Source organism: Rhipicephalus sanguineus, chromosome 4, assembly GCF_013339695.2.
Source record: "Rhipicephalus sanguineus isolate Rsan-2018 chromosome 4, BIME_Rsan_1.4, whole genome shotgun sequence".
Lineage (NCBI taxonomy): Eukaryota > Metazoa > Arthropoda > Arachnida > Ixodida > Ixodidae > Rhipicephalus > Rhipicephalus sanguineus.
Window position 1 is genome coordinate 184,347,817 of NC_051179.1, and position 144,179 is coordinate 184,491,995.

Below are 144,179 nucleotides of genomic sequence, written 5' to 3' on the forward strand. Positions count from 1 at the left end.
ATCGTGTTTGATGCGGCATCTAAAACTCTGGCTTTAAAAATAAAAAAATTTAAAAAATCTTTGCAGGGTCCCTTTAGGAAACCCATGTGGTCCGAATTTATCCGGAGCCCTTCGCTGCGGTGTCCCTCATAGCCTTAGTCGTTTTGGCACGTTAAATAAACCTTAAATTGAAGTAGTGGGATACCTCGAAGGCGTCGGCAAAAATTTGTCTGGAGTGCTTCTATAATTTTTATCGCAAGCATATAGGCTGATCCACATGGCAGCGCTTTGAAAAGGCCCGAACGATGCTCGATGACCATCGGCATACAAAATCATTCGCATGAGACGCATGACGCCGTTTCTCGCGGTATCTACACTACCTTTTGCTCGAACCGCCTACGCTAGGCCATGCCAGTAGAGGGTACATTCCTTACTCGAAGCTTATCGAAAACAAACATGGTCGACTTGTGGAGCGAGTCCCCAAGGGCGTCCGACTACGCGCCGGAGAGCGCCGAGGCAAACGTGCTCGCTAGGAACGGCTACATGCTGGGCGCCGAGATTGGGTCCGGCTCTTATGCCACAATCGCGTAAGAGTGTGCGTGTGTGCGTGTCTCTCATAGCATGCAAGTGAGGGATTTTCTTTCACCTGCCGGCATTCACTTAGCAATTATTAACTTCTTTTATGTACCTTAGCAAGATCGGCAATGACACGAAGCGCCTGATTTTGCGCACGACACGAGCTATGATGGCGTACCGAAATTCTCAACTCGGAGTTGTTGGCTGGTGCGTTTTCAGAGCTTTATGCTCGAGGTGGAGTGCACCTGACAAATGCTTCTTGCAGTAACTGCACGCATTGCTTTACGAAATGATTCCAAACTCCATTTTGTCTGCCCCAAGCCTGCTCCGAAACACATTTCTTTCAGCACCAAACCTGCTTCAAAAGCACTTCCTACTTTCGCAAATCTACTCCGAAACAGTATTTTTTTTCTGCTCGATGAAGGGAGCACAAAGACCTTATCACGTATATCATGTCGTACACGACATGCATAACATTATTTTTATGGCATGACCAGTGATTTATGTTCCTCATACAATCATGTCACGCGATGCCATCTATTTGCCATTTACGCCATTCACGCATGCCAATATATCCATTTATTGAAACGGCCGCGAGAGCACGGAAAACGCATCATGTAAATTATACCGTACATAACATGCACGACGTTATTTACATGGCATCACCTGTAATTTACGATCGTCATAAATTCACATCACGCCATGCCACTTTTGGTACATGCCAAGTTAATGGAACGCCCGCGAGACCGCGAAAACCGTATAATGTAAACCATGCCGTACATGGCATGCATAACATATTTTCAGGACATGACACGTAATTTAAGATGTCATGCCATGCCAACTTTGCTACATGCCAAGCACGGAGACCGTAGCGTGTAAATCATGTCGCGCATGACATGCATGACATCGTTTTCATGGTACAACCTGTCATTTATGTTCGTCCTAGTTCTCATGTCAATGAAGCCACGCCAGTGTTGATGTATATCAGATCAATGAAACCGCTGCAAGAATACGAATAGATAGATAGATAGATAGATAGATAGATAGATAGATAGATAGATAGATAGATAGATAGATAGATAGATAGATAGATAGATAGATAGATAGATAGATAGATAGATAGATAGATAGATAGATAGATAGATAGATAGATAGATAGATACGCTTAAAGTGCCTAGGGTTCGCTAGGAAATGCTTCGGATTTATATTCCGAGGAATTTCCAGTCGCCATCACAACACAGCTGAAGAACAGCTCGAACAGCCGCATCAACAAAGTATAAAAAACATCTGTAGGGGGCACTGCGCTTCTGGTGCGTTCAGAGTTAGTTCCGCCACTTGAGTCCTTATGGCTACGAAAGCTTCTTCTGTGGCGCTTCTCGGGGCTGGACCTGATGGCATAGATTTCGTGTGAGCCAGTCGTTATTCCTGTGGCTCAAGCGGTGTGGCACAGGAAGGAATGAAATGCCTGTAGAAGTTTACTGACTCGTATGTTCAAGTGTCGGCTGTCGGAGGCCTTATTAGGAAGTACCGCTACAGTCCTCAAGTTGGCTGTTCGAACAGTGATGCCGCTCGTAAAAGCCGGAATTATTATTATTGAACGGATGCAGCAGCGTGAGATGTACCCGTAAAGGAGGCGAACAGCATGCCCACTTTGTCATAATGTGGCTACCAACAAAGCCAAGTGGGTCTGCCTCGCAGTTGCGATAAGCATTCACAGTTTGTTACAAAAATTCACTGACGCACTTTATCACAATTTTTGTTTCCCTTTTTTTTACGCTTTTCGGACCACAGAATTGTCGCTAAAGAAAATCTCGCCTATGCCTGCAAGATTGTGAACATGGGAGAGACCTCCCGCGAGTATCGGACGAGGTTCCTGCCTCGAGAGATCAACATATTGGCGCGTCTTCGCCACCCGAACATCGCCCGCGTCTTCCAGATCATTTGTGAAGCGAGGAAAGTGTTTTTCATCATGGAACTCGCCACAGCTGGTGACCTCCTCTTCAAAATTCAGGTGAGTCGCAATTCTTGCCTACCTAGAACACTGATCGCTGTGCAGTGAAGGAGCGTTCATGGTTTCCTTCTATTGTGATAGCAATTATATGGACACTCTCGGCGGGTTTTTGCCATCGGAGTTGCCGTCGCCGTCATGATCTGTATAAAGTTTGAGTCGATAACATCGCCCCGCGCATCGCATGTTCTATACAGTAAAAGCGCGCGAGTGCTAGGGACGAAAGCAGCTGAAGCGAAGATGAAACGAGTTGGCCATCTTCATCGCGCGAAGGGCGCATGCGATAACATATGCCCCGCGTTCGAGGCCTGCCTTCGATGGCTCTTCAAGCAAAGAGTAAACGCCTCGCCCATCTTTCGTCGCTCGAAGGAGCATGAAGAGACGACGGGGTGTGGGGCTGCGTCGCTCGAGCAGCAACTGCGAACTTTGATCAAAAAGACGCGGTCGCGAGCGCTTTCTCGACAGACATCAGCAGACGGACTCGTGTAGCCTTGTACGTGCAGTGCTCTCAACACTTCTCGTTGAGACGACAGGCAGCACGAAAAGCACTTCGCGCCCTGAAGCGGTCGTATTCCCTTACGCCAGCGTGTCGTAGTGTTACGCGAGATCAGATCCAATAGAGCTAGCTGCTAGCCTTACTTCGTAGAAGATTCCAGTTTGTTGCTATCACATTCGCTGCTTTACCGCTGCGGCGAAACCGATTTTGTGTGCTCGAAGACTTCAGGTACGCTGGTTTGGCAAGCAGCTTAATCGGGGTAAGCACTTGGTTTGTTGTTTCGCTGCGTGCGGGATACTGCCTGCATAGGAATATTTGCTGTTGGTCTATTTTCTGAAGTATGGTTATAAGAAAGTACACAGAATCTTGCGCACATGCACCGAATATATAGGCGTACTCACAGGGGGAGGGTCGGGGGCGGCCGTCTCCCTACTCATCTAGAGACGCGCCAAGTCTGCCCCATAGATTTACTCAGACGGATCTGTACCGTCATTATCTAAAACGCAGGGATATTGCCACGCAAGCATTTGACGATAATGGTAGACGAGGTCCCCTGATGTTGCAGTCTAAGAACTGTTCACTTCGCACCCTCGTAAAGCCGGGAACCAATGTCGATGTCAGAATAAGCGTGTCATCGCATCATTTTCATTCTTGAACGTCCATGACGAAGCTTCTTTTCTTTCGGACTTGAGGAGGAAAGGGGGCTGCGATGGCCAGCGTTAACGGGGAATCTCGTGAACGCCTGTGAAAGCAGGGATAAATATTCGTCATCTTCATAATCGTCATTTTCAGACTGTTTTAGTCCACTGCATGACGAAGGCCTCACCCACCGATCTCAAGTTTAACTGTGCGGGCTGGTTCCATTTTATCCCTGCGACTTCATCACTCCATCTAACTTTCTGCCTTCCTCGACTGCGTTTCCCGTTCCTTGGTAAACATTCTGTTGCTCTTACTGTCCACCTGTTGTCTCTCCTACGCATTACGTGGCCAGCCATGGTCTATTTCTATTACTCGATGTCAACTACAATATGCGGGGCCTCTTTCTGTTCCCTTACCCATTCTGCCGTCTTCCGGTCCCTTAAGGTTACTCTTATCATTTTCCGTTTCGTTGCTTGCTACATTATCCCTAACTTCTTCTCTAGTTTCTTTGTTTTCTTCCATATTTCAGCCCTATATGTTAGAACTGGCAGTAATTGTATATTTCCCCCTTTAATGACCGCGGTAGGTTTCCTCTCTTTATTTGGGAGTGCCTGCCGAATGCGCTCCAGCCTATTATTATTCTTGGGTGAATTTATTTTTCCTGATTAGGCTTTCCTGTTAGTAAATGTCCTTGGTATACGTGTCAACGATGAGTTTTACTGTGAAGTGCCAAAGCAGCAGAGTTCGACGCGTACAGGGTTCGACGCGTGCAAAAAGAAATTCGCGACAATTGTATCTTGCACAATGACAACGCGCCAAGCGACACCGCCGTCATTGTCTCCGAGTTGCTGGCCAAAATGTGTGTGGCAAAGCTGCCCCAGCCACCGTACAGCACCGAACTGACAGCACCGGACTTATTTTTGTTCCCAATGATCAGAAGAACACTGAAAGGACCTCGGCATGGGACGCTGGAGACGACAAAAGCATCTGCGATGACCTCACTGAAGCAGGTTCCCGTTGACGGCTTCCAGGGCGCCTTCATTGATTGGGTGAAGCGTTGGCAACGGCGGCATCGAAGCAGAGAGAAAATACTTTGAAAAATTCTGAAAAGATTGTCAGCTGATACCGAATCAATGATTTATAAAGAAAATACCGGGAATTTTTGGGACAGACCTTGTATGTCCGACCAAGTAAAACGTTATTGCCGTTTATCTCGTGCACTGCGACAAAGAAACAGGAAAACGGCACGTGACTTGGTGCACATAGGGTGTCAGATTCGTTGAAGGTGACAACATTGCGCGGCACGGCACATCAAAACACGGACATAATTGGTTAGATTTTGTGCATCTTAGAAAGCGCAACAGAACAAACACAGAAGAACGAGACACGTAAACAGGACGGGCGCGAGCCCAAATTTCTGCTTTGAATAATTGCTTAGAATGGGCAAATAATGCGTTGCTGCGGCCTCATTGGGGCAGCCCTTTTGTGCAGCCTAAAAGCGAACAGTTCTCATTGATCCAGTGTAATTATTGAGCATATGCTTTCTGTGCACTGCGCTGTGCTCCACCAGCACTGCTTTCCTACAGCGGAGCCCATTAGGCATAGTGCCCCACCTGCGTTCCCTCTTGCTCAAGAATCCAGCAAGGGTTCTAAGTCCTTATATACGATGTGAACGGAATATTGGACAACTTTGCACAATCAATTCTTAAATCAAACACCAATCAATCAGTATATGCTGTAGCAAGGTTTGAGATTGGGCTAGTTGGTAATCCATCTTCAAAAAACAGTGCATAAGCGGACAACGGACGAAGAAAGAACAAAGACCAGCGCTGACTTCCAATTGAAGATTTATCGAAAAACGCACATGTATATACGTCGGCATACTTCACGTGAGCGCACGCAAACCGCCGCGTAACAAGCGTCAAGAAGCTAAGCAAAACCTTATCGGACGTAACAAAACACGCGATTACCAAAAGCACGAGAAAACAACGAAAAGCAAGTCAATGGTGTGGACCAAGGTTTCCGCCGTCAAGATATGCCAGTTCTTTTGGACTGAGATTTAGGTGCACGGTAAAGAACCCCAGGTGGTCGAATTTTCCCAAGCCCTCCACTATGGCGTCCCTCGTAATGATATCGCGGTTTTGGAACGTTGAACTCCAACAATTATTATTAGTATTATTATGAGTTCTTTTGCAGTCAGTGCAACCGAGGGCTTGCTGACACATTTACCCTTGGCAATAATCGAGGCCTCAATGATCACTCTTGTTTGATCACTCGCATGTTTCGCCAGGACCACAGTGTAGTCAAACACATGAGCGCAGTCACACTGAGCACATGTAGTGATGAGCAAGGAAACCGTCATTTCTCTTCTGCACCTTCAAATTGTGCTGTTGTGACCTGATTTTCAGGCATCTCGCCTTTGACCAACATATTTGAGGCCGCAGGAAGGGGGGACACCGCACACGACTTTGTCGGCGCATTCAACAAAATGGTTTTTGTGTTTTCCCTTGTACTAGTGTGGTGCCTGCTTTACTAGACATGTTCTAGCACGTAACTGTTGCAGTTTGCGGAAAAAACGAGATAAACCCCCGAGCGTAGGCCAACCTTGTTGAGTCTGCGCACGGTATACGTAAGGAATGCCTTCTGCCTTGGTTGTCCTTCAGCAACCCTGCTCTCCGATCTGATTCTCTTTCGCAGTGCCTCGACCACAGAAACCAGCAGGTAAGTCGGATAACCCGCTTCCTCAAAACCAGCTATTTGCGCTCTGAAGCTGCCGTCAACTGCGTGAAGGCAGGATCTCGTGAGGGCATTCCAAAGACACGTGTGCACTATAGCCCTTTTAAGCAGCATGCTGTGGGCTGAGCCGAACGGCAAAAGTGGCTTGTTCGCCCGCGGTTCGTACTTCAAACACAAGTGGTTACTTGAAAGGGTCAGCTTCAGGTATAAAAAACGAACCGAACCATTTTCCAGGACTTCGTGGGTTATCGCCAACGGACTCAGGCACTCTTGGAACATGGCCAACGCGTCCTGAAGAGAGGAACCGGAAGCAACGTCGTCACAATCTAATAAAATGAGGCAGTCGTCTACTAACCGAAAGCATTTTTGGACCCGTGATCCTGACAGCCGGCCGCAGAACTTCCGGTCGAGGTGTGCAAGAAAAAAGTCGCTTAAAATACGCTAGACCCAATGCACACGACAGTTTTTTGCAGGAACACTACCATTCCTTTCAACAAAGGTGGAGCGCAAGTGAACCTTCACAAGCTCCAAAAAACCGTCCGTTGCGACCCCACACTCATTGTGAAAGGCTACTGTACCAAATGCAAACATTGCCTCTTCAACAATCGAGAAAGTTCGTCGTGTGGTAAGGAGGCCTCTAAAAAGTTATATATATATATATATATATATATATATATATATATATATATATATATATATATATATATATATATATATATATATGTGTGTGTGTGTGTGTGTGTGTGTGTTGTGTGTGTGGTGTGTGTGTGTGTGTGTGTGTGTGTGTGTGTGGTGTGTGGTGTGTGTGTGTGTGTGTGTGTATAGACTGTTTCATTCGCATGTAATGTATACAAAAACTTGGAGGACGCTTCAGCTTCGCCTTCAAGAGTAGAACGCGACAGCGTAATCGGACCCTGTCCTCATCACCTTCTCAATCGCTAGCCTGGCTTCGCTCTTCGGTGGACATCTAAGCCGTGCCGCAAGGAAAGGAACGTCTGTGCGTCTCGAAATTGGCCCTTTCAAACTATCCCAGAATACCTACTGCAAGTACAGTTGCGAAGTGCCCACTACGACATAATTCTTCCTTTTGCGAGTTCGCGAGGTACCCACTGCGGGTCCGTAAGGCAACACGCGTACCTGCGCATCTCCACACGTTGTTGGTGCTGTTGTTTATATTGATAATTAATTATGCCTCTGTGCTTTGTAAGTGATGGGCCTTTAATCCAACCACTCGTCGCCGAATGCACATGTTTTGACTCCTGGTGTGATTCTATGCGTCTGCCACGGAATATTTCAGGTGTGACGCTCCTCGTACTACATAACATTCATGTAGTGTTTTAAGTGCGAAGCATTTCTTAGCGAACCCAAAGCACTTTGAGCGTTTCTATCTATCTATCTATCTATCTATCTATCTATCTATCTATCTATCTATCTATCTATCTATCTATCTATCTATCTATCTATCTATCTATCTATCTATCTATCTATCTATCTATCTATCTAGCCGCCTGCGTCTGGCTGCTCTAGTGATCTCCTTAACTTGGTGCAGACCAAAATTGGTATGGGAAGGTAAGAAGGTTTGACGAATATGACTGTCTGGCATGACACGAATAACGTGAAAATGCTTTCGCGTATGCCGTCAAACCCTTGCCTCCAGACACGTGCGGCACATACCCGTTTACAACGGGCCACGGTGTACGGGTATGCGCCACAGGCGATTGACAGTTTATATCTTCCCTGGAACGGCGAGAACAGACATTGGTGATTTTAATGCGAGAGCGTAAAGAAAAACCGACATCGGCAGCGTTGACCCGGCGAATTCAAACAATAAAAATCAGGATCCTCACAGGAATCGAACGCAAGCATTCTCCGTGGCAGTCAGGTATTCTACCACAGAGCTACGCCGCTTCTTGAAACTGCTTTGGAAGAAGACCCTGTGCAGGCGTAATGTCAGTGCAGCGTCAATTGTGGTTGCAGTGTTGGCTATCTAGTTTTATAACAAAGCAATAAACATTACATATGTACGTCTGCAATACAGGCGTCATGCCTTGTTAATGTGAACTATGGTCCCAGTGTTGGCTGTGCTTTCACAGAAGTCACATTACATTTGTATCCTTATAATTCAGCACTCTATATTCAAGCACTGCTCGACCCCGGAGGAATACGCTAACGAACGTTACGTATGATATTCACATCATCGCACCGTAAAGTGCACTTGGTTTCGATAATACTCACGACTGTGGTCTAAAGCGAGTGCTCACGTTACGTCAGACCATAACTTACCCTTTAAATGGCGGTGTAGTCCACGTTCCTGGTAAGCCCACGATGTGCACACAACTTCTACGCTTACGAAAACACGTCGATCCACCTCGCAACGCTTGGCTCAAAGCCAAAAAATGCATCACAGACAACTACTCGCTGATTGTTTCGCATGAAACCGATTCCCACAAGGCGTGGGATCTGCCTTTTTTTTCGGAGTAATTTCGAGCACGGGCGTGGCTCCGTGTTAGAACACCTGCTTTCCAGGCAGAATTCCTGGGTTCAATTCCCATTATAGCAGAGGAATTTTTTATTTTTTATTTGCATCTATCTCGAATTTCCGTTCACGGACAACGTTGATTTTTCACTTACAACCAACGATGCCGACGCCGGAATTTCTGCGAAACGAGCTCTTTAACGCTATCGCGTTAATATTTGCACACCCATAGGGAACACTCTTCCTTCTGAAGTTCAACTTTCGCGCACGCACGCACGCACGCACGCACGCACGCACACACACGCACGCACACACGCACGCACGCACGCACACACGCACGCACGCACGCACGCACACACACACACACACACACACACACACACACACACACACACACACACACACACACACACACACACACACACATCCGTATGCTTCGCGTCAAATAAAGAAACACGACGTGAAACCCACAATCGGAAGCGGTGGTCGGCGGGCACATTTTCCTCGGCTAAGCAGACGTCCCGTCGGAAGAAATGACACAATAATTTACAATGGCATCAGATCGATTAAACTGCAATTTTTTTAAATTTCAGCGCTGTGGTGCGCCAGCTCTTCCTATTCAAAGTGTCTGATTTCTGAGGTATAATACTGTATGTTTTCAACAGACGGCCTCAACCAGCGCTTGTCTTTTCCTTGCCGTGAGACCACACACACTCATGCCTGTTCGCATGGTGACACGAATATGGAAATAGTTGAACGCAGGGAATGGAACGCAGCGCTTGGCGACTGAGCTAAATCGCTCGGACAGACACTGTGAACCAGCACTACTCTCGCTGAGTTGAGTGAACTTGTATACGTTGGCCTTGGGAGTCACACATCACCTCGCCCAATGAGAATACATGCCGTCAAGCGATAAGTGCTCCAAAATTATATCAAGCATTAAATTTTAATTTTTCACACCTATGCCAAATATGCATGTGCATAATAAATCTATCGTATATGCAATAGGTCGGTTTTTAAAGCGTAAACAATCACCTTGACCGGCTCCTGTCCCTCTTTTCGCTGCTTCCCCAGAACTATATTCAGAGCATAAACAAGATTATGCGGGCGTCGAGGGAGTGTTTCGGGCTGGATTGGACTAAGGACGAGTGTGTGCTTCAGAATGCAGGGCGTCTGCATGAAAGAACAGCGCATCACATATTTGTTCAACTTGCATCCGCCGTCGCCTACCTGCACCGACACAACATCGCTCACCGCGACCTGAAGTGCGAGAACGTGCTCCTCACCACTCAGCTCGTGGTCAAGCTGGCCGATTTCAGCTTCAGCCGGTACTGCAGTAAGTGCGATCACACGCAACCGTGTTGCTCCTTCGCGGGACCACTCTGTGCAGTTCATCAAGATGAGACGCTAAAGAACGTAAAGCGATTCACTTGCTTGTGGCTGTACTAATAGTCTTAAGTTTAAGTTCAAAGCAAGCATTACTAACAAGACCGGCTTTGTGCTTCCCACCAGTTTCAATGTATTGGAGAAGCATAATTGCTTTCATTTCATCGGACAACCGTCCAAGTATATCGAACAAAGTTTGGCGTACTAATAAGATCACCTATTCTTAGATACCTTAGAATTTTAATTAGGCACCACTTTTTCACAATTTAGTATTGCAAGCGGGTATTGTTAAAATACCCATTTACACGGGCGAGTGCGTTGCCTTTAACTTAAACGCGTAAGACGATCACGAAATCGTCAACCACCTAAATCGTCACCACCTAAACAACCTCTCCGAGGTTGTTTAGGTGGTGTACCACCCTAAATTTGACTATATTCTAAAAACGACTCCTGAAGGGGCCCAGAGGCCAGGGTTTTCGTTGGATGGACTTGAAAAAGAGCCAAAACTGAAGTCAAAAGTAGTCAAAGTAGCCATGTCATTTATTATTATAGCCAAATTTGTAGCCAAACAAGAGAAGCGGTATTTTGAGTAGAGTCTTTAGTATTAATCAATAAATAATACCATTTTGAATACGCAATACCATAAAAAGCCACAGATAAATCGCAAATAAATTTAGTGACAAATTTCTAATACATTCATCGCGCGCGCCCGTTATTTACGTAGAAATGGTAAGAGTTCTTGCCAGATAGAAGGTTATATTAGAACACTACCTCCAGCTAGCAAGCCAGAAGGAACATTGCACGTTGAACAGATATTCCTTGAAGCTGCAGACCGAATTTCACTATTAGACTTTACATAACACAAGTCCAACCAGGGGCGTAGCCAAGGGGGGGGGGGGGGGTTGGGCGGGTTCAAGCCCCCCCCCCCCTGAAATTTTTCAGTTTTGCTTGCGTATATATAAACGCGCACATACAAACGCACGCACGAACATACATAAAGTGTGGTTGAACCCCCCCCCCCCCCCCCGAAAAAAATTTCTGGCTACGCCCCTGAGTTCAACTGCAGGTAATGAAATGTTCTTGAAGATTAACAGGCCAGCTTCTTTGCCACGCATCTCGGTTTTCTCAAGTTTAAACGAGAAGACGCACTGCGCATCAGAATTACTTGTAAGAACTTGCACGTAGGTTGAGCATAGATGGCGAGTAGCTTGAGCAGCGTGCTGGCCACGCGTTTGCCAACATGCACGCAACTTCGCCACTCCGTATATGCAGGCTTGCCAGGCGTTCAGTGAGGGTGTCTCGATACGCACCAGCCTGCTGGTGGGTGGAGGGCGCGCGCACGCATCGGCTTAAACAACATAAAGGCCTAAAACGAATTTATTTTTTCTCCAAAAAATGAGAGCAATGGCTACCTAATCCGCAAAATCAGAAGTTTAAAAGTAGCCAGAAAGTAGCCATTTATTTATTTATTTATTTTATTTTTACATACCGAAGCCTCAATGAGGCTATAGCAGGAGTGGGAAAAGAAAAAATAACTATAACAGCAAATCAACATTCATGAACAGGCTTCCAGAAATTCTTTTAGCAGTAAGCAACTCACACTTCCGGAAACAAATTCCAGGCTTTTATAGTTGCAGGAAAAAAGCTATATTTGAACATGTCAGTGGGGATGAAAAAAGTTGCAGTGTTAAGGGCGTGGTCGCTTTGCGTAGATAAAGGTCTGGAGAACTTAAGGTAACTGTCTAGAGTGTCGAGGTGGGAAGAGTTGATTAGACTGTAAAGAAATTTCAGGCATTCAGCATGGCGACGCTTCGCAAGTGTAGTGAGACCTAGTTGAGGAAGAAAATTAGACGGGGAAAAATCCCGGTCATATATTTTGCATATAAAACGCACAGCTCTTTTGTGAACGGATTCTAGTTTTTTAATGTCACAATTCTTATGTGGGTTCCACACCACACAACCGTATTCGAGAATGGGACGAATGAGAGCTTTGTAGGTAAGTAGTTTGGTTTCTTGAGGAGCAAGACATAAAGGCCCAAAAAGAATTTATTTTGTCTCTAAAAAATGAGAACAATGGCTACCTATTCCGCAAAATCAGGTTATTTACGATGTAAATAACCTACTTTCTTAAGGGCCTTGTTGCATGTGAGATCAATGTGTTCAGACCATGAGAGATTGTGTGTCACAAGGATACCGAGGTACTTGAATTCGAACACCCTGCAGAAACTAACATTGTTAAAACCATAGTCAAAAGTCAAGGGGCATGAACGTCGGGTAAGTGACATAATGACGGTCTTGGAGAAGTTAATATTCATTTTCCAAGATTTGGACCAGCTACAAAAGTGAGAGAAGGAATTGTTGAGAGTGGCATGATCCAGCGGAGATTTAACAGTATGAGATAGGACGCAGTCATCTGCGAAAAGACGTACTTTCACAGGGGTGTGCAAGGGGAGGTCATTAATACAAAGCAGGAATAAGAGGGGGCCCAGCACAGAACCCTGGGGAACTCCTGATGAAACAGGCATCGAAGGCGAGTTAGTAGAGCTGAAGCACACATACTGTGCACGCTGCGAAAGAAAGTCGGATATCCAGCCAACCAAGGATGTGTTCTTTAGTATAGCAAACAACTTGTGCAATAATTTAGGATGTGAGACAGTGTCGAATGCCTTGGCGAAATCTATGAAAATGATGTCAACCTGGTCACCTATGTCCAAAGAGCTGCTGATGTCATGAACGAATTCTGTCAGTTGAATAATAGTGCTAAGGCCGTGTCTGAAACCGCGTCTGAAGCCATGGGGCCGACTGGACATTTTTGTCGCCAAATGGAGTCGAAAAGTAGCCAGTCTGGCGGAGTGTAGCCACCAACGGCAACCCTGACTGAGGCCAAGAATTCTATAATTGAGGCCTGAATTCTACTACTCGCGATAACCCGTATGCGCGCCCCACAGCAAACGAGCAAACTACGAGTGCGTTCGGTGCAATAACTACCGATTGCAGCAAAACGGACGCAAGGAAAAAAAAAGTATATACATTAGTCAAACGTAATTAGCAGCTTTTCATTTTCACTCACAACGGAGACGAAAAAGAACGGTGCGTCTAAAACCCCAAAAACCATTGAAGAACGCATCTGAAGCCAGATGACGTAGATCATTATTGAACTATCAGTAAGGTCGTTTTTATTCGGTAGGCAAAGGAGGCACCCATAAAGCGCTTAAGTTGCTCTATACGGAGCATTCAGTTGTTTGCAGCTTGTGCACGTGCCGTGCTTTTTTAAACGCGAATAGCAGTTACCATGACCGCTTTCAGATGGGTGATGGATCTAAGCTCCGGTACGGCGTCAGCCACTACGTGCTCTATTCGCGGCGCTTGTGGAGCAGCTGCCCACGCAGCTGTGCAGGGAATACGTCTAATTAAGAGGAGATGTCACAGACGACGTGTTTGACTGAGGCATTAACCACCTCAAAATGTTCAAGTACGTTTCGTACTTCTGTATGCACTTTCTGTTGCGTGTGGTACTCGTTATTGGTTTTGACGAGTTAAGTAAAAGCAGTGGCGCCATCATCAACCACAGAGAAAGAGAATCGGGCATGATACAGAGACGGGCAGCATTTCACTGCTTCGAGGAAAGCCCCGTCGGAAGGCCCCGATCACGGAAACGCATCGTACCTGAAGGGAACCTTCGCAAAGTCAGAATTTTTATGGTATCAGCAATGTTTCAACTCGGCTTTACATGCTTCGGAGGCAACTTTTATTCCACCATCACGAAGTCTTTTAACAACGCCTCCATAGAAAGCGTTCTCCATTTCCAGTTATCTTGTATGGCTGGTACAACGCATATGGTTCAAATGTGTGCACTTTCTGCAAGCTTGGGTGTTAATAACAGTGGTTAAGACACTCGGCTTCGGAGCGTGGGGCCGCAGGCTGGTAACTGACCACCGCCAACGCGTTTCTTTTCCGAGTTTTTTTTTTCATACGTTAATTATTCATATGAGTTCGTCTTACATGACAGACGCACAGTTTTCCTAGTGGGGTCGGCGTCGAAATGCTTCCGAATTTAAAATTGCAGAGAGAAACGACTGCGACATAGCTGCATTTGTAGACTGCCACACACAAGAACATGCCTTGGAACTATTGAAAAGCCTAGCCTTTGTTTTGGAACACGAAAGCTCTGCACATCCCGTAAATTTTGATTCAGGCAAGTCTTAACACAGCTCAGAGCACTTCTGCAATAGCAGATGCCTTCAGACCCGGTGGCCTCAGCTTCTATTAACACTGCTGTCATCGCTAAGCTTCAACTCATAATGACGTTATCTCGTATTCTCCAACGCCAGCAATCTAGTTTAGTGTTTCCCCGTTCTTCGGGTAAGTCGTACATGATTTGGGCTGCCAGCAAGCGTACTCCTCCTTGCCAAGTTCCTTGGAGTGGTCCGCAAGTTTTTTCATCACGTCGCGACATCAATATCAGCAGAAGGCACTTAACGTCATAACAGAGGTTTCGGCGAATACTGCACCAGGCAGGCCAATAAGCGATCTGTTGGGCAATTACCTTCAGTCGCTTTCAAAACAGCCTTAAATATTGCCCCCTCACGATAAACCCCAGTCTCGGTGTCACCATTACAACTACAAATAATCACAGCATTGCTGGACGTCGCAGGCAGCGAGATGTAGATTACAGCCACCTGAAAATGGCTATCTCTTGGCCGAAAGCGGCGCAGTGATCTGTCAGAGCCTGGCTGCGTGAATGATGCACAACTTAGCAATTTCTACTTGACGTAACAATGCGGCGCTTTGATCACGCCGTTTCGGACGTTCTGCTCAGAAATCTAGTTCCTGCTCTGACAATATTGCCAGATAATTTGTCACGCTGCTGCTTGCTATTGCCGCTGGAAGAAGCAGAATTACGCATCAGTGTGCAAAAAACCGAGAGCGGCTCGATTGCGTGCTTTCGGGTCTCTGGGGCGCGTCATCGTTTGACAGCAACCTGGACCTCGTGTGCAGATGATCCGGTGGTGAGGAGGAAAAAATTGTACAGTGAGACGTACTGCGGCAGCGAAGCGTACGCCCCGCCAGAAGTGCTGCAGGGGATCCCCTACCAGCCCAAAAAGGCGGATATGTGGAGCCTCGGCGTCATACTCTACGTCATGATGACCGCCGCGCTGCCCTTCGAAAATGATAACATTGTGCGACAGGTGAGTGTGCATGGAAAGTTGGAAAGGCGTAACATTGTGCGACGGTTCATGAGCGTTATCGCCAAGCAAAGATGTCACACGATGACGCCATCATGACGTATGGTGACGTCACGAGGACATCACAGATAACCATCATTGCCCGTGACGTCATTGATGGCGTCATGTCACAATCCGACTTATGTGATTTTAGGTACGCTGGTTGCACGCACATTCACTTGAGTACCACGTGACCGTTGACTTACTTTTATTACTTAGTTGTTCTTCGTTTGTTTGTTTTTTTGCATCACTCGCATTCACGCTGATGAGCTCTCGCGATGTATCGTCAGGTCTCGGAAAAACCCGAATACTTCTTGAGTCATGACACATACGAGGCTTTCGCCTTAATGAAAAAAAAACGAGCACCGTAAACGAATTTGCGTTCGCTTAAAAGAGCATGCGACGTTCTACTCAAACACTTATCTCATGCAAAGAACACAGCACTCCGCGCATATATACTCAACAACTGTACACGTATTTCAGTACCGCAATTGCACTGTGCGCCACATCACCGAAGGTCGCCTGAGAGGAAGGCTTTTTCTTGAACACCTCGGAGTTCTCCTGTCAGTGGCTGCTGCAGTCTAACCGAATAGATCGAACTTCACGGGGTCTGGTAGGGTAACGGTGTCGTCTTTGTTTTAGCAGTATATCTCAGCAACCGTGCCACATTTTCTTGCACAATTTTGCCTGTTGATTACGAATGCTTATTGCCTTCTCATGGTGCACTTTTGTTTCCTATAGCCTTGTCACATTTTTATTGGAGAACCGAATTTCAGCCTGGGTTGTAAAATTTCACGTCCCTTTCTCGGAAACAAGAAAACAGCATGACAGTAAGCTTTTCCATAGCAATGCCACATGGTACTGGCTTTAATGACTTCCAAAAAGACTGCATTCCTAAAATTTCTTCGGCAGAAAGAAATATTGCCCTCGTTTATCACATACCCTAAGGCAGACCTTCCATTGCATGTTTTTTTAACCCGAGACTGTCTTATGCCGGGGTCCACCAAAATTTTCAAGACGTATTTCCGTCACGGAAATAAGTCAGCGAAATGAACGCCATCAAATGGCAAAGAAAAAATTGGCCGCCTATCTGCGTGCTTCGCTGCAAATGTCGTCTAAAGACGATAGAAGAGGCGCTGCGTGAGATATGAACGCCATCTGGCAATACGTCGGAAAACGTGAATGCTGTGTTGCGGGCTGGTAGTCCCGGCGCAGCAGCAGGCGAAGACCGGCGGTGACCAACGCGACCGGCGGGGACGCCAGCCAGCCCGAACACGCGGTTTGGCGCGAAGCGCCGAAGCAGAAGAAACGTCCGCACTCAACGAGTACTCTCCACACACTCTTTTATATTCACGTCGCCTAGGTAAAGCAGGAATGCCAGAGCGGCGCCCCATGGCACTCGTACAGTGCAATACTGAACCGAAACCGAAACAACAATGAGCTCGTGCAGAGGGCACGGAGGAAGCCAGGTTTCGGCGCAGTCGCATTTTCAGCGCAGCTTAAGAAACTAGGGTCTCTAGAATTACGTATCTATGTATTGTTATACATAGATACGATGGACACGATGATGCCGCCTTCCATGTACCCACCTACTGAGTACACTCAAGAAGCTATGGCCCGCGCCGACCATGCACGTCAAGTTGCGCGCGAGCGGTTAACCGAATCGCAAGCGGGCCAACAATCTCGCTACGATCGCCGTCACAGAAACGCCCACTTTCTTCCTGGATCTCTTGTCCTTCTTTGGTCTCCAGCACGACGTGTTGGGCTTTCTGAAAAGCTCCTCTTCCCGTACAACGGACCATACCGTGTATGCCGCCAAGTGACCGACGTGACGTATGAAATCGAGCCATTGTCTTCGTCCTCGTCGACTCAGCCCCGCACCGACATTGTTCACGTTGTCCGTCTGTAGCCCTATCACATACCGGAACCCACCGACGCGTGTGTATAGTGACCATCCTCGCGACCGTCTTTGCCCGGGCGCACCGAGTCGGTGCTTTCACCGCCGGCGGGTAATGTTATGTGCCGCTTACCTAGAGGACGAAGAGGAAGAGGACGTGTTCGTTGCTGCTTTCGCCATCTTGGTTGTCACCCCTACCTCTGTGTAAATACTGTAAATGCAGCCTTCTTCTGTCGTCTCCCCGTAACAGTATTTTCTATTAAAGGAACACACCACCTAATACTTACCTAGTGATGTTGCGCCTCATATATGCGTAATGTTTGCTTTTTGATCAACAATGTACACAAGTATGAACCTAGTCAGCCGTTCACGATGGCTGGCCCTTGGGCAAGTGGTTCAACTTTGGCCGAGTGGCTGAATCGAGGGACGTGCCGACACACAGAAACACAGACAGAAAGACAGACCAAAATTTCTGCGTTTAAGTTCCCCAAGAAAGACTATCGTCTTAAAAAAAAAGATAAAAAAAGGTTTCGTTGACAGCAGTCGAACCCACGACCTCTCGGTCCGCGACGATAGCTGGCGGGCGTTTAGCCCACTGAGCTACCGCCAAACACATGGCGGAGGGTGCATGAACGCACCTTTTATCTTTCACACTTTCCTCTCACAGTGCTTTTGCATGAATGGATGGATGGATGCTATGAGCGTCCCCTTTATAAAGGGGTGGTGACATGCGTGCCACCAGGCTCGAAAAAAAACGTGCCGTTGCTGCGACCGTCCCATTCGGCGCGTTTCCAATAGAAGCTTAATTTCGTTTAACACACCGCGAGGTAGAAGCCGTAGCCCAATCCTCGCTCATAGCATTCATCCATATCGAAAAATAGCTCTCTGACGTTCGCCTGGCTGTCGCACCGCGTTCCGCGCTCGCCCTGTGAGAATTAACTGCCAGGCTTGAGGGAGGACACGACGCGCGTAGTGTTTCTCTTCGCGTTTCATGACGCTTTGGAGGAGTGCATATCGAGTATCAATGTCAAGAACACATATGCCAAGAACTTCACCTACCGCAAGGGTTAAATCATGATCATGGGCTTAGTCGTCGGTGCGGAGATGTGCCACTAGGCGTCAGCGTGAGTGCATCCACATCAGGCGGTGCTACATCTGTCAAACAACAATAGAGATTATACAAGCTCTGATATACCAGTGCAATAAAGCAATTGACTCCTTCTGTGACGACACGTTTCACTTTCGTGTTATACCGATTCCTATGACAGAGGGATCAACCATCTTTTTTTTTCTTTAATTATAGTTCAGACATTTTTCGAAGTGTTATGTTCCAACTATTTGGAAGATATTTTGGTATAATCTCGAAATATTTCAGCGTACGTGGTCGGATAACTTTCAAGAAAAGGTACGTCTACGTTCAAAATTTTAAATGCGAAGCATTTCTTAGCGAACCTCTGGCACCTTGAGCGTTTCTATCTACGTATCTATCTATCTATCTATCTATCTAGCCGCCTACGTCTGGGTGCTCTCATGATCGCCTCCTTAAGTTGGTGTAGACCAAAACTTGCATGAGAGGGTAAGAGGATTTGACGAATATGACTGCCGGGTCATGACATGAATAACGTTAAAATCCTGTTGCGTACGTCGTCAAACCCTTTCCACTAGACACGTGTGGCACATACCCGTTTACCACGGGCCGCGGTGTACGGGTATGCGCCACAGGTGATTGACAGTTTATATCTACCCAGGAACGGCGAGAACAGACGTTGGTAACTTAAATGCTAGAGCGTTAAGGAAAACCAACATCGGCAGCGTTGACTCAGCGAATGGAAATAATAAAAATTAGGATCCCAGCAGGAATCGAACCCAAGCATTCTGCGTGGCAATCAGGTATTCTACCACTGAGCCACGCCAGGTCTATAAACTGGCTTGGAAAAACAGCCTACGCAGGCGTAATACGGTGCAACGTCAATTGTGGTTGTGGTGCTGGCTATCTAATTTTACAAGACAACAATAAACACTGCATGATACTCCTACGATGTGTACTCCTACGATACAGGCGTCATATCAGATGAACATCTGTAGTTCCAGTGTTGGCGCCTCTTTTATAGCAGCCTAATAACATTACATTCGTATTTCTATGATTCAGGAAGCAATATTGGAGCATTGCTCGACCCAGGAGGAATACATTAACGAATGTTATACATATGATATCCACATCACAGCACCGTAGAGTGCACTTCGTCCACCAGAACGACGCAGTGTCCTCTTCATTTCTTACGATGCTGGGCGATGGCCTCATGCTGACCGAGGATGATGCCAGATTAATTGACAGCCGCTTTGTAGACTAGGCTACGTAGGCCACATACGCCCAGGTAGTCTACGAATACGACAAACACCATCCACTGAAGTTGGTCTACGTAGCACTATCCGGGCCTACCAGCCTCGACGGCCTATACCTCACCAACACGAAGGGTGGCTTCAGGTTCGGACATGTCACTGGCTCTGTCGACAGATAATTTGTCGACGAGATGACCGAGGCATCCACGAATTCCAACAGCTCTACTATACCACATACTTCATTACACATGGACCCCTCGTCACCACGATCACGACCGGATCCTATAATAAGTCATGACCAGCTGTTGGTGCTCACTGATCATGGTGATGATGCCCTTGTTCAAGAACTGTCAAGAACTTCATGCACACATGCACACGGGTTCGTGAAACGTGCGTGCGTTTTCGGGACACGTATAAGCACTACATATCAGCTTACCGCTTCTGGTTTTGGTAATACCCACGTTGCCATTGGCTACGTTACCCAACCGTAAACAACTGGTTATATAACACATATGCGGCTCTTCAACATATATATGTGTGCGTGTAAAATATATACAGATCTTTAGCGTCATTTTGTAAGGTGTCGATCAGTAAAAAAAGTTACGCCGCGGTCACCTACCCGCCACATGCTTCGCAAACATCGACTCCCACGGTACGTGGGGTCTGCCGAATTTTTCAGAAAAGTGATGTTGAAAACGAAGTGCAATTTTGTTTAGAGGAACCCTGAAGCGGTTTTGACGATTTTGTACGAACACATTGGGCCGGTAGAGTAAGACTTGGGCCGGTAGAGCAAGTAACACGGCCCGGCCCACGGGCCGGGCCGGGCCCGGGTTTCCGGGTAAGCCCGAGCCCGTGCAGTGCTCTACTCCACCTCCTCTGTAACGTATTTATACCCTGGGGGTACTATAAATAAATAAATAAATAAATAAATAAATGGTAAGGATGAGACACTAGAAAATTTCGAAAAGCATTGATTCTTTTTTTTTTGTTTGCATAGGGCGACCCACCTTTGTTAAAACGAGGGACGCAAGGCCATGAAGGCAAATAATAGTGATGTTACTAACACTGCTGAATAGCTAGAAACATTAAAAGATCACATCGATTTCTCAATTAATCTTGGTCTAAGTACGATATAACGGAGTTCAATCGTGATAAAATACCGTAGAGGCAATGTGTATGTACAGGAGGGACGATGTCTCAAAAATGATGATCAGTGATACATAGGTTTAAAAGAATAAATTATAAAAAGTTCCGTGCATCGATACCTGTTTAGAATGAATGCGGTATCCCGAGCATCCTCACGTAGTTCAGCTAGACATGAGAACATTCGCGAGTATTCGCGCTTGTTTTGAACCTGTGCTTAATGTTGACATTTTATTTAAAAAATAAAGGAAATCTCGGCGCATTGACAACACAACTGTCCTCTGTGGGTGACTTCTGCTCTCGTAGGTTCGCCTCCAGATGAACCGCGTGATCCGTTTCCCCCGACACATGGAATCTACGCACGAGTACCGCAACCTGGTTCGCCTCTTGCTAGAGCCGGTGACAACGATACGAGCAACCATGGGCATGGTTGTCAAGCACCCCTGGCTCTTGCTCTATCCGGACCCCACGAACACGTAAGCTCTTCCCTTCGATGTGGCTGTTGAGCAAAAGGCGCATAGTTGACTTTCCATCGCCCCAGGTACAAAAGAAGGTTGTGGTCATGGTGACGTTAGGACCACGGTTGCTGCTTGTCCATTTAGGACCGTTTCTGCGTCTTGTTTTCAGGGGCATGTTACGGCCAGGCTATACGAGCATGTGTTACCGAAAGTTCGCAAGTTTAAAACACATGCCCATTTAAAAGTAGGGGGAGTACTGCCAGAACAGAACACCTTTGTTACTCTCGCCAGAGTTCTACCCACCTCGAAGCCTGGGCAACGTTCGCTGCTGGACTTACTGTTTCACTTAAGGCAGAGTGAAGTAAACTGTCAACAGAACTCCTCGTCAGTAGGGGTTGGAAGTCCACGCAACTGCTTCATACTAATGGAAAATTCCAAGCGGCTCTAACAACGAACACTAAAGGAAGGGCAAACAAACCTTTTGTCCATTCTTGCGCTGCTTGGATATTTCTCCGAAGGCCAAGCCACCGGCCGTCCCGCTCATGACGTCAGTCCGGAGTGTGCGCCCATTGGTGCAGGCTTGTGTTCATCCGCCTTTGAGGAGGAAATGCCGCTGCCTCCGAAAGTTGTATTCGACTATAGTTGGTACATATTCCTGAAACTAAAATTACAGCGCAAACGCGATTCTCTGTCCTTCTTACTTTTTCTTCACTCTCTGTCCCTGCGCCCATCTGAATATAATTTCATGTCTTCGCGTATCTAATACGCTAATATCCTTGTTACACGTTTTGGTTTAGAGCTATTGTTGTGTGCGAATGTGCGGTAAGTTTGCCTTGGGCTTATATATGCTTTGGCGTATGGAAGAACAAAGCAGTTGTTAGCGCTTGTGTCATACGTTTCTTTTCTTCGTGGGTGTCTTGTGCGTTTGCGCTGTAATATTAGCTCCAGAATACTGGTCACGGTGTAACATATATACTGTGATTCTGGTTCAGCCGTCTCGTTTCTTACCTCCAGTGGCATAAGCCTACAAGAGCGAAAGCGTTCCCACTAGCTCGCGCCACCAGGAGCCACAGCACGCTCTTCATTTTCCCTGGCGGACTGGCCATGAGTGGCGTGGCCCTACAACCTCAAAATGAAAAACTAGCGTGGGTCGCCAGCGATACGACGCAAACGCAGCGCGGGCAACGCTGCAATAACATGGCCCGCGTCTCGCATATTTTTATGGCATCTTCGACAAATCACCCCGGTGCGCACCGGGGCACCAAGGCGCTACGATGATTGGACGAAACGGTGCACCGGTGCGCACCGGTGCGATTTGATGAAGATGCCATTAATTTCGCCACGTGTGGCGTCCCGTGCGTTTCACCCAGCGCCGTGTGCGTTTGTCTTCTGCCGTTAGTATCAAGGAGGACGAATGAGGCACGGCGTAATGTTTTGACTGGGTACCTCGCATGGAATCACTGTTGCATATGAAGTAATTGTAGACAGAATGTACTTTCTTGTCACTGTTGAAAACTGAAGCCCTCCAATAAAGAAAAAAGAAGAGGCATGTCGTAATTGTCTAAGGCAAGGAGCTGCGGAGCGAGGGGTCGCAAGTTCGAAACCTCCGGGCGAGCGCTCCGGAATTTTTTTCTTCTGAATTATTTTTATTTATGGCTTTTATTTATATATATACGCATATACATGTCCGGGACATGACGGCGACAGCAAAAATCCGCCGAGGGTATCGAAATAATTGCTATCGCAATAAAAGCCATTTGCAAGCAGCAAAGTAACTAGTATGCTTACATTTTACTGTGTAGCCTTAGTCAAATAATAAAATCACACCATCTTCCGCTAAAGGGGACGATGAGGCGATGCGAAGCAGTGTTTCGGCATGTAGAGACCGCGTTTCAGAGGTGGAGTGGTGAGGGGGAAAGGGGAAAGGGGAAGGGGAGAGAGGAAAGGGGAGGGGGGAAGGGGAGGGGAGAGGAGGAGTGGAGAGGGGAAGTGGAGAGGAGATGGTAAGGGAAATGAGACGGGGAAAGGGAAGGGGAGAGGTGATGTGGAGAGGGAAAGGGGAGAGAGGGAGTGGAGAGGGGTAGTGGAGGTTTGCGCATGCGCAGTAAGGGTGGTCACGCCGCACACCACCACCACCACCACCACCGGATTGAACTCCGCTATAAGATGCTTCACATCTAAAAACAGCCAAATGATGTTGCCTTTCACATTGTGATCGAGACCGTATAAGGTACCAACAGGATTGTTTGGAGTTATTTTAATACTATGGATATGGATAAACCATATAGAAGGATGTTTTATCAGAAAATGCAAATTACTATAAGACATTTGTACTAATAGCACTGCTTGACGTGAACACACCCACGTTGACGCCTTGGGGCACGTCTCCGTCCCGATGACTAACGGCCATGAGCATGATTTAACCCTTGCGGTAGCTGAAGTTGCTAACGCATACCTGAACATCGCATTACTTGACGCCATGTCAAACTTGTAAAGTCTATTCTGTATTTTGCATTCATGATTGTCCGCCATCCTGCTGCATTGCCAACTTGTAACGGGGTCGGGACCTCGTCAAGCTCTCGAGCTTTTAGTCCTGTACTCCTCCTATTGGCCGCGAGATAGAGCGGAGTCGCCATCTAGCGGCTTCTGGCTGAACCGCGCCTAGTGTGGATTTCTCCGTGCGTCGTCTGCTAGCCCCGTTGTGTTTGCATGTGCGCGTACGTCATGCAGATCCTCAAAAGGCGGTTTGTTTTGTTGCGTTAGTGCAACTTTAACCGCTCGTACGTATGCCTAACACGGTGTAAAGAAGCATTTGGCCTTGATCAGCTGTATATGTACTGTAATAAGATCAGAGAGTGCACTTATCGAGAGTGCTGTGTGCGGTCGTCGTACCCTCCGTTCACGAGAGTCATATCAGTGTAGGTGCCGCTCTGTGGTTCAAGCGCATTGCAAAGTGCACTTGGCGTTGCCCTAAAGATAAGAAGTATTAAATCTCATGTGAATATAGCCTTTTGGCGGCGCGGTGGTAAAAAAAAAGGCACGCATATACTTGAGCGTTGTGGTTAGGTGTTGTTTATACGTTACGCGACGAGCTTTAGTTGTGTACGGTCCTGGTTTCACTAGAGAGAAATATTTCTGTTAAGTCACGTCTGACACCTCGGTACTTAAATTGTCCCCTAAAATGAACAGAAAGTGAAATGACACGGAAATCGCAAAACTGAGTTCCCTTGCGCAATTTTAACTTGTGGCGAAATTTACGCAAAACACCCGTGTACTTAGATTAAGGTGCGCGTTAAAGAGCGCTGATGGTCAAGATTAATCCAAACGGCGTAGTTTACATTTATGTTGTAGTAATTTCACGCGAAGCCACATTTTTTTTTTTACATTATCTTGAGCGTTTGTGTTGCGTTGTTTAGATTGGCAGAAGGCAGCGGACATTATTCGTATGAAAAAGCGTACTTTGGTCCCGTGAAATAACCGGACCTTTGTTCCATTACTGTCGTGCAAGTTACTGTTACTGGAATAAAAACAAGCGTGTGCGTGTTAAACATCTCCGTAGCGCTAAAGCGCTGTCAGCCACGTAGCTTTCCTCAGTAAACCTATAAACTGTCCTACATTTCACGGAGAAATGCGAATGAATATTTGGGCACGCAGTGCACAAAGTGCTATTTCAACTCATCGCGCAGGAATACGGGCTTTCTTTTTGTAGAGGGGCATCCAAATGAACAAGAAGTAAATAGTTAGTTCAGTCGCGCGATTCAGCAGTGCGTAGTAGGTGGAACACAAGCTAAACATGTACAAATAAAACAACAAGAAAACGTCACCCATTGCGAAAACGCCGACTGCCGCCGAAGGCGAGCAACCCGTTCGTTGGCAGAATGCGCTTCTCTCACAAGTAATTGTAACGTTCGGCGCGCTTCGTGCATTATTTGGGAATGAAGAGCGCACATATTACCACAAAGCTGCAGTCAACGCATTTTGTTTGCCGGAAATCGGGTCACATCGCTCACAACGAAGCGCTGTTGTGCACGTGTGTATACGCGCCGACAACCACCTATCCACACTAGCGCGGCGACGGTGCTGCCACCTGTAGCCCGATCTCGCGGCGAATTGAAAGGAAATAAATTGATTGATTGATTGATATGGTGAATCCCGCGCAAAGATGGCATCAACGAGCACATAGTAAAGACTCATACTCGATATGCACTCCTTCAAAGTGTCGTGAAACGGCAGAGAGCCTCGTGAGAGGCTCTCACAAGGCGAACGTGGAACGTTGTGCGACAGCCAGACGAGCGTCGGAGAGCTATTTTAGATGCGAAGTATCTTAAGGCGGAGCTCAATTCGGTGGTGGTGGTGGTGGTCGTGGTGGTGGTGTGCGGCGTGACCACCCTTACTGCGCATGCGCATACCCTCTCCACACACCTCCTCTCCACTCACCCTATCCCACCCCCTCTCCACTTTCCCTCTCCTCTTCCCCTCTCCCCCTCCCCTCTGCACTTTCCCTCTCCACCCTCCCTCTCCCCTCCCCCTCTCCCTCTCCCATACCCCTCTCCCCTCCCCTTTCCACTCTTCCTCTGAAAGGGGGCTAGACATGCCGAAATTCTCTCCTGCGCAACGCCGCGATGAGCTCGAGCGCATGCGCGTCCCCTCCGCTTCTCTCTCCTCTCCCACGCTGCCCCCCTCTCGCCCGCCTGTCGACCGCGTTCCCCGCTCGCCCTGCGAGAATTAACGGCCAGGCTAGATGGAAGATACGACGCGCGTAGCGTCCCTCTTCGCGTTCCACGACGCGAGGTCGGTAGCATGCCCAACGAACGCCAACGGAACGCGATCGTGCAAGTGCTCCGGCTTCGCACCACCACCACCACCACCGGATTGAGCTCCGCCTTAAGATACTTCGCATCTAATAACTGCTTCACCTCTGCACTTCGCAGATCCGCCGTTCATCACCATGTCATCCCCAGGTGAACGGCCTTGTCGAACGTACAAACACCCTTACTAATATGCTGGTTATGTATGTGCATCCAGTCACAAGAACTGGGATGTGATCTTACCGTTTATCACCCATGCGTGCAACGCAGCGAAGCACAAAACCACAGGCATCACGCCTTTGTACATGCTTTACGCTCGATCGCCACGCAGCTCGCTCGATACGATCCTCCCATTTACGCTCCATGCCCAGGACTCAGTGGCCGAAACATTGTGCCGTGCCGAAGAAGCGACTGAAGACCAGGCTTTGACAGAGTCTGGTCCACCAGACGAAACGTTAGTGAAAATATACAGTGCCAAACTAACGAAAGTCGTATTTTCTTTCTTCTTCCTCTTATACATACATACATACATACATACATACATACATACATACATACATACATACATACATACATACATACATACACACACACACACATACATACATGTGTGTGCGCGTGTGTGTGTGTGTGTGTGGATATCGTTTCCAATGGAGAATTAGCTGTAGTTATGCGCTGCCTCATGTTTTTTCTCTACACTGAGCCCGTATGTGGGCGCTGTAAATCGTATTAAGATGCTGTGCCAATTAGCCCACCAACTTATATCCTCGTAAAAATGCCAATATTCAATAGTGACTGCCGTAAGTAAGAGTAAGTACGCATGTACAGCACTAATACTATACATTGTACGTTTATATCCGCGCAAATCTCGGTGCAGGAAAAACAAATTCGAGGAAAAATTTGTCCTTACAGCTTACAGAAGAAATTTGCATAAGAGGCCGGTCATTTGGCTTCTTCTTCAAAAGCCAAGTTTGCCACGTCTTTGCCGGCTTGCCCCGCAACCTGCCAATACGTTATTCCCATTATTAGCGAAGTTATGTGAAGTAGGTAGCAAAAGTGTGAGATCATAACAAGCTTTAGAACTTTTATGACTGCCACAATATCGACATGCAGGCATAACTGAATTTCTGTGACGGCCACTTGCGCTATTCGAAAAATAGGAAGTCGTTGTCGCAGGCTGATCCGAGAAGTCGAGCCGCGAGCGGTGAGCCCCGTGCTGAGGGGTCCGGTGCTGGTCAGTGAGCAGCCGCGGCCAGCGGTGATCGACGAGCGAGGCAACCCGCTCCCCGCGCTCACCCGGCAGCCGGCGGCCGAAGACGTGCACACGGGGGCATTCGGGGCGGAGCCACTCTTTCCCGACGAATCGGAGAGCGATGAATACTTCGACGAAAACCTGCACACCGAGGGCCAGCAAGACTGGGGCGAGGCAGATAGCCCGCTGTTTCTCGAGACCGGCACTGTGGAGTTGCACGAGACTCCACAGGATGACGTTGACAACTTACCGCTTTCAAAAGGTATGCAGAGGAACGCACGGAAGAAATTTTCTCTTCTTTTCATAAGCGACGCCTCGCCCGGCACAGCAGCAAATATTGGTTAGATGCAAAATAATGTGAGGGATGGAAGGGTGCTATGACCATCCCATTTATATGGAGGCGGGGACCTGCGAACCACCATGCTCAATATTTAATTACACGTAATGCCTTCCTTAAATGGAAAGATCTTCCTTAAATAGGTAAACTTTAACACGTTCGCTGCGGCACGTTTCCTTGAGGTCTCGTTTTATGTGTGGAGTGACCCACCAGTGGACCATTCGGCATATCTTCCAGGTGCGCCGTTACCCACCGGTGGATCACGCGCAGTGCCTGTTTCCTGTGCTGCAAAGAGATGACGCTGCTTCCTTTGTGGCTGGCATTTGGCGTGTTTACTTGAACGATAAAAAAGCTCTTTTGCGCCTTTTTCGTGTAAACCTAAGCTGAAGTACAAAGTACCAGGCACCATAAAACAGAGAAATTCCGTTTATGTCATAGAAATATTTATTGTGTCGAAAAAAGCCGAACATTAGTAGGGAAATTAACTACGCATTGTAGTGTAAACCCTGCGCATATAACAGTTGACGCTAGCTTGCTTGTTATATCACTTGTGCTTAGCATTAATGTATGGCAAACTCGCGGATGGCTTGCCAGGGCATTGTCCACAAAAAGTGGTAACTTTTCTCGCTTTCGCCTAAGTGTCACTCTGCCTCCTACTGGTACTGATGGCTGCATAGCAGCCAGTGCAGCGCCGTCAAGTGCTGCGTGCCGAACCTTCAGTTTTCTCCAGCGTGTGGACGCGCTTTCTTCCGCGAGTTTCCTCGACGTTGTCTTGGCGGGAGCCGAACAGTGCACGCGCCAATTCTTCTCGAAAGTTTATCATGGGCATGGAGATTCCTTAAAGGGCCCCTCACCAGGTTTGACAATTTTCAGCTGACGAGCGCAATGCATGCACTGGGCGTTCACGATCACGTCTGTCAAAACTTGAAACGGTACGCGCCGCGGAAATGGGTCAAATTTCAAGCTGAACGCTGCTTGCCCTTCTTCTCGCGGGCGCGCGCCCAGAGAATGAGGGGATGACGTACACGATGGAATGGCCCTACGTAGATGGTAGTGCTGTGACGCCGCCAACAGTAGCACGTGACACTGTGATAATTATTTGACACGACGTGTAGCTTGTGTAATTTGTTGCTGGAATAGATGAATAAAACTAGGGAGCAATAATAAAACACAAAAGGAATGTGTGCCTTTTCTTTTTTAATCTTTACTGCGAATCGCAGCGAGATGCGAGACTAATCTACCTCCGTTTCGCATGCGTTCATGTTCTCGCGCTTTGAGCGTCGTGCCGACGCCACCCATTACAACTAAACTAATTTTCTACCGCGTTCCAGCGCTCTCATTTATCCTCCCGTGTCTAACTAGATGTCCATGCGGCACACCACTAGTCTCGCGTTCATATAGACGATTTTCCGCAGCGGCGCACGGGCGCTGCCATGCTTGATCACGTGATCGTAACTGGCCTTCCCCCAGTCATTTGCCCCAGCCAACGCATTGGGCCAGCGAAGCGGCCATGGCCGTACCACACAAGCTGGTTGCAGCAGGGTGTAAGCAAGTCATATGCTTGCGCAGCAAAACATACTAAAGACGATAGTCTTTCTTGGGGAACTTAAACGCAGAAATTTTGGTCTGTCTTTCTGTTTGTCGGCACGTCACCCGATTCAGCCACACGGCCAAAGTTGAACCACTTGCTTACCGCCCACCCATCTTGAAATAGTACGGCTGTTCATGCTTGTGAACGTTGTCGATCAAGCAGTAAATATTACGCATATCTGAGGCGCAACATCATTAGGTAAGTATTAGGTGGTGTGTTCCTTTAATAGAAAATACATAGATACGCAATTTTAAAGACCCTAGTTTCTTAAGCTGCGCTGAAAATGCGACTGCGCTGAAACTTGTCTTCCTCCGTGCCCTCTGCACAAGCTCATGTTGTGTTTCGGTTTCGGTTCAGTATTGCATTGTACGAATGACAGGGGCGCCGCTCTGGCATTCCTGTTTTACCCAGGCGACGTGTAAATAAAAGAGTTTGTGGAGAGTACTCGTTGAGTGCGGACGTTTCTTCTCCTTTGGCGCATCGCGCCAAACAGCGTGTTCGGGCTGGCCGGCGTCCCCACCGGTCGCGTTGGTCACCGCCGGTCTTCGCCTGCCGCTGCGCCGGGACGACCAGCCCGCAACACAGCACTCATGTTTCCCGACGTATTGCCAGATGGCGTCCATATCTCACGCAGCGCCTCTTCTATCGTCTTTAGACGACATTTGCAGCGAAGCACGCAGATACGCGGCCAATTGGAGACATACTGAGCAGCGCTGCCAAAGTCCACGGCAGTGGAATGGCCATGGAGACGGCCACGGTAGGGGGACGGCCACGGTGCGGTGGCGCCGTCTAGTTTTGATTGAACAAACCAGCTGCGGAAAATCGTCTATACTCAAGGGTAAACGTTCCCCTGAGCTTAAAATCATGTATGACGAGTAACAATCTCGGGGGAACCTCGAATGGAAAGACCATGAAGAGTGATTAAGAAAATAAAAGATTTGCAGAACTTTAAGCCGACTCATGGCTGCTTCGCATACTACTCAGGGTTCCCTTTACGGGGAGATGGTGCTCTTTTTTTTTTCTTTTTTCGTTGACAGCATTGTGCCGAACTGAGCGTTGCGTGTTCCGCAGCAGCCCGTGTGGCCGATATCGCCCGATGCCGCAAAAGGCTAAACGCGGAAAAGTATCGTTTGATTACCATTTCCACCTAGGGTGCCTCGATGTGTGCGCCCCCCTAAAGCGGAAAAAACGCGCATCGAGGCTCCCTAATTCCCACCGGTTCCACATGCAGCGCACCTAGCGTCGTGCATAGATTTCCTAAAATGAACTAGAAGGGACTCTGGCGCTGCAATCGTTCAGCCACCATGGGAATGATGGGTAGTACACAAATTTACCTAGTTTTCGTACTTGCGGGCTTCGAACGCACTTGTGGCTTTGTTTACTGCTCTGTTTTGGTTTTCTTTCGGATAAAAGAATGGATCGTTGTGAACTTCATGACCAGATTTGAAATGGTGAGCCTAAAAAAGTTAAAGTGGTGAAGTGGAACAGCTGACTTTTGCTGAACTTCGTTTTGCGACAAAGCGGATGCAGGCGACGCGGAGCCAAACGGAGCCGAAAGAACGAAGTCTAGACAAATCTGTGTACTGCCCATCATTCCCATGCTGGCTGAAGCGCCATGCGTTGCAGCTCCCATAGACACTAGCGCCAGAGTTCCCTCTAGTGTATCTATATGAATTTCAATGGCGTCGTGCCCGTTGTTTTGAAAATACACAAGTTAGAAATAGAAGTGATTCGTTTCTAAAAAAGCATAAAAATGGGGTTTTATTCTTTTTAGGGCTCAGTTACATGGCCTAGCTACCACCATATGAATATTACGAGGTACTTGTCCCGTAAAGCCAATCAAAACGCACGGCCTTTGTGGTCACTGCCACATGACGAAACGTCACTTCCCATCACAAAAATAGCCGATGTGTGACGCTGTAGTCCGAAATCAAGGTAGCTTATCTGGAGAAATAAAATTGTAACGGCTTCGTTTTCGGCGATGCCACTTGGCAAAGATGTCCGCGCAGTCCACAGTACCAGAACAAGCGTTGAAAACGACATGCTTAATTTGTGTCGCAGGGCCCCCTTTAACATTGTGGCGACCACTGCGCACAGACCTACGCAGCCTCCGTCTCGTCACCGATTAGCCCGGCGTGACACAGCTACCTGCTGCAACACGCTTCCGATAAAAGACAGCGCCACGCAGTTTCGTCGGAGGCTTACGTCACCACTGCTGGCTATATAACCCAAGCTACCAAGCTTGGTTTCCTGCTTGTTTCTCTAACCTTCCGAAGCGCAGCATCGGCATGCTTGCCCTGCTGCTGCTACTACGTTAATAAACATCGTTTTGTTTTATGTTGGGATCCGTCCTTCACCGACTCCGCATCCCACAACATCAACAGAGAAGGCGCTCACTCGTTTAGGCCACTCAGTCCGGAGGCAATCGCTGACGATGACTGGGCTCTTGATTCTACAAGGGTAATCGATGGGTAGGAATGCTAGAGCCCTCTGAACGTAGGATGCAAAAGGCCGCTGCCGCATACCACGCTCAGAGACGACGGCTCTAAAGGGGTTGCCTTTTATTTATTTATTTATTTATTTATTTATTTATTATTTATTTATTTATTTATTTATTTATTTATTTACAAATACTGCTGTCTCTTTGTGTGTCTTCACAGAAAAGAACGCAGAAAGGCTCAGGCCCATTGTCGCTTTCACAATCTTCGCCAAAGTGCCCCGCCACGGTGGTCTAGTGGTTATGGCGCTCGACTGCTGACCCGAAGGTCGCGGGATCGAATCCCGGCCGCGGCGGCCGCATTTTCGATGGAGGCGAAAATTTTTGAGGCCCGTGTACTTAGATTTAGGTGCACGTTAAAGAACCCCAGGTGGCCGAAATTTCCGGAGCCCTCCACTACGGCGTCTCTCATAATCATATCGTGGTTTTGGGACGTTAAACCCCAGATATTATTTATTAATCTTCGCCAAAGTAGTTAGTCCCATTTCGTCGCACAGTTTTGCCGCGACATTAGTGAAGCCTTCCACATTCAAGAGCATGGTGTTTCTTGTGTAAGCGTGCCCTCAATTTCCCTTCACTGCAGTGAAATTAGATATATATGGGGTACTAGTGTGACAGCTTCTTGATAATGTGCTCGAGCTGATTATCTTCGTTGTATGGCCTTTATCACATGTATGTGCATATCTGCTCATGTTTCCTTGTGCTGTGCAGACACCTGTTTCCTATATATCGCAGTTGTTTTGCAGTAAACATTGGCTCAGCGCCGTGTCTGTGTCTTCATGTCGTCCCGTCTTGAACGCTGTTCTATTCATCTACTGTGCACAAACTAGCCTAAGCAAGCACACTGCTCCAGTTTAATATGAATTGTTGGAGGATTTCCCACTGGTGGCGCAAATCATGCCCCATATTTACCTTAATTTCTCGATTGCAAATGCGCTGCTGTGCATAATATCGGCGTTTTGAACGTTGTGAAGTATTGATTCTTCAACCTGACGTGACATGAAAATGCTAAAGTGCTCAATTAACGGAACATGGCCGCACTTGGGGATTCCCTTTAATTTTCAGTACTGGCATTGTTGCGTTATTCATTTGACTTGACTATTCAATGCTTCAGAAGAAATGGTGCAGATATAATAGAAAAAACAGTGCGTACACTGTCATCAGTCTACAAGCTGTTTATTTTTTACTCCTGTGCTCGAGTCTCAAGAATACGGATGCTTCATCTGCATGAGCACCGCAAGTGCTTTTAATTGTGCCCACTTCTACAGGTGGCGCCAGCAAGAAATTCTTGGAAAATAAAGACGACGTCCTCACCGCTACTGTGATCCTGGACAGCGCAACAGACTCGCGCATCACCAGCGACGCCGGCATCGAAACTGGTGATTTAGCCCTGCAGGCGCGTGACAGGTGCGGTTTCCTTTGCTCGCGAGCTATCATGATCCCTAACACTTTAGCTCCTTGTTGCCGGAAGTTGAGGTGCATTCATGCGTGGATGTAGTTCCGCTACCACACGCTGGGCAGTCATTGCTGGGGCAAAACGACGACGGGCGCACTAGTTGTAACACATCCGTGAACAAGAAATACAGCGCTCAAACCGTTTCTAATCAGCCTTTGCTCGTGACATGGGCCAAACACGTGGGCGAGTAGCTTTCCAGGCCAATATTTCGCCTTGTGCATGTTCGGCACATGTGCGTAACTGCTGCCTCTTGGAAAAAAAAAAAAAAAAAACGCGTGTCTTTTAACCTATTGCTCACGGAGTTTAAATCGCATCATCGATTCAAGCAAGTCAGTAAGACGCTTGTGTAGCGATAAGTCTACTCACGGTTTCTTATCAAGTGTGGCGCTACGTAGGCAAATGGTTCACGGCAACGTCTCGATTGAGTAAATTAAAAGTAGAGGGGCTTTAGATCTAAAGCCTAATTTTTTATGCAAGGCGTTTCATCTCAGGTGACCTGCCAGAGCTCATCTTGGTTCCCAGTGATTTTTGATAAAGAACCTCTGCAAAAGTAGAGGGGTTTTAATATGCGAAGTTCTGCGCCGTGTTTTGCGCTCAGCAAGTTGCATAACTGGAGTGGAAGCATGTGTAACTTGCATATGGTCACGCATCTTCAGATATACGGGCAGGGTTTACTACAGACAGGGCTGTTGGCTCTTGCAAACGCGTCGGTTGGTCATGGCCCTCGAGCGTAGCACGCTCAAAATTGTTTTTATTTCTGCATGACTCTGCTCTAGCACTCCACCTACTACTACAGGTGGCATTAACCCCCTTGCCTCGAAGCTCTAGAATAACGGAATAAAAAGAATAAAACAATGTATGCATAAAACGAAAGTGCAAAAAAAAACATGGCTGATCCCTCTGTCATAGGAATCGGTATAACACGAAAGTAAAACGTGTCTTCACAGAAGTAGTTGAGCGTTTGTTGTGCATTGTTTCGCCCCGAGGGCGAATGGATGAATGCTATAGCAACAAGTTGTAATGCCACGCGAAGAACGGCAAGCAGCCCGAAACTTGAAACGCGCTGATCAAGCAGAAAGGACTCACGGAACGAACATACACAGGATGAGCGCGAACAAGCAACTGTCACAGCTCGACAGTTAAAGCGCGCTGGTAAAATACAAAGGAAGACGCACGAAACGAACGCACAAGTATACACAGGATGAGCGCAAACTGTCACGGTTGTAACTTATTTGCAGGGCTGGGCAAAGATACTTTGAAATTGTATCGCGATACGATACAAGATACTCCGGCAAGAAGTATTGGAGATACAGATACAAGATACTGCCGCAAAAATTGTATCCGATATGATACTTGGCAATTGTATCTTAAGATACTTCGATACATTCTCAAATTTGTTAGTATAGATCCACACAATATAGCAGCAAACGCCTATGCACGAAAATGTCTGCTTGAAAATTTCTTAACTGTGAGCTATCTTGTTTCACTTGAATGAAATGTCTGCTAGTATCTCAAAAGATTTGCCCTTCTTGCTCAACGTACATTAGTTTTCTTCCAAAATAACTTATTTGGGTTTGTTTTAGCTTCTTCACAGGACAACTCTTTGTACACCTCGCTGACAGTGGTACTTGCTTGTCATTTTTGCAATTGATGGGGGTCGCTGCACAGCTTGCCTACCATCTAGCGGGTTGTCATATAATCACAATAACTTCAATAAGAAGGTAAGAAGCCTTCGCAGGACGGCGCAAATATCGGTGTGGACTTTTACCTTGTCCGTAAAAGACCGTTTGCACAATACCGTATATCCGGACAGGTGTACAGCAGCAACAACATTCGTAGCGACATTTTTTTTCGGGGGGGGGGGGGTACGCATGGTGTATACAAGGGGTTTGACACCTTTCGCTAGAGGCCCGGCCAGCACACATGACCGTCTTCGTACCATTTGTCTTTATTTTCTAAATAAGTATGTTCGTGAGCTGCACAGGCATGACTGGTCTCAAGCATTTCTTTCGTGAGGAACATATGGTCAACGTGAGCCGAAGCATAAGCGTGGAACAAAAACTATCTTTCAGAATCCGTGTCCAAATATCATTCATTCTGCACATCAGTATCGATGTTTCTCAAATCCTGACTCCAAATACCCTTCAGAAATGACCTATATATGAGGTATGGGAAAAGCTTTCTTTCAAACGTCATTTTGTTCAAACTCTCAACGACCATCTTCACTGGCCCGGCCTTTGCAACTAAATTTCGCGACTGCGGCCCGCTGGCTATAAGCTCAGTTTGAGACCCCTGGTGTATACGCAGATGACGTAAAACTGCAATGAATTTTCATATTCTACTTATCTGCTGGCGTAAAGGAATCTTTGTTGATATACACACTAACGTGGAATATTTTTAGCAATTTTGCTTCAACGAGAGAACATGTGCAACACAGAAACGTCTCAGACGTATTGCATAGTTCCACAAAGCGTCGCAGGACACAGCCGCTATTCGCGCTATCGCCGCTTATAGGTACGATTACGTGGCGATTACTAATGCGAAAAATATTCGAGAAAGCCTAAAACTGGAAAACAAATATAACTAAAATAGAGAGGTAGTTCTGTATCAAACATTCACATTGAATGAGTACAGAAACACATTACAGACGGCGCCCTAATAGCTCTTGAGTATGAAGTATCGTCGACTTACCTGTTGAGACAATAGAAAATTCGGTGCTTATGGAAAATTGCCTGAAACGGCTCGTTGGGACGTTCATGAGTAAAACGGAGCATTCAGTAAAACAACGTTTCTTGAATCTCCCTCCTAACATCTTTAAGATGGCTCCTAATGATTTCCATTATTTTAATGCAAACTCAATTTCGCTATTTTCCTAAGCGGTAAGCAGGATGTTTTGCACTCTTTACTCAAGGTACGCCCACATAATTATATATTGTTTTCAAAATCGCCTTGGCAACGTGTACATGTCTAAACAGTAGTGGAAATGAAGCAGCCAGAAGAATAAAGCAGAGGTCTTATTTTGGGAGCGCGTTACAAAAGACATGCTGCAGTGACCAGACCGGCAAAACAGTGCAGAGACCTAGGTAATGTATGGGATGCAAGAATGACAGCTAAGAAAGCACTTGTGCTAATATTCAAATTATGATTTCATAAATTCTTTGATTAAATGTAGCAAGAATTGAAAAATACGGTACGCCAAGACATTTGCTGTTAGGTAAACGTTTGCTCTGTTAGATCTAGCATCAGTACCAGTGGTGCTAAAGTTGTTAGAATCTTATTTGCATATAAATTTCTATATATGCATATTATATATATATATATATATATATATATATATATATATATACATATATATATATATATATATATATATATATATATATATATATATATATATATATATATATATATATATATATATGCTTATATATATGCTTATATATATGCTTATATGCATGGCATATAAGTTTAACTTACATCCACGAGATCCTTCATCGCTGATATGTAAAATTCACACGACTCAAACGACCCCATTCTTGCACGCATTACATTTCGTTACGGATCAAGACGCAAAAGAATCTTCAATAACTACACTGTAGCAACATCAAAATTTGCGCGATATAAGCGGCGCAGGACAATGGCTAAGAGCAAGTGTCACGGTATTGGCGCAACTAAAAAGAAAAGAAATCCAGCGAGCAAAAGGTGCGTGGGCTCGGCGTAGACGTCCACGCGTATGTCTTCCTCATCTTCTGCCCTCACTGTTGCGCCACTGTTCTATGACTTATTCAGATGGCTTAGTGGCACTACTACCAGCTTGAGAAGCGGAGCTCGGCCAGCGATTATTGTTTCACATGGTTGTGTTGCGATAGAAGTATCTTGTATCTTAAGATACACGATACATTATCGAATGTATCGGAAATACAGATACAGATACTCGTCTTTCGAGACGTATCGCGATGCAGATACAAGATACCCATAGAGTATCTAAGATAGTATCTAAGATACATGTATCTTCGATACTGCCCAGCACTGCTTATTTGTTTGTGAGCACCGCGCTCCTTTCGCAAAAGCGGCCGCTGCAGTGAGCGAAGTGACATTCGTGCTCTTGTAACTTCAACGCAAACTTGCGGTGAGAGCGCAAGACGTACAAGATAAGCGCGCGCGCACGAGCGACCACGCCCTGTAGAGGCGCACGCTCATCTGAACGCGTGAGGCGACGACCTATAAAGCGCGCCCTTCGAGCCCTTCGCGCCATCTCGCTAGTGATAACGAAAACACGCTGATGTACCACCGATCTCTGAGTACCGCCACCGGCAACTGGTGTATATAATAGCACGCCGTTAGTATGACGAAGAAGGTGCTGTCTCTGGCGGAGTCGTTTAGCGCTGCGCACTGGGGATCGAGGGTCGTAAGTTCGACTCCCGGGGACGGAACTTTTTCTTCTAGTAGCGAGGACAACAAAAACCAGTAAATATTTTCTTCTCGCCACCAACAAACGTATGTGCATTCAATGCATAACAAGGCGAACGGGACATCAGAGTACTTTGGGAAGGCCTATGAATGCTTGCTCCTCCCTCCAAAGTTCGTGGAAAACGGAACTCGAAAAATAAATACAGGTACAGGGAGCGAGTCATTTTCGCAAACCCCGCTTGTCCGTCGCCGAGGACGCAGGTTGTACCACTTGCTTGGTGTTGTCGGTGACTGGGTGGCCAAGCTCTGGTGAGGCATATCTGGATCCCCAGCTGCTGCGTCTTGTGCATAAAATGGTTTCAGATCTGAGACATGAATAGGGCCACACGCTTGATTAGTTAAGCAATCTTTCAGCATGTACGAGAGCCTAGATTTCTGGGTGATTGTATACGGTCCGTCCCACCTGTTAGCTAAGGAAGCTGCAAAACCTTTCATGGCGTCGCTGAGCGGGTGTGTACGCTTTAACACCAAGTCCCCAACCTCAAAGCTAATGTTTTGTCGACGCTTGTTGTACTGTCGTGCCTGTTCCATTCGGGACAAATCGAGGTGCTGTCTGGCTTGTTGTACCGCGTCGGTCAGCCTCTGTCTCTGCAAACTTTGAATAAGGCCTCGAAGAAGCGGTTGCACATGTCAAAGCGCTGTCCTGCGGAAAGCTCAATTCTTTGCCCAGGTTAAGTTGAGCAGGAGTGAAACCCGTTGAGCGATTCACTGTCGTCCTAGTTGCGAACGCTATTTCTGCCAGTTTCAGATCCCAGTCTTTATGACGCCCAGTATGCGCGACAAGCATAGATTTCAGATTTCGGTTTACCCTTTCCGTGACGTTGGCTTGCGGGTGATACACAGACGTGCGCTTGTGACGAATTCCCAGGGCGTCACAGGAATCCGTGAACACCTTGCTGGTGAAGTAGGTCGCGTCGTCTGTGATCAGCTGGGCAGGGAACCCGAACCTCGTGAAGGTTTCGAGAAGGCAGCCCCATACTTTCTGCGAAATGAGATTAAACAATTCAACCTATTTCGTTAAATGGTCAGTCAGAACAAGCAGATACTGGTTTCGCCGCGGACTCATGGCAAACGGGCCCATTACGTCACATGCAACAATCTGCCGTGGCGATGTACTCTCAACTGACCGCATTGTTCCTAACGGTAAACCCCCACGTGGTTTCGCCTTTTGACAAACTGAACTGGAACGCGCGTAGCGTAGTACATCCTGTTTCAACCCTGGCCAGGTTACCGTACGACACAGCTTCTCGTAAGTCTTCTGCCCTGAAGAGTGACCAGCTAAAGCACTGTCAAGGTAGTACTTTATGAACAATTTGCGAAGTTTGCGAGGAATAACAACTCGATACGGTGACTCCACACTACCCTCATCAACCTGAGGAAAGTACCGGAACAAGATGCCTCCTTCTCCGAGCAGGTAGCAGTCGGTCTCCTCGTCGCTTCCGGTGTCAGTTGGATCACGAGCTGCTAGCTTTTCTGACACCTTACGACAAAGGCCATCGCCCTGCTGTGCTGCAAGAAGCTCCTGTTTAGTGGCCAAAGTACCCCAACGTGACTGCATTGTCACAGCTGGTGTCCTAACTGCACACACTGTTTCCGGCTCGACCTGGTGTTCAATAGACAAAGGTGCACGTGGAAGAACGTCAGAAACTGTGTTAGTGCTACCCTCTTGTACTCAATGACACATTCGTAGCGCTGCAAGGTAAGCGCCCATTGGGCCAATCGTCCCGAGGGATTAAGCAATCGTTTCAGCCAAGAGAGCGCTTGGTGATCAGTCTGAATGACAAACTGAGCCCCGTCCAAAAACATGTCAAACTTCTTCAATGCGAAAATGATAGCCAGGCACTCTTTCTGTTACCGAGTAGTTTCGTTCCGCCCCGGTCGGAGTGTGGCTTGCGAAAGCAACGGGCCTCAGAGCGCCCGCGCATTCCTGTAAAAGTACTGCGCCAAGTCCGTAATCGCTGGCGTCGGTCTGTAACAGAAAAGGTTTGTTAAGATCTGGCAGCTGAAGGGAGATCTGGTGATCGCTTTCAGAAGCCTGTCGAAAGCTTCTTGCTGCTCACCGCTCCAGAGCCATTTAGTTAGTGAGCCATTTAGTTTAGTTAGCAACTCAGTTAGTGGTCGGGAGATGTCTGCGCACTGCGAAATGAAGTCACGATAGAAAGCAATCATTCCGAGAAACCTTTGCAAGCTCTTAGTATTCTGGGGTGGGGGGTAATAGAAAGCAATCATTCCGAGAAACCTTTGCAAGCTCTTAGTATTCTGGGGTGGGGGGTAATCTGCAATTCCCTTCAGTTTATCTCGGTTTGGTCTTAGTACGCCGTTGTCGACAACAAACCCAAGAAGGTTGATTTTGTTCGTAGAGAGCTGCAGTTTTCCGGGATGAGCAGTTAGACCGGCGGCTGACATGCGCTGTACCACCGTATGCAAGTGTTCAAGATGCTCTTCAAACGTGCGCGAAAACACAGCCACATCAAGATACCAAAGCGCATAATTAAACTTTGCGTCACCCAAGACCATATTCATCATGCGCTGATAGGAACTCGGACTATTGGAAAGACCAAAGGGCATGCGCGCCAACTCAAACAAGCCTCTATGGCATGTGAACGTTTTCGGAATATCGTCAGGGTGAACCTTTATTTGCAGATACCCACGAGAGCAGTCGATAGTGGTGAAGAACTTTGCGTTTCCCAGGCCATAAGTGATGCTCGATATTGCTGGCAAAGGGTGGAATCTCTCAACGTGACTGCGTTGAGCCTGCGGTAGTCCACACTTAGAGCACTGCACGGGCCGGGCCGTCCGAAGCGTTTTCCGGCGGGCTCGGGCCGGCCTCGCGGCTTGAAATTGCGGGCCTGGGCCGGGCTTGAGGCTGCGGGCCGTACCGGACTCGGGCCCGCTCATTCATGACCGAACCCAGCTCGGGCTGGGTTCGGTCATGTACGCCCGGGCTCGGGCTGGGCCCGGGCCGAAAAAGCAGGCCAGTGCAGTGCTCTAGTCCACACAAAGACGTGCCGTACCATCTTTCTTTGGGGCGTATACACAGGAAAGGCCCACGGACTGTCCGAGGGTCGTACGGCTCCTGCATCGATCATTTCGTCCAGGGCTTTATCGAGGACGGCTCGCTTGCGCTTGCTCAGCGGTCTCGAGTTGCAGCGCCAAGGCCGGGCGTCGCCGGTGTTGTTGCGATGCACTAGGACGTCGGTCTTCCCAGGATGTTCCGCAAACATTCCCGAGAACGGTGTCAGCACGGCCTCTAGCTGCTTTCGTTGATGTTTCGTTCCCGTGAAGTCGCTGAGGGACTGCTGAAGGCAGGGTTGTGTGCATGGCTGCCACGCCTTCCGCGTGTCCTGGTACAGGCACGAAATCTATCTCCTCCGCAAAGAGTCTTGTCTCAGACTGTCCGTGAAGGCGGTAGCCTCTTGCAGGAAAGTCGAGTGTGAGCCCCTCGTCTGCAAGAAAATCTCGGCCAAGAAGCAGTGGCACTGATAAACCAGGCAAACAAACAAATCGCTGGCGCTTCGTTTTCCCATTAAAGCTTATCCGTAAACGAACACAACCTTCAGCGTTCGATACGTGGTTTGATGCTATTCTCAATTGAACGTTTGTGTTACGAAACAAATCGAATATGGCTTATTTTTAGTACGAGTAATCTGATTTAGAAAAAAGTTTGGTGGTCTGATGAGTCCGAGTGAGTCCGCTTCCGGAAAATTTTGGCGAGTCCGAGTCCGAGTGAGTCCGGTTGAATTATATTTCCGTGGGTCTGAGTCCAAGTGAGTCCGGCTGCGTTATATTTTCGCGAGTCTGAGTCCAAGTGAGTTCGTCTGGGCTATATTTTCGTGAGTCTGAGGCCGGGTGAGCTCAGCTGGGCTATATTTTCATGAGCCTGAGTTAGAGTGAGTTCCCATGAGGAAAATTTTGGTGAACTTGAGCCTGAGTGAATCTGGTTGAGGAAAATTTTAGTGAATCTGAGTCCGAGTGAGTCTGTTGAGGAAAGTTTTGGTGAGTCCGAGCCCGAGTGAGTCCGCGTGAAAAAAATTTTGGTGATTCTGAGTCCAAGTGAGTGCTTCAGCAAACTTTTGGTGAGTCTGTGTCCGACTGAGTCCTAAGTGAAAAAAAATACAGTGGCTTAGCTCAGCTATGCCAGGATATACGTAGCGTTAGCAAAGGTTCAGCTGATTATTCTTAGCTTTCCAGATTGTCTAGGATTATCTTGATTGTCATGCTTACTGCTGCTCCAGTGACACACACACTGTATACGTACTATGTGGCACATGCATATTTATTTTTGCTCAACGTCGGTTGCTTCTCTATTGCGACAAAGACGGCTCGGCGGTCAGTGAAGTAACACGCTGCCGTCTCTATGGCCCCAACACAGTAACCGCTAATTGCCAGGCAACTAATTCGGGATCCGATGAGATAAGCTTCTCGGCTCTTCTGCGCCGTCGAGCAGCATTTGCGCTCTCCTTCTCCATGGCGTTACCCACCTGCAAACGCCAGTCAGAGGCGCTATCAAGCGGCCCCAGCGCAGTGTCAGACGGCGACTGCACAGCGAAGGCGAATAGCTGCGCGCGCGCCGGCGCCACTGTGTCTATGGCTACGACGTCACTCCTCTCGAAGGCGGCGCAGACCAGCAGCGGCGAGCCGCGTGCGGCGGTGTCGGAGAGTGCGTGAGATGCCAGCTCCGGTGACCCAGCTGTGTGACATCACTGATCCTCGCGCATGCGCAGCACGGCCCTTGACGCTCCACGTGAAATTGGCTCCGGCTAGGCAAGTGTAGCTAACGCTACAAAAAGTAAAACGTCAGATCCCACGTACCGTGGGAATAGATGTTGCAGTAAAGTAGAGAGGTGGGACACAAGACGAGCGCTGACAGCGCTCGTCTTGTGTCCTCTTCTTTCTGCTCCGTCCAGTTCGCGCTGAAACGTTTTCAAGAATCGATGTTATGCGAAGCATGCGCGGGATTGTGACTGCGGCGTAATTTTTCACATTGAGCGGAAACTTACGGAATGACGCTAGTGAAATATTGAAGTAGTGTACGCACACTCATATGTCGAAGAGTCGCATATGTATTATATACATATGCGAGAACTACAAACAGTTGTGTGTAGTTGCGTAACAATTCCAACAGCAACATGGGTGTTACTAACACCAGACGCGGCAAGCTGATATGTGTTGCTTATATTGTTCAATACTGGGTAGCGCGAACCCAAACAAGACCAAGAAGGAACACAGATGCGCAGGACAGGCGTTACTCGCAACTAAGCTTCATCCTGGAAAGTTTTCCCTAGATATATATACACAGCCGAGTGGCACACGCAGGCGCACTGCACGTATGTTACAGTCACAGTTGCAGTTGTTGCAATTGCGTTACAGTTTCTATGCTTATACATTGGAACCTCGGTGATACGATCACGGCTCATACGAATTTCGGGGTGATACGAATTTTTCGTTGGTCCCGGCCAAGGCCCATTGGCCTGCAATGTAATGGAGTACGGCTGTTGCGAACCGATTTTCACCCAGCGACGTTTGATACGAACGTACGCTACCGCCCAGGTACGAAGAGGTGCTATCCGCGCTGTCGCGGAAGACGCGCCAAGCACGTGCAAGCGCGGGAACGCAAGCGTGGGCATGCGCGTCGCATCGCCAAATCGCCAGAATCACGGTGAAAGAAAAACACGTTTCTTGCGGTCAGAATAAACCTGCAGAGACGCGTCACAGCATCCAAGATTGTGTGCGCGAATCTTTGAGGCTATGTGCTTCCGTGTGCCTTCGCGTTTAGATTACAGAAGACATAAGCGCCATGTTTTTTTTTTCTAACGCGTCGACGTGGGCTGCTGTCGTTGTTACTGTCTTTTCACGTGCCTGCCTCGTGCATCAGACATTCTATGAAAGGTAGACGAGGACCGAAAGAAGGCGAGGACGGTATTGGCGAAGGAGTCAGGCCTCACAACGTCAACATGCGCGACCGTTGAGGTCGCACTTGTGCGGGCACGGTCGTAAATTTCCCAAAAAACATCCCCAACACCTCCGCGATAACAAAATCATAACACAGGACCGTGGTTCTGTAATTTTGTGGCCTTGATCCATCGCGTCAAAGCACTTCTTTCGTTACTTTCGCTGCAGTCATGCAAAAAAGCATGCTAAAATTTCGAAGGGGCTACTGCTGTCGCGGGTCACAACGCACCTGGTTCATTAATTAAATACGCGCGTACGGGCCGTATATTTACGAGTGCTGGTATGATTGCCGACATCTAAAAACTTATCTGACAATCATTCAGGGTTCTTCCTGACGTTGCTGGTTCCCTGAAAAACAATAAATGAAAATGTACGCCACCTTTCTTTTGTCGCATGCTAATTTTCCATGCCTTCTGGTGACACGAATTTCGGATGATACGAATTTTTTTGGTGGTCCCGTGAGATTCGTATCACCGGGGTTTCACTGTACTTATCTGTTATGACGGGAACGCACGTACGTTTCACGAACCTGTGTGTATGTGTAGAAGGGGTTCTGAGAGTTCTTGAACAAAGTCATCATCACCGTGATCAGTGAGCCCCAGCAGCTGGACCGGACTTTTTAATCGGATCCGTTCGTGATTGCGGCTACGGGGGGTCTAAGTGCAGTGTGAGGTATAGTAGAGCTGATGGAAATCCTGGATGCCTCTTACCATGAGATGATCTGTGATGCCTCCTGTCCTAGACGTGGCAGCGAAGTCTTTTGATGCCCTGTCCACACCCAAGCCGTCTTTCACGCATGATGAGGACCAAGTGTTGTTGGGTCTTTATAAATCAATGTTCAAGTCACTGGTAATGACGAGAGGTCTGGTTTTCTCGGCAGATTTATTGTAGAGAAGCCTTCACCCCGGATTTTCGTAATCCACGTAGTCCACGTTGCGGACCACGTGGACGAGTGCATGGTAGTTGAGCGTCTTCCAGGGGTGTTCTGTCTTCAGCTTCCTCACTTTCTTTGCGTCCGCCGCGGTAGTGTAGCGGTTACGGTGCTCCGCTGCTGACCCGAAGGTCGCGGGTTCGATCACGGCCGCGGCGGTCGAATTTCATTGGAGGCAACATGCTAGATGCCCGTGTACCTTGCAATCTCGGTACACGTTCAGAAAACGAGATGGTCAATTTTCCGGAGCCCTTCGCTACGGCGTCTCTCATAATCATATCGTGGTTTTTGGAAATAAAACCTCACTAATTATTATTATTATCACTTTCCTTGCGTGTCAATGTGTGTGTGTTTGCGGTTGCTGTGTTGGTTGAGACTCTGTATCACCTGTGGCACATACCCGCGTAACATGAACTCTGGTATGCGGATATGTGCCACACTTGACTGAGAGAAAGGGTTTCATGACGTACGCGACAGGTATTTTGCGTTATTCATCTCATGACCAGTGAATCGTGTTTGTCATACACTGATACCCTGCTATGCTATTTTTGGTATATTAGAAGTTATGGAGACGACAACGAGAGCGCCCAGACGTAGGCGGCTAGATAGATAGATAGATAGATAGATAGATAGATAGATAGATAGATAGATAGATAGATAGATAGATAGATAGATAGATAGATAGATAGATAGATAGATAGATAGATAGATAGATAGATAGATAGATAGATAGATAGATAGATAGATAGATAGATAGATAGATAGATAGATAGATAGATAGATAGATAGATAGATAGATAGATAGATAGATACGCCCAAAGTGCATGACGTTCGCTAAGAAATAATTCGCATTTAAAACGTTTTTTTATTTGTCGAGCCTGGTGGCACACTTGTCACCGCCCGTTATAATGGGGACGCTCATAGCATTCATCCATTCATCCATCCCCTATTGCATGATCAAGGAAGTGAGCAGCTGCGCAAGTTCGCTTGTTATCTTACGGTGGCGTGGTGGGTACTTCGCTGATTCGAAAAAGGAAGAATTATGGCGTAGTGGGCACTTTGCAACTGTACTTACAGTAGGCATTCAAGAATAGTTTTAAGAACAATCTGGCACCGAAGTAGTTAATCATGACAAACTTTGCGCAAACTACAAAAAGAACTGTGCACAGCTTGAAGAAAGACGCATACAATATACATCAGCGCAAACTATCAATTGTTTAATACGGTGATGAACATGAGATATATACAGAGACCACACACACGCGCAGAGATGCCCTCGCTACCGACGCCATCTAGCCTCGTTCATTAGCTCTATTTCCGTTTGGCTTAGTGCTATCGACGGTTGGCTTACACACGCACACTCTACTTCCATTTTTATATTCTAGGTTTCGACGACCTCCCTTTTATTTTTTGGTCCACCTGTGCACAGTTTCTAATTCTTCAAACACTGGACTGAGCATGTACCTTCTGCAGTGTGTCTCCAGAAGGCTGGTACCTTGCAAGAGGCCACATTTGTATTGGTGCTCATGCAGCCTCTCGATGAAGCACGTTCCCGTCTGCCCAACGTAATGAGCTTCGCAGGAAATTGTAACTGACGTTCCTTTCGCATTCAACAAATCTTTTCGCATGTCCGGTCGAGCACATTACGCTGTCGGTCCTGTTGCGGTCATCGTATATTTTTGCGCACAATCCTATTAGCTTTATCGGCGCAGTGAAGACCAGGGGCGTAGCCAGGGGGGGTGGGGTGGGGGGGCTCAAACCCCCCCGAAATTTTTCAGTTTTGCTTGCGTATATATACACGCGCACATACAAACGCACGCACGAACATACATAAAGTATGGTTGAACCCCCCCCCCCCCCCGAAAAAAATTTCTGGCTACGCCCCTGGTGAAGACCGTCCTCATACCGTACCTTGCAGCAACCTTCTTCATTCGGTGTGCCACCGTATGCATGTACGGCATTCTGATGAAAGGTGGCCTTCTTTCATCTTCTGGAAGTTGTTTTCTTTGTTTGCCTTAGCATAACAGACATTGTTGATGCCAAGAAATGACGTGGGTACCCACTCGTTTCGATAGAGTAGTCACGTTATTTTGTAGCGTTAGCTACACTTGCCTAGCCGGAGCCGATTTCGCGTGGAGGGTCATGAGCCGTGCTGCGCATGCGCGAGGATCAGTGATGTCACACAGCTGGGTCACCGGAGCTGGCATCTCACGCGCTCTCCGACACCGCCGCGCGCGGCTCGCCGCCGCTGGTCTGCGCGTTCGGGAGGAGTGGCGTCGTAGGCGCGGCAGACACGCTGGCGCCGGCGCGCGCGCAGACTCCGCCACCGACGCGCGCGGCTCGCCGCTGCTGGTCTGTGCCGCATTCGAGAGGAGTGACGTCGTAGCCATAGACACAGTGGCGCCGGCGCGCGCGCAGCTATTCGCCTTCGCTGTGCAGTCGCCGTCTGACACTGCGCTGGGGCCGCTTGACAGCGCCTCTGACTGGCGTTTGCAGGTAGGTAACGTCATGGAGAAGGAGAGCGCAAATGCTGCTCGACGGCGCAGAAGAGCCGAGAAGCTTATCTCATCGGAACCCGAAGTAGTTGCCTTTCAATTAGCGGTTCAGCGTACGAAGAATGAACAGAAGAAGGCTAATAATCCTAGACAATCTGGAAAGCTAAGAATATTCAGCTGAACCTTTGCTAACGCTACGTATATCATGGCATAGCCGAGCTAAGCCACTGCAAATTTTTTTTAATCGCTTCCAGAAGGCAGGCTGTACCTATGTTTCTTTGGACAATGTTTGAGTGCGCGGAATCAAACGGCAAAATATGAGTTTCCTCTCTCGTCTTGTACGTCCAACACGTGCGTCTGAATTCCATGGAGATGCACAAATCAGGACACCGCAGACGTTCTTCCTCCGGTCCCTCAAATGTGAACCGCATACGTTCGGGCCCTCTGTTCCGATGCTAATTCCTGTTCCGATGCTAATTCCGTCATTTTGGAGGAACGTGTACCCGCGAAAACTGACATACAGTGACTGTTCATATATATGCGCACTAAGTCGGCGAAGTTTTGCACCAACCGGCCGCACTCGCTCTGAAATTTTGTCACCCCTAAATCTTCAATGGTTTCCTCAACAACGTCGACTGTCACTTTCTGTGTAATGATGCAGAACATGTCAGTAATATCCATCAAAAATGCACATATCGGGCCGCATTCTTTCAGCAAACGCACACCTTCTTCGGAATTCCGAATCAAGAACGGGTCTTGCACGTCGAGTTTTACCAGGTGCTGTTGAAGGTATAAAGCGAGGGTCTTCTGTCATGTCCCCGTTTCTTCCACATTCCCTGTGAGACAGAAACCCGTCTTGTGGGTTTTTGCCATGAGGAAAGGACTTAGCGCTGACGTCTTAATTGCCCTGAATTCCGGTGATGTGTTTTGTATGGGTCTCTGTCCAAGCTGTGTGCAGTTCTTTTTGTAGTTTGCTCAAGGAAAGTTGATCAAAATAGTTTTGAACAACCAATGAACTCGCACAGACGTCCCATTCGTTGTGCACGGTTGAGGTGTCCACAGACAAGCGAAGCTAGGCTGGCGATTGAGAAGGCGATGAGGACTGGGTCCCGATTACGCTGCCACGTTCTACTCTTGAGGCAGAGCTCAAACATCCTCCGACTTTTAACGCGATAGCGTTAAAGAGCTCGTTGCGCAGCAGTTGTGGTGTCCGCGTTGGTGTCGGCGTCGTTGGTTGTGAGCGAAAATCATCATCTTGTCCGTGACAGAAAAATCTAGAAAGATGCAAATAAAAGAAATAATAAAAAAGTTCGGTTCGAGAGAGAATCGAACCCAGACCGTCTGCGTGGCAACCAGGTGTTCCACCACAAAGCCGCGCTGTTGCTTGAAACTGCTCTGGAAAAAAACACTATATGAATGCCATGTAGTGGAAGGAGTCTCCTTAACGCATGTGATATTGCATAGAAAAAGCGGAGAATCGCGCCAGGCGTCAAAACATGTGATTTGTGCAACGATTGGGTGTTTTAAAGGCCCACCCATTACAAAGCTCTCAGACGTATTTAATCATCATCAGCTGCAAAAGCGTCAATAAGGTGAGCAGGAGCGTAAGTTCGCGTGTTGCGTTACGGACGCGTAGTGAGCCTTTCGCCGATTCGCAAAACGAAGATTTACGGCGTAGAGAGGCACTTAACAACTAATTGCAGTAGGCATTGTAGCACAGTTTGAAACAGCCAATGTTTCGCCCACAGTCGTTCGTTTCTATGCCTGCATTGTAACCCCCTTTTATTTTTTTTAACCACGTTATGAATTCCTATATATTTCTCTTAGTAGGTTGTACTTAGTTAGCCGCACGCTTCTTTGCTATCCTGTGTACTTGGGGGGGTCAGGGCTCCTCAAGCTGTTCGAACAGCTTTTACCTGCCCTCCGCGTAACATGCTTTTCTTGCGGAATCAAATTTCAATTTCAATTTCCTTACGGCACGGTTGAGGCATGCACCAAGAAGCGAAGCCAGGCTAGCAATTGAGAAGGCGATGAGCACAGGGCCCGATTACGCTATTGCGTTCTACTCTTGAAGGCGAAGCTCAAGCGTCCTCCAAGTTTTGTGTGTGTGTGTGTGTATTCTGCTTTATCTCTTGATTGGGCAATATTATTTACCCACTTTTAAACCAACGAAGTTGGGCAAGAAATTCCAATGAGAAAGTGGTAGATGGTTTTGCATAACGTCCAGCCAGACAGTTTCTAACTTTTATCTATTAAATATTAGTGTTTTTATGCTTACTACAGATGGAAAGATTGGTGTCAGTTCTGCAATGCAAACATGTAAATAAAACGCATACTTTAACAGTTAAAAAATATCGCTCATTTAAAGATTTCGTTTGGCTTTTCTTCGCTTCTACAATGTCACACACCTCGCAACACCTGTGTGTGCTGTTGCGACCGGTATATTTTTAGATCCGTCCCGCCTCCGCAACCAGGTTGTTGCTACGATAGGGCAGCGTCGTACCCGGACTCCGTTTGGTAGCGTAGTCGAGTCTCCGGGTTGAGGAACAGATGCTAGCAAGTTGGGAAAACGATAACAGCATGTTTACTGGCACTTTTTGTACACTGACTTACATATTGACAAGTTAGATTTCCGCGACGAGCGAATTGCATGAGCCTGTTACCGAGGGCTCAGAGCCCCTTTGCTCACTTAGCACCGTCGTTTTAACCCCTCAGGCTGGCTCCTCCTTCTTGATGACCACCAACCACACACACGACACCACCCACCATGGCACAGCCCATTTCACTCTCGCTGAGGGGTCGTTGCACTCTCGGGTATGTTCATCTGCCTCTTTCCAGAAGGGCAGAAAATGGTCTGCGGCGACTCCTCTCAAAACATGCAGGTCAGATCGTCCCGGCAGCACACCAATCTAAGTCCAGGTGGCCCATTGTGGAAACGTCACCAACTTGGACGTCCTTCTGTTAGGTCGAGATTCTTCCCATGGTCGGTCGCTTCCCGTCCCGGGGATTCCGTTTCTAGGAAGGATGCAGGCGTTCTAGCAGTGTGAGAACGCATCGCCCGTCCATTCTCATGGTCAGCGCGCCGCGACCGACTGTCAGTCATAACAGTGCATAGGTCATTTATGCCGGTTGCAGAATGTTTGAACAGCGAAGCTGCTTATGACAGCCGTCCGTTGTACCCGCGAACAGCAAACTACCATCACTCATGAACTGGCGCGCGCTATCTGCGTCCTCTTCGTCCTCCTTTTCACCCTCTGCTTCGCTCCCAGAAAACGAGCGCCAATATGTCCGGCGTGGGATGGAATAACTATGATGCGTCAGAGAACGAGCAGAAAGATAGAGAAGGAAAGAGACAGAAGGAAAGAGAAAGAAAGAAATTCTTGGCGAGGCGGGATTGGAACCCGAGTACCGACGATGCAAAGGCGAGCATCGTAACCACTCGGCTATCCAGGCACACTAGCAGAGCATAACATAGCCTTCTGCAGTATAGTATACCAAGGGGGTGGGAAAAGGATGAGGATGAAAGATGCGGAGGTGAAGAGGAGGGAAAGGAGGAGGGGAGAGAGTAAAGCATAGCACAAAAAGAGAGAAAAAGCGAGAAATAGACGGAGACAAAGGGAAGAAAAATGAAGACAGAAAGAGAGAGGATCAAAGAAAGAGAGACAAATATATAGACAGAAAAAAAAAAGATTTGAAAAAAAGAGGAAGCGACAAATAGAGAGAGAGAGGGAAAGAAAGATGCCAGTAGCGAGAAATATATATATATATATATATATATATATATATATATATATATATATTTCTATTTCTCGCTACTGGCATCTTTCCTTCCCTCTCTCTCTCTATTTGTCGCTTCCTCTTTTTTTCATATATATATATATATATATATATATATATATATATATATATATATATATAGAGAGAGAGAGAGAGAGAGAAATAAACATAAAGAAGACATGAAAAAATAAACAGAGAAAAAGAGAGAGAACAAAAGTCACAGTCTCGCCGCAAGGGCGAAGCAATGAATGCGACAGCAACAAATTGGAATGTCACGCGAAGAACGGCAAGCAGCTCGACAGTTGCGGCGTACTGCTGAAACACAAAAAGAACACGCAGGTATACACAGGACGACCGCCAACTAGCAACTGTCACGGTTACTTCCTTGTGTTTGAGCAGCGCGCTGCTTGTGGCGACTATGCAGAACCCGACGCTCTTAGATACTTTTTTTTTTTCTGCGGCGCGTGCAGTGACCCTTCTGCATTTCCTGCCGCGCGGTGGCGTTCGACGCATTATTAGGCCGATGAGCCGGCTCATTACCACAGTCTTTGTGCTGTCGTCAGCCGTTTCGTTAATATATACCAAAGTTTTCACAGCATAATATCAGCATATGACGAGCATAAATGACAGGTCAGCACATGAAAATCGTGACACGCAGCTCACATTGTCCTGTGCTTTCGTGGCCGTGTGGTTTTGTATATACCACAATTTGCATGAGCGTATGACGAACATGATCTAGCCGCCAAGGAGTCCCCCAAGGGTCTATACTGGGGCCATTAATGTTCCTTGCCTGTATAAACGATATTGTTGATATACCTTATTCTCCTGAAATTATTATGTACGCTGACGATACGAATGTTTTCTTTTCATCAGACAATTTGATATCACTTGAGGTCAGTGTAAATAATTATCTAAGCCATCTTTCAAATTGGTTAAGGCAAAATGAACTGCGCTTGAATGCGAAAAAAACAACCTATATGATATTCCGACCTATAAACAAACCTATCAGTAACATAACTGTAAAATTTCAAGGAAATTGCAGCACACACGTTAGGGAACAAAAATTTCTTGGTGTATGGTTTCAGGAGGAATTAAACTGGAACACACATGTGAATCATCTGATTTACGAAATAGCGCGAACGGTTGGTTGTTTTTTCAGAACAATGCACTTAATCTCATTGAGGTTAAAAATAAGTATGTACTATGCACTCTTCCATTCTAAAGTAACTTATGGGATGTTAGTCTGGGTAACGACATCGCATGGGAATTACCATAAGCTAATAACTATACAAAAGAAAATATTGCGCTGTTTCGAAAAATACAGGGGAAACCTACAAGACTTGCGCACTGCTCCACTATTTATTAAACATTCCATACTCACAATGGATCAATTATATAATTTTAAATTGCTTCAGTTAATTCAAAAGAATAAGCTATATGAAGAAAGTTGTACCGAAAGACCACATTACCGTTTGCGAGAACAAAAGAAACGAGTTCCTAGAATAAGAACCAAGTATGGAAAACAAAGTGTTGCGTACCAGGTACCTCATGTTTTAAATACCCTTGCAGGTCAATTGAACTTTAGGGCTAGTAGAGCGGCCTTTAAGAAACAAATAAAGAACTTATTAATAACCACCGGTATACATTATTAAAACTACTTAGTGGAGTTTCATGCCTCGACTAATGCTTAAATTGTTTATAAATTTGTATTTTGATTACACTAATGTACAGTGTAATTCGGTGCATCTACATGCATTTTGCGTCTCTCAGTTTTGAAGTGTTTGATCGATTTCGTTTAGTTGTGTATTTCTACGAGAGCGACCTCTAATTCTTGAAATGTGTTATGTAAACTTATTTTGTTTGTGCGTGAATTTTATGTGTACTCTTGCAAGTTGCTTTTTGTCCAATTTTCTGAAACCAATGTATTGAATGCATATATTTTTTGGCTGTATTTATGTCGTAGTTTATGCACTCTCAGGAACTGCGGAGGGACAGGGGCCTTTTTCAGGCTGCTCGCCTTTAGCCCTTGCCCCTGCAGTGAGCTCTGTATTCTGCTTACTGTGAATAACTCTGTATTCTGCTTACTACTACTACTACTACTACTACTACTACTACTACTACTACTACTACTACTACTACTACTACTACTACTACTACTACTACTACTACTACTATTACTACTACTACTACTACTACATGAAAGTCATGACAAAAATATCATTACTTACGCGTCTTGTACGCCGCCTGCTTCGCGTAACACCCATTCCCACAGTACGTCGGAACCAGCGCCTCGAAGGCGTTATTTTAACGTTAGGCGCGTGGAGCTTCCAGTCTGTGTTTCCTGTCGCGCGGTGGCGTTTCACGCGTTATTTGCCGAACGCTTGCCCGGCGTTCCATATCGCGAGTGGGTACAGCAAGGGGCCACTTTTTCGTGCTTGTCTCAAGGGCAGTTTTCAAACTGAAAGAAAAATCTAGGGGTGTTGCTTTAAAGCGCGCCCTTCGCGCCATCTCGCGGGTGATAGTGAACACGCTGAAGCATTTCCAAGCTCTGCGTACCGCCGGCGGCAAATGTGTATAAATAGCTTGCCGTTGGCATGCTGGAGGATGTATATCGCGTGGTCGAGTTGTCTAACGTGGCGCGCTGCGGAGTGTGCGGTCGCAGGTTCGAATCCACGGTCGCGCGCTTCGCGGCATCATTATATTTTTACCTTTGTTTATCATCACCTTGATATGTAATAAGCAATACAAAGTACTAAGAAAATAAACTGAAAACAATCTGCTATCTATACACTACCTCTTTTTATGCAGCAGTTTCAGTTGGTTTTTATTGCCCCCATAGCAAAATAATGCAGTGGTGGGACTAAATTTTAAAAAAAGTTTTCTGTGCTAAAACGAAAACTACTTTGATTAAACTTTCTGTGGACAAAGTTATGATTCTCAATGATATGCGCTTTTCTGCTTATTTGTTCTTGGGTCACCTTAGGGTGCCACAGACGTCTCAACATAGACCCAAGTAGCTTTGTTGCCAAGTTTAGGATTTTATTTTAGAGCCTATGCGCCGTACACAGGTAAAACAATATTTTAGACCATAGTACGTTTTATGAAAAGTTCTATAAAAACAATATGCATTTGATCTATAATTGTCTTTTGTAAAAAAATTCCCGAAAACGCTACAGTTTACTGAACTTTACCTACGCGCTAAGGAGTAAAAAATGTAAAGCTACTATAAGGAACTGTCCGATAATTAAATTACGATGCTCAAAAAATGCAAAAAAAGTAGGTGTTGAAACAATGCTTGGAATGGTCGATTTATCGCAATTTTTATTCGTACCTGGTTTTCCAACGTTTCGTGAAGTTCAAATGGTGCTCACGTGCCCAGAAAAATTTTGCCGCTCAAATTATTTTGGGAAAATAGTGTAGAACAAACGTCTATATGTGTGTAATTTGCTCATATTTTTTTATAGAAGTTGATTTTTGTTGAGCGCCCGAATGGGACAGTTGGCGTGTAATGACCGCAATATTTTAAGGATAAACAACACCTATTATACTGCGAAGTGAAATAAGTAATTTCACGACGTTTGCATGAACAAGCGAACTTCCGCAGACAGACTATAAATATGACCCGTTGTTTTCCGCGAACTTTTTAATGAATGGTGCCATGAAGCTCTCGGTCAACAGCCTCGTAGACGGCCTTCATTTGATCATTGATGAAATATGCGAGGAACCGTGAATCTAGGGCGTTGGTGTGCAGCTGTGAGGCGCCCTGTTTGGCATTTCTAGGTGTGTAAAATCGGGCCAACAGGCGAACTGAATGGTTAGGCTTGTGTGGAACTAGGGTGACACGGCAATACCGGCACAGTGGAGTCATATTGATAATTATGCAGCCTTGGAGGTGCATTCAGTATAATGTGTACTTGGGGCCCATACAGAAATTACCCTGTGGCATAGTATCTACAGAGGGAGGGAGTGGGAAGGGGGGGGGGGGGTGTCACTAGCCCCCTCACTGAGAAAAGTTAAAACGGCGTAGCCCCCCCCCCCCCCTAGAGAGTGGTCACTCTCGCGGCACACTGGGAAACCGATAACTGAGGTGAAGCCTTCCTCCAAAACAGCAATTACGTAATCACATAATGAAACAAGGGAATTTCGAGGGCACGTTTCTTTGTTTGACACAACCTTAATGAAAACCAGCAGATAATGAAGCCAAGGAAGGTGTAGGGGATGTTAATTCTATTGTTTTAAGTGTATTGTAGTAATTGTGATATAGATGTGAAGAAAGTAATGTGCACGAAAAGACAACTTGCCGCCGGCAGGGACAGAACCTGCAACCTTACCTGCAACTTACACACAATTCTGAACAGTAGCGCAAAGAAGCACACGGACGGCGAGAGATCAATACGGGACACAGCGCTAACTCAGCGTTTATTCGCAATGCCCACGAACTATAGGTGGCGCGCTGTGCGATTCAAGATGGCGCCAGGAGGAGGGTCAACCCATTTGTTAGCGTAGGAACGTGGGCAGTATCGAAGATACATGTATCTTCGATACTATCTTAGACACTCTTTGAGTACCTTGTATCTGTATTGCGATACGTCTCGCAAAACGAGTATCTGTATCTGCATTTCAGATACATTCAGTAATGCATAGTGTATCTTAAGATACAAGATACTGGTATAAAAGCACCACCGTGCGAAACAATAAAAGTTGGCTGAACTCGATCCGCTTCTCATTCTGATACTGCTGCCACTAAGGCACCTGAATAAAACTAACGACAGTGACATTCCTTTATCTTTCCGCCAGAGTGCTCCAGCGAGCACAGGCGGTCAGGTCTACGCGTCCTTTTTGGTGTACCAGAGTCACGTGATGGCGCTGTAGCCATCTCTACAAAAACAAGTGCTCGAACGTCTACGCGCAGCGGGCCTTTTGTTTTCTCGGTGTTTTCTTTCTTTTTAGTTGTGTCGGTGTAATGACACTTTTCGTATAACCACGGTACTGTGTTGCGTACTCGAATGCGTATGGCGTCTTTCGCACAAATTCTGGTGCTGCTGTAGTGTTGTTACCGAAGTTTTTCTTGCGTGGTGCTTCGTTGCAAAGTCTCAAGAATGCAAGACTATGGTTGCTTTGCGTCGAGCAGCTTTCACACACCAGCAATTTGAAAGACTGGTGGCCCGTGCGCCGGATATTTCGCTCGAACCACGTTTGAGAGCGCTACAGTACGGTAGCGCATGAGCGTAGTGGTTTCATTTCACATTTCGCGGGATTTCTTTAAAAGCCAGAAAATATTCACCACGCAGCATGTACGTCGCCAAAAAAAAAATTGGATCGGTCGTTCTTAAATGCGCTCTACGACGTGACGAAGCCCACTTGGACCTGAAGTGCATATTAAAAATGTTGCATAATTGGCCTTAGTTAATTGAACAATTAGGCGCGCTATAAGAAAACACCATAACGAGCGCCACATCACGGTAAAACATGCGCCGTTGGTTTCATTCAGTCCCGGTCAACTACTTTTAAAAAAATATTTAGTTTTACTTACGTGAAACACCATGTATACTTAGTCACTCTAATTGTTTAATACGGAACTGCCACGTTGTTTGACCTAGATATATTCGTTTTCCTTTTTAGGCCACCCTAAAGATTTTTTTACTGTTACAAATCAGCAGGTAAGTAGAGCTCGAAATGGCAATAGTGGGCATAGCAGTGATATCCTGCGACGCTTTGTGCCACTACAATACGTCTGAGACGTGTGTTGGCCACACAAGTTCTCTCTGAGGAGATATGGTAAAAGATTGCACGTTAGTGAACATGTTTCTAACGAACGCTTTCCGCCAGCAGATCAGTAGAACATGAACGATCATGGCAGTTTTAGGAGGAGGATGAATAAACTTTTTTAAGAACCAGCAACTTAAGTGCCTTGGCCTATGCCTCAGGTAATAATATTGCCACGCCCGCTTCTTCTTTTATTTTGATGTATTCGGGTTTGACCAGCAAGGACGGTTATCAACGCTCGACGCTGACCGCGCCGCAGTGTTCGAGAAGCTTCGCGAGTGTAGTAGATCGTTTTGTTAAGATTGCACGCAGGACGCGAATAGTCTAGATTATTGCAGTGCTTGTGCGACAACCAGTGAAAGACTGGAAAGTTCGATGCGTTATGTATAAAAGACGGCGCATCCCAGCCATGAGCAGTTGATCGACGGTCGACGCTCTGTTCGCCGCTATCAGTGTACTGCTGTAGTTTGACTTTCAGTTTCGCGGCCACAAGTTCGGCCAAATAAACAGTTTCTTCTCGGACGTGCTGACTGCTGTCTTCGTCGACGTCACGACCACGTGACAATATTGTGTGGAACCGCTTTATTCAGCCGCGCTCGAGCCGAAATCACATTGATGATGATATATACAGATGACAAAGATGCACAAGTGATGATGATATGTAAAGAGGAGGAAGAGTCATTCACTTTTCGCGCTCACAATATAATAACATCTGGAGTTTAACGTCCGAAAACCACGGTATGATTATGAGAAACGCCGTAGCGGAGGGCTCCGGAAATTTCGGCCACCTGGGGTTCTTTAACGTGCACCTAAATCTAAGTACACGGGCCGCAAACATTTTCGCCTCCATCGAAAATGCAGCCGCCACGGCCGGGATTCGATCCCGCGACCTTGGGGTCAGCAATCGAGTGCCATAACCACTAGACCACCGCGGCGGGGCGCAGTTTTAGGTCCTCAGTGAATTGTCAGCACTGACTCTGTAGTTAATGTCTTCACATGATGCGTCACAAAAAGTATCGCTACCGGCGTTGTTGGTATTCCACACCTGCCGGGTGAAGCGGTATTATGAAAATGGTAATACGCTTACGCACAAGCTAAGACTGCAAAGCGGTATTTACGCCATCGTGCGGAGGCTTCTCGATTACGTTCTTGCAAGTAGATGGTAACGCGCTAGCTGGTCTCCAAGTAGATCAGCGACACCCACCAATTAGAAAAGTGTCAAGCGCGAACCACACACAGCGGAACGTATAAAGAGCTGTTCTGTTAAGTAGCCAAACAAATACCAAGAAGTTTCAGAATGAAACTAGCAGGCCCGTAGCCAGGGGGGGTGGAGGCAGCCCCCCCCCCTCCCGAAATTTCGGTCGAGTATGTGTTTTTACAAAAAAATAAATAATAAAAATAGGTGTTTTTCTCAAAAAGTCAACGTTTTCAGCAAGTGGACCCCCCCGAAAATAATTCCTGGCTACGGGCCTGGAAAATAGTATATGCTTGAATATACCCCGAGATCTATAACACGAGCATCTGTAAGGTCTGCCAGACACAGCTACGCTTAAGCATATGCTCTGGGAATGCGAGACTAAAGCCAAACGTATTAATCCCGATGCTCTCTCGGCGAGGTGGGAAGCCGCTCTGCGCAGCTCCAAGCTCGCCGACCAACTCTGGGCAGTCCAGCAGGCCCTTGAAGCGGCGGAGAGGCAAGGCCTTGACGTCCAGACATGGGAGACCTCAGCAAGGGCCGTTAATCTGCCGGACAAACAATAAAGTTCTTCCATCCATCCATTGAACAAGAAAGACAGAACTTTCGGGATACAAACAGATATTAGAACCGTAGTCCGCAAACAACGTTGGTCGCAGTTAACAAATTTTCAAATAAGCACTTTTGTACATAGACCCTTGCCGCTACAATATATAGATCTACAATAGCAAATTTGCAAATGTATCGAAGTACCTTAAGACACAATTGGGAAGTATCGTATCGGATACAATTATTCCGGAAGTATCTTGTATCTGTATCGCAAAGACTTTTTGTCCGAGTATCTTGTATTGTATCGCGATACAATTTCAAAGTATCTTTCCCCAGCCCTGTTAGGAACAGATAGGACGTGCGGACGCACGACCCGTGCTAATTTCACCGGATGAGGTCATGAACTGCACTGAAGGGGAGATGAGACCAAAATACTTGCCCAAACAATGGAAAGTGCGAAATGCTCGCTACCTCATTATTTTCCGCGGTGTTATAGGTTATATTTCGGCTCCGTTACTGTGCATCAACGATGCTCTACGAAATCCTGTGCGCGCTACAGAAAACGTATGAACTGAACGGCACTCCAAATATACGTACCGAGCCTGCCTGTCGGATTTGCCGTAGTAATAGGCTACTAGCGACTAACGCCATCGTTACTGCACAGGACCGCATGTTTAGCGTGACGATGGTTTCTAAACATGTTGCTCCGTCATCATTGCTCGTGTGATGAGGAGCGCGGAGTGCACAGTTCACTTCACTTGGATGTTACAAGTTTGACGAGCACCTCGAAACGAATGCCCACGCAAGCTTTTCGCAACGCCAAAAATTTCTGAACAACGAAGCCATTCCGACGGGAATGGTCAAGTTCATAAGAATGGAAGCTTGAGCGAGTTGGTATGCGTTCATCTTTGTAGAAACAGCGCTCACTAGACGACGAAGAAGTAAAAGAAGGCACAGGACAGCGCCTGTCCTGTGCCTTCTTTTACTTCGTCGTCGTCTAGTGAGCGCTGTTTCTACAAAGATGGTCAAGTTCATTTGGCAACCCAGCGGCGCAGCTTATGGACGACGCGATTGCACGTTTCGCTTCCGCTTATCGAGCTTGTTGGCAGCATGCGGCCACAAAAGTTGCGCGACGCGTACATCGCATCAGAAGAATTATGCTTTTATTTTGACCTCAACACTATCGTACATCAAATACAGTCAAAGAGACCTACGATTGTGAAAAGCTTGCCGCACAGGTGGCTAACCAGCAAAGCACGTTAAAGAGAATTACTGCTGCAGCATCTTCGTCGACGCTGTCGCTATCGGTGATTTCATAGCCTTCAATGTCCAGTGAAAAATCCTCGTCGTCAAGGTGCACGGTCTCTTTGAACATCACTGTCAAAATCAATCGAAAGAATTTCCTCCGACGAGAGCTGCCTCGCTTTCTTCGCGTTCTGGGCTCAGAGAACACTTTGCTTAGAGCTACTGTATATGCTACCTGTAGCATATACAGTAACTACAGCATATACAGATACCTGATTCTCTGAACGTCATTCATGCTGGACCCGACATATATGCGCAAGGAAGGGGCGACGAAACTTTCTTGAAACGTTTTCAGCTGATGGCCCAGCCTCTGACGAAGGCTGGTCCACCAGATGAAACTTTAAGTAAATCTACTTTCAAGAAAGTTTCGTCGCCCCTTCCTTGCGCATATATATATATATATATATATATATATATATATATATATATATATATATATATATATATATATATATATATATATATATATATAAACCGCCGACGGAGCTAGGGAGGTTTGCTCCCCTACTCGCGCACAAGTGGATACGCCAATGCCCTGGAGCGAGTAACGGGCTTTGCAGGGCTCTTCGCAAAGCCGCACTAGCTGCAAAGGCAATACCGCTCTACACTCTAAGCAAAAAGAGTAAGTGTGACTTTTTCGGAGAGTTCTGACCTGCCACCTGTACGACTCTCTTTGAAGAGATACGTCAACTCTCTCGGTGGCTGAGAGTCGGTGTGCTCTAGGAGTGTGCCCTGACTCTTTCAGGAAGAGTGAAAGGACTTATCTCAAGGATCACAGTACCACTGCTGAGGAAGGCAGACGGCTATCCTAAGTAACTCTCCTAAGGGGTTCAAATGACACACACAGGGGCGTCAAGCGGATCTATAACTATTTCAAGTAAATCAGTTGACTCCTGCTCTAGTGTCGTGCGACTACTGTTGGAAATAGTGAAGCATTCATTTTAAGCAAGTGCAATAAGGCTTGCCGCTATACCCAGTGACTGCAACAAAAAAGAATAGTTCAGTTTTAGCATTATTTTCATAAAACTCATTAACAAAACTCATAGGGTCTCTTATACATTCACCTAAGACGACTTGAAGGCGAAAGCCATCTTCTTTTTCTTCTCAGTCTATGTATTTATCCTACCCCGCCACCCCCCGAAAGTTTTGTGCACCTATAGGTTTTGCACTGCCTCTAGGATCGGAAGCACTTACCCGGTTTTGCAATGCCTCCGTGATCGGCACACCTTTCATCAAGTTGCGATGCCATGTGATATGCTGGCACCATGTAACGTCAAGTGACGTCATGCCAGAATTTTCGACGTCATGATGACGTGACAAAATTTTGATATCTGTGACGTCATCATGATGTCATATGGTGACGCCATCACATGATGGCGATTTTTTTCATCACTCGTGCTGTGCCCGACGCCGCGGGACGCTGACGGCCAATTTTCGCGTTTGATGAGGCATCTAAGGCTTTCGCCTTAAAAACACAGCTTTTCCAGCTGAGTATTGTATTAAGCGCGAAAAGGTCGTCTGTGGTTTCCAAATAAGCAGTTGAGGTAGACCTCGTCTACATGCTTGTGTGAATATAGCCAATATGTGTGACGGTGATATGCATAGTGTCCTATGCTGCAAAATACACTGAAGAAATCGACATGATGTTGCCATATTTATTCATTATGATTACGGATAAATAAACAAGTACTGATCGCTGGAGTCATCAGACTTGTGACTTACTATGTTGTCGCTCCTGTTCAGCGTCAGCAGCCATGAAAATTGGTATCTAAAAAACAAGACGTGATAGTGTGATGAGAAAAGGGCATTGTAGTAAGAGTTTACCAAACGCTACACAACAAGCGATATACACAGACACAATAAAGTCTCACAACAAAACAACAAATGCAAATAGACATGGCAACGTATACAATGTATTTGCCATTATCGTGTACAACACAACTTGTAAATAGTATCTTTTGCAATATGTCACTTGGTGACAAACTCGCTGCACGAAATGAGGTGAGCCTCTTTTAAACTGCACACGAAATTAGTAAGGGCTCCTTTGCGCGGGTGCCACTCATCCCTTTTTCTCCGTCGTCTTGTCCAACCAAGGGGAGTGTAGGACCGAGTACCTCGCTGACAGGGCGAACCGACGGGGCTCTCAAGTAGATTGAAGAGCCTGGAGAAGTGATTCGGGATTCTGAGAATAGCCGACACACGCAGAGTGATTAATTAAAACCAGCGTTGGTGCAACACACTGTTGCTGTACACAAATATGGCACGAGTGTTTTGCTTCAAATAATTTCTCAACGAACACACATTTTCACGTGAAATCAGGCGAGAACCTCGGTTTGCGATAGACACCGACTATGCACGAATGAAAGCCCTTCTTTTCCGAGAAATCGCTTCAAAATTTTCTCTCGTAATAACCGGCTTTGTGCGGGCATATTCCGACACCCAAGAGCATCCTCCGGCAGCCAGGGGCGCGCCGTGAGCGGTTATTCACCGCGTGTTTTACAAACGTATCCCATCCTTAAAGACTGAGATAAACACATGCGAGCGCGAGCGCCGAACGACACCATACATAGCTCCTACAGGCGCGTACACTCACTCGATTCTATTATAACGCTGCACGTCATCGCAGATGTAGGCAAACCACAAAAACAACAAGCAGAAACGAGGGGAAAGGAGTGGAAAGAATGCAATGCACTCCAAGAGACAGGGGATCGAAATAGAGAGGAGGTCCCACGGCACACAGCCTATACGAACGGCGCTGAACGCCAGCCACGTGATATGTGTGACGTATACGGTGGTGCTTTCAACACGGAAGCCAATCGAAACGCGCATCAACAGAGTCAAGTGACTCTTGCAGAAACGTTAACTCTCTTTTTCTGATTATACCTCCCAAAAGGAGTCAAATGGATAACCGAAGAGAGTCAGGGCGCCGTGACCCTCTTTTGACTTTTTTTAGACTGCGAGACGACACGCACCTAGTGCGAAGGCTCGTCTTGTTTTATTTCTCGACATCATATTCTTATTACTTTTGACGCTTCTCTGTAAGAATGAATAGTGCCGCCCCTTATTCTGCAGCTTTCCTTCTGTTTCAATTTTTCCGATGACAGCTTAGGGGACGAGCGCCATCCGGACCACAGCACTGACCTGGACGAGAGCTTTGGGATACGGCTGCCTCTGCTGGACGGGCACGACAACTCCGTGTTTGCGGTCGGAGGGCCAGAATACGAGAGCGCCGGATGGGGCCGCTCCAAGTCGGCCGATGAACGCACGTCGCCAGAGTCAATCAATTACCTCCAGAGGGAATACTACTGAACGTCTTGTGCTCTATACGTTAAGTTCAACGCTTCGATCGCGCAACGCACACTGTCCCTGGCTCGTGCTTGCCTGCACAAAATCCCAGAATACACATACAGATTTCAGACGCCAATCCAAGTATGCTTTACGCAAGGCTCTTCGTACATGACTACTTAAAGCTTTGTACGTGTTCATATTTTAGAAATACGAAGCTATTAAAATTACTTTATCTGCTATAAGAGAATGAGCCACTCGAATTATTCTTTACAGTCGTTCCAGAAGCATAAAACACGATATAAATTGAAAACCGATCTTTTTACGGAGGACGAAGTTAGAACTATACTTTTGCAGAAATTGTTGCAATTACAGGTCTAATTAAATTTATTTGGCGAGAGTGCGTTCAAATGGAGCTGGATGGATTTCGGTGTTCGCCCAAGTTTGTTAGCATCAACTCTTATTACGCACCAATGGGATAGTTTGGGCATGTTGGTCATCCATTTTAAAGAAGTAAAAGTGCAGAGAAAATATGGATGAAAACACACCAGGCCTACGCGGAAAGTGCAGCACGGTCACAGCGAAAGCTGGAAGAGCGGCATTTCTAGAGCCTGTTGTCAACTCTCTTGGGGCTACTGATACAACTACGCTAGCAAGGTACCCACTATGTCATGAATCATAATTTGGTGAAATTGGGAAGCACCCACTACGCCATTATTCGTCATTCTGTGGAGAGGCGAGGTACCAGCTGCACATTTGTAAGGCATTATGTGCACTTTGTTGATGCGACGGCTGATGACGATGAAAAATAATGGCTGAGCCCTTTGTAATGCGTTTGAAGCTTTAAACGACCCACTAGTTACGTAAGTCGCATTGTGTGACGCCCGGTCGCTATTTCACTCTCCCACCACGCTATATAACATACGTTAATGTGAGAAAGAGATGGGGAAAGAACTTTATTGAGACCCTGAGGAAATGGATCATGGGGGCCTTATTGGCTTCCTTGGCAACCAATGCAAGTGCACTTGCGTGGAACCCACTACGCTAGAAATCATAAGTTTTGTGAAGTAGTGAAGAAGCCACTGTCATTTTTCGTCATTCTGCGGAGAACCGTGGTACCTGCACCCGTAAGGCACTATGTGCATCTTGCTGATGCTGTGCCCGATGACGATGAAGAATTATGGCACAACCCTTTGTAATGGGTTGGAAGCATTCCTCAGCCCACTCTTTGCGCAATTCGCATTGTGTGACGCCTGGTGGTTATTCTACTCTTCTAACACGCTATATTACAGATGTCAGTGTGGTTCCTTGCAGACATGAAGCCTGTATAGGTTCTTTTAACAGCGAAGCTGTTTAGCAAATCGTTCCTTATCCGGCGAACCAAAAAACTGTCATCATCATGACGGGTAGTGCCACAGAAATTACTTAAATCCCACTACTCACCACGGGTCCACTAAAAATAAAGGAGGCAGCAGTTAGCTCAACAAGTGGCTGCGAAACAGCGGCGATCCGAAGACCCCGAGAGCGTACTATCAGCGTCAAATGAAACCCGAACAGCCGCAAGCATTCGCAGTGGTATTCGCCGCGAGATCGGGCTACAGGTGGCAGCACCGTCGCCGCGCTAGTGTGGATAGGCAGTGATCGGCGCGTATACAAACGCACACAACAGCGCTTCGTCGTGAGCGATTTGACCCGATTTCCGGCAAACAAAATGCGTTGACTGCAGCTTTCTGGAGATATGTGCGCTCTTCATTCCCGAATTAATGCACGAAGCGTGCCGAACGTTACTATTACTTGTGAGAGAAACGCATCCTGCCAACGAAGGGGTGGCGCGCCTTCGGCAACAGTCGGCGTTTTCGCAAATGGATAACGTTTTCTTGTTGTTTTATTTGTACGTGTTTACCTTGTGTTCCACCAACTACGCACTGCTGTAGCGCGACTGAATTAAGTATTTACTTCTTGTTCATCTGGATACCCCACAACAATAAAAGAAAGCCCGTATTCCAGCACGATGAGTTTAAATAGCACTTTGTGCCCTGCGTGCTCAAATATTCATCCGCATTTCTTATTCAGTTCTCCATGAAATATAAGACAGTTGATAGGTTTACTGAGGAAAGCTACGTGGCTGACAGCGCTTTAGCGCTACGGAGACGTTTAACACGCACACGCTTGTTTTTATTCCAGTAACAATACACAAAGGTAAGTGTACAGCACGGAACTTTCTTCGATTGATTACTTGCATGACAGTAATGGAACAAAGGCCCAGTTATTCGCAGGACCAAAGTGCGTTTTTTCATGCGAATAATGTCCGCTGCCTTCCGTCAATCCATAACGCAACACAAACGTTCAAGATAATGTAAAGAAAAAAAAGATGTGACTTCACATGAAATTACTACGTCATAAATGGAAAGTACGCCGTTTAGATTCATTTTGACCATCAGGGCTCTTAACGCGTACCTTAATCTAAGTACACGGGTGTTCTTGTATAAATTTCGCTACAAGTTAAAATTGCGCAAGGCAACTCAGTTTTGCGATTTCCGTGTCATTCCGTTCTCTGTTCTTTTTAGGGGAAAATCTAAGTACCGAAGTGTCAGACGTGACTTGACAGAAATATTTCTCTTTATTGATACGAGGACCGTACGCAACTAAAGCTCGTCGCGTAACCTGTAAACGACAGTGCCGAAGTTATACACCTAACCACAACGCTCAAGTGCATGAGAGCCTTTTTTTTTTTTTTTACCACCGAGCCGCTAAAAGGCTATATTCACATGAGATTTAATACTTCTCATCTTTAGGACAACGCCAAGTGCACTTTGCAATGCGCTTAACCACAGAGCGGCACCTACACTGATATGACTCGTGAACGGTGGGTACGACGACCACACACAGCACACTCGACAAGTGCACTCACTGATCTTATTACAGTACATATACAACCGACCAAGGCCAAGTGCTTCTTTACATCGTGTTGGACATACGTACGAGCGGTTAAAGCTGCACTAACGCAACGGAACAAACCACCTTTTGAGGACCTGTATGACGTACGCGCACATGCAAACACAACGTGGCTAGCAGACGACGCATGGCGCAATCCACGCTAGGCGCGGTTCAGCCAGAAGCCGCTAGGCGGCGACTCCGCTCGATCTCGCGGCCAATAGTCTTTCCGCGCGACGGGCGCACGGCTGAGGTTATGTACGCGCTGTTCATTCGTGAAATCTAGCGCTGCTAAACAAATTGCGAAAGCGCAATTGTGCAGGCACATTGTTATACAAGTTTAATGAAGAATATGGAGGGAATTAGATGTGTCCGAAATCATCGAGAAACTGACTTCTAGAGTTCTGTACGCCGATTGGAGTCCACGTTCTACGCAACGCGCTGCGCCTTTACAGCGCAGCTCTTAGGGGCCCGTTCCTGCGTTGATCGGCGTCGCCGTTGGCGTCGTCGGCATAACCGATAGAGCGAACGAGGACGAAAGACAGCGAATGTGGAGTCTGTCGATATCACGAACCTCTAACATCGCTTTCTTCCTCCGTCACGAGCGCTGGCCTTTCGGTCGGAGTTTGTGCGCATGCACGGCTGGCGGGTGCGCTGCGACTGTCCCGCTTGTCGTGGCGGGGATGTCGATGTCAGCGTTTCACTTGGTTCGTGACGCCTGCAATGCACAGAGTGGTGTGCGTATAGCACTCGAGCACTGGCCGTTTCTGTGCCAATATGTAACGAATGTTACAATGCGGATAGCAAGAACTTCAAACACAGTTGGCTTTGCCTCGAGACAAGGCTGCGCGCAGAATTCGCATGAGGGAGTATCGTATAATCATCGGTGACTTATCATGCTATGAAGACCTGTGGGTTTGCGGCTGTTTTGGTTAGTTTTCTTGAATAATTTTTTGAAGCTTAGGTTTAATAATAACGATTGTTACTCGTTACTAAGCGTCGACGCTTACTAATCTTTCTGACGCTGAAGATGTTTAGTACGGTTCGGCTGGCGCTTCTCTCCACAGTGATCTCGTGAGAAGCTTTTCGACCCTGTGATGATGCTCGCTCCGAATTTTGAGTTGAACTGTTGAGTGTACTATATATATAACATTGATTTCTTTATTTGCTTCAGGAGCGGAGTACCGCGGCGAGTGCGCAAGATCACTACAGTCAGAAATCGGAGCTCCCATGCTCGCGCTTTCAAGTTTCAACAGTATATGGGGGTGTTCATGCAAGCAGAATTCGCGCTGGTGAATGTCACGGTCATTAAAACATTTCTTTTAGGGCGAACGCCTAAGACGCCTCATGAAATTCAGAAGAGTGGTAAGTTGGGCTAGTTGGTAATGATCCATGCTTATTGTAACTGCGCAAAAAATGGACGGAAACACGAAGGGCGAGAAAAGGACAAACAAGCGCAGACTATCAACTGAAGTTTTATTGCAAGAACGAGGCAATATAAAGGCGAGGAAAAAGCGAAAGAGGGCAAAAAAAGGAGGAGACAAAAGGCACGAGGGACCAAATAAAAAAACTTTGGCCACATCAGGCATGGCACACCCGTCATACAAAAACAAGATAACTTAACTCTTTATCATGTATGGCTACAGAGGGAACACTAACGCAGGACTCAGAATTCTTTTGAATATGCACAGCCTCAATTAGTTCTCGCGCTCTTTGGTTCTTATGCCGGAACAACACAGAGGTATCACCAAAGAGCGGAGTGCAGCCGCATTTCTTACAGTGGGCTGCTAGATGAAGACCGGAGTGGCCATTCAGAGAATTAAAATGTTCTCGAAGTCTAACATTAAGGCAGCGGCCTGTTTGTCCCACGTAAACACGTTTGCATGACAAGGGTATGGAATAAACAACACCAGTGATACAGGATACATAATTATTGACATGACTAACATTACATGTATCTTGCCGAACATTTTGCTGATTTGCGATTCGTCTTTCTACTTTAGCGCATAAAGTGGACAACTTGTTCCTGGCAGATATAACCACTTGGACGTGATATCTTGTTAGGCGGTGGGTAAAACCGTGAACATATGGCAGAACAGCAAATTTCTTATGCTCCGCCTTCTCATCCAAGTCACATCCATCACCAGGAACTCTCTTTATTTTCTTAATCAACTTCTCGCAGACCTTTATAATACGTCCCGTGGAAAGCCTGCCTATCGCAGTTTTTTCACCTGCGTAGAAAAACTGCTTTCAACCAAATGCGTGCAGGTTTTCTTCAGCGCAGAGGTAAAACAGGAGAGTGCAATGGCATTTTTTACAAGTTTTGTGTGACCCGATTTATAGTTTAGCAGAGGCTTCACAGACCTAGGGGCGTAGCACCAACAGACATGCGTGGACGAGAACTGCAGCTGCAGATCCAAAAATTGGATACATTGGTCCTTTAAGTATTCCGAAGTAAACTTCAGGCCAAGACCACACTGCTCAAAACTCCTTAGGATGCCTGCCGAGATATCTTCAGTGCCCTTACGGAAAAAAACAATGTAGTCGTCAACGTAACGAAAAACTCTGATTATGGATGCCTGTAAAACCGGTTGGAGCTCGCAGTCAACTCTACTTAGAAAAATATCTGATAGAACCGGCGCCACCCTAGACCCAATAGGGACACCTTTCTTTTGCAGGTACACCTCACCTTGGAAAGAAACAAATAAAGACACCAGGTAAAAGAACAAAAGTTCTGTGAAGGAATCAACTGACATGCCACTTAAACCTATGAAGGCAAGTTCATCATTGTGACACGTTATACATTCCTTCACTGCGGTCAGGTGGTGATTATGGGGGAGAGAATAAAAAAGATCCTCTACGTCAATGCTCACGGCATCACAATCAACGGGGTTGTCAACTCGCAAGAATTGCACAACCGTTTCCGAGTTAGGAACAACGTATGGGTCATCTATATATAGAGACGATAGGCAAGTCTGCAAAAAACCAGACACACAATACTGCCACGAGTCACGTTCCGTGATTATTGCACGGAAAGGCATCCCAAGCTTGTGCGTTTTTGCAGTGTAAAAAAGTTCAAGCTGCAATTTGTTCGCCTTTTTTACAGACTGCGCAAGCTTCTGCAGGTTCATATCCAGCAACAGGGCGACAGCTTGTTTTTTTTCCTTTCCGTTGGCTTAATTGACGTAGTCCGGAAATTCTTTCGCACAGCTTGTAACGCCTTCTCGCAATACATTCCCTCCGGCAAAACAACGAACTGACCTTCTTTGTCAGAAACAAGTAGTCTAAGTGCATTGTTAGCTAAAAAATCAACCATCCCTTTCCAGTTAAAAGTCAGCCCTGGCTTGCCTGGCGTCCCACCTATAGCGTCCATGCAGTCTCTAATACACCGCTGTTTTTCAACCTCTGGTACATGGCGGGAAATATCATGCAACAGACTGACCTTGTCAACATTCGACAGACGAGGCTCAAAGGCAAACTTGGGCCCTAGCTCAAGAACCTGCCTGTGTTGGTCCGGTAGATGCGCATTTCCCAACGTGAAAACGTGTCCGTTTGTAGCAGAAGTCCTTTCACGACGAGGCAACGTCGGGCGGACTATATTCCAGAGCGCCTCAGTAGCTAGGTCGGCGGTAGCACACCAATGTCTGTGGAGTCGGTTCCTGTAGACTCGGTGGGACGGCGTACCACTCGTCACACTGCACCATACACTCAGGCAATCCTTGTAGTGGCGGACCTGGCGCCACCACTCCGAGCGCAAAATGCGGCAAAGCCGCCTCGAGTGACCTGGGGACGGCTGCAACCACCCACACCAGGATTGAAGCTCCGTTGGGCACGTGCCATGTCTGATGGGCCAAGAAGCCGTGCGAGCCTTCACAACACCGACGGCGATGAGCGAAGTCAAGACGGCCTGGATCATTAACAGGAAAATTAACACAAGGAAAAGAGCCCGATGCACAAGAAATGAAGTTCAGAAGAGTGGTAAGTTGGGCTAGTTGGTAATGATCCATGCTTATTGTAACTAAATGTAATGTTCGTCATGTCAATAATTATGTATCCTGTATCACTGGTGTTGTTTATTCCATACCCTTGTCATGCAAACGTGTTTACGTGGGACAAACAGGCCGCTGCCTTAATGTTAGACTTCGAGAACATTTTAATTCTCTGAATGGCCACTCCGGTCTTCATCTAGCAGCCCACTGTAAGAAATGCGGCTGCACTCCGCTCTTTGGTGATACCTCTGTGTTGTTCCGGCATAAGAACCAAAGAGCGCGAGAACTAATTGAGGCTGCGCATATTCAAAAGAATTCTGAGTCCTGCGTCAGTGTTCCCTCTGTCGCCATACATGATAAAGAGTTATCTTGGTTTTGTATGACGGGTGTGCCATGCCTGATGTGGCCAAAGTTTTTTTTATTTGGTCCCTCGTGCCTTTTGTCTCCTCCTTTTTTTGCCCCCTCTCGCTTTTTCCTGCCCTTTATATTGCCTCGTTCTTGCAATAAAACTTCAGTTGATAGTCTGCGCTTGTTTGTCCTTCTCTCGCCCTTCGTGTTTCCGTCCGTTTTTTGCGCAGTTACAATAAGCATGCCTCATGAAACGCGCGAATTGACTGGAGTCCCGAAGCTTCGGCGCCAACACGTGTGAGGCACAAAATCCTGTGATGACGTCACCAGGACATTGTAGATAGCTCAAATTTGGGAAGTGTGAACAACGTAATGCTGACGTCGGATTGCGTTGTGACCTCTGATATTGTCATCACATGACATCGGCACTTTGCACAGCCTCCGTGATCGCCCGCTGATCACGGAGGCAATGCAAGACCTGGGGACGAGCAGAAAGCTTTCAACGCCTCCGATCTTGGAGGCAGTAAAAATCTTGTGATTACTAGGACGTCATAGATAGCTAGAATTTGTGACGTCACAATGACTTCATGTTGACGTCAGCGTACGTTAAGTCATCTGATAACGTCATCACATGACATCGGCGCTTTGCACAACCTCCGTGATCGGTGGGCGGATCACGAAGGCAGCGCAAATTCGCGAAGTCATGTGATGACGTCATCGCATAAAAACACGTTATTCTACGTCATCATGACGTCACAAGCTTCGGTCGTACACGGTGACGTCATTACGTGATGGTTTTTTACATCCCTCATGTTGATGCCGCCTACGCGGGATGCCGACGCGGGCGGTCAATTTTCGCGTTTGCTGAGGCATTTAAAGTTTTCGCCAGAGAAGGTGCAGGACCCCTAAAAGGAGAGTGTTAAATGAAAACAATACTTCGTTCTGTTAGTCTGTGATAGCGGACATCCTGTTGGTTTACTTTACAAAATCATTTTTCTGCTCAACTTCTTCACGCTCTATACTTCCTAATCAGGAAATTTCATCAAGCACACGAGGGCCCCTTGCTATAGTATAAGAGCTTCCTGCACGAGCACAGACATCGTGCACTATACGTGCATGACTAAAAAGCGCAAGGCGCATTCGCTTAGCACAGAGGCGCGGATTAATTTACATGCGCGAATTAAGCGTGAAACTCGTAGCATGTGCACAAGCGGCAACACAGCGGTAAATGACACCATAGACTGACAGTCACAGAAACGCAGACCACATAACGTACAACATATATGCCACATAACCGCCGCAGCTGACGCGCGGCGGCACTAACCCGCGATATCGAAATAAATGTTCTCTCCACAACATCACGGCAACATCGCAATCCCGTGCTCAGAACGCGCGATAAATTCAGTAAATGCAACACATCAGGCTTGAGACTTATAGCGTGATCGCTGCAAATTTTCAATCTGCCCAAGCGTTCGAAACGCGAACCATAAAACTCCTTTTTTCAGCGTGACAAAATGATTTTTGAAGTTTGTGCACCTGAAAGGGCCCCATTGCACAACGAATAAGTTTGTTTTAATGGCATGCTGTTTACCATAGCAGCAATATTCAAGCGAAGCACTCAAGTGCGTATGTCGCATAACACGGAGCAGTCGGTCGGGGTCCATTTGCTGCGTCTGATGTTTCTAATCCAAAGGCGTCGTCGCTTCTTTTCCTTGGGAAGCCTAGAAAGGCAGAAACCTTGCGCGCTGCTGTTTCAGCAGCCAACCGCGCAACAACCGCCCACCGCACGCAACAAATTCATGCATGAATGCGAGGAGCAGTCGCATTGAATATGCGCGCGAGCCCATAGCTTCGCACTAGAGCTTCGCAACCTACGCGTGCTCCTCAGCAATCGTATGAATGCGGCGCGCCGTGCCTCGCAGTCGCGGCTCCGCCAGACTCCGCGCCGCGCTGCCGCCACTGCCGCCAGCCGCTGCCAGCGAGGAGAGAGGGAACGTCACGAGAAGAGGGCGGCGCTGGGGCGGGGCGTGGAGAGCGGCGAGATGAAAGAATCGCCAAACTCTCCCGAAGGGTATGTTGTGGGAAATCTCCTTTGCAGCCTTTATTAGCGCACTGCGCGATACCGTCCCAACATGGCGTACGTAAGAACAGTTCAAGCACTCCAGCCTCAGACCCACTTCTCCTCTTCTTCGTCTTTCAGTCCGTCCAGCTCGCAATTTCTACATCCTCCGCCCCAACAAATTTACTTGCATAATTCTAGTGGCGATAGTAGTTGTATCGGCCTCGTAATCTCCGCGCTGTTTGCTAATCGGATTCTGCATGCTCTAACGTGTCCATCAGTACCCTCGTATACCTTACTAATCCTTCCCATTTTCCAGAATGTTATTGGGACTTTGTCATCACGTATCAATACAATGTCATCAACACTTAAGGTGATTTGTTTCCCCTTATCTTTGCTGAAGTGGGCACTTCTAAGAGCTAGCAGGTAGTCCTTGTACCAGCGGTTCCAGAAAGCGGTTAACCTACGTTGACGGTCTTTCCAAAGGCGCAGTGTGTCTGTGCGCTTCATTGCTGTTACGTGAACTTCATGGTGAGGAAGGACTGTTAGTCGTCCAAGTGCTAGAAAATGAGCTGGTGTAAGAACTTCAAGCTCTTTAGCATCAGTAGAAACATATGTTAATGGTCTAGAATTGACCACTGCCTCGACTTCTGCTAAAACTGTGCTCAGTTGCTCAAAGTTGAAGCTACCTTTCCCTAGCGTTCTCCGGAGGCAGCCTTTAACCGTTCGTATCATCCTTTCCCAGAAGCCTCCCAACCAGGAAGCACGCTCAGCAATAAATTTCCACGTAATATGACTCATCGCACAAAAGTTCTGTACTTGCGCGTCTCGTAAGATCTCGTATATAGACTTCAATTCCCTGCTAGCTGCTTTAAACGTTAGAGAATTGTCGGAATATAAAACACTTGGTATTCCACGCCGTGCGACAAAACGACGAAAAGCCAGCATAAATGAATTGACAGTCATATCACTACATAATTCTAAATGAACAGCTCTAACTACTGCACATGTAAAAACAACAATATAGGCTTTCTCGGTGAAATCACCTTTCACAAACACAGGCCCGGCAAAGTCGACGCCGCTGACTTGAAATGGCTGTGACTGGGACACTCTGTCTTTGGGAAGAGGTGCTGTCGGTGTCGAAATAGCGTTAAGTCGAAATCGCGCACACACAACACATTTACTAATCACTTTCTTGACACACTGACGCCCCCTAAGAAGCCAGAACCTTTCACGTAGTTCAGCGAGCGTAGCACTAACACCACCATGAAGAATGCGTCGATGCATGTCGTTCATAATGAGGTGCGCGCAGTGCTGGTCTGGTGGTAGCAGTGCTGGGAATTTCACGTCGTCCGAAGTCGTTGCATTGTCGAGGCGAGTTTTGATGCGAAGGATGCCCCTTTTGTCCAAGAACGGATGAAGGTCTCGTATGCGCGAACTTTTCTCAAGTGTCCTGCCATTAGATAGTGCAACGATGTCTTTATCGAATGCCCGCAACTGCATGGTTTTAAGCCATACTTCTTCGCTTGCTTGTATTTCTTGAGCACGTAGGGGGCCTTCCCATTGTGGGTGGGTGTTCTTGCGACAATTGTGTATAAACCTCTTGACCCATGCTGTTATACGAACAATCTTCTGCCAGCTACTGTACTTGTTCGTGTCTAGTATGGGCTCTAATATTGTACAGTTAGACACCAATACGATCTCCATTTGTTCTTTCGCTTCGATTACTGTAGCTTTAGAATTAGCGGCCTCGTCTTCTCTCTTTGGCCATGTTTCCGGAGCTGCAGCTAGCCAATCGGGGCCATACCACCACAAGTTACTCTGTTTGAGAATCCGGGCTGACAAACCTCTTGTCACAAGGTCGGCTGGGTTGTTCTTCCCTGTACAGTGACCCCAGCAACTTGGTTCTGTATGAGCTTGAATTTCAATGACCCGGTTACAGACAAACGGCTTCCACTTTGTTGCTATAGACTGTATCCAGCACAGGCAGATGTTGGAATCAGTCCAACAGTAGTATGGAGTGCTCCGTGGTAGTGTGTCTCTTAGAAATGCCGTTAACCTAGCTCCGAGGCAAGCCGCTACTAATTCAAGTCTTGGCAACGTCAGCTGTTTTAGCGGAGCAACTGTTGCTTTGGCTAGAAGCTGCTGGATGAAGGTTCTTCCAGATGCGTCTTCTGCTCTCAAATACGCGACAACCCCCTATGCATGAGGGCTCGCGTCAGTAAATACATGTAGTTGGTATCGTGTATGATCACCTTCAAGATCATTGAAAGATCGTCGGCTGATGGAGAAGTCTTTAAGATATCCTATTTCTGCAACCCATTTGCAACATTCATCGCTCAGCGGTTCAGGCAGCGACGTATCCCAGTCTAAACCTTGGGTCCAGATTCTTTGAAAGAGCATTTTGGCTCGTATGGTGAATGGTGATAAGAAACCCAACGGATCGAAAATCCGGGAGGTAGTCTGAAGTACGACTCGCTTGGTATTCCCTGGACTGTCAGTCTTCAAGACCGAGTCCAAGTTAACGCTAAGCTTATCCTCTTTGGGGTTCCAGTACAGCCCGAGCACTTTGGTCCAATGAGACTCAGTCGGAAGTGTTTCTCCATTTTGCTGTAGGGTGCGTCGAAGCAGCTCACAGTTCGTCGCCCATTTCTGCATCTTCATGCCAGCTAGTTCCATTATCTTGTTCGTCTGTTTGTACAGCTCTACGGCTTCTTCAGCGGTCGAAACGCCCAGCACTAAGTCATCGACGTAAAAGCTCTTTTTGAGCTTTACGGCTGTTTCTTCGAACAGTGGTGCGACGTGGTTAAAGTGGTACTGAATAGTAGCAGCCAAAAGAAACGGACTCGACGTTGTTCCGAACGGCACTCTAGTCATTCTTGTTTCTTGTATTCTTGGTAGTGGTTTCCCCAAACAAGGCACCTCCTCGAACCAAAGGAAACGAAGTGCGTCTCGATCTTCAGGTCTTATGTAAATCTGTAAGAACGCCTTCTGCACGTCGGCGGTTATGCCATATACTTCCAAACGGAACGAGATAAGCATTTTGAGAAGGTTTGCGTTAAGGTTTGGCCCTTTTTCCAGTTCATCATTCAAAGAATGTTCCCCTGCTCCATGGGAAGAGGCGTCGAAGACAACTCGGAGTCTTGTCGTTGCAGAGGTTTTGCGGATCACAGCTCTGGTAGAGAAATCACAGCTCTGGCAAAATGTAGAGAAAAGGACAAGCCGCCGTCCCCATGATGAAGCCCCCCGTCGACCTCTTCTTTATTGTAACATGCCGATCTTAATGATGATTATGGCGCCACCCCTCGTCCTCTACACAATTTGCAACATCCTCCGCGCCCCCAAACGATGTCCGACGAAGAACACCACAATACACACGCACTCCAAGTAGATACTGTTTGTTCATCGGTATTTGTGTGCAGTCCAAGTCAATCCAGGTGGGATCATCCGGGTTTTCTCCTGCACCTGGTCTTCCAGCGGTGCTTCCGACGCTTGTTCCATAGCCGTGCTTTTGAACGCGTCGCCTTTGGTGAACGTGTGCTCTCGATGAGCAGTTTTCGTTGGCATGAACATCCACAATGCAGACACTTCCACGAGGTTCTGGTGTAGCCATTTCTGGGAAATTTTCTTGATTTCTTTGTCTTGGCTGCGTTCGCCTTGGAAGCATCAGGCTTCTTCATCTGCCTTGGTCTGGACTGTCTCATTCGTGCCTTTAACGCTGTCTCGGTATTTTGCATCTTAGCTGAAATAAGCTGTATGATCCGCATTGCCTTCGATCTTGCCGTCTGCAACTTTCTCGAAGAGCCGCAGCTATGGTCAGTACAAGGGGCTTGCTTTTGTGTAGCCATGGTCCTTCGATTTCTTTTCGCTTTATGACCTGGCCTTGATTTGCTTCCGCTAGGCACTAGTGTGCGCGGCGGTGAGGACTTGTCATCTGAATCTATTGTCTTTGGTTCGCATGCATCCTTATTATCTCGCCGACGACCTTTTGAATTGACAAAGGCTTCCCGCTTTTCGATGATAGAAATCTCTTCCACCACGCAGACCTGTGTTGTTGCAGCTGTCTTGTCATTAGCTTCTTGATTGTTGCACGTTGACAAGGATTCCGAAGGGATGCAGGACATCTTTAGAAGCTGAGGTTGTCCTCCTCTGTGGGTTTCTCGAATGGTCTTTTCTGTAGTCGAAGCGCTGATTTGTCGGCGTTCAGTACGTTCAGCTATTGGTTGGGAGGCTGACTCGTCTGGCTTCAGCGCGACAAGATTGCTGTTCAATGCGCATTGGCTAGATGGTGATGACGTAGACGGACAGAGTATTTTGCCCTGTACTTCTGCTTTAATTCGTTGCCTTACTGATTCCAAGTGAACCTGCCGAGCTTTTAATGTGTCCGCGATCTTGTATTCTGCTCTGACCTTTGCTAGAATAATCTGGCGCACATAAACGTCGGCTTCCTCCATCTCCGCTTCCAAATGAGCAATGTCAACTCTGTCTTCTACCTCGTTATCAATTCCTCTGAGAAGTTCGTACTGGTCAGTCAAAATTCGGTGAATATTCCTCAACTCACTTACTGATGGGCGCTCCACGTGTAAAAGGCTTTCGATGCTTGCGATGGCTTGCGTGACGGCCTTCCGTACTTGATTCCGCCTTTCGAATAGGGCCTCCATGATCCGGTCCAGTGTCAAGAACGTAACAAATCACTGGCCGGCAGCGTTGCGAGGCGAAGTCGACGTGGCATCCACCACACAAGTCTCGCACGACAAAGATCAATTAGTCGTCGGGCGGACACTTCATGATCTGGGTCTCGGGGATGGTTAGGCCTCGAACATCAGCTTCACCGAACGACGGCTTCACAAAAGTCCTTCATGCTACAGATCCGGTCCAGAATTCGTAAAGTCCGCTCGCTCTCACCTCTGAAGGTCCTTTCCCGGGTTTCGGCACCAAAATGTAGAGAAAAGGACAAGCCGCCGTCCCCATGATGAAGCCCCCCGTCGACCTCTTCTTTATTGTAACATGCCGATCTTAATGATGATGATGGCGCCACCCCTCGTCCTCTACACAATTTGCAACAGGGTATATATGGCTCTGCACTGTTCAATCAATCAAACAATTGGTTCATTTTCTCAACAAACTCAGCCGTGCTTGCGGCGTCTGGTGGTAGAACAATAAATGATATGAATGCTTCTATCGCTAGATAGACACTGTTGCTGAGCGCCTGAGAGGCCCACTTTCATGTTACCAAATGCACTTTTATAGATGTGCCTGTCGGTGAGCTTGGCTAGGTATTTTTAGTTTCAGGTGACGTGTTGATTCATACAAAGTCTTAATGTGCCCTCAGGAAGCAACCTTATCACCAATAGAAATATAATGCTTCCTCGGATTATTCCTCGTACATTTCAACCGGTGGGGGACGTCAGAAATGAAGTAAATATTCTCTTTATCGGTAATGAAGAAAGGCCTGTCAGGGCTCACACCAAGTGTCCTTGCAATTACGCAAGTGCTGCTACCCTGGTCACAAATCAATGCTTTCTCGAAGAGGCCACATGCCTTCAGCTCATTGATTAGCTTTTTCAATAACATTAAAAGGGGCCCCAAGCGAACTGCCGCCCTCCTATCAAAAAGGCTACTGACTGTATCCATTTCTGCGCTATCCCAGAGACTATAGCACAAGTGCTGCAGTGTTCGCTATGTGATTTCTTCTTTTTGTGGCATTATCAACATATCCATGCATGATGCCTTCCTTAAAGTCATACTGCAGATTTCTTTTTAACGAAATTTCGTCGAAAATCAGGCAGCAATCTTTGTCTTTAATTTCCCGATTTTTTTTCCTTTTCTTTGATTAACTCAAGAATCTGAGGCAGAACTGCTGTCTTTATATTTACGGCCGACAGCCACGTCCTTCAGGACTTTACTGTGGGTAAGGGCTCGTAAAGTAAACACTAAGGGCAAACTGTCTAAATTGCATCGGCCCATTTGCAGTGGCTGCAGATGCATTTGCACTCTTAGAATTTCGCTTCATTGCTGATCACTAATGCATGGTATTTGCATGCGAAGCTCACGGATGTGCGCTCTGTTGCTTCTTACTCATTATAGAGCCGGGGTGCCCGCTCTGTGGCCACCCCAAATGTACCTTACAACACATGCTGTGGCAATGCACTGCGTTGCGCGAGAGCAGCGAGTCTCGCTCTACGGACGCGGACTGGAACTCTCTTCTCAGTAGCCAAGAGAAAGGAGACCAGCTTAGGGCCATCCAGAGGGCCCGCGACAAGGCCGTGGAGTTTAACCTCCCCGTCCCGTCGTGGGAGTGGCCCACCGGTGTCACCCCCTAAAGGGGAGTCGAGCGCCGCCTCCGGATAATAATAAAGTTCTTTGTCTGTCTGCCTGCCTGCCTGCCTGCCTGTGTCAACTCGGAACATACGTAAACTTTTCTTTTTGGCATCTGACGCGCCGTAAATAACATGCGCTGAATACATATCGTATACGGAAGGGCAATAAACGTTTGTTGTTGTTATCGAACAACGTGATGTATGTATTTTGTGATGTGCGCTCGCTGCGTGCTAGTAGCTGTGTGCGCACTGTAATTACAAACTTTACGTGCACGACGCATAGACAATACAGCGGTGTCCTCTTTTCGACGTGAAGTTGCGTCAACTACTGGGCAATCGGCCAATAGATCGGGAAATCGGGCTACGAGAAAGGAAAAGAAAGGCCTAACGCCCCGCAGAACGCGTAGGTCAATATAATAATAATAATAATAATAATAATAATAATAATAATAATAATAATAATAATATAATAAAGTAATAATAATAATAATAATAATAATAATAATAATAATAATAATAATAATAATAATAATAATAATCATAATAATATCTGAGGTATAACGTCCCAAAACCGCAATATGATTATGAGAGACGCCCTATAGTGGAGGGCTCCAGAAATTTCGACCACCTGGGGTTCTTTAACGTGCATCTAAATGCACGGGAGAATGCGTAAGTCACTGCTAGGTGAGTTCGAATACGATGATGCAGGGGTCCAATGTTTTTGATTACGGCACGCACCGATACTTTCTGTACTGCTGCACAGAAACGCTCCAGGAAGAATTTCAGCACGCAGCGCTCAGGCCTGCCACGCACGAACAGCCTGGTAAACGTCTGCTTGCAAGATTTTACTGCATGCAAACCGCGTGCGCTAAGTTTACGCCGGGGCTACAAACTCACACAGAAGCGAACCAGCGCGGAGAGCACGCCGCGGGGCGTCTGCTTTTGTTTGCCCCATACCGGTTTGTGTGCCCCATAAATTTGACGTCACTTCCGCCACACTTTTCGCAATGCACTGCGATACGATAGGGCTTCTCCTGAGTTTTCCTTCCTCCATGCCCTGGTGCATCATTTTGTCCAATCACCGTAGCGCTTGGACACCCTGGTGCGATTTGTCGAAGATGGCACAACATGGCTCTAAAACGGACTTGCACGACGAGCGAGGCAGTCACCAATTTCTGAGGCCTTGTGTCTCCGCGTCCTGCAACAGATCACGAAACAGAGACAGATATGCCCTGAATCCGCACGCAGTCATCACAAGAAAGAAAGATTGGGAGGAAAAAGTCCCTCTACGTGCGTGCGAGACGACGATCGTAAGGGTGCATACTTACCGCCTTCTTTGGTAAGGGCCACTTTTGACTGAGGGGCGCGCAGTTCGTAAGCAATCAGTTCTCATTTTCATCTCAACGAGATAAACCATGCACACTCTGACTGCGGGTACGGGCGCGCACAGTGCATTAGGCCTTATTTTTGTTTAAACCTTGCTGGCTTTTTGAGCGCATTAGTCAACGAGGCTGCTTCTCTTTGGACGACGATGTTCGAGACATGATGGGAACAGCTAGCATGCTATATGAGCTCGTTAGGAGCTTGTTTTGTGGCTTTTCTCAAGAGGTAGCTTGGAAAAACGTTTAGCTCCAGTATTCCGTGGTTGTTAGCGAATAACCAATATTATTGCTTGTTTTAAACAGATGCATGCGGCTATCGAGTCACCACGCGAACAAGCGTCGCGGCGAAGCCGGCCTCCCTACTTGGAACACGTAGCATATGCGTGCACTGTAGGATCGAGGCGCGGCAATGCACAACAGATTGCTTATTTTCCCTGGTGGAGTTCATGGTGCCTACCGAACGTATCGCGGATGTGGCGACACACTGCGCACAAACCGGCGCAACCTCCGCCTCGTCACTCGCTAGCCCGGCGTGACACGGCTGCATGCTGCACCACGCCTCCGATAAGGGACAGCGCCACCGCAGCGTCACCGGAGGCTTACGTAACCGACAGTGGCTATAAACCCAAGCTGCCAAGCTCGGAAATCATCATTCCTTCGCTACCCGACTGAGCGCAGCGTCAGTATGCTCGCCCCGCCGCTGCTACTACGTTAACAAACAGTGGTAACGTTTTAGGGGCGAAGCTCCTCTTAGTCTTACCTTGTCACGTCTCCGTTGTCCGGCGTAACCACCTTTGCAAACTGCCCACTTCTTCGTCTTTACAAACATCCCACTACGACCTATCACCGATCCTTTGCAAACTGCCCACTACTTCGTCTTTGCAAACATCCCACTACGATCCATCACCGATCCATTACTTCACCGACCATAAAGCCGTTATAATGAAGGGGGAACGGAAGCCACCTTTGCAAACTGCCCACTCATAGAGTTTCCTACACTTGCCTAGAGGGAAAAGTGGCGCTGCGAGCTTTTGGACGCATGGGAATGCCGGGATATGTGAGCTTCGAACATGACTCGGATTCGTATCCTTCACGTAGAGCCCAGACACCTAGAAGCCGCGTCTGGCTTCAACGCGTTCCTTGCGTCGCAATGGTTGATTTTATACTAAAGGAGCACGTAGTGAGCTATTTGTTTTTTATTATTGCATAAAAACGAGTTTTATTTATGATGGGAAACTTCTTCGTCGATGTATAGTTTTACGAAGCGTAAAAAGTAACCAACGGCCGCTAAACTTGGCAGGCAGACGACGAAGGCAGCGGTCCCTCTGCCACTGTTCGTCCTCTGTTTCTTTCTTTCGCCATTTTGTCATGTCGTCAAGGTGAGGGGACGTTTATTTTAAAATATAATACGTGTAAATGACATCAGCTTATAAAAGTTTTGTTTTAGAGAAGCTTTATTTGCGCAGTCGTATCCGCTTTTGAGCCGAAGCCTCGCTCAACACCAGCCAACACAAGCCTCGCAGGCACATATACCGTCATCCCCAGCGCTCCAACGGCGCCCATTAAGAAATTCGCATAGACGGTGGCGCCAGATTTCCCTCTAGGTATTCTTGTAAGAAACTCTATGTGCCCACTACTTCGTCTTTGCAAACATCCCACTACGACCCATCACCGATCCATCACTTCACCGACCATAAAGCCGTTATAATGAAGGGGGAACGGAAGCCACGTCTAGCTACCCCTTACGATGAATAAAATTTCTTGTATAAGTATATACAGTGTTTGTCACGTCTTTGATGATGTACTGGGCTGTCACTTTGATTAATGCTGGGCGAAACCACGGAAGATATCACGGTGTAACCATGATTGCTTCAGGAGCTTCGCCCAAGCTCTTTATCACCTTCCTCGTCACCTTGAGACGCTCTATCATCGTCTTCGCCTCAACGCAGCATTCACCATTAGCTACATGTGCCGCCTTGGTTTGACCACTGACCCATACTGTGATAACTGTGGTGCTCTAGAAACAATAGAACATATTTTATTAGATTGCCAGCCATACAGAGATGAAAGAACTTGTCTCCAAAGTAGAATATGCTCAACTTCCCAAGCACCGCTAGATCTCAGAAATATACTCGCACCTACGTCTTTTCCTTCTGAGCAACGTAAAAATTTAAAATTTCTGTTTCGATTCTTCGAGAACATTCACCGAATCGATAAACTGTAGTTTAACTTAAATCACCATCATTACGTTGTGACATGTACATACCATGATCATATTATCTTCTTTTTTTTCCCCTTCACCTTTCCTGCCCTCCTCCTCCTCCTAGGGCCTTTTTCTCCTTAATCTCCTCCCCTATACAGATGAAAAAATCCGTAAAACAGGTGGTGGATGCTCGAGCCAACGTTTCGACAAGTGGACTTGTCTTCTTCAAGGCTGGAACTGATTTCCTTAGCTATCGTGTGTATATGCTTCGTGCCCTCTCCAAAAGAGGGGAGAAGGGGTGGGGGGGAGAGAGGCCACCGCGACGATTGGGTGAGTCATAAGGAACAAAAAAAAAAAAAAGGGGGGGGGGGGAGGACGGGAGGGTGTACGTTTCACTGAATGATTGTCAATGGAAGCACGTGGCATTTTAACAATAGCATGTTCGAAAGCTTAGAAGAAGGGATTAACTCTCATTCGTTTTCGTTGTGTATGTACCATAGCGAATAGATTCGAGAGCCCCCTTAGAAACGTTAATGCCTGCTGGCTGGAGTGTATTGAACTTGTGAATAAGGTATGACTCTGTATATTTTCTGTCTCTTGGGGACCGGAAGTTTGACTGAAGTATGTAAAGTTTGAGATCTTCGAAGTTGTGACCTGCTACATTAAAATGCTGTGCCACTGCTTTGGGTAACTTTTTCGCTGTGTCCGCGCGATGCCCGTTTAATCTAACATTAACAGGTTGTCCCGTTTCGCCAATGTACCGTTTTTGACAATATGAACATTCGATCATGTAGATAACGTTGAACTAGTGCAGGTGAAACTAGATTTTATATGATGGACGTAATCACTTCCGGTGCTTTTAACTATAACGTCATCTTGAAGGTGCTTACAAGTCTTACATCTTGGACGAGAACACGGTGTTATGTGGGCAGTAGAATGAGGGTTTACTTTTGCGTGCACTAACATGTCCTTAAAATTTTTATTGCGGCGATACACGACCTTTGGTACTCCGGGGAACGCTTTTCTAAGGCGCTCGTTGCTTGCCAGTATTGGGTAATACTTACGGAGGATATTATTTATGTTTGGTAGCGCATTTGAGTATTTGGTTATAAATGCTGGCGGCTGGCTAGGCTGTGCTACGGGGGCCCTTTGAGCTAGTGATGATTTCCTATCTAGTTGACATGCTTCGTTGAAGACCTTGTTTAGAGCATCATGCGGGTAATTTCTTTTAACTAATGTTTCCTTTAGGTTGCTTAAGTGGTGAACGTAGTCGTTGTCATCGCTACAGATCCTTCTTATACGCCTCGCCTGTCCTACAAATATCCCTTGTTTGCAGTGTCGCGGGTGATGACTAGTGTAATCTAGGTATTGCTGGCTGTCTGTTGGTTTTCTGTAAAGCGTCGTCTTTAATTTTCCTGCTTCAATAGATACCGTCGTGTCTAGGAAGTTAATTTCACTGGGAGAATGGTGCATGGTGAATTTAATACTAGAGTGAAACTTGTTACAGTGGTCAATGAATGCGTTTAGTGTACTTACGCCATGTTCCCATATGATAAATATGTCGTCTATGTAACGGAGATAGGTGGAAGGCTTCACTGGACATGACTCCAACAGCTCCGATTCTAAGTGTCCCATAAAATGTTGGCGTATGTTGGCGCAAAAGGGTTCCCATGCTAGTGCCGAAAGTTTGCAGGTAGTAGGACGAATCAAATTCAAAATAATTTAGCGTCAGGACTAGTTTAAGTAACGATAGGTAAACTTCAGCATTATGTGCTTGCTTGCTTTCTATGAGTGATTTTGAGACCGCTTCAATCCCTTCATCGATAGGTATATTCGTATACAAGGAGCAGACATCTAATGTTACCAGAATGGCCTGATCCGAGAGTGTTTGTGTTTCGTTAATAGAATCTATTATTCGAAGGAAATGAGGTGTATCTTGAACAAAAGACGGTAGGTTAGATGGTATTTTAGATAAATGATGATTTAGAAATGTTGATAGCGACTCAGTAGGTGTATTGTTGTTAGATACTATAGGCCTGCCCGGAATTTGCGCGATAAGCAGTTCATCTATGGACACCTTATGGATCTTCGGAAGAAGATAGAAGCGGCCTGCTTGCTTGTTTTTAGGCATCAGGAAGCGGTGCTCAGAGTGTGTGATTAATTCCCTAGCTAGAAAATCCGTGATCGTATGTTGTATGCTATTACTATATTCTTGAGTCGGGTCCGTGGCTAATTTTCGATAGTGCGTATTGTTGCTGAGTTGTCTGATAGCTTCGTTTTTATATTTTTCTATAGGCCAGATTACTATACTACCTCCTTTATCCGCTGGTTTTATCACAATGTCTTTTCTGTTTGAAAGTTGTTTCAAGACATCCTGTTCTGCGTAAGTTAAGTTCTTCGGCTTTCGACTGCGTTTAGCTGTGCTCAGAATTTCCCTTGAGACTAGTTTTATATATTGATCTAACTCTTGGCATTGTTCTGCATCTGGTGTCCAAGTGCTTGGCGGACGCAAACAGTCATTGCTTACGTCTTCCGTATCCGCCTTATCAAAAAAGAATTCCTTGATGCGCAAACGTCTTGAAAACTCAGTTATATCTTTGTGGAGCTCGTACTCGTTCACTGCATTGTTTGTCGGACAAAATGTAAGGCCGCGCTTGAGCAGATCTATGTCGACTGGACTTAAGCTTTGTGATATGTCTACCACTTCGCTGCGGCGTTCTGGGTGTTGGGCTGGGATTGCGGGGCTTTCTACCGTGTTCATAGAATTATTGAGGGCAGAGTTCGTAGCATGACTTTCTTTGCGCTTTTCCTTGATCAGCAATTTATCTTGTCTACGTTCTACAAACTGGGCAAGTTCTTCAGTTTCCTCTTCAGATAGGTTAACGCTATTAAGTTGGTTGGTGATTAAAGCAAGTTGATTTCCGCAATGTTCTTTTAAAATACCTATTAATGACAAAGACGCGCTTTCTAGAATGCTGTTCCATTTCGCTAATAGTTTAGGCGGTAGGGTACCAAGAGCACATCTGACCTTAATTTTAAGACCTTTCGGAATTTTCTTTTCTTTAATGTAGCTAGAGTATTTCTTCAATGCATTCTGTAGTTTGTTTGTTTTGCGGCGAGTTTACGGGATTGGAGAAAAGACGGAGATTTGCGGTTGCCTTTCCTGTCCTTGGTGTTTGTTAGTCATTTCTGTTGGAGTCGGGCAGACCTCCGGGGCACAACGTTTTCAGGGGGTGCTTTCTTACTACTCTTTGTGTTAGTGGTGAGGTCTGACCCGATGCGTGTTTCTGTATCTGTTTGTTTGCTAGCGTTCGCAGATGTCTCTGTTAGGGGAGTGCGTGAACTTGTTGCCTCTGCTTTTTGTGTGGGTTCTGTTACTGGTGTTATTATCACGTCCACCGTCTGAGTAGATGCTTCTTGTGTCTTAGCTACGGTGGGGCGTGAGTTGCAGCTAGTGCTTGTAGCATGTGGAGCGTGTTGTTCGGGTTTGTGGGACGGTCCATTAGATTGTGTCATTGGCTGCGTCTGTTTAAATTCATTCCTGATTCTGTACTTGATGTTCCTGCAAATTACACTGACGCCTGAAAAGTTAGGGTGTAGTCCGTCCCGAGCGAGCATAATGTCAGGGTCCTGATGAATTTCCGCGTGGTGGATGACATCAACGTTTTTGTGGGCGTGTTCAATGTCCAGAAGAAATTCGTTAACTTTACGTGATCCTCGTGCATGAGCTAGGAGTGTGCGTGATTGTGCAATGAGAGATCGGTGTTTGTTTGCGATCCTAGGCAGAACTGTTGTGAGGGTGAGTTTTGCGTCTGGTCTGTTGTTCTGCAAATCGTTTACCAGAGTCTTCAGGGCCTCCACAGTGACGTCGCCGTTGTTGTGTGTACAGTCGTTAGTGCCACAGTGAATGATGAAATGCGTTATGTTCTGTGGTGCAGCGGCGACAAAATCCTGAATGTCATGTGTCGTGGCTCCGCTTTTAAATCTAATGTATGGTGCATGTTTCCCTTGTGGAAAGTGGTGGTGTATGTACTTGTACTGACTGTCTCCAATTAAAGCTATGTGCGCTAACGAAAGTAGAGGACACTCACCATGTTTCGTCATCTTCCGTCAAGGAAATCCAAAAAACGGCAGGAAGTGGAAGATGGAAGCTGCGATGAAAAAATCCGTAAAACAGGTGGTGGATGCTCGAGCCAACGTTTCGACAAGTGGACTTGTCTTCTTCAAGGCTGGAACTGATTTCCTTAGCTATCGTGTGTATATGCTCTCGTGCCCTCTCCAAAAGAGGGGAGAAGGGGTGGGGGGGAGAGAGGCCACCGCGACGATTGGATGAGTCATAAGGAACAAAAAAAAAAAAAAAGGGGGGGGGGGGGAGGACGGAGGGGTGTACGTTTCACTGAATGATTGTCAATGGAAGCACGTGGCATTTTAACAATAGCAGGTTCGAAAGCCTTAGAAGAAGGGATTAACTCTCATTCGTTTTCGTTGTTATGTACCATAGCGAATAGATTCGAGAGCCCCCTTAGAAACGTTAATGCCTGCTGGCTGGAGTGTATTGACTTGTGAATAAGGTATGACTCTGTATATTTTCTGTCTCTTGGGGACCGGAAGTTTGACTGAGTATGTAAAGTTTGAGATCTTCGAAGTTGTGACCTGCTACATTAAAATGCTGTGCCACTGCTTTGGGTAACTTTCTCGCTGTGTCCGCGCGATGGCCCGTTTAATCTAACATTAACAGGTTGTCCCGTTTCGCCAATGTACCGTTTTGACAATATGAACATTCGATCATGTAGATAACGTTTGAACTAGTGCAGGTGAAACTAGATTTTATATGATGGACGTAATCACTTCCGGTGCTTTTAACTATAACGTCATCTGAAGGTGCTTACAAGTCTTACATCTTGGACGAGAACACGGTGTTATGTGGGCAGTAGAATGAGGGTTTACTTTTGCGTGCACTAACATGTCCTTAAAATTTTTATTGCGGCGATACACGACCTCTGCGAACGCTAGCAAACAAACAGATACAGAAACACGCATCGGGTCAGACCTCACCACTAACACAAAGAGTAGTAAGAAAGCACCCCCTGAAAACGTTGTGCCCCGGAGGTCTGCCCGACTCCAACAGAAATGACTAACAAACACCAAGGACAGGAAAGGCAACCGCAAATCTCCGTCTTTTCTCCAATCCCGTAAACTCGCCGCAAAACAAACAAACTACAGAATGCATTTGAAGAAATACTCTAGCTACATTAAAGAAAAGAAAATTCCGAAAGGTCTTAAAATTAAGGTCAGATGTGCTCTTGGTACCCTACCGCCTAAACTATTAGCGAAATGGAACAGCATTCTAGAAAGCGCGTCTTTGTCATTAATAGGTATTTTAAAAGAACATTGCGGAAATCAACTTGCTTTAATCACCAACCAACTTAATAGCGTTAACCTATCTGAAGAGGAAACTGAAGAACTTGCCCAGTTTGTAGAACGTAGACAAGATAAATTGCTGATCAAGGAAAAGCGCAAAGAAAGTCATGCTACGAACTCTGCCCTCAATAATTCTATGAACACGGTAGAAAGCCCCGCAATCCCAGCCCAACACCCAGAACGCCGCAGCGAAGTGGTAGACATATCACAAAGCTTAAGTCCAGTCGACTATAGATCTGCTCAAGCGCGGCCTTACATTTTGTCCGACAAACAATGCAGTGAACGAGTACGAGCTCCACAAAGATATAACTGAGTTTTCAAGACGTTTGCGCATCAAGGAATTCTTTTTTGATAAGGCGGATACGGAAGACGTAAGCAATGACTGTTTGCGTCCGCCAAGCACTTGGACACCAGATGCAGAACAATGCCAAGAGTTAGATCAATATATAAAACTAGTCTCAAGGGAAATTCTGAGCACAGCTAAACGCAGTCGAAAGCCGAAGAACTTAACTTACGCAGAACAGGATGTCTTGAAACAACTTTCAAACAGAAAAGACATTGTGATAAACCAGCGGATAAAGGAGGTAGTATAGTAATCTGGCCTATAGAAAAATATAAAAACGAAGCTATCAGACAACTCAGCAACAATACGCACTATCGAAAATTAGCCACGGACCCGACTCAAGAATATAGTAATAGCATACAACATACGATCACGGATTTTCTAGCTAGGGAATTAATCACACACTCTGAGCACCGCTTCCTGATGCCTAAAAACAAGCAAGCAGGCCGCTTCTATCTTCTTCCGAAGATCCATAAGGTGTCCATAGATGAACTGCTTATCGCGCAAATTCCGGGCAGGCCTATAGTATCTAACAACAATACACCTACTGAGTCGCTATCAACATTTCTAAATCATCATTTATCTAAAATACCATCTAACCTACCGTCTTTTGTTCAAGATACACCTCATTTCCTTCGAATAATAGATTCTATTAACGAAACACAAACACTCTCGGATCAGGCCATTCTGGTAACATTAGATGTCTGCTCCTTGTATACGAATATACCTATCGATGAAGGGATTGAAGCGGTCTCAAAATCACTCATAGAAAGCAAGCAAGCACATAATGCTGAAGTTTACCTATCGTTACTTAAACTAGTCCTGACGCTAAATTATTTTGAATTTGATTCGTCCTACTACCTGCAAACTTTCGGCACTAGCATGGGAACCCCTTTTGCGCCAACATACGCCAACATTTTTATGGGACACTTAGAATCGGAGCTGTTGGAGTCATGTCCAGTGAAGCCTTCCACCTATCTCCGTTACATAGACGACATATTTATCATATGGGAACATGGCGTAAGTACACTAAACGCATTCATTGACCACTGTAACAAGTTTCACTCTAGTATTAAATTCACCATGCACCATTCTCCCAGTGAAATTAACTTCCTAGACACGACGGTATCTATTGAAGCAGGAAAATTAAAGACGACGCTTTACAGAAAACCAACAGACAGCCAGCAATACCTAGATTACACTAGTCATCACCCGCGACACTGCAAACAAGGGATATTTGTAGGACAGGCGAGGCGTATAAGAAGGATCTGTAGCGATGACAACGACTACGTTCACCACTTAAGCAACCTAAAGGAAACATTAGTTAAAAGAAATTACCCGCATGATGCTCTAAACAAGGTCTTCAACGAAGCATGTCAACTAGATAGGAAATCATCACTAGCTCAAAGGGCCCCCGTAGCACAGCCTAACCAGCCGCCAGCATTTATAACCAAATACTCAAATGCGCTACCAAACATAAATAATATCCTCCGTAAGTATTACCCAATACTGGCAAGCAACGAGCGCCTTAGAAAAGCGTTCCCGGAGTACCAAAGGTCGTGTATCGCCGCAATAAAAATTTTAAGGACATGTTAGTGCACGCAAAAGTAAACCCTCATTCTACTGCCCACATAACACCGTGTTCTCGTCCAAGATGTAAGACTTGTAAGCACCTTCAAGATGACGTTATAGTTAAAAGCACCGGAAGTGATTACGTCCATCATATAAAATCTAGTTTCACCTGCACTAGTTCAAACGTTATCTACATGATCGAATGTTCATATTGTCAAAAACGGTACATTGGCGAAACGGGACAACCTGTTAATGTTAGATTAACGGGCATCGCGCGGACACAGCGAAAAAGTTACCCAAAGCAGTGGCACAGCATTTTAATGTAGCAGGTCACAACTTCGAAGATCTCAAACTTTACATACTTCAGTCAAACTTCCGGTCCCCAAGAGACAGAAAATATACAGAGTCATACCTTATTCACAAGTTCAATACACTCCAGCCAGCAGGCATTAACGTTTCTAAGGGGGCTCTCGAATCTATTCGCTATGGTACATACACAACGAAAACGAATGAGAGTTAATCCCTTCTTCTAAGCTTTCGAACCTGCTATTGTTAAAATGCCACGTGCTTCCATTGACAATCATTCAGTGAAACGTACACCCTCCCGTCCTCCCCCCCCCCCTTTTTTTTTTTTTTTTGTTCCTTATGACTCACCCAATCGTCGCGGTGGCCTCTCTCCCCCCCACCCCTTCTCCCCTCTTTTGGAGAGGGCACGAAGCATATACACACGATAGCTAAGGAAATCAGTTCCAGCCTTGAAGAAGACAAGTCCACTTGTCGAAACGTTGGCTCGAGCATCCACCACCTGTTTTACGGATTTTTTCATCGCAGCTTCCATCTTCCACTTCCTGCCGTTTTTTTGGATCCCCTATACAGAGTAGCATGTAGGCGCCTTTAGGTACGCCGGCAGAATTCTCTGTTTTTCATTAAAGAGCTTTCTCTCTCTCTCTCTTTATCATTCACCCGTGGATATGCTGTGAATTTTTTATGTTGGGATGCGTCCTTCCATCGACACGGCATCCCACATCTGGTGACCCGGAAACCGAACAAACCGCACCGCTATGGCCGACCCGGAAGCCCTTGCCGCTCTTCGGCAGCAAGTGGAACAAATTCAACAGCACCTTCAGGGACAGCAGCAGCGCATGCAAAATGAACCGCATTCGCCCGACGATTCCGCACAGCCTCTTGTGGACTACGCCCCCCAAAGCTTCGTTCCAACGGTCGCTGTCAACGCAGGCGCTGCTACCACTGCGGCCGCTGCCGACCTGGACGTCTGTCGTGTCACTGTCAAGCTTCCGCCATTTTGGGCGGACTCGCCCGAGGTATGGTTCGCCCAAGCCGAGGCCCAGTTCTCCCTGGCGCGCATCACACAAGACCAAACCCGCTACGATTACGTCGTCGCCCACCTGGACGCCCGCTACGCCAACGAGGTCCGGGATATCCTCGCCAACCCACCAACGGCCAACCTGTACGAATACCTCAAGACCAAACTCATCCGCCGGCTGTCACTCTCGGAAGACCAGAAAGTGCGACAACTTCCGCCCGCAGGACTTGCCGAGCGCAAACCTTCGCAGTTACTTCGCCACATGCGTGATCTCGCGGGTAACATGGAAGTCCAGGAATCTTTCCTGCGATCACTTTGGGCTCCAACTAGTTCCATTGCACATTCAGGCAATTCTGCGGTCTCAGCTGACGTTACCTCTCGACCAACTTGCCGAGATCGCTGATTGCGTCATCGAGGTCTCCTTGCCGCAGTTGTCGCCCACCATCCAGGCTGTCGCCGCACCGCTGAACACCACCGAGCTTGCGCGCCGTATAAACGACATCGACCGGCAGCTCACCTTCATTCAACAACGCCTGGGTGAACGTCTTCCGATGCACCAGCGCCGCCACTCGCAAAGCCGCGACCGTAACACGACTTCGTCGCGGCAACCCGATAACAACGGCCGCCTGTGTTACTACCACGGACGCTTTGGGGACGAAGCCCGGCAATGTCTACCACCCTGTTCCGCTGGGCATGCGGAAAACGCCAACGGCAGCTCGTAGAGACGGCCGCAAGCTGCCAACCCAGAGGCCGTCGCATCTTCGTCACTGACCAAATCACGATGCAGCGGTTCCTTGTTGACAGCGGTTCCGACATTTGCTGCTACCCGCGATCCCATCTTCAAGGTCCTCGTCCGCCTACGTCTTTCGAGCTCAGTGCGGCAAACCGCTCCACAATCAAGACGTACGGCTCGCTCCGCCTGCTCATTCAGCTCAGAAACTTACGCCGTGACCTTCACTGGAACTTTGTCATCGCCGACGTCGCCGAGCCAATCATCGGCTCAGACTTTCTGGCCCACTACAACCTTCTTCAGGACTGCCGCAACGACCTCCTCATCGACGCGACAACGGGACATTCCACACCAGTCCAGCGAACAACCGCCCAACAGCCAAGCATCAAGGTACTCAGTATTGACAATCATTCGCCGTACCACGCCATCCTCGCCGAATTTCCCGGATTCACGCGCCCCAGTGGACTGCCACGCAAAGTGCAGCACACCACCGTGCACTACATCCGGACCACTCCAGGCCCCCCCGTTTTCTGCCGCGCCCGTCGCCTTGCCCCGGACCGCATGCGCATAGCCAAAGCAGAGTTTGAGGCCATGCTCTGCGAAGGAATCGCCCGCCGCTCTGACGGTTCATGGGCCTCGTCACTTCACCTTGTTCCAAAGAAGACCGAAGGCTGGCGGCCCTGTGGGGACTACCATGCCCTAAACGCGCGCACCATCCCGGACAGGTACCCCGTCCACCACGTACAGGACTTCGTCCATCGCATTCATGGCTGCCACGTGTTCTCCGTACTAGACTTGGTGAAGGCCTACACAGAGGTACCCGTTAATCTGGATGACGTCCCGAAAACGGCAATCATCACTCCCTTTGGCTTGTTCGAGTTTCCCTTCATGAGCTTCGGCCTGAGGAACGCTGGACAAACCTTTCAGCGCTTCATCGACGAAGTCGTCCGCGGCCTCGACTCCTCATTCGTTTACCTTGACGACATACTGGTATTCTCCCGCGACGCCGAAGAGCACCACAGCAACCTTCGCCTGCTGTTCCAACGCCTCGATGACCACGGTCTACTCTTCAATACCCAAAAAAGTACGCTAGGCGCTTCCGTTGTCCACTTCCTCGGCCACGAAGTTTCATCTGAGGGAACTCGGCCCTTACCCCAACGCATCTCAGACCTGCAAAATTACCCTCAACCCACCACCGCTAGAGATCTTCGCCGTTTCCTCGGCACGCTGAACTTTTACAGGCGTTTCTTGCCACACGCAGCCGACTACCAGGCTCCCCTCCATGATGCTTTGGCTGGGCTACGAGTAAACGAACCCGTCACGTGGACACCGACGTTAAAGAAACTTTCGAAGGAATGCAAAGCCGCCCTCTGCACCGCCGCGCTCCTCACCCATCCCGTGCCAGACGCTCCCTTGGGACTCTTCACGGACGCATCTAGCTTCGCCATCGGCGCCGCCCTCATGCAACGTGTGGGCAACACCTGGCACCCCTTGGCGTTCTTCTCCAAGAAACTCGCAGCTCAGAAAACGAGCCCTTCAGCCGCCACTTCCACTGACGAAACTACGACCACCGCCCCGACAAATTTGCCAGCCTACTACAAAGAACTTCTGGCGAAATACGAAGCAGTGCAACACTTTCGTCATATTGTCGCGATCAATAGTCGACAGGACGACAGAGGACAAAGAAGCGAGCAGCACGAGCTGCAGCTGTGGGCTCTCTGAGGAAGACGACGTTGAGGCGTCTGCTCTTTTTGATATCTGAATACAGACTTGTCTTTCCTCGTCGCAACGTGGTCCTGTATCTTGTTATTTCCGCGTTGCGACACTGGTGGAGGTGCTGGACCTCTACGTCTGATGCTCGGGACTCCTCCAAGACCCGGCACTTCCAGTCCGACACCGGAACCTGTTCCTGCAGTGGATACTCCGGTCCACCGCTACAGTCGCCGACAGCGAGGCCTCAGTCCCGAGGCAATCCCCCTGGAACCTCTCCATCCAAGGACTCTGTCTGCAGAAATGGCAACTGGAGGCGCTTCACAGGTGACCGTTGAGCAGCCTCGGATTCCCGAGACCTTCCACGGCGAGGTTTATGAAGACGTCGTCGGGGAAACTCGTCGGGGAAACTAACAGCAGCGACCTTTGGGGGGAAGGTTGCCGCCCGTCGCGATGCTACAACACCCCCAACCGTACGATACGACGATACGACGGACGATGCGACGTCGCCGACCCCGAAGGAAATCGTAAGTGCCGACCTAGCTGTTTACATAGACGGACGCCCAGTGACAGCATTGGTGGATACGGGTGCGGATTTCTCAATTATAAGCCGGAAGCTCGCCGACTGCCTCAAAAAAGTTAAAACTTCATGGACGGGGCCCAACATCAAAACCGCGGGTGGTCAACTGATGACGCCGACTGGCAAATGTACCGCCAGACTTAACATCGGTAATTCGACTTTCGTTGCTACGTTCGTCATTTTGTCGGAGTGCTGCAAAGACCTGATCTTGGGAATGGATTTCCTGTCTGAATACGGCGCCGTTATAGACATTCCGGACAGGTCTGTTACATTTTGGATGGCCCCAGATCAAGTTTCGGATATGCGCTGTGCAGATCAGCCACGTAAACATCTGCGCGTCTTCGACGATGACGTGACCATCCCTCCGCGGTCAAGCGCTCTCGTGGCTGTAACATGCGACCTACTAGGCAAGTCCGACAACATCGCCGAACAAATTCCAACATTGCTATTCAGCCATGGCCTATCCATTGCAAGAGGCGTCGTAAGCATAAATTGCGGACACACGCAAGTTCTAGTAACGAACTTGCGTGTGCCTGTCGCAACGCGGAAATAACAAGATACAGGACCACGTTGCGACGAAGAAAGACAAGTCTGTATTCAGATATCAAAAAGAGCAGACGCCTCAACGTCGTCTTCCTCAGAGAGCCCACAGCTGCAGCTCGTGCTGCTCGCTTCTTTGTCCTCTGTCGTCCTGTCGGCTATTGATCGCGACAATATTCTCGAAGCACAGAAGTTCACCATCGATACAGACCACAAGCCCCTTACCTACGCCTTCTCTCAACGTCGCGACAAACTCCCGCCTGTACAGCAGAGCCAACTCTCGTTCATTGCACAGTTCACCACCGACATCCAACATGTCAGCGGAAAAGACAACGCGGTCGCCGACGCGCTTTCACGTGCAGCAGCCATCAGCTCGGTGCAGATAACAGCGGACGTCCTCGCCGAGGCTCAGACTACAGACGCCTAACTGCAGGAACTTCTCAAGGGCAGGTCCTCACTACAGCTGCAACAAGTCCCCATTCCAGGGTCGACAACCACAATCTGTTACGACATGTCGACAGGTCGAGGCAGGCCCTATGTGCCCCTGTCCCATCGCCGTGGTCTTTTCAGCCAGCTCCACAACCTCAGCCATCCCGGCATACGCGCCTCTACACGCCTCGTCGCTGACCGCTATGTCTGACCCTCCATGCAGCGGGATTCTCGCAACTGGGCGTATTCAATGCCAACGTGCTAAAGTCACCAGGCACGTCGCGTCACCACGCGGAACATCCTCTCAGCCCTCTGGTCTGTTTGACCACGTCTACCTCGACATCATAGGACCCTTTCCCCCGGCCGGACCCTATCGCTACTGCCTCACCGCCATCGACCGGTACACTCGATGGCCCGAGACATGGTCCCTCGAGGGAATCACCGCGGAAGACGTCGCCTCGGCCTTCTTCACCGGCTGGATTGCTCGTTTCGGCGCCCCCCGCCGCGTAACCACCGACCAAGGACGACAGTTCGAGTCGCACCTTTTCAGGCTCCTCGGGCTGACCATCGGTTTTGAACGCTTGAGGAGCACCAGTTACCACCCCTGAGCCAACGGAATGATCGAGCGATTCCACCGACAGTTCAAAGCAGCCATTATGTGCCCACCACAGCAAGCCTACACCTTTCGTGTTCAAGGAGCTAGCATCGTGCACGCACGCTTTCCTGCGCGACGACACCGTCCGCAGGCCTTTCCAGCCACCCTACAGCGGACCATACCTGATCGTCCATCGCGACGACAAAAACTTCACACTGCGCCTGAACGGGAACGACGTCCGCGTCTCGATTGACCGGCTCAAGCCCGCATACATCGCTGCGAACGAACCGGGCAGCACCACTCCATCGACAGGCATCTATCCACAGCCGCCGACGTCGCAGCCCGCTCCTTTCACGACACGCTTTGGACGTCTGGTACGCCTCCTGGATTTCTACAGACCCCGAGGGCTCTGCACTCCACGGGGGGTTGATGTGGCGACACAATGCGCACAAACCGGCGCAACCTCCGCTTCGTCACTAGCTAGTCCTGCGTGACGCGACTGCATGCTGCACCACGCCTCCGATAAGGGACAGCGCCACCGAAGCGTCACCGGAGGCTTACGTCACCGACAGTGGCAATAAACCCAAGCTGCGAAGCTCGAAAGTCATCATTCCTTCGCTACCCGACTGAGCGCAGCGTCGGTATGCTCGCCCCGCCGCTGCTACTACGTTAATAAACAGTCGTTACGTTTTATGTTGGGATGCGTCCTTCCATCGACACGGCATCCCACACGGTGATGGATCTAGGCCATCCTCAACCGATGTTGCGTATGCATGCGTGGCTCCCATCGTATGCGTGCGGTATCAAGCAGATATATATGAAACACCATTGTGAATAACTTATATGAACTCTGCTTAGCTGTAGTTTACGAAATTGTTTCTCATTGCTGTGCTTTTCACATATCCTACCATCCGTGAAAAGGAGGAACCGGTCCTATACAAAAACGCCAACAGCTCCTTAAGGGGTATTCTTCACGAGGTTGTTGACGGCGGCTTTCTTTTCTTCTGCTGAAAAAATTGTGCACAGCCTTTAAGACAAGTAAACTTTGGCTCTAATCTGCAGTGAGGCTTTGGTCATGTAGTCGAGTAATAGGAATTGAAATGAAGCACCTTATGATGTTGATCCTCTTTGTGTTAACGTAGAAGGGAGGTCATCATAGCTTTTTTCCCCCGAGAACAGAAGAGATGTCGCCTCTTGAAAGCGGCGTAGCCAGGGGCGGGGGGGGGCACACCGGGCCTGTGCCCCCCGCCCCAAAATTTTTTAACACGAAAGTGTTTTATGCCGGGGTCCACCAAGACTTCAGTGACGTATTTCCGTCACGGAAATAACGTAGACAAAATTTACACGATCAGATGGCAAAGAAAAAAGGTTCCGTCAACGGGCAACAAACCCACGACCGCTCGGTCGGCAACAACAGATGCCGGGCACGCTATCCACTGTGCCACGCTCACAGACTCCAGTGGCTTTACAAACGCGCCTCTTATATCTACCACTCTCCCGGTCGGCGGGGTGGTGTTGCCCTCTGGCAGCGGTAAAATAAAGTAATTCGTCATTATTCTGGCCTCCGCCATTAGTACCTGCAACGCGTTAGACCCGTTACACGACACGGTTCTCACACACGATGACGGGACTACATATCCTGCATAAACTGAAAATTCAGCCCATACACACCACGGGAGGCAGTGCACCACTACCTCCCGCAATCAGACATCACCTACAGATCAAACCAATGCCCAAAAACACCCTGGCGGGCATACACGACGCCAGGAGAAAAGCCAGAGCAGATAGGCTAAGCGAAAAGCACAAGCAAGACCAAACCGCGGTCTTCGTCGATGCCGCCAACCAGGGATACAACACATACACCCTGAGTGCCGTGGACGGAGAACTTAAAATCGTAAATGTGTCTTCCACTAGAGCCGCATCAATCAAGGAGGCCGAAGAAATGGCCATAGCGCTGGCCATTATGAATCCAACTACCCACACTGTCCTTAGCGACTCTAAGAGCGCTATTCTCAATATTGTAAGGGGATCGAAGTGTGGGACTCAATACAGCCAGGGTCCTGATAAACTTCAGTCAGAATGACAGAATCAAAATCAATCTGGTCTGGGTCCCTGCTCACTCAGGAAACCCCGGTAACGAGGAGGCGCATAAAGTGCCCGAGGGTAAGCAAACCGGGTCGCGCGGTCCTTGGAATCAGCCCCCCCCCCGATAGGAAAGGCAGGGACCTCCTATAACAAACTTACAAATATGTATTTGTAAGTTCACGAGAGCGCAGGCCACTATCCTCCGCCGAATTCAAACGAACACCCTAACCACTCCTGACCGCTTAGCGACATTCACAGGCGGAGAGGTTGACACAACATGCAAAAATTGCGACAAAAATGCCATAGCAAACCAAAGTCACATCCTCTGGGAATGCGAGGGCCTTCCTCCACCCAGAGAGCTTCTGTCAGCTCCCTCCGACCTTAATACGGTCCCCCGACGAAAAACTCCAGAAAGCAGTCATCGAATGGGCAGAAGAGGTCGCCGCAGACAAGCGGCCAGCTCCAAACCCATGAAGTTTCATTTAATAAAGTTGTATCCTCCTCTGCGACGCGCGCCTGCCTCACCTGGTTGTTACACCGCGTTCCCCGCTCACGCGCTCGCCCCGAGAAAAATCGCGGCCGGGGGGCGGCACGACGGGCTTTGCGTTTCCCTCTAGTCCGGCCGTGGTGTTCAATCACATTTTAACATGCCGCGGGATGGCGACCAAGTTCTGCGTCCAATATGCGACGCTCTCCTGGCTATCACACTTCGTTCTCTGATTACGCTTTCACTATTACTACAGCTACCACAAGGTTTTGTGTAATCATTTAACATGGACGTTAGTCGTCGGGATGGAGATGTACCACCAATCATCAAAGTGGGTGCATCCACGTCAAACGGTGCTATAGCTGCCAGACATCAATATACATTGTGAAAACTCTCTCATATCAATGTACAGCAAACATTCAGTTACTTCTGTAAGGGCATGCTTTACTTTCGCGTTATTCTGATTCCTATGACGGAGGGATCAACCATCTTTTTGCTATGGATACAGATCCCAAAATGACACTTGACCACACCTGCCTGCCCGGCCCCCACTTAAATCAAGGAGGTGCCCCCGCCCCGAAAAAAATTTCTGGCTATGCCCCTGCCTCTTGACGCTTGGCAGAGATCTCTGTGAGCGTTGTATCGCAATTTTGCAGTGTAACGTACGAAACTGTATGTCTATCGCTGCTATCTTCATCACGAAGGATCAGTCTCAATGCAGCGGAACAAATGAAATCCTCGTCCGGCGAGCGTGTAGCGCAAATTGAGGCATCAATCACGCTTCCGGAGGCCTGTTAAAATAATTTTTTAAAGTTATATGCATCATGTGGGAACCTCTAATAGCTGATATAACTCGACACTCAGATAGGCACTAAGTCTGCGTTCAATGAAAATAATACGATCATTATAGCTCATAAATTTTTTCTCGTCGTCACAGCGCTGAAATTACGCATAATGAATCGGAGCCTTCTGCATGAGAACTATGTAGTGTGCGAGAGCAAGCGACACTCCACCAAACAGCTAGAGAATTCGTTCAGAAGTATTGTTTTCTGCTTCTCATCATTATTATACTACTACAAACATGGCGACGTCGCGTTAAACGGGCTCAAGAAAACTGACGACGTCAAAATTCTAATAAAATTCACCCCATTCGAAAAAAGAAGATTGATATCTAGTGACCGGTATATGGGCCATATTGGTGGTTGCGCTCTGCCATCAGCCCGAAAATCGCCTCTCACACAGCTTTCAGGTCCAGCAGGCCTCGGACGCATGTTCTGAGACGATAAAAAAAAAGCTGCATCTTCGCTAAGTTTGGCCCCTCGCGGCTGCGGCCAACAGATCCGTAAAGCGAATGCAAAACGGTTGCTGCAGTAGGAGCAACTGCGCCAAACACCTTCCCGAAAATCCGTTTTCTCCCCCACCGCGATGGGACCCTTTGACCAGTCGGGGAAATGGTCCCCGTCTCCTCCTCCTAGACTGGGGAGGGGGGGAGGGGGGCTCGCGCCCACTCGCTAATCCGTGACGCCGTGGTCACGTGATCCGCAATCCCCGCTTCTCCCTCGAGGATTTGACCCTTGTGAATACTCCTTTAAACATAATATAATGAAAAAAGTCACAGTTTCACCGCAAGGGCGATGAAATGAATGCGATAGCAACAAATTGTAGTGTTACACGAAGTGAGGTAGGCAGCTAACTGTTTTGTATCCGATCTCGCGTAACTACAAAACGCGGCCGCTCTATGGGAGAGCTGCTCTCCGCATAGTCAGTTCGCGTTGAGAGCGCAGCACGTATAGAAGGGTACACGAGCCGCCCGCTGTGTTGGCTTTCGAGATAGCGCGCGCACCAGCGATCGCGACCGCGCCCTTAGATTCAAAGTTCAATGTTGCTCCTCGCGCGACACTCCCCTCCCCCTCCCCCCCTCGCGTATTCGCGTCTTTTAAGGCTCGTTAAAGACGGGCGGGGCGTTTCCTGTCTGCTTTGATGGCAGGCCTCCCGAGCGGGGTGATGTTATCGCATGCACCCTCCGAGCGGCGGAAATGGACCAGCTCGTTTCAACTCTGCTTCGGCCGCATTCGTCGCCCTCGCTCGCGCGCTTTTACACACGGTAGAACGTAAAATGCACGGGGGGATCTTATCAATTTGGACTTCATACCCGAAGGACATGACCGCGACAGCGACGACAACGGCGACGGCAAAAACCCGTCGAGACTGTCCATATAATTGCTATCGCAATAAGAAGTATTTGTACGCCAGGAAAATCAATGCTCCTCACCACATAATGCTTCGATGAATCCACCAATATGTAATACACAATATCGGCTAAGTGTGTAGAGTAAAACGCGAATACATCGAACTCGAAGGGCATCGCTAAATAGTTTGATATACCCGTAATTAAAAATGCATCATATGCCTGTCTGAAGCTTAAATATTCATGCGTCTCGGACAGTCCCTCCAGACAATTGCTCCTTCTAAAGCTGCTTCGAAGCCGTAAAAGTTTGCCTACTACTTATTTTCTTCAGCCTGCTCGTGTGAAACGCACGTATCAGACCAGAGAACACTATGCGCCATTGAAGCAACGTGGCGATATTCTTTCCCGCAACTACAGGTAGCACGCGCCACAGCATGGTAGTTAGCTTTCGTCGCATTACACGCCTGCGTAGCGCTAAAACTTACCAAAGCATTCCTTCATTGTAGCTCCTCCCTGAAAGGCTTCATAGGTGGCGGAACCCTCCCCTTTTCCCGTGGCGCCGGCCCGGGATATTTTTTAAGAGCTTGGCTTGGGTCCCCGTCCATTGACAACGGACTGTTTGCCGTCCTGTCTGGCAGCTACTTCAGATGGGGCTCTTTATGCCCGCTTCTTTCTTTTTTTTTTTAGGCTTTTAAGATTTGTATCACGTGCCAGTGACAAGTCGAAGATTCAGTGGAAATTCGGAAAATGCCCCTCAAACGGATTGATACGTGCAGAATATGTTGTGCTGATGAACAACTGACGCGACCGCTTAAGCTATGACAATTTAAAGAAGTCTTGAACCGCGTAGCGACTGGTTTTCTGAAAACAAAAATGCTTCTGAGAATACGAAGCATCTCCGACACAGTCAGTGAATGCTCTCGCACAGACTTGTTCATCAATAAGAAAGTGTAATTTCTTAGTTGTGTCAGATTGATACTCTTCGACATGCCTGCCTATGAAAGTGCCGAGAAATGATGGCATGCATTTTTTTATTTATTCGTAAAGGGTTTTACTACCAGTTCGGCCAATTACTCGTTTAGAAAACAACCTTTGGCAGAAAAATTCGTAACCGCAGCTTCGCACAAGGTGTAGCAGCAGATGGTATTAGCTGCCATTCGAGAATTATTTTTGGCCATCTTAAATTGAATTTACTGGCATAATTAAAGCTTCCTGTGCCAGCATTAGCCCCCTGTCTCCTGTCTCCTGTCTAGTGCGTGTTAACGTTTTAACAAAGTAAGCAAAGCATGACAATAAAGAAATTCGGCTGTTCCCACGCGTTGTGGGAATCGATTTTATGCGAAGCAGTCAGCGAGTAGAGGCCTATGCGGCCTTTTTCGCTTTGAGCCATGCATTACGAGGTGGATCGACGCCTTTGTGTATATATAGATTGAAAAATAAATCTGGAGTTTCCCACCAGAGCTCTGCGTAATGATATCGCGGTGCCGGCACCTAAAAGAATAGAGTTATATTAAATTCTTTCATTTGGAAGCCGGATTTCTCTCTCTCCACAGACTAGAGGTGTGTGCCGCCGCCGCCGCCGCTGCCTGTTTTTGGTCACGCCGCTCGCGCCGCCGCCGAAGTTCCAAGAGAGATCACGCCGCCGCCGCCGCCGCGCAATAATTGCGGCGCGCCGCCGTTAGTCTATTCTTTTAATTAGAATGGGGAATCTGGAAATAAAATACAGCACTTCGCCGGAGGAGCTCTTCTCGATGTGTCCATGTAACGAACAGTCCATTTTAGCGGCCGCTGAAGAGCGGGAGCTCGGCGAGAAGCGCGCCCCCTGTTTCCGGTTCTTGTTCTGCACCGTCATCATGACATCACGAAGCTTTCAAACACTCTCGACACAAATGATAGAGACGGAATGCGCTTCAATGCAATGAACACAGCCCTCAGAGATCCGATTTTCGGTGCACATGTCTTTTGATCGTGTTAGCCATCGATTTAGGTTTAATGCGGCCGCTCGCCTAACGCAGCTGTGAGGTCGGTACGCATTCCCTGCATCGTTCTCAAACATCTGGGACACATTCATATGCAAATTCAGACTTGAAAAGTTTCTGTTTCTGTGCATTTCGTCCAGTCTCTTACGCTAGGAATGTGCTGGCGGGTTCGGTGCGGCTACGTGGTCAAGAGCGAGGTGACATCACGGCTCACCGCTTTTTCGAATCACTAAATGCGCTCTGCCGAAATGGACTGTGAACACCTCCTTTGGATGAACGCATCGAGAATAGCTCCCCAGAAGTTGTAGTGTCTTTTTCTTCTTCAGAAATATCACGCGTATGACCTGACCTTAACGCTGCCGCGTCCTTCAGCCTTAAAGGGCGACGACCCAACTCGCTGGATAGCATATTCTTGGAGTCTTGGACCTCGTGCACTGAGCATAAATAAATAAAATAGATAAGTTTTATATATATCTCGGTGCGTTAGTACACTTTTTCCTTTCATTCTTACTCGAGTTTGAAGTTCCGATGCCTACGCTGCAGATATTAATTACGCATATCAACTAGACGAACGGCTAAGTTTAGGTGGCCAGCCGATACAGAGCCACACTAAAAACTTCCAGAAGGGATATGTGCTGATTTGCTTCTACACCATGTATATCGGACTGATTAGAAGGGCGATATCCCTTTGTGTCCCCCGCTTCTCTTACTGAGGCAAAAGGGACCTCCACATGGGTCCAATCATGCGCCTTTTATTGTTACCAACTCGGCCCTAAAGATATATTGACCATCCCCTTTTTAATTATGGGGGGTACTCAACTGAGCGAGAGTGACAACTCGTTAAGGCGATCGCATACGGCTTGCCCACCTGCTGTTTTCACCGTGAGAATGGTCCATTTCCTTGGCTCCCAGCCGGTGCGCCTTGCAGTCTATGCCTGGTTCCAGGTACATCGCGGTCTTCAACGACCCTGCCGTCGCCGCCGGTACAGGTACAAAGAATCAAATGTCAGTGGCGAACGTTCGAAGAAGAATACCCCTTCGGCTCTGAAGACAACCCTCCCATGGTCAAGCGGTCCCGCCGGTCAGCGGGGCAGCGCGGCGTCCGTTAATCGGCGTGGCGCCGGGTCGCAAAAATGGCAATCCGTGACAGACACACGACTTTTCTGCAAAGGGTCCTTCAAAGCAACGAAATGGGCTTACTATGATGTACTGTACTTTTCGCCCGAAAGACGAAGAGACTGTCGAAAACGACTCCCTGCTCTCCGTACAGGAGCAAGAGAACGGAACGTCCCTGGACAGCTGTCAAAGATGACCATCCCCTTTTTAGGCCCTCCGCTAGCACAATATCATCCTTTCAGTTCAAGATGTCCCCGCTGCAACGGTGTATTCACAAAGCGTCCGGCTAGTCAACAATAGTTACTCATTCTCGGTAACAAGGCATCAGCCTGGGAGAGCGGAGCCCGTTAATGAGCGTGTCTATGCGTCGCAAAATGGCAATTCATGGCACTACGCCTCTGTTTGCAGGGTATTTCTGACGGTCATGCGCTACGCAGCCAGCATGGCAGCCAGTTACATTGACAGGGGCTGCGGAACCGGGGGGGCAGTGGGGGCCGTCGCCCCCACAGGTTCAAAACCAGTGGGGGCATGCCCCCACACTAAAGGATGTTCACCCTCCCCCCCATCGCCTTCTCCCCTGGGGTACTACTCGTGAGGCTAGAGGCTCCTTTGACTAGTTAAAGGGTGCGCCCTTCCTTCAACAAACGAAACACAATTTGCTGGAAGCCTGTGACTTTTCTGACACTCTATTTGTTGGTGCTTTGTCTGCGTAAACAGCACTGCCTGCTTTCAAAATGTAGTAAATTCAGGGTGGTGGGGGATAAATCCCCAAACCTCCTACTGGCTTCGCCCCTGAACTTGTCGCTTAAAATGTTCGTTTTCTTCCGGTTCTGCAGACCATCTTGGTTCTTCCACACGTAATGACCGTAGTGAAAATCGGACAGGAAAAACGTGGCCCACAGTCTTGTTGCTCAAGGGTTGCTATCGAGAACTTTACCATCTTGAACTCATCAGGCATGTCAGCCTCCAAGCATACGGCTAGCTTTCGTGGGCAGACGCCAGGAAGAATTGACGATTTGAAAAAAAAAAAGAACTAATAGGTTTTCCTGCAAGCTTTCTTTCTTATTTCGTTTTCAGGCCAGAAACTCGTTCACAGACTACTTTTTTCTATCAAAGTGCGTTCCCTTTCCTCATTTTTCTCTCTGTGTATCAGTACTTTCCCAACATGTTCCCCGATCAGCGTGCATAGGATGGGGTTGACTATATGAAGCAATTTTTTAAAAGGCTTCGAGGTGTGGACGTCTGCACTGAAAGGGTAAGTGTCACGTGTGAACCCATTGTTGCTCACCAAATTAACATTCGCGCTCCTAGTCGGCAGAGAAAGTCGCCTTCTCAGAAGTGTTTGCTGCAGACGCGTGCGCCCGTCTTCGGTTCATTGCCTTTTCTAAGCTTTTTGAGCCATGTATAGTTATGTTCCTTATCCTTGAGATAAAACTGTATGAAATTACACCCTGCTCATTTGCGTGCGTGGTGCATTCATTGTGAACGCAACACCAGAGCACCATGCCGCCGAAAACATTCGCCATGCTTTCCAAGCTCTTGTTTCTAGATGCCAGTGCACATGAATTGGTTGTGAAATGAGGCTGATTGAGGAGGGAAACTCAAAGAAAAAAACGCCCTCGGGCCGTTGGCTTCCCATCGTCTGAGCAAGGTTCCGTGAAGCAGAAGAGCCAGGATAGGGGCCAGTTGGTTGTACATGGTGTAACCTTGTAGTGCGCAAAGTTTATTCCGTGAAGCAAGGTGACATTATGTGATCCAACTTAGCACGTCAAAACGACTGCAGCGCCCGTGGCCCTAGTGGAAGGCCTCGGGCACAGTAATACTAAATAGATAGACGAAGTAGAACGGCAAATTATGTTATTACGATGCCATTCATGCCATTATTACTGTGAACTGAGATTTAGCAAGAGAGAAAACAGCGAAATTTAACTGAATGATATAACGCCCCTTCAACTTTCTCGTATATTGTGATCACAAACGGAGTCCGGCCGCGATTCATCAAGAACTATTCATCGTGGTATCCTCCTCACTCATTTTGATTTTTCTTCTGTCGCTGAGCGCGGAGATAATGGCGGCAGCCAGCTGTAGTTTGACCCCAGCGATGTCGACGTCGTTTATACGAGTGAGCTTCGTAGTGATTCTGCGCTATATTTCACACAGGGCTTCGATGGTTTTGATCACATGGTACATTTCTCTTCATTCGCACCCTCCCACCTGCTCTTCGGATGCGTGCCGCATTCCACGGGCGGATTGTGTGGCCCTGCACGGCCAGTGCTCTGCCTCGCCTCTCCTCACTTCCACTTCTCCCAAAGGAAATCGCCTATAATAAAAACAAAAAAATGAAATACGTGTGTACAAAAACAGTATTCGGCAACAGGACGCCTCGCTTGCCGTCGACGAAAACGAGGCTTCGCTTTCAGTCGGTTGCTGCCAGAAGGAGCTGCCGCGAGAGCATGGGGATCATTTCCGACTAACTGAAATGCAGTCCAGCTTCTATGGCGAGATCTTTGCTGCGAGGTTCAAAGTCTACAACCACATCCATCGCGGCAATCACGAAAGCCGCGACTATGCAGGAGTCATCCGCACACGTGGTGACGTATCGTCGCACCTTCTAATTCGCTGAGAGCTATTAGATTCGTGACGACATCGTTTTAGCACCGAATCTGGGGCGAGAGAAATCGAGTATGAGACATTCGGTCTTTGCTTACAAATATTTCCACTAATAAGTCATCTTTTCGCACCCAACCAAAACTGCACGCATTCTTCAATGCCCTTGTTCATTTCAGTTCAACTTCATATTTAAGGTCCCTAACTTGCTATGAGCATCGTACGGGAAAGTTACACAAGAAAACATCTATATGCACATGTTCACTACCCCGGGAGAGAAGGCGGAGAAAGAACATTGACTTCACTGTCGGCTTCAATGACGCGGTAAGCTACAACGTTACTTCTTTTTCTGCTAATACAGCTAAAGATTTCGTGTTTGATGTTCCACGTAAACGCGTTACCAGCGTCATCTGGTCGATATAGACTCCGGGTGAGGCACAAAACACAAGAAAAAATGGCCGAGGGTACTGTGAGCGAACTAGATAGGGAGTGTCTATTCTCCCGGCAGCCGAGAAATACTTCAGAAAATAATTTCACTTGGCAGTCTCGTCATGTTGGTAATCGTAAACCTCGTCCTCATTCGTGATAAATACAACTCCACTATCACACACACACACACGCATATATATATATATATATATATATATATATATCGCCCCCACACAACAAATATACTTCCGGAGCCCCTGTACATTGACGCCATGTGCGCAGCAAGGACAGCCAGCCCAAATCAGCAATGTTCGCACCGAAGTGTCTTTTCGACTGTGGAAAAGAATTCTAGAAAAAATCCCGATAATTTCCAGCACAATCGGCTGGTTTGGTCGGTGGTACATGACACTACGAAAAAATTTCGGTGTGTGTGTGTGGGGGGGGGGGGGGGGCTGGGCTGTCCCTTGGCTACGCCACTGTCACATAGTGAACCTGCTGCACGATTGCGGTAGTGTGTACTAGACACTCTAATTGCGGAGAGCCGCTACGGATGTCTACTTCAAACGCCAGCTGCTACCTTTCAGGTGAAATATTAAATGCGCAGATGGTGGATTTCTTAGCGCTGGCTCATAGTATTAACAATCTGTATCAATCCGAACGAACACTCGCGATGTAACATAACAGAGCAGGACATACACAGAAATTTTAACGCAACGAGAGCCTCAAGTAGAGTGTACTAGAATAGGGGAGTGGGTCCACTGGGGCCGGCGGCAAGCGGCGCGGGTGAAGCAAAAACGGCGGAAAATTTGGTGGCGCTGCAGTCGCCTTCTCCTGAAGCTGACGTCAGTTACGGCGGGAGCGGCGGTTCGGGCCGCACGACGCGCTGGCGGGGACGCTGAGCGCTCGATGTTGTCGTCTGCTCGACGCGCCGTCGTCTGTTCGATGCACCGTCGTTCGTGCGCTGTTTTCACTATTTGTCTTCTGGTTCTTTTTTTTACACATTGTTAGAGACAAAAACAAGTGAAATGAAATAAAATGTATGTTTTTTCCGTGAACGCGTAGGTTTGTAGTTCCCTTTCAGCAAAGCCGTCTGGACAAAGAATACGCGGCAGACGGCACGTTTGCGTGCGCACATATGTGTCTGCTGGTTGCTTTGCGGAGTGTTCCAAGTTGCTTCAAAAGATGAGAGGATGAGCACGTCTAGGCGTAGAAATTACTGTTGTGTCGTGGGCTGCCAAACCGGATACAGCAGAGTTAAAAACCGGCCCAAGCTCTCACTCTTTGGAGTACCTCGAGACGAAGAAAGACGCCGGCTATGGGACCAGAATCTCAACCGCGCTGATCGGCCCTTGCAAGTCACCGATGCCATTTGCGAGCTGCACTTCGAGCAAAAAGTACATACTGAGGCATTATGTACATATTATCGAAGGCCGAGAAGTATATATAGAGCGTGGAAAGCCGGAGCTTCGCAGTGATGCTGTACCCACAATTTTACCTCATCTCCTGGAGTGTCCTGACGAGCAGCCCACACCGGAGCAGTCAACGAAGAAGAGAGCGGCTTCACCACCAACCTGTGAAGACAAGCCGTCAAAAAGAACTGTGCTGCTGTCAGTTGAACCGCAACTGAGATTTGAGGATTGCGAAAGTGCGAGGCAAAGCGACAACGCATTTGAACTTGGAGACGTTGTCCGGCCAAACGACCACTGGGCAATGCACAAGTTTTGTCATTACGACGGAATCGCTTATGTTTCGGCCTCCCTAAGTCGTGAACTTGTAAGCATCGAAAAGACCGTGCTCATGAATTACGGTACCGATCGCAGTGAAGTGATTTGTCGGACATATGTTCGGAAGACACTGGTCTCCGAAAAGGTCGCCTATAACCTTGAAGATGCCAAACAAGTCCTCGACTGCGCAGATTCTCTTCACCCTTGCAGAGGGGCAGGTAGAGCGAGAGACTTCACCTATGACGTTCTTACGAAGAAACTGGAAGCAGCAAATCTCTCATTCCGACGGCCTTGTCTTCAGTGTCACGTGCAAAGGAGCTGTTAAACAACAAGGTGAGTGCGCGCAAACGTTTATTGAGACCGTCACTTATATATTGTACAATTAATCAATGAGTAACCTGTTTAGTGCTAGGAAATTTATGTGACCCCTAATTTTTCCAGTACGCATTAACATATACTAAAGAATAGTTTGCCTACAGAAAGTGAAAGTGCATGAATTGCGTTTCAAGCATGCATGGTAGAAAACTACAAGCTCTTCATTCTTTTTTTTTTTCTCGTATACTTCCAGGTTCTTCATGCATTTCATGCAAGTACGTGAGGAAGATAATACTCACAAGAAAAAGCTACCTGAAACGAAAGGAACGAAGAAACCCAGTCTCCGCCAAACTGCGGGTCCTGAGCCAGAGGAACAAGCGAATGGCGGCAAGGCTGTTAGGACATTGCTGGTCGTCTCGAAGAGATGAGGGCAAAGAATGCGAATGTCGCGGATGAAACACTAGGACGAAAAATATCGTCACTACCGCGAAAGCAGCAGGCAAGTGTTCGCGCTTGCTTTCAAGCTGCCAAACGAAACCAGCAAGAAGGGCATGCGCTACAATCAGAGTGGATCCTCGAGTGTTTGACTCATGAAACCTAAGAGTCCCAGGCTATATCAGCACATCAGAAAGAACGAAATTCTCGTGATGCCCAGCAACACTACTTTGAAAAGATACTTGAGGTCATACCAGTCGGCATTCGGCTTTAATGCAGCAGTAATGAACACTCTAAAGAAAAAAACCGCGAGCATGTCAGACCTCGAAAGACATGGCGGATTACTGGTGGACGAAATGAAATTGTCAGAACACTTCAGTGTGACGGCGTCTGGCCAGATTCAAGGCTTCGTAGACCTTGGAGAATTTACGAAGCCCGAGGACAAGTACCAGCAATGTGATCACGGCATGGTCATCACGTTTGTGCCTTTCGCAGGGAGATGGAGCCAAATTGTTGGCGTTTTTGCGACAAAAGGAAATGTGAGAGGAGAATTTTATTGAAAATTCTCATGGAAGCTACCATCCTCGTGGAACAGGCGGGCTTGTTCGTCGACCACATCACTTGCGACGGAGCCCCTGGAACCAAAAGACGTGGAAGCTAGCGGGAGTGTCGGCGTCATCGAAGGAAATAAACGGCGCCATACAGCATCCTGTCGACGAGATGCGGAAATTGCACTTTATCTCCGATTTCCGCATCTGCTAAAATGCCTCAGGAATGGTCTTCTCCAGAAAGGCTTTGCAACACCAGAGGGATTGGTACATATAGATCCAATGGTTGACATTTTACAAAGATTGTTTCTCGCATACATTGCATTACCTCAACTTATATTTCTAGGTGTCCGTGCATCTAGTTCGGGAGGCGTACCTATGGGACAGAAGTGTTCGGACACTGAAAGTTATGCCCAATTTGACCGAGACGCATCTGGAACCAAACTCCTTTGAGAAGATGAGAACCACTTTCGCCTTCCAACTATTCGGTCCATATGTCCTACGGGGCCTGGCCTTCTACAAGGAGGACATCGAGAGAAGGTGTGGCAGCATCGAGGCAACTGAGCTGTTCTTCTCGTGAGTCGCGCTTGCGTTCCAAATGAATTAAGTATAATCGTAAACATCTCAAACGCATGATGAGCGCCCTTCTCACATACGTCCTTTCGTTTATTTTGCAGGAAGATCCAGCGACTGATCACCGTGATGACTTCCAGGTTTCGTGCCGAAGCACTGAGACCAGCTTCCACAGATGCGGCATTTCTGTCCGATTTTCTGGACTTCCTGAATGACTGGGAATTCATTCAGTGACAACAAGCGGCACTTTCTCAGCGAGTCCACTGCCATAGGTTTTAGGGTTACTATAGCAAATACCCTTTCATTGCTGAAGTACCTGCACAGAAAGGGTTGGTTTCAAATATCTCATGACATCTCGACTTAGCACCGATCCCGTGGAGCACTTCGTCGGCATCGTTCGCCAGTCAAGTCGCTGCAACGTGCACCCTTCTGCGGATGAGTTTCTAATAACCGTCAACTGCTTGTCCTTTTATAACTTGGCGCACAGTGTGGACAGTGGAAACGCAACCCTGACATGATAAACGCCCTTGTCACCGTGCATGACACACAGGGTCTAAAGGTCACGCACAAAAAAATGATGATCTTATATCACAGAGGGAACTAGACGAGGTCGAAAGCACGATTGCCACAATGCCAGAAAAGCTTGCTGACCACATCGATGTGACTTTGGAGAAGAGTGACTCGAGACTCATTTACTACACAGCAGGGTACGTGGCTACAAAGTGTGTATTGAAGTTGGCATGCGTACAGTGAAAAGAAGTGCTTCTGTTTGAGAAAGCTGTCGCGGTTGCTGATCGCAATTCACGAAGCAATGCGACTGGGGTGGACTTCTGTATCCCTCCTGACAGCTGTACGATTTCATTGCGCATGCGCACTTGAAAACTTGTTTACTGAATGTTTCAGTGTTTCGATGTTGCACACAGAGAGCATCTCTGACATTCTTTCATTGGTGAAAACTAATTTTCTGAACTCGAAAGCTGTCGGCTGTCCAGATCACAAAGATGCAGTGAGCACGAAGCTCGTTTCGTTCTACGTGCTCACTCGCCTTCACTTCTTAGTGAAGGGAATGGAACAGGGAAAACGCTTCGAAACGAGCGAGAGCAAATCACTTAAAGCTTAGCAGGACAACATAGAGCCTGACGTTCCTCGAGCAACGGTGTCGATGCTTTCGATGATATTTTCGATGTTTTTTATATTCTGCGAAGAGCTCGCGCAGTCAATCTAAAATAAAATATTTTACGTATTTCACTTCTCTTATTGGTGTCTCTCAGACTCTTACTATATATCCATAGGTGAGAACACGTTCATGTTTCGAACAAATGTTTGCATGGACACGTACCGCTAGACACGAAAATAAAAGGTAAAATATAACATATTTCATTATACCTACAACGTATACCAGCACTAGATGCCGAACGAAAATCCTATCACAAAGCCACTGCGACGGACGCGCGTCCGCCGCTATAAGTCATTTCTTACGAATAGCACAGTTGCCGGCCGGATGTGACTAAACTTAATTTGCCTACACCCTTACGCACGTATTGATACCAAGCGCAACAGGACTGGTTTAGTTTTCAGTAATATCACGCGTCCCTTACGAACAGCTGCAAATTTGCAGAAGGGTTCGCATATTAGCTTTATTGCTCAGTGATAACAGCTTGTAACTTTAGTCTTGCCTCATATTTAATTTGCTGCAGTGAGTCTAAATTTGCGCCAAATGTAAACTTAATTATCATATATCACAGTTATCTTAACATTCTTAGAAGCAGTCGCAGTTAATGCTCATATTACACTTTCGATGCGTGCGTTTTCGCAAAAGCCAAATTCAACTAACGCTCTTGAATGTAAGCAAATTACCGCGGAAGTCACGGTACTTGCGTACGTGACTACCTATACGAGCAGGGCGTTTCGCGATAAAACATTTCGATTTCGTTGAGCTGGCGCGGAAACGCGGTGCGACGCCGTTCACGGCCACGCACGCACGAACGCAGCAACAACGCTGCGAGATTGCGCCCGACGCGCGAGCAGCACGCGAACCGCGCGAACCATAGAATAAAGAATCAGTTTAGAGAAGGGAAACTGTAGCCTTGACAACGGTACGAAAGATAAGCAGCGGTAGCGCATGGAACTACCGAAGGCACCCAAGAGATGGCGCTGCGTAAACAGGAAGCGGAAAACAAAATTTATTGTTTATTTAGGTAGAAAAAAGCAAACGGCTGCCTTTTTTATTCCGTACCTGGTGCGTATGCGCATACGCGGGTGCCTCGGCTGGTTTTTTTATTCTATCCTTTTTAAACAGAAGTGGACGAAAGAGGCCGGGACTCGTGTAAGGCTACGGAGGTCTCGTTATCTTTCGCCCGCTTGTTTTGAGCGCGTCGATGCGCCGAGCAGCATGCAAAGCGCCCTTCGGACGCAGCACCTGTGCGTACGAGGTTACATGAACCGAAAGGCGTAGTACATTGGCAACTGGCACCAGTAAGAACAATTCACGAGTGAGTAGAAGGAACGATAATCTTTATTGACAGTGAGCAAGCGGTAAAAGGCCCTGTTCAGACATCGTGAGCTCGTAAACGACTAGCCTTCGTGGTACTTCAAAGAGACAAAACAAATTAGATGACGTTTGTTGCCCGTTTCCACCGTCAGCTAGCGCTCACAATAACCAACTTGTATTGTAGGACAGGCGTAAAGCATCAGCATTTTTTTGCTACAGTTTTTAGTACTTGCTTTCAACGAGTACGCCTGAAGACCCCGGGTTGTTGTTACTACAACGTATTGCGGTCAGCTGAGAATACCAAGCAGGTTCACGCAAAGAAATCACATTATAGTGGTGCCTACAGAATGGCAGAAAACATGAGCATTTTAACACGTGATACCGATGAAACAATCCATAAATGGGATATATGCAAGGCCTCAAAGAAGTGCAGAATACAGAGAAGGGAGAAACGATTTTCTATCCCGGTCATTCTCTTATTGTGACATCGCCACTGGAAAGTAGGCTTCATCAACAGTCTGGCCAAGTCGTGCTCATGCCATCGCATAATTCACTCGTTCATTTGAGCCCACCAGACCTTGCAAGTACAAGTGAAATAGCAGCTTTGTCCACACGTGTTAGCATACAACTCAAAAGCGAGAGCAGTGAAGTGTGATTATGCTAACGAGGTCACAAAGCAGAAAGAAAAACGCTGAGCTTGAAAGTACGTGTACCTGCCATCGTCGAGGAACCTGTGGAAACTGACGCCTTCGCTGGTATCGCAGCTCCTGCGGCACCATACAGTAGCACACCGACTGCCCACCATAATTGCAATATGATTACATCGGTGAATTAAAAAACTTCATGCGTATTTTAGACAACATTAACGATAGAATTCGCAAGAAAACGGGGAGCAACAACCAGCTGCCAACCATCGGACGATAACTGCGCATATTCTGCGCGTTATCTGCGGCACCCGAGACGCAGCGGCGCACTTTTTGCGCTTCGTCACTGGTCACAGCGACGGTTCGCTTGCTCGCTACCGCGCGCTGGCCGTCAGCGGTGAGCGACAAGGCCAGAGATGTTTCAATCACTAAACAACAAATTTACTCATCATTCAAACATTACTTTCAGTTACACAAGAAAAAGCACTTTTATGCGCAATGATAGCTGTATTTCTCTTAAATATTGCTTTTATTACGGCGCCTCTGGCGGATTTTTTGGCGTTGCAGAGGGCAGATTTGAACGGAGCACTATGGTTGGTTTGTTAGCTACGACGGGGTCGATTTTTTCGCCCCCCTTCAGCGATGGCTGGAACTTGAGACTTTCCCGAGGGCCTGCGCGAACTACCAACTGCCGCCCGCCGCGAAACCGCACGGCAAAGCGGGCTTGTAACCATGGCACCACGGCCAGGTCTTCAGGTGAAGGCGACGGTGCGCCACCTGGATTTTCCCGAAAAAAAACGCCTCAGCGTGGAGCCTTGAGTGGACCCACTCCCCCCATTTCTAGTACACTCTAGCCTCAAGTTTAACCTGACTGGCGACGACTTCCCAAGGGAATTTGCGGGCACACAAAGGGATTTGCCACCACGTAACGTGCTTACACCGCTAACTTGGCGATGTTTTGGTGGCCTTTTATCATGCCTTTTATTCTCGTGCGGCCGCACTGGTAGACCATCTCGAAGGCCGCGCTTCCTCGGAAACAGTTTCATTACTAGCTGGACAGATGGCGCAACCATACAAACGAGGAAAAACGCGGCTCGATTGCTTTTGTGTGTTTGTTGTTTGGCTCTACGGGTTCTCCCGCGACGATGCGGCTCTCGCGAAGAGCGGTCGCCGGCTCCTGAGCGCGAGCAGTTTTCCAAGTTGTCGCACAGCCGTCGTGCGAGGTGCCGAGAACCCAGTGCGGAACCCTTGTGCCGGCCGGGAAGGAGCGCGGACACCGGGACGTTCACATCTGCGGCCCGTCGCCCATTGGCCTGTGTGCCGTGGCGGATCACATTTTAAATTTCCGCGAATCGCTCAGGGGAAGCGACTGTGATGTTCCCGTGATGAAAACAGCTTTGGCGTGTTCCTAGCGCAGGATTACGATTGTGTGTTGTGGATTTGCGGCGACGACCGAGCACGGCGACCGAGTGGTGAGTGTTTTGCCGGTCTAGGCCTATTGTTAGCTCGGGGAAAATGAAGCGCATCTCTCTGGCGCACTGTTTTGCGGGGCCGCTAAGCGAGGCCCCGTTTTTATGTTTTCGTCGTCGGCCGTGCTGTACCGCTCCGTTTTCCCCGCGTGTTGTGGTTGCGACCTGCGAAACGGGTCCATCCGTTCCTGTTTCCACATGCGCGCCTGTTGTTGCGAGCGGTGCGAATCGCGCGACGACCTATTAATCGGTGTGGTCATCCAAGGAATCGGGAACAGCCGGGTTTGCACTCGGGGCTGCAATTAGTATTGCTCTGCGTATGCATCTTGCGAGTGCTGCTGTAGCTTTCTCGGCTTCCCTTTTGCCCGTTATACATTGAAGTGGTGTGCTTTGACTTTACCTGCGACTGTACAGCCGTCCTGAACTAGCACTACACTTACGCTTTGTGGCCCGAAACAAGGGGTGAGGACACAGGACACTTGCTAGGTGTGTGAACATGCCGAGGCTGCTTTTATGTTTCTTGCGGACCCTGCTGTTTGCTGCGGGATTGCCTTTAACTTTAGCACTAGAAATGCTGCCATTGTTTGTGGATCATTTTGGACCGTTTTGTGGACCGTGTGTGCACCGTGTTGGTTAGTTGTCACCTCCGGCATAAAAGGCAGAATCTGCGGCTCGTGATGGACAGAGCAGAAGTATTTAAACATCAACCATTCTTCCTGTGGCTGCCGTAAGCACGCACGCATCACAATTTGCTTTACTGTGGTTGCATATCTCTGTGACATTCAGCCATTGCTGCTGTGCATCCAGGTTTAATTTACAATCTATCGTCAAGTTTATTTTCGATTTACATGCATTCGCAAACATCTTCCCGGACCTGACAATATTGCTTAGGTTAAACAATATTCTTTAACATCCTATACAATATCGTTTAACATCCTATATTTACTTCTAAACAACTACGTGCTCTTCTTATGTGCAATAAAGTTGTTTCCATCCATCTTCTGATGTGGAAAAGGTATATGTTGCATAAGGAGAGCACATCGCAACAAAGACAAAAACACGGATAATGTAAGAACGCAGGTCAGCCCTCGATCGTACTTGGACAGCATAGCACACTGAACGAACACAAGGCAAGATGAAGACGGGACAAGTGCTTTGCCCTCGGTCTCTGTAATTATTTATGCAACCGTACCAGTTAGCACGTTTTTTCACTCTACTAATACGTGTTAACCCCAGCCCTGAAAGTGCTTTTCACAGTTTTCATTCTTTCAGAGATGGCTAGTCTCTAGCAGGAAACCTTCTTCTTGCTGATATGGTTACATAGCTTGCTGTATCACGATATATTCCATGCCACCTTAATGTTGTGGTTTGATGCTGATACAGTATAGATCACAGGCATACACTCGATGCGCCTATGGAAAGGTTTTTCTGCAGCTGTGATTCGTGGTACTGACAGCCAACAGTTTCGATGAAAAAGCCACACAGGCACTGCACAAGAACTTCGTGCCAGCGAAGTCGCAAGCATGCAAGGTAAAGGCCAAGGCTATTCTGCTTTGCAAGGATCTCGAACTTTCAAAACTGTCTAAGGCCATTAGCGCTTCCAAGCAAGTCACTCTGTGTTCTTCAGTGTTAAAACACATAAGGCAGACATGCCCTTCAGGTGCAGCGTGAGGGAACGCGACTCGTGGCAGCTGCACGTAAGCAGATTTCTGCTCAAGCATCTTAGGACGGTAGAGGTCAGAGATTTGTTCACAGTTAAGAACTCGAATGACGTTACGCAGACCTTGCAGCGCTTCCAGGGTGGTGCGTATGGCTTCTCAGTCGATGCAGAAGACCTATTCTATTCTGTGCCGCACTCTGAGCTATTTATACTTGTCAGAACCTGTATTGAAGTGAACGGAGTTCTAGTGTTTGAGAGGGCCGTAGGCATATCTCTAGATAACTCCATGACGTTGTTAGAATTTTATCTCACCTGGACTTTTGCATTACATGATGGCCTTCTTTATGATCAGCGAAAAGGGATTTGCATTGGCTCTTGTGTCACTCCAGTGTTGTGCAATATGTTTTTAGCTTCCTTTGACACAGAATTAGCTCAAGTACTTGACGATGCAAAGGTGCTGGAGGTCTTTCGGTATGTGGACGATTTTTTAGTTATTTTAAACACTAATCCTTGTTGACCACCACTAGCTCAGTGGATGAAATTCTAGCACTTTTCAGATAACATGCTAACGGCCTTTCGTTCACGCATGAGCTTCCCATTGACAATAGATTGCAATTTTTAGACTTGAGCATCACTTTCTCAGAGTGACACGTCTGCTGGGCCTATCACCCACGTTCGCGCAAAGAGCTGTTACCTTTTGATGCGGCCCATTCTAAACTTGTTAAAAGGGCCATTGCGACCATGTGTCTCGAGGGAGCGCTGGTGAAATCTTGTCCTCACAGTATGCAGGATAGTTACACGGATCAGGTTAGGCGGCTGCATTCAGCTGGCTATCCTAACTCTGTCGTTGTATCCGTTGCCGAAACCTTCCTTCAAAAGTTGAAGGGCACAAAGAAAAGCAGGCAGCCCATGGTCAAAAGACCTATGGTGGTACCTTATGTTCATAAGGTAGCGCACAACCTGAAGAACGTGGCTAACAGGTACAATGTGCTTGTAGTTTTTTCTGCACCACGTAAGTTGGCTGGCCTATGTCCCGTATTTCTAAACCACTGAGGGCCTCCACTTGTGGGAAAAACACGCTTTGAAGTATGTGGATTGCTCGGTGGGCGTGGTGTATGAAACCCCACTTAGTTGTAGTCGGGTTTACATCGGCCAAACTGGTCGTGTTTGAACGTCAGAGTTAGAGAACATGAGCTGTCACTTCGAAATAATTCGGCACATTTACCTGCACACTGCAATTCCTGTTCCTGTGAGGCGAGGTTTTCAAGCGTTTCTGTTCTTGCCAAAAGCTCAGATGCTCTGGCCCGGGAATTAATGGAAGCTTTTGGATAAAGAAAAAGGTGACTTGTGTGTAAGTGACACACAGTGGTCTTGCGCATGTCTGAGTTCCAATTTTGCTTGTCGTTGCTTGATTAGATATGCCTTTCTATTGACCTCGTGTATTTTTTAATGTGTAGTGACTAGGTGTGCGCATGTGTGGCGCGGCATATTATTTTCTGCGTTTCTTCTGAGAATAAACCAGTGGCGAGTGACGCTCTTTCCCTGTGCTTCATCGTCCTTCTTTCGGTGTTTTAGGCGTCTATTTTTTTCCCTCATTACGATGAACCAACTAGCCCAGCAAAAAGTGCTTCTATGCTCACCTCAGATTGTCGATATCTGTTGTGGATCTTGTGATGTAGTGCACCTTCTCATAGAACTCTTGTTGCACTTTATCCTCTCTGCAGCTGTAGTCATTTGCTGAAGGCACGTCTCAACCAACATATCAGTGGGCCATGATGGGGATGTTTGTTTTTTGTGACTCGCAGTAGTCAAAACTGATAGGCTAGTTTCTCTTCAACATGCCATTCAAGATGACGCGGTGCGACTAAGAATTGGTAGTTTTGTAATAACAACACGAGACACAAAGACAATGAAGAAAACTGGACAGAGACTTCAGCTAACAGTTTATTTTCGTTTGGTGTGCATATTTATGGGGAACCCCATCAATATCAACACGCTATCACGAGAAAGAACTGAAGAATAACAAGAAAAGCCGAAAACTTAAAAAAATCTGATAGTTCTTTGTTCATGGCCAATATATATCATCCAGCAAAAAAATAAAATGGGAAAAAAAAGGGTACGCAAACGTACTATCAGCAAGAAATGCCGATGGGCAGCTGACAAAACAATTTTCACTTCTTCCATTCACTTCTGTAATCCATTTTAGTTGGTTGGGCTGCATTTATGCCTTATTTATAACACACTCCATAGAGTTGCAGACATATGGATAGTGTGGATAGTGTGTCTGAGGATTCATTCAGTAGTAAGAGAGACTCGATAAAGAAAGTTTGGAAATGCATATCATGTAAGCCAGTCGGCAAAAAGGGTGCTAATACCGGAAACACTGATTCTCTTGAGATGGACGTTCGCACGCTGCTGCTTGAGATGAACACCAAGCTGAGCTCTCTTCTCTCTTTGCCTGAAAAAGTTGATGGCATCGAGAAATCGATTGAAATGCTTTCTGCCGAATTTGACAGGTTCACAGTGCGTCTTGATGCTCAGGAAAAAGAGACTAAGCAGCTAAAAGCGCGTGTGGTTAGCCTAGAGCAGGCGAGCGACATGAAATTGATAGCTGAAATGCAAGCAGAAATTGATGACTTGGAATGGCGGAGCCGGCGGCTAAACCTCGAGTTTCATGGCATCCCAAAAACGGAACCTGAAGACCTGCTGAGCAAAATTAATGAAATTGCGGCTCAGCTCCACCTTGACACCTTAGACACCCAAGACGTCGCCGCAGTGCACAGACTTCCATCAAGGCCAGACAGAATCCCGGGTGTTATCGTGCGATTCACTCGACAGGAAGTAAGAGACAAATGGCTAGCAGGGAGGCGGGCACTGCGGATCGCGAATAGCAATGTTTACGTCTCAGAAAACATGACGAAGCGGTCTCGTGACCTGCTCTCGAAGTGTAAAGAGTGGATTAAGCGGTCTGGCTATGCGTTTGCATGGCACACTAACGGAAAATACTTATCAGAAAGAAAGCGGGCGATGCCGCTGTTGCAGTTCGGTCTGAAGCTGACCTTGCGGCATTAACTGCGTAACTACACTCTCAGCTATGAATTACTTCGAACTTCTTCTACCACACCGCGTGAATTCTTGTCCTGAGATAACAAATGGTTTTTCTGTAATGCACTTAAACATTCGGTCCATCCGTAACAAGAGCGACGACCTAGATTATCTTCTGCAAAGCATGTCTTGCAATTTTGACGTAGTATTACTAACGGAAACATGGGCAGTGTATGATGCCGATTTCAAGAATATTCCTGGATATGCACATCATCATCTCAACCGCCCTTCACGAGGAGGGGGCGTTGCATTTTATGTGAAGCAAAAGTTCAAGGTTGAATTGGTCCCAGAGTTTTCTTTAATAACGCCAGATTATGAAATACTTACCGCAAAAATTAATGGAAAAATTGTATCGGTAGTTTATAGGCCACCATCTGGCAATATAATCGTTTTCCTAAGGTTTTTTGAAATGTTTCTTGATTCGTGTTGCTTACAAAACTGTATGGCTGTTACCGGAGGAGATTTCAATATTAATGTTATGGACCTGACAGGCGCTGCTTCCGATTTTATGTCTGTTATTTCAACAAATGGTTTCCAGAACCTTATCAAAACCCCCACGCGAGTCACAGCATCGTCCACTAGTACACTTGACTTATTTATTGTTGATGTGGCTTCTATTGTAAACTGTGCTGGCACGATTGCTTGTGACATCAGCGATCACTGCGCTATATTTGCCTGTTTTTCGTTTCAAACCGATGACAGAGCTTGCAACCGTTGTGTATATTCTTACCAGTGTATGAGTGAGCAGGCTCTCTGTCTTTTTCGCGACTGTGTGCTAAACGCCGATTGGTCCGCAGTTCTTGCTTGTCCTGAACCTGATCAATCATACGAATTATTTATTACTTCCATAAAAGAAATTTATGACAGGTGTTTTCCGTGGAAAACGAAAGTTAAAAACGTTAAATTACGTAAGCCATGGATAACTCCCGAACATACCAAGATGATTAAACGCAAGAGTAAGCTTTTCAAACGTTTTATGGTTACCCGCGACCCTGTTGACCTGAAGGTGTTTAAAGCTTATCGAAATAAACTGAACAAAGAGCTTCGAAGGTCAAAATCTGCATTTCAAAACTGTTTCTTCGAAAAAAACAAAAACAACTCGAAATTGTTTTGGAAATATCTAAACGACACATTTCTAAGGAGGAGTAAAGGAAACGCCCTTGGTGAACTGACCATCGAAGGTATTGCAGCCTCCGGGACTGAATTAGCTGATAAGTTTAACGAATTTTTTACAAGCTTTACGCCTTCTGGATGCCCACAAAAAGCGCTTAGTTTCGTTTCAAACACTGTTAGTGAGTCTGTAGTATTTCATGACACTGACAATGACGAGATGTTTTCCGCACTGATGAACCTTAAAACGACCTCCGCTAAAGATTGCAATGGGCTACAAATAAAGCCAATTAAGTTTGTTGCCGATATTTTAGTTCCTTGTCTAGTACATATATTCAATCAATGCATTGCATCGGCTGTTTTCCCCAAAGGAATGAAAACCGCGAAGGTTTCTGTTATTTTCAAAGGTGGCGAAAAAAATCTTTTATCTAATTATCGTCCAATTTCCGTACTTCCTTTATTTTCTAAAGCCTTTGAAAAAATTTTATTGAAGAAAGTAGACAGTTTTTTCCACAAGCATTCATTGATAACCGATTTCCAGTTCGGATTTCGTAAAGGGAAATCAACCGAGGTCTGCTTTGGCTGTTACAGAAAGAAATTATTTTGCGTAATATTGACCAGAAAAAATTAACGCTTGGAATATTCATAGATTTTACTAAGGCGTTGACCTCTTAAATCACGAGATTTGATCGATAGCTCAATAAATATGGTATACGAGGTCCTTGCCTTGATGTTTTTCGGTCGTACTGAAATCAACGTAACCAAGCAGTCACTGTTGATGGTCAGGTATCTGCTTCTGCGTCAATCAAATGCGGTGTTCCCCAAGGTAGCTTGCTCGGCCCTCTACTTTTTAATGTTTATATTAATGATATATTAACATTTCTAGTGACCCACAGTTCATTCTTTATGCTGACGATACAAGCATATTTCTTACCGGCACAACCCCGACGAGCTTATCTATAGAGGAAATGCTGTTTTAGAATCGATGAGTGAATGGTCAAGGGCAAATGGATTGCTCATAACACTAAAAAAACGAAAGCTGTCTTTTTTCGGCCCATAAATATTGTGGTTGCCCCTACAAACCGCCTAGTGCTTTACGAAAAATCAAATAGGTATAATAGACTCTTTTAAGTCACTTGGAGTAGTTTTTGACTCGTTATTGAGATGGACAAATCACGTAGCGTACATTGAAAAGAAGTTGCATCAGTCAGTTGGTTTCCTTTCCAGATGTCGATTTGATTTCCCTACCCGCTTAAAACTAAGAATCTATCATGCTGTCTTTCAATCGCACATTAATTATTGTCATTTGGTTTGGGGCACGACATCACAAACTAACCTAAACAGACTATTGGTATTACAAAAGAAAGCCGTGAGGCATGTTGCTGGCGTTAGTTACAGAGCACACACTAGAGAGTTCTTTGTTAAATATAATATTATTCGCCTTACCACAACTTTTGAACATCGGCTACTGTATCACTTTAGATTTTCACCACCCGCCTCAAACGAGTTTTTCATATCTTTAGCTAATTTAACCTTAAAAGACAAAGCTGTTTGCACTAGAAGTACTGATAAGTATACTGTTCCTCGCGTGAGAACTAACTACGGAAACCAAACTCTGCAATTTCTCTTGCCAACGATCTTAAACACATATGAAACAGCTCATAGCCACGTACTCACCTTGACACCTAAAGAACATAAAAAATATTTTGTAAGCTGCAGTGTATAGGTTTTCTTGTTTTTGCTTTCGTATGTCTGCTATACCAGTGGCGTATTTCATTTCATTTTTGTCGAAACTTGCGTAGATCTAGGTTGTAGGTCTAGCTTGTATGTAACCATACAACGCTATGTACAGTGTGATTATTTTACTTGTTGACTGCGTTTTTGGTATGTCTGCCATGTATATTGTATGAATGTATTATGTTGGGCCTCAGGCGCACTCAAGCTACAGTTTTGTAGCTTTTGGTCTGTGGTCCTTTCCCCCCTTTTTTGCATGGGAAAATAAAGACTATTTATTATGTGGTGTAACACTAAAGAGTGGTAATGTAAATCCTAAGAGGGCATGAACTTGTCGTTTTCAGGCATTGCTACAAGGAAGGACACGAGAATAATCACTGTTCCTCGTGTCCCTCTCGTATGTGTTGTTGTAGTGCTGCTCAAAAATAATAAATACGCTTACTAACACCTGCAAAGACTCCAGCGCTGCCTTGCTTCCCCACAAGAAAAATGAAATAATTGTGATCTAGTGAGGGGTTATACAGGGAGGTACGAATTCTCCACTTTTGTTCACTGCATGCTTAGAAAAACTATTCAGAGAGCTAGATTGGGAATAGAATAAAGAATAATGGAGCATGTCTTAGCAACTCGCAGTTTGCAGATAACATTGTGCTCCTCAACGTTAATGGCAACAAACTGCAACAAATGATTGGTGACGTACCTTAAGCCGAAAAAAGGTGTCAAAGTAAGGTTGAAGACAAATATGCAAAAGACACTGTTCAGTAGCCTGGCGAAGAGTTAGCATTTGGAACTGGTAGAGTGTGTGCATGCTATTTAGGCTAGTTACTCACAGGGGAGCCTGCTGATGAAAAGTAATTTCACCAAAGAGTGGGCTAGTGCACACGTGGCAGACATTCCCAAATCATGACAGGCAATTTGCTGCTGTCACTAAAGTGAGAAATGTGCAGCCCCTGCATTTTGCCAGTACTCAGACGTGGGGCTGAAACTTGCATGATACCAAAGAAACTTGAGAAGTTAAGGACCAGGGATCCTGCGATGATGAAATGTATAGTGATAGTGGCAATATAGGAAGTCTACAGAGTGGATCAGTTATCTAATAATAAACACCGGTACTCGATATGCAGTTCTTCAAAGCGTCGTCAATTAAGAAGACAAACGGCACGGTGTGCGCTCCCGAGTAATAGGGTAACCTACGCCTGTGCTCATGCATACACTACCACACTGCGCTTCGGCAACACGGGAGGCAGAGGTTCGTAGCTTGAGCCGAGAACGCGCGCAGGCGTTCCACGTCCCGCTGGCCTCTGTCTTACGGCGTTCCACGTCCCGCTGCAGCGCTTACTGCAGCAGTTTTATTAGTCGGTGCTGTCGCACTCGGCGGCGAACAACTGTTGGAGCATGTAGAAGCTGCACTACTCCGACAACGAGCGTCACACCCTAACACGAAGTGAAAGGCAAAGAACGTAACTGCGTCTAGGCAACTCCCCAATACTAGCGCGGCCAGTGTTTTTGTCAGGCATCGAGACGCTTTAACCATGGCCTTCGAGAGTGCGCGCCGGCGCGCGATCTCCGAGGCCATGCTTCAGTTGCGTCGTCGCCGAATCGTTCTCCATCGGCGCTGCTTGGTTGTAAAACTTTTATTATATATACTATTGATGAATGGGTGGAGCCCCTAGTCCAGGACCCTATTGGCTTGGGCCCCGGTCCTTGCGCGGGCCACCTTTGGACAGTGCCGCCTCCCACCCATCTCTACTGAAATCATTAAAGACATCTGTTTTGGACGTATTGCTCTGACACTCCCATGCCATGTGCTAGACTGTAGCTAGGTTAGTGTTGCACATTCTGCATGGTGTCATGCCGCATTATTTGACTTCCCCGCTCACAGACGGCGTCGCCACACTGCCGCGCCTAGCCCTGCCAGCAGAGAGCACCATGCGAGAGAGAATGTGTGAGAGATACAAGGCACGTTTGTGGAGTGGCGGGCATCTGCCTCGGTAGCTTTGTCGGTACAGCGCCTGGCGCTTCTCGCTGCCAATATGTCGCAGGTTCGATTCCCCTGGGATTCCCTGGGGGAATTTTTTTCTTAGTTTTTTTCCTTTTTCATCCGTTAGCGTCCATTTTATCAACGTCATATCCGTGACAGAAATACGTCACTAATTTCTTGGTGGACCCCGGCATAAAACATTTTCGTGTTAAATAAGCCCAGATTCTCAGCAGGTATTTACTATTTCAAAGGACTTTACGTTTCAAGAATGCTCTTAAAGATAGTGTAACTCTTTCTTGGCGAGTGCTATTGAAGCGTACGCTTACGCAGGGCACGGGTCGATTACGGTTAATGGCTTGACTTCATATTTTACCGATTTACCATGTTTTTTTTTTTCTTCGGTGCCGCTTATGTGTGCGCGTTTCTGAAGAAAGCGAGCCAGTTCAGCGCCTTGTTTGTTTTTCTTCTTATCGCCTCGTCACGGTAGTTGCGCGGTGGTTCACCATGCATTCGCCCTAGTTTTCACATTACTAAACGATTGCTGAAGCATGTGAACTTGAGCTTGTTGGTACACATTCATAGTAAAAAACAGCGCGAAAACACAAGGACGAGACAGATGAAACGGGACTAGCGCTGACTACCAACAAATGCGTTTATTTTTGCGGTGCAAATATATACGCTTTTTGAACAGCGCTAGTCCCGTTTCATCGCTCTCGTCCTTGTTTTTCGCGCTGTTTTTTACTGTAAACGATTACCAAAACTGGTTAAGGCTCTGGAACACGATCGCGCGCGCCTTGTTGTAGCGGCACGCTTTGTTGACGACGACGATGGCTGAGCCTCTTGTAAGCAGCTTTCAACCACCTTTCGCATGGCGTGGCATATTAACGCGGTAGCGTTAGAGAGCTCGTGTCGCAGAAATTCCGCTGTCGGCGTCGGCACCGTGGTTGTGAGCGGAAAATCATCCGTGAGCGAAAAATCGAGACAGTAGCAAATAAAATAAACGATAAAATCTTCGGTCCCAATGAGGATCGAACCCGGACCGTTCGCGTGGCAAGCAGGTGTCTTACCACAAAGCCACGATGTTGCTTGCAGCTGCTTCGGACAAAACACTACATAAATGTCATGTAGTGAAAGGAGTCTCGACGCATTTTGTTCGGCAGGTGTCACGACGAAAACGAGCCCATACGGTAGGCGCATTCGCGAGGCCATCAAACTACGTCGAGAAACGCCGGGATAGTGCAGCCATCGCCGCTAAATACACACGAACTTTCAAACAGCTCTAAAAATGGACAACTATGTCCATCTAGAGGAAAACATATCAAGCCAACGCAGCAAACGCTAGATAATGTGCTGCCATCTGTGAGGCATTGTGAGAAATATGTCTCGCCTTTTCATGGCTTCCGAGAGGGCCGCGCGCGGCGTATATCTTGGAGGCCATGCGACTCTTGCTTTAGATCGAAAGCTTGTAAAATTCGCGCGCGTGCGTGCGTGTGTGTGTAACAATACACATTAATAAGTATGCACTTAGTGGTTGAGTGCGCACTAGGGGCCGGATTTCGCTATCGCGTTCAACTCTTAAAGGCGAAGCTTAAGGGTCCCCCAATTTTTTTACGCTTTGGCACACCATATTTTGGCTGCGCTTTCTCCAGCAGTACGCCAGCACTCTGTCAAGTGTTTTTTTTTTTTCTTCCATATTTCGCGGGCTTTCCTTGCAACGCGCAAAAAGCACTACGGGAGACGTATCCCGCAGGAGACAATTCAATCGGTGGTTTTTGAAGGTGCTTTGCAACTCTGCGTCCATATTTGGGTCTTCAGCAAATAATTAAGCAGTCGTGTAATTACACATAATTAACGAGTTAAAAGAAGAGCAAGAACTAGCCTCAGTAATACAGGCTAATGCGAATAGTACGCGTTCGCTTCACTTATGTTCTGACGCGCCTTACAGTTTTAAGTCTTGGCCCAAGTTACGCGGGCCAACCTTACAGTCCAGCGCGATTTGAAGGTTATCGCTCGAGCGTCAACCGGCCTAGCGTTCCAGCGGCACGTTTCGTAACAGAACAGTGGGAATCAAGATTACGCAATCTTCTCTCCTTCATTGGCTGTTCCGTGCTACAACAATCATCCCCACGACGAACTGTGCATCCTTTCTCTCTATTTTAGGCTTTCCATTCGTTGCGACCAAGTTTGTATTACTTCGTTGGCCCTTATCGCGCCAGGACGGCAACGAAATTGATGGGGACGATATGGTGAAGCTGCTGCTTGGCCTGCTTCATTCAACGACTTGCTAAGTTGCACAGAATATAACGCGTTGCCATCAAAAAAGAAGTGAAAATGCGCCGTCCCCAGACAGGAGTGGTCAGCTAAGTGAAGCTTGCCCGTATACCGCCATCCCCTGCGACGTAGCGCTCTTGTAGTTCTTGGTCGACGCTCGCACGATAACCTTCAAATCGCGCTCGACTGTACTGTCGTCCTTTATGAAAGGGAACACGCGAGCGCGTGGCCTGCGCGCTGCGGCAGCTAGCGTACAGCACCATCAACCGACAGCTGAAGAAAGCACGCCCGCTTTTGGCGTCATCGCCCGCTGCGCGACCGAGCGGGAGCGTAATCTAGCAGCGCTTGTCCACCGGCCATGACGCGTTATTTTGTTTGCCAATAGATGACGCAAAAGCGGGTGCGCTTTCTTTCGCTCTCGGTGATGGCACTGTAGGCAGCCGCCGCAGAGCTCAGGCCGCGCGCTCGCGTGTTCCCTTTCATAAAGGACGACAGTACATGCTATTGCCATAGAACCAACTTGATGTGGCAATGCACATGGCACATATCAAAACAAAATAGGCCGCATACCTCTTGTTGGGTAATTGTACACTCTTAAAAAAAAAAAAAAAAGGTAGTAGTACTGGCTAACATTGGGGTTGTAACGGCTTGTCAACATGTTACTACCCTGTTAGTAAGTGCAGTTAGTAACGGCAAGGGTGTAATGTTACTACGTTTGCCGTTGCTAACAGCAATTAGTAAACTGTTACTACCCTAGCCGTTACTAACCATAGGTAGTAAAATAGAGGTTGTAAAAAAAGGTAGTAACCGATACTAACGCGTTTATTTTGACACATTATTAACAGTGATCAAATTCATAACTGTCCACTACGATACAACTTCGGGTAATCTTCCGTGGAGTGTCATGAACTAGAATACCAGATGCAACAAGTTCACTACGCTACAGTACTTACTAAGCGACATCCGGGGTATTTATAGCCCCTACATTCGAGATGCACGACTGGTACTGGTGAGCACCCGTGTTTCACGATGAATTATCAAAAATGTGACACTAAAATGTCATACGTACTACCGGATTATGTGTGCTTGGGGACGTAGCACAAGACTTTTAATCAACCGTATTAAAAAAAAACAATATGCCTGTCTATTGCTATAAAACTGCCGCAAAAAAGCATTATGTACAGCGGCCGAGACAAGGTACTAAGTCCGCTCACATAGCCTCAGTGCATTTCAATGAATTCCTGTGGCTAGTACATAGACAGTAAAACGCTAATAATTCAAATATTTCTTGGATTTACGTGCCAAAACCACAATATGATTATGAGACGCGCCGTATAGACTCCAGATAATTTGACACACCTGTGGTTCTTTCACATTACCTGTCATGCTAGTTTGTTGTAATTGATATTGTGTTCTAAAACGCGTATAGCACAGTTCATTAACTTTTGCTCCTCCGTTTTCAGAATAGCAGACCGATGCTTAGAAATCGCGGTTGTGTAATTTTAAAAAGAGAACTTGTATTTTTTTCTTGATGCATGAACATTTTATTTCACCAGTTTTCGAATAAAAATGATGTGTCGAGACGATTCCAGTTATAAATTAAACACAGTAGGTATTAACTACAATTTAGATTAAGTAGTTAACGGCCAGGTAGGAAAAGGTAGTAACGGATCATGAAAGTTAGTAACGCTGCAGTTACTACCTATTTGCTTGCAGTTACTGTCGTAGGTAGTAAAACAGGTAGGAAAAGGTTAGCAACGGTTGCGGTAGTAACTGTTTTCTAACGTAGGTAGTAAACAGGTAGCAAAAGGTTAGTAACGGTCCAAGCAGTTAGTAACCCCTGCAGTTACTACCTATTTGCTTGCAGTTACAACCTTTTTACTAACTTTTTTCAGAGGTGTAGTCAGCTAGTACTCGTGCGGTTACCAAGTTGCCAGTGCGGTTACTATAACGATTAGTAACCACCAGTAGTGTAGTCAGAATTGTTTCCGGGGGGGGGAAGGGGGAGTTCAGCCACCATTCAGGGGCGAAGCACCTTAGGGTCTCGGCCTGTCGGCGGCATCGCGTGTCCTGTCGTGATTTGCTTGATCGCAAGAGAGGCGCCACCGCCTCAGCGCTCGCCGTGTGGCGAGAGAGAGCGAACGCTATGGAAGCGCTCTTTCTGCATGCGATGAACGCTGAACTAACATATATATATATATATATATATATATATATATATATATATATATATATATATATATTATATATATATATTATATATATATGACACTGGATCTTGACCTGCAGTGTAGTGCCGGTGGGAGATTGCTCTCGTGCGTAGCTGAACAATAAAGATTCGCAGCGTGCACGTTAACTAAAAGCGGACTGCGGTCTATCTGTCTAATCTTTATTCTGTCTCACATGCCCATTAGCACTGATTTTGCTGTGGGAAACACCCTTCTCTACATGTTCCTCCCCTCCCCATTTTTTTGTATCTTCGTGCGTTCGTTTGTACGTGCGCGTGTATATACGCGTGCTAAACTGGAAAATAACGGGGCATTTTGAACCCCCATCGTCCCTTTCCCTGGCTACGCCAGTGTTGGTAACAAACGAACAGCTTGAGTTATACTGGGCGGCGACTTATCTTGGCAGTGGAGCGAAGGCTACGGAGGCGGGGCATCCGCACATTTGTATTGAAGTATTCCGGCAGCTTGCAGCCGAGTTCAGTTTCGGTTTTACTTGCTCGCAGCGCTAGCGCATTTACAGTGATTCCACTCCTGCGCCAACTGCGCCAAAGTGCGCCAAATTGTATTTACTGCGCCATCCTGATAATATCGACGAAATTTGCGCCAAACTGCGCCAAAGTCTCGGGTTGGGGGCGTCTATCACCGGCAATCGCACCCCCGGCGCGTCAGAACATGTGCAGCTCGATCTTGGGGCTGCCAATAAAGTCGCAATCATGGACCAAGAATTATTCCGCTGAATAAATAGCGCTCGCGCGTAGGTTCCGAGTAAGCCACGATGCCATGCACGGTGCCGACGCAGCTTCTGTTCTGCGAGTCGGCTCGACAGCAAAACGCGCTCTCCGCAGAGGCTCGTGACGTCTAGGCCTATCGGTAGCGAGAAAGTGCGACGGCACTCATCGGCGAACGTCGTTTGTTCCAGAAACGCTGCTGATAGCTCGTTTCAAGCGTCGTACGGCACATAACGAAAACAATGTTCAGTAATAACTACATGCGTGCCGCTAAAATGTCTGTCACTTCCGTTTCTGGACATTGCGGAATGAAATCTGGGATCGCTAGCAGTAGATATGGAACAATATCGAATTTTCCTTGCTTCGCGTTCATGGAAGAGCACGCGAACAGTGGGAACGCGTTGACACTTTTCCTCAGATATACTTTATCCATGGATCTTCATCCAGAAAGCTTTTGCGTAATTCCTTCCACCACATCCGAGTTTGTAATCACTCTGCGCTAAATACCCCTTAAAAGGCCCTGCCCTTTTGAGCTCACTACGTAGGGTTCCAATTCGAATTTTTCGCTTGCTTTTATAAAAATGTCATCTCATTAATAACAGCATATCTCCTGGTCAGAGCAGCCGCAAATGCGCAGCTGTCTGTAGCGGGCCCGTCACTGACGGCCCACAGTGAAGCGGCTACGCCATGTTATACACGTCCGCCCCTCGCTTTCGAGGGTCAATAGCTGACGGTTAGAAAAACTCAGTTTCGCTGAAGGGCGAAGCAATGAATGCGATATCAACAAATTGTATGGTTAAACTAAGCAAGGCTAGCAGCTAACTCTTTTGGATCCGATCTCGCCTAACTGAACAAAATGCTGGTTTAGGGGAATATGGCCGCTCCAGGAGCCGAAGCGTTTTCGTGCTCTTAGTTCTCTAAACGCGAAGTAACGTTGAGAGCATATATAGCAAATTCATGAGCCGTCTCCTGATGCCTCGAGATAGCGCGCGCGCAAGCGACCTGCGCCCTTCGAACGATACGGTCCACCCCCCCCCCCCACCCCCCCGCTTCCCTGGCGTCCCTTCGTGCTTTTACGAAAGACGGGCGGGCGTCTCCTCTCTGTTTGATGAGCAATCGACGGCAGGCCCGCACGCGGGAAGATGTTTTCTCATGCTCTCTCCGTGCGACGGAGACGACGGCCGGCTAGTTTAATCTCCGCTTCAGCCGCGTTCGTCGCCAGCGCTCGCGAGCTTTTACCCGCGGCTAGAATGAGCGTGGTGGTGTTATTAATTTGGACTTTATACGGAAAATTATGGCAACGGCGACGGCAAAAATCCGCCAAGTGTCCATATAATTGCTATCACAATAATTTTTTTTAAATTGAGGAGCTGTGAAGTGGATGATAAGCGAAGTTGTTTCACGCATGGCACAGAGGTGACATGGTGGAGGACAGTTTGGTATGTAAGACCAGGTTTAACGGCCAGGCTGTTAGCGTTAAATGCGCAATATTATTGCGAAAGCCTTAGATGCTTTATCAAACACAAAATAGACCGTCGGCGGCGTTCGATTGATGCAAAATATAACCATCATGTGATGTCATCATCACGTCATAGATCGTCAAAACTTGTGACGTCATCATGGCGTCATATATATCGTGATGTCACGTGACGATGTCATCACATGACATCGTCGCTTTACACTGCTTCCGTGTTTGGTGCGCCGATCAAGGAGCTAGCGAAAAACTAGGTGAGGTGCAGAAAGCTTGCAGAGAGGGAGGGGGAGGATCAACACATCGATTGAGAAAAAGAACTTGGCTTTCTCCTTTGAGTCGTCTCAGGGGAATGCATTAGGGACAGTGTGACTCTTTAGCATTGATGCACTGTTGTACGTCACGGCGTTTGTCTGCCACGCCTGCTGATAACCACGTAGATGTATTTAGAGTGTTATTTCATAAATTGCAATTTTATTGATCCGGAAGTTTGTTTATTTGCTAGTGTCAAAAATAATCGCCGAAGGGGTTAATTCAGAACTCAACTGCATGAGCCCTTATTTTTTCATTAGCGAGTGAAGTATGGAGTTCTCCTGAGATTATTTTTTCCATCAGATTTGCAATGAATCGAAATATTTCTAGCCTTCATAAGAGCCCCATAATAATATTCATGCTTGAATGTTAATGCAATGCTTCTGTAGTACACTCCAGGATGTAAAATTTGCTGCTCCAGAGTGCTCCCAGATGCAAAATTATCTGCTCCAAAGTGCTCCAAGATGAACATTTTTGCTGCTCCAAAGTGCTCCAAAACGGAAATTTTGCTGCTCCAAAAATTGCTCCAAATCAGAAGTCCTCGGTAGCATCACTGCATTTAGAAAAACGGAAACGCTCGTTAATTCGACCCTCGTTAATTCGGACGTGTTCCCTGGTCTCGGCCAGTACATGCATTGTTTAATGGCATCAAACTCTCGTTAATTCGGTCATACTTGGCCGCAACCCGGTTAGTGCGGTCGATCGTCGGAGTGCGCCGAGCGCGAACCGCCGCAAATGTCCGGCACTCGGTGGCTTCGTTCTGACTTGACGCAATGCGCGCGCAATGTCACTGAACTCAAACATGGCGGAAGCTGTTCAAGATGAGGAGCTTTCAGCCGCGGTCGGCCTGCTGGCACAAAACAAGCTCGCGATGGTTATTTGCTGGTTATTTTACCTGCGGAAAAAACTATCGTCGAGCGCGCGCGTGGTGGTGACGGTACGTATGCAATAACGGACAGGTGCAGAGCGCGTTTCGGGCTGTCTCGCGCCGTGGTCGAACTGTGAACGCACTCGAAAGATGACGAAAATTGCGGCTTTTACGTATGCGAAATAAGCACAGCATTTACGTACATTTCATCAAGAAAGGAAAGTGTATTGATGTCAATTGATGGAAACAGGGATGGGCGTAAAATTCGCTGCTTTATTTTTTTTCGCTATCCCCAGTTCGTATGTGCAAACTGAAAGAAAGACTTGACTGATTGTAACAGACTCTTGCTTATTTTTTTTCTTGATACCTTCGATAATTCGGCATTCGGTTAATTTGGAGATTTTTTTTCGGTCCCGTGAAATCCGAACGACGAGCTTTTGTTGTACATGCAAAATGTCAACGGGAGAGTGGCATTCTGATCAGAGTGCATATATGCATCTAACTACCGTATGTATTCAGAAAAGGTTTTCACAGCATTTTACATCCTTTATGACAGTGAAGTCTATAGGAACCGTGTATTTGTGTTCAGACATCAAAGTTGTGTGGCGCATGCCCAATCCCGGGATATGCGGGTAAGCGCCACATGATCGAATGTTAACATTTACAGTATTAAACCCCGGTACAGCCGAAATAGACAGCCGGCACGGTGCAATAGCTATGCAAGCTGTGTGAGATGACGCACGTCGCCACGCACACACCGCAGCCAACAGATGCAACTGGCGTGGGGCCGCTGTATTGGAAGATTCCAAGAGCTCGCGCTTAACTCAAAGTAGACTGATGCAGATTCCTCTATTGAGCTTCGCTTAGACATGCACCTTCGCAGATTGTGATGGCTGCTGAATTTTTTCCCATCTCTGTATACATGCAACCGTGTCGTAGCGCAGCAGCCTCGTCTTGCCGGTCACGCGTTTGTCAGCTTCATCCGATAAATTCGCCTTCTCGCGCTTGGGCAGCAACTGAGGCCCGCAGGGCTTCAGCCTTAATTCGGGCCACCGTTCGCTCACCCACTCCGGCGACACGGCGTTCGTCGGCAATTCAGGCTGACGGCACGTTACCCCAGCGTTGACGTTGCTGATAACAATGCTTGGTATGTTTTGACAGCCACTTTCTGTCACATTCGGAATATATTTTTCTCGGAGAACGCAACGGCGAGTTTGCGGCCGCACCTGGTCCAGCCGGCATCGGGGACACCGTGATTACTGCGAGGACAGGCGTGCGGAAAACGTGGCGCTGTACAAGAAAAAAAAGAAAGAAGAAAATATTAAAGTGTATACTATAATTTTTTCCCACCAACAGCTTCCCATACTTCATTGTTTTATTTTTATAATGAGGAAAACTTTTTTAATTGACCTAGGTAACTATAAAAATTGGAAAATGAAAATAGGTACTACCTCTTGGCGCAGGCAAGCGTTTCGGTCCTGTAGCTTCTTCCACTGCACTGCCAAGAAAAGTTATCGCCGTGCGCTACCCAACTAGGTGAGAAACTTCACAACCTCCAGCAAATGCTGAGAAGGTTGTGCTTTTTGGCAATAGCAAATGATTAGTAATTACTTAATGAATATGCCTACTTTTTTTTTTTAAACGTGTGGACTTTCGCGGAACAAGAACGTATGTTGACTTGCCGACACGTATTTGTAGAAGCATTTTGAAGAACGGTGATTTTGATGGCGGACGAAACGGCACTGCCCTATTTATACGGCGAACATTTTCCCCGCGAGCCTGTGCGGCAGTTGTATACGTCGGTGTGCCGCGGATCTGTCGCGCTAATTGGATGGCTCAATGACCTTGCGACGCCCTCATTGCGCGACCAAGCGTGAAGGACGATACCTTTCGATCAGCTCTTTGTGTACGAGGGCCGACCTGCCTGCAGTGTAAGCCTGTGCAACCTGTGCACCCAAGTTGCGCACTGAAATTTACCACAAAAGAACGCTCTCAGACGAGCCACCACTTGCTCGGTGGTCTTATGCATTTAAGGCAAAGTCGCATTGCTTGTTCACTGCACAGCTCAGCGTTGAGAAGAAGGAGCATCGCTGAAGGACCTCTTTTTTTTTTTTTAATTCCGAATAAGCTGTCATTGTGGTAGTTGAGAATAAGATACTTTTCTAACAGCCGTTTTAAGAATTCATTTTTGCATTCCAGTATGTTCACAACGTTACGCACTTCCGTCATTACATTACCCCTTATGTAGAAGACCTTATTTTTCATTCATAGACGCCACCATTGCGGGCTTTTACGCAAGTGATTTATCAGCCTAGAATTATAGTGATGCCAAGTGGTCACGAAACGCCAAACGCATCCGTGGAGTAGTGTTCGTGCCTGTCCGTTCATTTCTATACGACAAGTTATAACAGCCCAAGATGGCGGCAACGCATCCCCAAACAGTCTGTAAATGGTGTTTCCAAGTGGAGCATATTCCCATACTCGCTGCTGAGTGGGAACTATACCGTTATTTGGTTTGAACAGCGCACGCAGCGGGTTTGTGGCTTGTCACTGATACCCACTATATGCGATCGCTAACCACAACTTTATGCGACATCGCGTTTATTTGGATTTTCTTTTTTAATTTTGGTGGTATGAAATTTCGACACTATTTGGAAAGCGTCCGTGTTGTCTGATATCTACACCGAATAGAAAATTTGTTATTCGAGTTTCCAGCATTCGCACATCATATCATTACATTTATATATACCCTCAGGGCCAGAGGCATTAAATAGGGGAATGGTTCATGTGAAGTATAAAAAAAGTACAGTGCATAATATGAATAGAATTTATGAATAGAGACACACAAGTTCCTTCGTAACAATGTTAGTGGCACTGTATCAGGAAATCCTAGTTATACGATGTTAGCTAAGGTTTCGCGAAAAAGGTGGTTATCAGTCATACGTACGATATGAGCGGGAAGGTGGTTCCAATGTATAGATGTGCGAGCGAAAAACGACTGCGAAAGATAATTTGTGTGATAAAGGTAGGTTCCCACTTTGTGACGGTAATCAATACGGTGCCGCGATAAATAATGTGGGCTATTGAAGAATAGAGTGTGCAGTGAAGTGTGATGGTAAAGCCTATAAAAAGTGCTAGACGTGCAACGCTACGTCGTTTAGAAAAGGCACGTTTCTGGTGGCCCCATTAACTCTAGAAGACGTCTTCAAAGTAACATAAGAAAGAGGAGCCAGAGGAAGCGGACGCTTCTCGCGTAAAGGTGTACGGCCGAAAGAAAAGTAGTGCCGTACCAGCTGAAGCGATCAACAGTAATCAGTGGCAGTCGGCGCTGAAAACCGGACTCCTTGTGTGAACTTCGAAGGATGCCGCAACTTGTCGCGTGAACTTAGAGTATCCAGAAAACTTCAAGTCGATGCACAAGTCTGCTGGCATTGTTCCTTAAAAAAAACAAAAGCTTTTTTTTATTGCGATCGCTCGAGGTTCCGCGGTACTACGCTAATTTCGAAAAAGCCCGCCACGTCAGGAATCGAAATTGATAAATAAAACTATAGTGATGACTGGAAATAGACCGCTCGTGCCACTGCGGTCAATTTGATGACAGGCCGCCACGGTGGCGCAGAACCCGAAAGACGCGGGTTCGATCCCGGCCGCGGCGGTCTCATTTCGATGGAGGCGAAATGTTAGAGGCCCGCGTGCTGTGCGATATGTCAGTGTTAAATAACCCGCCTGAGGTTCTTTAACGTGCTTCCTGCATGCCGGTCCTTGCACCCTCATCAACGTGCTTAGCAGTAAAGCCCTTCACTTGCTACAGGCTACAATGAAATGGGGCGGTATGAAGTGACAAGGACAAAAGACCACATTGCCATATCAGAAACAGCTGATCGCCGACAAGCATCGACCATTGGAAAGCGGCGCATACAAAAAAAAAAAAAAATGCGCTGGTGATCGGTACATTCGCCGGCCCCGGGTTTTTCGCGCTCGAGGCCGCCACCGATATGTGTGACTCGTAACAAGCTTCGCCTGAAAATTACCTACGATTACGATACCCCCTAATGCGAAACGTGAGCGTAGCGGTACGCGTGCATTACTAGCCATTGGCTCTTGCTCAAGAAGGGGACAATATTATGCACTAGCTTTAGGAGTCATTCACGCATTCGACCTTACGCAGAAGAATGGTCATTGGTATAGATCCCTGGACACTGTGGATTGGCAGGCAACGAGCTTGCTGATGCTGAAGCAAGAGCCGCTGTCTCTAACGCCCCCACCGACGTGAAAGTACCGTACACGCGAGGTGACGTGAACTCTATTGAGATTGCTCATGCGAGAGTCCATAACGACCTATTGGTCTCAGCCAGATCATCGATACAGGCGTCTGCGAAAAACAGATCCTGAAATGAATTTCGCCTCCCGGCTGGAATGAACCGAAGCAACGCCAGTTTGCTGCACCGGATTCGTCTTGGAGCTCCATTCACGCGCCGCTATGCCCACCGTCCTCTGCCGTGCGGACAGCCCGAACTGTGACCGCTGCCAAATAGCACATTTGTTTTGTGATTGCCCACTTTAAGTGTCGCAACCAAATACGCTCGCTTCAACGTTGGCAGGAATCGGTGTGGCAACGCTAAGTGAGACTAGTATTTTGTCAGCAATGTGCGATCCGACAAAGTCAACAGCTGCTGTCAAATCTGTTATAGGTTTTTTAAAAAGTACAGAACTGGACGCCAGACTAGCGAAACCCCTGTGGTACACGGTTATTGTACATACGCATATCTTTTTCCTCTCCCCATCATCACCCCTCGTCAATCCTTTTTTTTTCCTTTCCCTTTTCCCCTGTGCAGAGTAGCAGGCTAGAGCGCACTAGCTCAGGCCGACCTCTCTGTTATAGACTACTCTTTGTGTGTGTATACATATAGTTCGTATTTTTCTTTGTTGTTTCCTCCCCCCCCCCCCTTTAAATGCGAAGCATTTCTTAGCGAACTTCTGCGACTTTGAGCGTATCTATCTATCTAGCCGCCTACGACTTTGTGCTCTCCTGCGCTTGGTTCATCGAATGTGCCCAACATTGGTATGGCGTAATATGACTGTATGACGAACATAAATGACAAGTCATAACATGAAAATCATGACACGCATGTCATGTACAGCATGATTTACATGCTACGCTCATGGTGCGCTGGCGACCGTTTCGCTAGTTTGATATACACCAAAATTGGTATCTTGTTACGTGACTGTGTGACGAACATAAATAACACGAGTTAACATGAAAATCATGACACGCATGTCATGCACAGCATGACTTACGTGCCACGCTCATGGTGCGCTGGCGGCCGTTTCGCTAGCTTGATATACACCAAAATTGGTATCTTGTGACGCGACTGTGTAATGAACATAAATAACACGAGTTAACTGAAAATCATGACACGCATGTCATGTACAGCATGACTTACGTGGCACGCTCATGGGGCGCTGGCGGCAGTTTCGCTAGCTTGATCTACACCGAATTGGTATTGCGCGACGTGACTGTATGACGAACATAAAAACTCGAGTTAACATGAAAATCATGACACGCATGTCATGTACAGCATGACTTACGTGGCACGCTCATGGGGCGCTGGCGGCAGTTTCGCTAGCTTGATCTACGCCGAAATTGGTATTGCGCGACGTGACTGTGTGACGAACATAAAAACTCGAGTTAACATGAAAATCATGACACGCATGTCATGTACAGCATGACTTACGTGCCACGCTCATGGAGCGCTGGCGGCAGTTTCGCTAGCTTGAATACACCAAGATTGGTATCTTGTGACGTGACTGTGTAATGAACATAAATAACACGAGTTAACATGAAAATCATGACACGCATGTGATGTACAGCATGACTTACGTGCCACGCTCATGGAGCGCTGGCGGCAGTTTCGCTAGCTTGATCTACGCCGAAATTGGTATTGCGCGACGTGACTGTGTGACGAACATAAAAGCTCGAGTTAACATGAAATCATGACACGCATGTCATGTGACTTCCGTGCCACGCTCATGGAGCGCTGGCGGCCGTTTCGCTAGCTTGATCTACGCCGAAATTGGTATTGCGCGACGTGACTGTGTGACGAACATAAAAACTCGAGTTAACATGAAAATCATGACACGCATGTCATGTACAGCATGACTTACGTGCCACGCTCATGGAGCGCTGGCGGCAGTTTCGCTAGCTTGATATACACCAAGATTGGTATCTTGTGACGTGACTGTGTAATGACATAAATAACACGAGTTAACATGAAAATCATGACACGCATGTGATGTACAGCATGACTTACGTGCCACGCTCATGGAGCGCTGGCGGCAGTTTCGCTAGCTTGATCTACGCCGAAATTGGTATTGCGCGACGTGACTGTGTGACGAACATAAAAACTCGAGTTAACATGAAATCATGACACGCATGTCATGTACAGCATGACTTACGTGCCACGCTCATGGAGCGCTGGCGGCAGTTTCGCTAGCTTGATATACACCAAGATTGGTATCTTGTGACGTGACTGTGTAATGAACATAATAACACGAGTTAACATGAAAATCATGACACGCATTGATGTACAGCATGACTTACGTGCCACGCTCATGGAGCGCTGGCGGCAGTTTCGCTAGCTTGATCTACGCCGAAATTGGTATTGCGCGACGTGACTGTGTGACGAACATAGAAAACACGAGTTAACATGACAATCGTGACACGCATGTCATGTAAAGCATGACTACGTCCCACGCTCATGGGGCGCTGCCGGCGGTTTCGCTAGATTTATATACACCAAAATTGGTATCTTGTGACGTGACTGTGTAACGATCATAAATAACACGAGTTAACATGAAAATCATGACACGCATGTCATGTACAGCATGACTTACGTGCCACGCTCATGGGGCGCTGGCGGCGGTTTCGCTAGCTTGACCTACCCCGAAATTGGTATTGCGTGACGTGACTGTGTAACGAAGACAAATAACACGAGTTAAGGGGGCCCTGCAACACTTTTCGAACATGCTCAAAAAGCGCTGCCGATCGGTAGTCGAGGCTCCCGAGAACACGCGAGCCAAATATTACAGCGATGCGCACGGCCTGGAATTTACAATAAATTCTCAAAGTCAGCTGAAAATCGCTCCCTCTTCTCTCGACAAAATGATGTATTAGTCCGCAAAATATGACGCGATTGTCGGCAGTTCCACCATTGCTGATGTTATAATCACGATAACACCCTCATTATTACTTTCGTTGTTAATTTTGAGTTCAATAAGTAGATAATATGTATGTTTATATTCTGTTATCGCGTTAAAACTGCGTTAAAAACACCGAACAAACATTAATATTAGCATTTCCGGTCTCACCGACAGCTCGTCTGCTCCTAGTTGCGTGGTTCCGTTTTCTTCGCCATGCGCAGTGCCGAAAACGTGAATATTTCTGTGCTTTTGACCATCGCCGGTTGCCGTTGAGAGTGGCAGCCGTTCGAGTGTTGCCTCGTCAGCTGAGAACTGCATCGTCGGCACGTTCTTACGACCGACCGAGGCACGGGCGCAGCGTGTCTCCGACAACAATGCTGCTGGCGTCCGGTAATGGCGGCGCTTCGGGGTCGTCTGCCAGTGCCGTCTTACGAGGCGGTGTATCGGAGTATGGGCCGAAACCGATCTCAGCTGTCTTCGTTCCAAACGAGCGCGCAGGTTTGCTTCCATGGTTGGCAGAGCGATGAAAACACTACGGCGTTCGACGTGCACACCCAACATTACCAAACCGACGCGCAGTTTTCAAGCACGCGCGATCGACTCCGCTCGACGAGAACGACGCCAGCCGACCGGAAGTGGCGGCACAGACCACGTGGTTGCACCAGACGTCAGAGAGAAAAAATGAAGAAAAAAACACCGCCGGCGCTCTTGGGCGGAGCCTCGCTCCTCTGCGCTGCCTCCCTCGACTCGCTGCCTAGCTTTCCGCGCGCGCTCGCGGCGTTGAGTTGAGGGAGAAAGCTGCGGAACGTGATCTCTATAATTTGGTAACACCACTTAGACTTGACGGATTCGAAAAATTTTTGCGGCTATGACTCGTGAAGAGTCATACGTCAATATGAGACTATTCCAATATAACTAAGAAAGGTGTTGCAGGGCCCCTTTAACATGAAAATCATGACACGCATGTCATGTACAGCATGACTTACGTGCCACGCTCATGGGGCGCTGGCGGCGGTTTCGCTAGATTATATACACCAAAATTGGTATCTTGTGACGTGACTGTGTAACGAACATAAATAACACGAGTTAACATGAAAATCATGACACGCATGTCATGCACAGCATGACTTACGAGCCACGCTCATGGGGCGCTGGCGGCCGTTTCGCTAGCTTGATATACACCAAAATTGGTATCTTGCGACGTGACCGTGTGAGAACATAAATAACATGAGTTAACATGAAAGTCATGACACGTATGTTATGTACAGCATGACTTGCGTGCCACGCTCATGGGCGCTGGCGGCCGTTTCGCTAGCTTGATATACACCAAAATTGGTATCTTGCGACGTGACCGTGTGAGGAACATAAATAACATGAGTTAACATGAAAGTCATGACACGTATGTTATGTACAGCATGACTTGCGTGCCACGCTCATGGGGCGCTGGCGGCGGCTTCGCTAGCTTGCTCTACCCCGAAATTGGTATTGCGCGACGTGACTATGTGACGAACATAATAACACGAGTTAACATGAAAACAATGACACGCATGCCATGTACAGCATGACTTACGTGCCACTCATGGGGTGCTGGCGGCCATTTCGCTAGCTTGCTCTACCCCGAAATTGGTATTGCGCGACGTGACTGTGTAACGAACATAAAAAACACGAGTTAACATGAAATCATGACACGCATGTCACGTACAGCATGACTTATGTGCCACGCTCATGGGGCGCTGGCGGCCGTTCGCTAGCTTGATCTACCCGAAATTGGTATCTTGCGACGTGACCGTGTGAGGAACATAAATAACATGAGTTAACATGAAAGTCATGACACGTATGTTATGTACAGCATGACTTGCGTGCCACGCTCATGGGGCGCTGGCGGCGGCTTCGCTAGCTTGCTCTACCCCGAAATTGGTATTGCGCGACGTGACTATGTGACGAACATAATAACACGAGTTAACATGAAATAATGACACGCATGCCATGTACAGCATGACTTACGTGCCACTCATGGGGTGCTGGCGGCCATTCGCTAGCTTGCTCTACCCCGAAATTGGTATTGCGCGACGTGACTGTGTAACGAACATAAAAACACGAGTTAACATGAAAATCATGACACGCATGTCACGTACAGCATGACTTATGTGCCACGCTCATGGGGCGCTGGCGGCCGTTCGCTAGCTTGATCTACCCCGAAATTGGTATCTTGCGACGTGACCGTGTGAGGAACATAAATAACATGAGTTAACATGAAAGTCATGACACGTATGTTATGTACAGCATGACTTGCGTGCCACGCTCATGGGGCGCTGGCGGCCGTTTCTCTAGCTTGATCGACCCCGAAGTTGGTATTGCGCGACGTTACTGTGTGACGAACATAAATAATATGAGTTAACATGAAAACCATGACACGCATTTTCCTCAATGACATACAAGACGATGTATGCAGCTCTTTGCTGGCTGCTTCGCATTACATCGATTCCCACAATGCGTGGGATCTGCCGGCTTTTTGTTTCTTGGTCAGCTCCGTGGTCAGCTCCTTTGGCAATCGAGCTTTCTTCAGCTGGGCATTAAAGTGGACAATTTGCTGGTGCTGAAACAATACCACCGGGCGCAGCAGCAACACACTGGCCGCCTGTGGTAAGCTTTGCTAGCACTGCCTTGCAGACTCCTTTCCATGCAGCGCATGGCGTAACGTATAGGAAAGTGGCGGCGGTGGGCGAGGTTCATAGTCAGCGGCTTCGGATTGAAATATTCCCTTAAAATCCATTTTTTCATATATGTATAGGCATCGTAGACCCTTTGCTGAAAACTGGAAACTGTTGGGTGACCTCCATCATTTCGCCTCCATCCAAACGCGGTCGCCGCGGCCGGAATCGAACCCGCGTCTTTCGGTTGAGCACTACTGAGCCATCTCGGCTGCGATGGTGCATTCTTGGCTGACTGATGAGGTAGGCGATTTATCCCGGACTGTTCGAATGGGAGCACGGCCGCGCACTTTGACGGCGCTATGTAGGCGCAGAATTGGATAATTGGAAACGTGGGGTTCACTTCCACTTCAATGCAAGTTAGCTCGCAAGTCGAAAATGAAGTTTTCTTTAAGTTGGTGTATGTTAAAGGAGTACTGACACGAATTGTAAATGTGTTCGGATTGTCGCTCTAAATAAAAACACTGGTGTCGAGAACCCTAAAAAAGACTATTGTGAGACCTGGGAATGCATCGAATATATCTTCTTTAATATCGCTAGCTTAGAAAAAAACATTTTCGGTTTCGATATCGAGGGAGCGGCTCCTCAGTGACGCGTCATAACAGTGTGACGTCACGGGGAGACAGCAACTCGCGACGTACTAGCGGCAGATCTGTCATCTTGTGGTGCACGTAAACAACGACGAGGGAATGGTCGTCCAGTGACCCCGACAGTGTCTTTTGCGATGTAGGCTGCATGCAGGACGCACAGTTCGCAAACTCAGTGGAACTGTGCTGACTCGTCGGGATAAGGTCCATTGTGGTGGGGCTGGCTTGCCGATGCTAAGCGACGAAAACTTTAAAATCAAAGTAAAACATTTTACACGTGTTTACTGACTCCGGTGTGTGGAGAGCGTTAACACTAGATACCAAGGAAACGAAAAACGTCCCTTTTAGGATGTCTCACAATTGTGTCAGTGCTCTTTATAACAGGATCAAAAAGCTCACTCGTCTTTCGTGAGTGCGCACACGTGGTTAACAGGTTAGCGCTTCCTTCGAGCATGCGCCACAGACAGACCTTCTCCTTTGCCGCCGCCTTGGAGTCCGTGTTCGCGCGCGTCTTTATTTTTTTGTGCCGCGAAATAGACTTGTTTGGTCTGCAGCCATTGCAGTGGTTGATACTCGGTCTGCACCGAGTGCTTTCGCTCGTTTGTTTGTGAAGCTTGTCGCATTCGTGGTGTTCATTAGATTTGTTTACGATCTTTATTGTCATCGGCGCAATAAAAAAGCGCAGTGCATAACGGCATTGCAGTTCTTTGCACCCTAGCACAGCCCCTGTTCATGAAAACTGTCCACCTGCGATATGCTGCCACTCCTCCGGCCTCCGTTTTACACCTCCCCGAGGGTGTTCTGCCCGATGGGGCGGCGCACCTGCTGCCCGCACCTGTCGCACGCCCGGTGGTCGCGCGTGACTCCCGAAACCTCGATGCTTTTGCGCTCTCATTGCGTTCACCACCGGACGAAGTGACATTTCTTTCGTTGATGACTGAATTGAAAAAAACAAAACAACAACAAAAAAGAGAACCCATCACGCTTTCGGTGCCCCAATAACCTTCCTTCTTAGAACCCTCGAAAAATCACTGGCGTAGCTCGGAAGCACCCTCAAAGACGCCCTCTAGAACTCTTCGAGCTCCTATTTTGTTATCCGTAGGTCGCTTCACGGACAGGTAAGTGTGTACAGCGAGAACGGCAGCGACAGGGACAAACAGTCGGAAGTGAGTCAACCTGGGAAATTCATTACACGCGAAGAAAGAAAGAAGAAACCGGCCCTGAACCGGAATATTTCGAGGTCTCATGTCCCCCCTTCTTTCACTCTAACGTGAAACGGTGCTGTGGGTTGCAGAAGCTGAGAGCGCTAACGTAGCGTAAGTTGCACGGTATGATTGCCCGTTCTATCAAGTCTACTGACTGCGCTGTCACCACAGTAACAAACATCGTGGACCCAAAAAAATAAGCTGGGCAACAAAAATCCGCCGTAGTGTTCACCTCTTCAACAACACCCGCTCCGCAAGTGCGCGTACAAAACGGGGCTGCTCTGATCAGAGGAAGGAAGGCAAGGAGGTTAACCAGGCCCGGTTGGCTACCCTGTACACACTGGGGGATTGGGGAGAGAGAGAAGGAGGGAAAGGAGGAAGTGGCGCTGCCTTTCCGGACATTGAAAGGGTGCT

General features: G+C 47.3%; 1 protein-coding gene across 1 annotated transcript; it reads left to right on the plus strand.

The window, feature by feature from the left end:
* Positions 1-435: 435 nt before the first annotated feature.
* LOC119391905 (testis-specific serine/threonine-protein kinase 1-like) lies at positions 436-63,049 on the plus strand. Its single transcript, XM_037659556.1, has 10 exons — positions 436-566; positions 2,347-2,566; positions 6,396-6,419; positions 9,985-10,246; positions 15,295-15,485; positions 21,208-21,377; positions 26,499-26,621; positions 27,344-27,681; positions 33,113-33,251; positions 62,845-63,049. The coding sequence occupies exons 1-10, from the start codon at positions 436-438 to the stop codon at positions 63,047-63,049; spliced, it is 1,803 nt and encodes a 600-aa protein (XP_037515484.1).
* The last annotated feature ends 81,130 nt before the right edge of the window (positions 63,050-144,179 follow it).

What these genes read in the sequence shown, in the direction of transcription:
- LOC119391905 (XM_037659556.1), top strand. Translation starts at nt 436, where the DNA reads ATGGTCGACTTGTGGAGCGAGTCCCCAAGGGCGTCCGACTACGCGCCG. An exon ending in GGCTCTTATGCCACAATCGC is followed by an intron (nt 567 to 2,346) that starts GTAAGAGTGTGC and finishes TTCGGACCACAG; the next exon opens with AATTGTCGCTAAAGAAAATC. An exon ending in TATCCGGACCCCACGAACAC is followed by an intron (nt 21,378 to 26,498) that starts GTAAGCTCTTCC and finishes ATCGCCACGCAG; the next exon opens with CTCGCTCGATACGATCCTCC.